Source organism: Protopterus annectens, chromosome 9.part0 (genome assembly GCF_019279795.1).
Source record: "Protopterus annectens isolate FY-2018-M chromosome 9.part0, PAN1.0, whole genome shotgun sequence".
In the NCBI taxonomy this organism is placed as follows: Eukaryota; Metazoa; Chordata; order Ceratodontiformes; family Protopteridae; genus Protopterus; species Protopterus annectens.
This window is the reverse complement of record NC_056743.1, coordinates 236,312,273-236,443,465: the sequence shown is the minus strand read 5'-3', so window position 1 is coordinate 236,443,465 and position 131,193 is coordinate 236,312,273. Positions and strand designations below refer to the sequence as shown.

General features: G+C 42.8%; 1 long non-coding RNA gene across 1 annotated transcript; it reads left to right on the top strand.

Moving 5' to 3' along the window:
- Positions 1 to 12,163: 12,163 nt before the first annotated feature.
- Positions 12,164 to 128,026, top strand: LOC122811155. The gene is made up of 2 exons (XR_006366217.1): positions 12,164 to 12,246; positions 127,072 to 128,026. It is a non-coding gene; the product is annotated as an uncharacterized LOC122811155 (long non-coding RNA).
- The last annotated feature ends 3,167 nt before the right edge of the window (positions 128,027 to 131,193 follow it).

The following is a 131,193-nucleotide window of genomic DNA, read 5'->3' as shown; positions in this document are numbered from 1 at the left end:
GAAGTAAACCAAACAACGAAGGAGATGAATGGATAAAATTTATTGCACACAGCTCCAAGGATTTAGCGCTTTCGTAAAAACTTGATCAGAATCAGTAAAACTCTGTACAGCACCACACATATATATATATATATATATATATATATATATATATATATATATATATATATATATATATATATATATACACCCCACCCTCAAACAAGTCCAATAAATTCTCTCCCTCAATTAAGGCCCAAAAGGTACTTTAAAGCAACAGAATGTTTTGGACTGCATATGAAAGCCTAGCAGATCTAGCCAACATTGGAACTGGAGAAACCATGTGGTTAGTTTCATACCTGACAGATCGGGATGAATGTACCTTGATGAATGGGACAGTAGATCTGGATGAGGTTCCAGCATCTATGGAGGACAAATCAGAACAGACCAAAGGAAGGTGAGCCACTATTGTCAAGCCCAGTATGGGGCAATGAGCATCACTCTGCTCTTCAATCTGGAAGCTTTCTGAAGAAACTTGAAAATTAAGGGGAGAAGAAGAAAGACAAAGTAATCTAGGAGGACAAGAATGGACCAGAACATCCCTGGGTGTCTGTCCCTGAGGGGGAAATCAAAGTGAAGAACATGCTACACTTGTGGGGAGATGCAAAGAGATTGCAGCAAGGTTTGACCCCCTTTGTAAAAGATCATGTTCACCACTGACTGATTCACAGACCACTCATGAGGGATCAATAATACTCTGCTGAGCTTGTCAGCTAAAAATATGTGCTTCCCCACCACTCATGAGGAATCAATAATACTCTGCTGAGCCTGTTGGCTAAAAATATGTGCTCCCCCGGAATGTGCATTGGCATTACAAAGGGGTTGGTAGAGACCACACACTCAATGCTTCTTGAATCAGGGTGGTAGGATCTGATTTCCCCTTGTTTGCTGGTGTACCAAACTACCGACATACTCTCCATTTGTATAGCAATAGTCCCTTGAAGACTGAAGCTGTGAAATGCCTACAATGCTAAAAGGACCACTCTCATCACCAGGACACTGATGCATAGACTGGTCTCCTGAGATGTCCACATGCCTTGGACCATCTGACCCAGGAAATGCCCCCCCCACACACACACACCTGGGAGGTATCCGTGATCAACATGCCATTGGGAGGGGGTGACAAAGGGGCATCCCTGAAGACCATTTTGGGAGTGAAGCCACCAGAGGAGAGAATCCTTGCACACTAGTGATAGTTTGATTGAATAGCTGAGCAGCTGTTGAAGTGACCACTGGACTGCTGAATTCCACTGCAGAATTTTAATCTGTAAGCAAGCTGTTGGTAACAGGGTTATGGTGGCAGCTATGGAGCCCAGGGCCATGAGTACTAATTTGGCTGGAGGAACTGGGATTGGCAAAATCTGTCTTGACATGCAGTTTTAGGTTTGAAATCCTGTCTGGAGTAAGAAGGTCAAGGTCTTGCTAGTATCCACATGTGCCCTTATGAAATCTATGCTCTGAACTGGTTGAAGCTGTAATGTTTATATGTTGATTTTTATGCCTCAAGAAGGAGCTAGCTTTAGCAGGTAGCCCCTGGCCTGGATGTGTAGATGCCTGGTTGGAGCGGTAATGAACCAGTTGTCTAGGTACAGAAAAACATGGAATCCTTGTAATCTGAGATGAGCTCCAACTACCACAATGCATCTGGTGAACACCCTGGGGGCTGTGGTGAGACCAAAGGGAACTGCTCTGAACTGATAATGACCATCTCCCAGTCTGAAGCATATGTACCTTCTGGAGTGCCTGTCCATCTTGATATGGTAGAACGCAACCTTCAGGTCCATAGAGCACATCTAGTCGTCCATTTTCAAAACGGGTACAATGGAGTGGATCGTGACCACCCTGAACTTTGTAGTTTTTACCAAATTGTTCATGGATGTCAGATCCAAGATGGGCCTCGGGTCCCCTTTTTTTCTTGGTACTAAAAAGAATCTTGAGTAAATGCCTGATCTGATCTTGCAGGACCTTCTGGAGGACTCTTTTCTTTAGCAGCTTTGAAATTTCCAACTCTGTTGCTTCTTTCTAACGGGGTGGAATGTCCAGATGAGGTGTCTTTGGTTTAGGTGATTTTGAAAAGGGAATTTAGTATCCTCTGGATACGATCCTTTGCACCCACCAATCATTTGGGATGACTAGCCAGGCATCTGGGTGCAAGAGGAAGTGCCTCCTGATTGCCTGCAGAGGAGGACAGTCGGGCAACCCCTCATGAGTGCTTAAAGGGTCTGTCAGAGAAAGAATCCCAAGACCCTTGATTCTGCGGACCCCCCTCTGCCGTGTGGGTGGTGTCTACCATTGTAACAGTTCCCCCCTCTGCCTCTGGGGGGAGTATTTTCCCTGCAACTCCTGAAAAGGACACTGAGATTTTCTGACTCACAGCACCCCCCTCAAGATAATTATTGGAAAAGGCTCTCGGGGGGGGGGGGTAGAAAAAAGTTTCCAATGGCAGACAGAGTCTTTCCAGCTTTCTCAGTACGGGAGAGTCTCTCTGTAATGGTGGGCCCAAACAAAAAATGCGTCAAAAGGGACATAGATGAAGGATGCCTTGAAGAGTTCCACAAAGTCACGATGCCTAATGGCAGTGCTGGAACTGGCAGCCCTAATGGTACCCTCATCCACATGGGAGATTAAACTTCATGGACGCATTACATCCTGACTGTAGAGTGGCCAAACTGGAGGAGGGAGGATTGCCTGTCCTCATCAGACATGGACTCCTGGACCGAGATAGAGAGTTCTTTGATTAAATCCCTCTGTAGCCTAGTAAAATGGGAAAGGTAGTTTAAGGCTGATAGAGTAAAGGTAGAAGAGGCATGAACTTTGCTGCCAAATCTGTCCATTTTCCCTAGACTCCCTGTTACGGGGATTGACCAAGGAGCTGTCCTTGGTCAGCTCCTCCTTAGTGGCTGCTGCAACAACCATGGCATCTACCGGGATTCCCTTAGTCCAATGGGGTTGGTCAGGGAGCGCACTGAGGATTTTGTCTGCATGCTTAGGTATCTGTTCTACTGTGTCCAGGTCCTTCCAAACCATGTTTGATACCAGATCAACACGAACATCAGCGGGGGGGGGGGGTGGCACCCAAGATGTAGACGGGCTGTACCAGACAGCCTCCAAGAACACCAATTCTTCCAGGGTTGGATTTTGGGAAGACCATACACCTCTTTGACAAAGGATTTCCAAGATGTCTCCAAAACACCAATTCAACTGCCATTCTTTAGAAAACGACCGAGTTTCTTAGCGCCAGGGTACAAACCACATCCAATAAACAGATGACCCAATCTCAGGCACCTGCTTCATTGCCTCAATCTCAAATGTTTAAAATGGCGGAAGATCTTATGCTGATCAGGGGAAGACAAGCTACCCCCTCCAAAAGGAAAAGAGATCTGTCCCTTGTAGTTTTGTCTGAACAAGAGTCAGATGACTTGGTTGCATCTGAATATGAAGACATGCAACCTCTCTCTACTTATGAGGATTCTGATGCAGAGGATTCCATCCCTTCATCCTCTCCCCCAGAGGATTTTTCCTTTGGAGAAACCCTTCATACCTTAAGGAAGCATTTCCAGTGGGAGAGTCAGTACTACCCTCAGTCTAAAAAGAGACTCTGGGAATTCTTAGATCTTTCACAGCACAGACCCTTGACCATCCCCCCAGTCCTGGTACTATAGAGTCCCCTGACTCTCTCAAATTTCTTTTTAAAAATTCTACTGCTGACCCTGAGGTAATTTCTCAAGGGTCTATAGGGATTAAAGCAACCTCTGCTAAGAATCGCACCCCCTCAAATAGGGATTCCTGAGCACTAGACAGATGGGATAAAAAAAAGTATGCACCTCAGCTACTCTTGCTGTCAGGGCACTAAATTGTCAGTTCCATATGCTAAAATTTCATCAAGATACCTTGGAGCTCCTCAAACAAAAGTCTTCCTTTCCTGCTTGTGCAGAATCTAAAGAGTTACAAGAGTTAATGGATTCTGCAAGTCAAGTAACTAACTAAACACACCTTGCACTGTGGTTTTGATGCCCTAGAAACTTATTGCAGGGCAGCAGTCACCGGATCTGTCATTAGAAGGCATGCATGGCTTAAGGAACAGCCCTTGCCAGACCATGTCAAATCTAAATTGTTGGATACCCCCATGCACAAAGACAACTTATTTTGCACTAAGGCAGAAGAGGTCTTCAAAAAGATGGAAGAAAAAGCAAAATCGATGCAGACAGTTAAGGATTTCTTACAGGTCCAGCCACCCAGGTTCAGAAGGCATTGTTTCACCAAGCACTGGTCCTTCCTGCTCCCACTAAACCAGTTCAGCTCAGGCCAAGGGGAACTAGACCCCCCCCCCCAGACAGCAGCCACAGGGAATGCAGAGATCTAAGCAGTGGACTACGTCCACTTCAAAACAAGGGAGTTCTAAGCCCCCACCTTATGGTAAGAACTCACAATGACTCGCCTCTCTCACCCCCTCCCTCTGTCCACCTTCACTTACCTCTAGGGGGCAAACTCTCCTTTCACGCAAGCACCTGGGCCAACATCACCAACGACCGCTGGGTTCTCAACATAGTGTCCGAGGGATACAAATTTTCTTTCCACACCCTTCCAACCCCAAAAGGGTTCCCAGGTCTACCTCCAAGCCAGTGGGCAGAAGCTCAAAAGCAAATCCTTTCCCTGCTTTCTATGAGGGCAGTAGAGCATGTTCCTGCAGAACAGATAGGCCAAGGTTGTCTACTGCAGACTTTTTCTGTTTTCTGGTGCCCAGAAAAGAGGGCACCTGGCCACCCCATCCTGGATCTATCCATTCTAAACACCTTCTTGGTGATCACAAAATTCCAAATGCTCACCCTCCAGCAGCTGCTACCCATGCTCTCCAAGGATGCTTGGCTATCCACCCTAGATCTAAGAGGCCTACCTCCACATTCCTATCAGCGAATCACGCTGGAAATTTCTACATTTCAGGGCAGCATCTCAACACTTTCAGTTCGCTGTGCTTTCCTTTGGCTTATCTACTGCTCCCAGAGTTTTCACAAAATGCCTGGCTCTGGCCATTGCTGCTCAAGCGTCCGGCCTTTGTAAAGTCCCTACTAACCTCCCTGGGGTCCACTATCAACGAAATGAAATCCAAACAGGTGCCCACCCAAAGGATTATATTCTTGCGAGCAAGCCTGGACACAGCATTCCAGATGGCATTCCTTACACAGCCAATTTCTCTCAACTAGCCACCCAGACCCCAGTTTTCTGCAAGGAAGATCCTGCAAGCTCTAGGGTTCGTGGCATCTTGCATAGTAACTCATTCCATATGCCAGACTGCATATGAGGAAACTTCAGTGGTACCTAAGAAGCCTTTGGTGTCAACATTCTCAAGACCTGGAGACTCTTATACTTATAATTCCTTGCCCAGAAAAGATTTTCTTTGGTGGGCAACAGCATGCTCCCACAACAAGGAACTATCTTTCTCACCACCACCCCTGCCGCCCAGACCCTCACCACAGATGCATCAGACTATGCTTTGGGTCCACACCTGAACAACAGGTGCATACAGGGCCAATGGAGCCCGCAGCAAATCCCTCTGCACATCAACCAAAAAGAGATGATGGCTGTCCAGCACAGCTTGATAGCTTTCAAGCCCCTTCTCTCCCCAGAGGTTCTCCTGATCAAAACAGACAACACCACTGTGATGTGGTATATCAACAAGCAAGGAGGGACTCACTTGTACCCTCTATGAAGGCTGGCCATGACCCTTTGGCACACAGCCTCTGCCACGCAACTGCACCTGTTAGCACAATTCCTACTAGGTTCTCTCAACTCTCTGGCAGACAAATTAAGCAGAAATCTTCTGGACCCACAAGAGTGGCAGCTCAGCAGAAAAACCTTCACCCTAATAACTCGGAAATGGGGCACCCTGAAGGTTGACCTCTTTGCCTCCCATACCAACCATCAGCTCAGCAAATTCTGCAGCTGGGAGCATCACTGCATGGCTTGGAAAGTGGATGTCCTATCCTTCCCGTGGGTCAATCTATGCCTTTCCTCCACTACCTCTCATCCCCAGGGTACTGCTCAAAATAAAGGAGGAAAAACCAAGGACAATTTTTATAGCTCCAGACTGGTCTCGCCAGCACTAGTACCCCTTGCTGCACAGCCTGTCCCCTCTGCCACCATGGCATCTTCCTCAGATTCCAAACCTCCTAACTCAGAGGGAAGGGGAATTTATGCATCCCCAATTGCAGACACTCAGTTTGACTGCTTGGCTTATTCCCTAACCCCCCCGATCAATCTGCCAACCTCAGTAAACAGGTTCTAGATGTTATATTTGAGGCCAAGACGCCCTAGCACTAAAAAGTCTTGTGCTGAAAATGGAAAAGGTTCCGCACCTGGATTCAGACTAAGGGAGTCAATATAGCACAGCCCTCCCTCCCTCTCATCCTGGATTACTTAGCTGACCTACTACACAGTGGCCTCTCTTTCTCCTCTATAAAAATTCATGCCTCTTCTATCTCTGCTCATTTCTCCACTGAGCAGCCCCTTTTCTAACTCCCTTTGATCAAACAGTTCCTAAGAGGGGCTAGCAACCTGAGGCCACCCAGAAGAGCACCAACCCTAGCTTGGGACTTTAACTTTGTGTTGGAAAAGCTCATCCTGCCCTCTTTTGAACCAGCTTCTTCTGCAGAGTTAAAATTTCTCTCCTAGAAGACCGCCTTCCTTCTGGCCATCACTTCAGCCAGAAGAGTCTCCGAGCTGCAAGCGCTCATAGCTGTGGAACCCTTCATCATCTTCCATGCTGACAGGGTATCCTTCAGAACTTACCCATCCTTTATGCCCAAGGTGGTGTCCAGTGTGGCTCTCAACCAATTAGCCCACCCTTTTCCCTAATCCTCAGAACAAGGGGAAAGGGTCCTGCACTCTCTAGATGTGCACAGACCACTCAGATTCCATCTAGACAGGACCAAATCCTTCAGAAAGTCTGATCAATTGCTGGTTAGCTTTGCTACAGGGGCAGAAGGCAAAGCCATCTCCAAACAAACCATTTCCAAATGGGATAGTACACTGCATCCATTTCTGCTACAAACAACATGGAAAGCCACCACCAAGGGGGCCAGGACTCACTCCACTAAAGCAGCCTCCACCTCTGCAGCTTTCCTCAGAGGAGTCCCCACCAGGGGCATCCTGGAGGCTGCCACCTGGACATCTGTTCACACTTTTACCAAACATTACCACCTGCCTCTCTTTTCCAAATCCAAGGCAGGGTTTGCTTCTGCAGTCTTGCTGGGCACCCTAGCCAGCCCCTAGTTTCCTTGACTGCCTTCCCCCCGTTTTCCTCAGCTTTGGGAATCAACCCAAATGTTATGACTGCAACAGTAAAATATGAAGACCATAGGTACAGTTGTGTACATTTACCATAAATGTAGATGTTAGTGTATTCACTGTTGCAGTCCTGGTTTCCCTCCTCCCCCCCCCCCCACTTTCTACTCTTTCGTTACAAGGGGCATATTGGTGTTTACTTTCTACTGGTGGGGTTCTTCCACCAGAACCTGGCTCCTACTTGGGGGCACCTGACAGTTTAGGGCAAGAAAAACTGATGTAATGACGTCGGCTGCCTTACTTTATACTACTGATGACCTGATGTCAGACCTGAAGCGAGAGCAACCGACGCAGAAATACTAAGCCTCTGGTATTCAGGCCAGCCGAGGGCTACCCTGGCAGGGATTGCAACAGTGAATGCACTTGAACATCTACATTTATGGTAAGTGTACACAACTGTACTTTCTGAATGTCCATAACGTTTCTTTTACTTTTAAGTCTGTTTATGAACAATTTCAGGCCGGTAAAGCCAAACCCTCTGGCTGTGGACATGCATGTTTCTGCCCTCTTATTGCATCATCAGCACAGCATAAGAAGAATGTTTGACTTTTGGAAACACAGGGTTGTCATACCCAACTGATGACCATAAACGACATTCAGAATTGCCATTTAGCTGGAACACCTGATATCCTTAAAGGGTAATTTGCATATATCCCATGTTGCTTCCGATACAAGAGGTTTAAGGTATCACACAGTGGAAATTCTAGCCTTGCTAGATTTTCCCTTTTGTTTTTTAACCAATTGGTTTTCCTGTGTGACTTTTATACTCATTGTTTTCATTTCCAAAACAAGGGAATAATACACTGTCCATTTGCTGGATGTTCACAGACAGTTGGGTTTTTACCTAGACAAAACTAAAATTTTCAGGAAATCTGATCAGCTTTTCATATCCTTTTTGGATGCAAAAAAGTGTAAACCAGTTGCTAAGACCACCTTAGCTAAATGGTTAAAGGATTGCATTTTGTTTGAATCCAAAAGTGTCCCTGTGCCCTCAATAGGTCAAAGCTTACTCTACTAGATCAGTGGCAACTTCCCAAGCCTTTTGAGCCAAAGTTTCAGTTGATATTTGTTTAGCTGCCTTGTGGTCTAATTCCCACACCTTCATTTCCCACTACAAACTGGGCATTTATTTCAGAAGTAGAGCTGCTTTTTCTGCAGTGCTCCGGAATATTCTTACGTGAAGTCTACCCAAGGCTGTTGTAGCTGGAGACTCTGTCCCACAGGTCAAGGAAGAATGAAAATGACATTGTATAAAGAAGGTTATGTACTTACCATAACGTTCCATCTTTGTTGTCTTTTTCATTCTTCTTCGACCTTCCCTCCTTCCTTCCCCCTACTCCTTTTTGTGGATGACCTGATGGATGTTTTTGTTAGGAACCTCTTTTCCTTGTTGAGCTCCTGTTCTTTCTCTTTTCCTTCATTGGTAACTATTGGTATTGATGTACATTGCATTTATGATATTATTGGAAAGCTTGGTAGCAGCTAACTTGATCTGAGATAACCAGGGGGGAGTGAGGCATTATAGGTAGGGGAGGAACTTGAGCTTCAGAGCCTAAGCTTTTGTAGACGGAGTCGGATCCAAAACCCACAGGTCAAGGAAGAATGAAAAAGACAACACAGATGGAATGTTATGCTAAGTACATAACTTCTTTTTAATGTCTAGAAAATGTAGTGTTGCCATGTCAGATTCATACCTGCAGTATTTCTTATGACATTTTTATTAGGTGCATTTGTTAAGCATTTGGAATTTAATCATGCAGTGGTAGCAATTGCTGTGTTTGAATTGCATTATAGTTCACTGCTTACTGTAGGGAAAATCATCATGTCCTGCTAAAGGCATTACAGTTATTTTGCAGTACCATCTGTATAATGCTTTTGTGATTTCCAGAAGTTTCCATTACTTCCAAAATGGCTGAATAGACCAAGGCACCACACCCGAGCTAGAGTGGAGGGCTGTGAAGCAATTAGTTGCTCTGCATAATCAGTATGATTTCCTTATTTCAAACTGCATTGCTGTAGGCTGTACTGAATAAACGTAGAATGGGGTCATAGTTATATGCTAGACTAACAACCACTAGGGCCTTTATAATCCAAGCAGTGCATTCCAACCCTGTTGTTATCCCTCTGTATCATGAGCATTTATTCAGAAGGGGTATGTTAGGACGTTTCTAAAGGTTATGTTGGGGGGGGGTTTATGTTAGTTTGAGCATTACTGTGTACCTCTGAGACATGGGGGCCACACCCAGTGTGAATTTCTGATTTCCCATCCATTGGTCAAGTTTACACTGAACTCATTCCCTCCAATGGAGCTCTGGAAGTTTGCATTGTAAATTCCAATGGGCAGAGCCTAAGCTTTTTGATAGAATCAAATGTATGTCCTCACATTTAAACAAACATTCATATCTCTGGAACCATAGGGGTTACTAAAGAGGTGTATGTGGCAAACTCTTCAGGAAAAGCGATTTTTATAGTGACCATATTCTTTAGGTTCTATGCTATAAACTGGATTTTATAAGTGCAGTAAAGACCGTAATTATTAAGCTTGTAATAGTGTGCAAACAGCTTACAATATATCTCAGAAACCATTCAAGTTATACACACACTGTTAGCAGCAGTTTGTTCATCCAGCTGAGAGCTTTGATATGAGGCTAAGCAGCTCTGTCTGTGCTACTTTGTCAAGATGTTTAAAAAAATGACATCTCTGACACTATACATAAATATTAGATGCGCAACTATTATTTATTTACCTGCACTAGACGGGTCAAATATCCATGCAGTTGTTTGCCATTGTGTAAACTTTAAGAAGAAATCTTTTGATACTTTGTATGTAGCATGGTACTGGAGCTGTTAATGCAAATATAAGCAAGTATGGTATTGCAGTTATTATTGCAAGTATAAGCAAGCAATACTTGACACATGGCATCAGTAAGATATAGTTTTAGGGACCAACTTTGCTTCACATGGATGGGGAACCTGTCTCAGAACATGGGGATCCTCTGAGACACATCTGTCTCACCAGTATGTCTTATGTCACAAGTAAAATTTAAATCCTTGGATCTAGTGGTTCTGATGCTGTTTTTTTTTTGCAGATGTGCAAAAAATTCCATCAGAGTTGGATCTGAAGATGCCTTGCATACCAGGCATAGATTGCCTCTCTATAACCTATAGGAAACTATAGACAGAATGCTTTAAGGCAGTCCTTCTAGGGCAATGTGGTTATACTCTGGATGCTTCTTGTAAGTAACCTTTGTAGATGTTCTATATGTTTGATCAAGTACATGCTAAGGGATGTACAGTATACTCGATAGGTCTGATAATGGCCGAAATAAAGTGACACTTTGACTTCCTTGGACCTGGATGCCATGTCCTTATAAGTTAGGCAATATAGAATGATTTTCTTACTAACCTGGCAACATACGTTGGTGAAAGGCTAGATTATTGTCGACATATGTTCCCAGATCCATGACTACTTGGTCAACTCTTAGGGGTGTCTTATCAATGGGGTAATTAACCCCGGGTGGCAGTTTACCCAAAAGGCACTATAGTGCACTTCTTGGCATTGAGTTTTAGTCCTTGAATTGGCACTAATCATTTGTCTCTGTTAGACCCTCTTGTACAATGTTTGTGGAATGGGGGAATCTATGATGCCTCCTAATTTGCAGTCATCTGCAAACTTGGTCAGGCAGGGGCTACTAGCCTTTACCTCCAAAGTAGTAGATGCCAAATAGGAGAGGTCTCCACATAGATCCCCAAAATATCCCACTGGTGATCAGTCTCATAGTGGAAGTGGTATCATCAATCCTGACTTCCTGGGACTGGTCTGTTAGCCGTCTGGCAATCCAGTGAGTTATGCCTAGTTTGGTGAGTTTGTCAAGTATACCTGAGTGGTGTATTATATTGAATGCCTTAGCCAAGTCCAGGCAGGCGGTATTCTCAATTTTCTCCTCATCCATTGCTTTAGTGACCTGTATGTTCTTGTCATTTTTTCTCCCCAGTTTCTAGCTTTCTGGTTTCCCCCTTTCCAACAGTAAGTAAAAAATCATTGAAGCAGTTTAGGTAAGCTGTGGACCAGCAGCAGTCAGCTCAATGCAAATTTTTGTGGAAATTCTTGAGAGATCTACTCAGTAGAGCACCTGCAGCTGCCCAGAGAAAATGAACGAAAACGTTCAGGTCTTTAGGTGCATGAGGCATCTTTCATACAAGCTTACATTAGCTTTTAGTCAGTTTACACCAGTATGAGATAATGCAAAGCTGTTATGGGTGTCAAATCCCATGGCTAAGATTTTATGGAAACAGTGCAGTTTGTCCTTTGCTTATTTGATTACAAGCAGTGTGTGTCTAATTCTTGATTACTGTTACTCTTGAGTGAATTCCAGGACTATGAATGCCATCCATAATCTCATCTGAGTTACAAATCCATTGACCTTTGTTCAGCAATGAAGAAAGATTAAGTATAATGAAATGGCCGATTGACTGCTGTCCAGATAGTGTGAAGAATAAATTACTGAAAGGTTGTTGGCCAGTTTGCCACATCTTTGTCAAAAAGTACTAGACATGGGTTTTAGAATTATCTGTTGCAAGAATCCTGAGCTTCACTACTGAGCTTCTTTTCTCATCACAATTCTGCAAAAGAAGTCAAGTATGAACCAAGGTCATTTTTACATAAAGTGTGAAGTCTGGACTCTAGGCTAATAAGTGTATATCCAGACCTGTGCTGTATGATGTATGCACATGCTGCTCCTTTGTACAGTCTCTCATTTTGATTTTCTCATTCTGCAGTCCAGCAAGACAAAGATATCAAATGGTTCCTTAAATGGGAAAGCTAAGAAAAAAGGATCAAGTAAGCATCTTTGCAGCACTCCTACTGTGAGTATTTATGTATTTAAAATGCCTATGTATGTAATAATTACTGAACAGCTAAATATAATGCCAAATATGCCTTTCTAGAGTTATGGTTTTCAGTGTCATCATTTTTAGAAATGGAGACAAATAGGATGTACTTCAGTGCATCAGCATTTAACATATTTTGTATGGTACAACACAGTAGAAAACACCACCATTAGCAGCTGTCTTGGTATTTTTTTCCCTTCCAAATCTCTCTACATGATTAAATTTAGAATCTGCCTTCAGATTTCCTAGCATTTCTTTTGGGATTGCTCCACGTACTTTACTGTCTGGATGTGACTGCTTCTACATTTTGTGTTTGTCAGCAGTAAATGAATGCTAGCCATTCAGGCATTGGAAGCCACATTTGGCAGAAAGAAGCAAAAACTTAACATTAGAAAGCTTATTTTCATTATGTTATTATCCTTGTATACTTTGCAAAGTTTCTTTTTGGTTTTTATTGTCTTTTCTTACTACTCAGGAAAAAAATGTTTCTTCCATTCTGCCATCAAATGCATACTGTCTAGTGTTTAGATCCAGTCTAGTGTCTTGCATTATAAGCTGTGTGGGAGTGTTTTTTCCCTATATATTTTTATAAGATTGTATAAGCAGTTGTTTCTTATGGAGCAATAGACGCCCTTTAATGACTCCCCACTACATTTGTCAGGATCCTTAATTTCTTTCTGCTCTTCCCATAAGAGGGTCTGTTCTGTGACAATGCCCCAAGTGGCCTGAGTTCAGTTAGCAGCTGTGGTTTTGGAAGGGTCTGGCAGGGAGGAATGTTATGAGCAGTCAGCACCAGCTCTGCCATCCTGTCAGAAGTGAGGTTGCTAGCTACACTGGACTGCTGGCTCCTACTACGCAAGTATGAGGGAACATGAGGACACAACTATAGGAAATGTAGAAGCATGTGCAGCAATAGGCCAGAAGGTGCTCTGTGAGGAGTCTCCTTAGGATAGCAACACTATTTAGAGCTTCCTTGAAGCTATATTGGGTAGGTGGTTAGGGCTGACCTACATGATGTCCACACTGGGGCACTTGAGGGAATGAATGAGTTAACAGGGTTCTCTCAGGCCAAGCGTAAGTGGACCATATGGCTGTTAGCTGTGGAATTAGACAGGTGGTTGTTGACGAATGAGCTGAATTGGTACAAGTAGTAAGGAGCTATTGGTTTTGGTTTGTGTAGGCATAAAAAGTATATTCTGCACTATTTCCATTAAAGTCTAATTAGCTTTTCCCCTGTAAAAATTCTTCCTTTACTTAGTGTTTACTGAAGCCAAAGAAAGCTTTCTTGACGGAGGATTCTGAAGATAAGATTTGTACCTTGGATTCCATATAGGTTCATAGGTAGGTACTAGGCTATCTGCCGAGGGCATTTTTAAGCCTAGCCAGTGTGTTTCTGCTTTTGCCGCCCCATTGATTAACTGAGCCTCTGTCAAGCAGAGCCAATGAAGTGATCCTAGGGGTGTATTTTCTGTTACCCATCCACTCGTCAAGGCTTCTCTTGAAGAGTGTTAGTGAGGGGTTGTGCCTTATGTAGTTAGGAATTTTGTTCCAAAGCATGGGGAGTCACTAACAGGAATATATCCCTTCAGCATGTTCTATTTATTGTTGTGGCGAGGTTTAGCTCACTAGTGTAGCAGTTCAGGTTCCCAGTGAATATCACACCACCAAAGTTTACTTCACCTTCTGTTTCATTAGCTTCAGTGTCATTGCTTTTCTTGTCATTATCTTCATATCTGTTGTCATCAGTTCCACTGACTTTCTTCCAGCAGGTCTTAGTGCTGATGAAGTAATATCTGGATTTGTCATATTTTCGTTATCACTGGTCCATTAGTGCCACCACTGTATTCAACTCCTCTTGCTTGCTAAATTGTAGTATCCTTTCAAGACCTTGCCTCTGGTTCATCTAGCTCCAAGGTATCAACTGGCAGCACCATGTGTAGCATCACTAGTAGTTATGTGCTCGCTGGTTTTGTAAACTGCCCTGTTCATAGCCAAACTACTCAACTCAGGACACCTGTTGTAATCCAGTCCTCCTTATCCCATTTAGCTAATGATAATACGTGTCTTTGTAAAGGAATGTCACAACAATAGTAAGTTGAAATATCAAGTGTATGCAAATTCTGTTTCCTGTGTCCCAGCCAAATTGTCCTTGTTATTTATTTTTTGTTTGAGAGCAAGTACTGGTCTCATGTCTGTGAAGGTACTTACACAGTTGGCAAGAGACTGCCAGTCTGCCGTGTACAAGTAACATTGACCAGACCCTCCCTCAGTTCTTCTTGCCATCTGATTGCTGTTGTTCATGGAAACAAAATTCAGTGTATAGTGTCTCTTGCAACTGATGAGTGTTTTTGAAGTGTATCCCACTTCCGTCAGCATTGACACCAAATCTTCGGCCTTTTGAAATAAGGTTGCGTTTTCATCTCCCCCCAAATTGATAAGTGTGTTTTTGTGATAAGTCATTCAAAAAACATCACTAGATGTGGTGTCTATTTTGGTTGGGGCCTTTTCACATTATTAAAATGTGCTGTTTGTGTTACATTTAACAAGCTATCAGGAGAGAGAGTAAGTAAGGCATTAACTTTTCTGGCAAAAATAAAAAAAAAATCTTGAAAGAGCCGCTTAAAAGAAGGAAAGTAGTAAACATAAAATTCTTTCTGGAATGGTAAGAGAGAGAGATAGAGAATGGAAGCAAGAGAAGGGACAAAAATCTAACAGTATAAAAAGAGAAGTTAGCTAAATTGTAAGGAAGGCAAAATGTTGGGTAAAATGTGTAAGCCCTGTACAGGCACTGTGATAGAAGGTACTTTATTCATTAATGCCTCCCAAAAATAAAGATCTTAAGTCCAGTTATAAAAGTATCTTTAGAGTAGTCACTGACCCTGCTGCTTCAGCCTCTGCAAGCAATAAACAGCACCTTCATTGGTATCATTACTGGGGTCTTCTAGAATAATTATTCAGATTAATTAGTCTATGGACCAAGAAAAAAAAAAAAAGCTCATTAAGCAACAGAGTTGCCTTCCATTTCTTGAACATCTCTTCAGATTCCCCTTTGTTTATGAACTGCATTGTGATTACATATTTTGTTAGGGAATAATTTAGTGCTATATAGAAAACAGCTAAGCTATAACAGGAGAATACAGTTGAGTAATTTGAACTTACCATAACAGTATATGTTTGAATGATCACTGCTGCAGTAGCCTTAGCAATAATGGGTTGTAACCTGCAAAGGATATAAAAGCTAGCCAACTTTCAAAGCTTCAGGGCACCTTCCATGGGCCCAAAATATCAAGCAGCTCAAGCTGAGCTGGCTAAAAGGCAAGTTTGGGCACAAAACTCTTCAGAGCTCTGTGCCAGCAGAGAGAGGGAAAATGAGCACTGAATGGACGAAGCTAGGAATAACAAAAGATAAATGATCACACCCTGGAATCAAAAACATGCCAAAAAAGGGTGGGGTGGGGTGGAGGGAGTGGCTTCTGCAGCAGTGATCATTCGAACATCTACTGTTATACTAAACATACTCATTCCTGTTGCGGTAACCTTAGCTATCTGTGTAGATTACCATAGCTAAATACATTTGTGAGGAAGAAGAAGGGTCCAGTAACCCCTGGAGGATCATCCTAGCAAATCCTGATCTAGACCTAGAGGAGGACTCAAGCTTATAGTGATTTGTAAAGTATGTATAGAGGAACGAGTAGAAGCTTCTAGAATACTTCTAGAATCCATCCCTTTCCATAAAACCATACAAGCAGCCAAGGTCCTTGTAGAGTGGACCTTGACCCTGCTGGGAATAGATTTGTCATGCAGAGTATAAAAAAAGGTAATAACCTTAGACAAGCTTTTACAAATAGTCAGTTTTGACTCATGGCGACCTCACTTCTTACCGTCACAAGAAATGAACAATTAGTCCAATGATCTAAAGTTAGTTCTGTCACAATATTACCCAAGTTGTCTGTGGACATCCAAGGTATGGAGCATCCTTTCGTCTTCCTTTTCAGGTTCAGGAAAGAAAACTGGGAGATGGATAGGTTAGCTTAAAGTAAACTTGTATGCCACTTTAGGCATAAAAGAAGGATGAGATATCCTTCCATATCACTGTTGCAGTATTTTTACATAAGGGACCTCCTGCCAAGGATAGTCCAATGTTTGTCCAGTATACCAAAGATTGTATAGGCTCCGCATGTCACACGTATACACGCTGTGTAAGGCATAGGGTGTAAAGGTGATGTATGGAGACACATTCTGAACTTCTTTGTCACCAGTCTGAATGGCATTGTCTAACATCTGTCTGAACACCTTTCTGCCATCCTGTTTATCAAGCCGGCTTCAGATAAATGCCTCACTGGGGTTTCTTTATCTTTTTTTCTTTACTGTATTATGCTTGTGTTCATGTCATCCATGAAGGGAAAATGTCAGTGTGGGAGGCAGATTCTCCATAAAGACCATCATGACCAGTGTCTTTTGCTTAGGTGCTTCCCACAGCCATACTTAGTGCTCCATGTGTCAAGCATTTCTCCCTACGATCATTCATAGTCACTTATCTTCCTTGTCCATATTCCTTGAAAACCAGTAAATTAAGCTGTTGCCCCAGGATGCTATGGCAGAATCCTCCCACCCCAAGGGTCGGCCATCTGCCAAGAAGATGACCAAAATGGCTAGGCCTGATCCAGTTGCTATCCAGCCTCTGCTGGATATCTCTCTAGAAACTAATGTAGGCCCTAAAGGTCTTCACTAGATAAACCCTGCCTCGGATTCCTGTGCTATGACCCAGTTGGAGGCAGGCATGGATCTGAATCCCCACACATTCTTACAGGCTTTTTCAATGTTTGTTTCAGAAGTTGAGTGGGAACCTTGTCTGATTTCCAAGGGGGCTGAAAGGGCTTCCTCAGATTTTAGTAAGGGAAGAGGTTCCAGTTACGATTATTGAATATCGTCAAGGGTCTGAACTACCAGATGTCTTTATGGCAAGTGTCCCATTTAAGAAAAAAACAAAAAAACACACATTACCCCAGTTGCTATAGATCCCGAATGTGAATGGCAGGATTTTACTCTGGGTCTGTTCAATGCTTTAATGGCTTTGAATCCTTCTGAAGAGGTAGCTGACCAGCCTCCTCTCTGGTCTTCCACCCCTGTTAAGAGGCTTAGGAAATTGGATTCCTCAGGTGAGGAATTTTACTCTGGGGAGAAATCCCTGGCATACTCCTCTCAAATTCCTCCCCCTCTAGACTATGGTTCTGAGGAAGAAGACCCCTTGGAAAAATTATCCTTTGGGGATACTATCACTCATATAATGGAGTACTTAAAATGGGATTGCTCCCAGGTGTCTAATATTCAAAAGAGATACTGAGCTTTTACAAATGGAGTCTCCTAAGTAGTCTGCTGTTCCTTCTGTTTTGACAGCCATTTTGGACACCTTTTCTGCTGCGTTTGTGGCTTCTGATCCTTACCCCCTGGCTCCTAAGAAACCTGACAAGTTCTACAAGGTACCTCAGGAATGCAAATTTTGTATAAATGCTCTTCTGTTTATCCTTCAGTGATTTCAGTCTCCTCTGACAAGCCTTCTAAGGTCTTGCCATATACTAAGCTCCTTCCCTTAGATAAGGATAGTCGAGCTATGGAGAGGTTGGGTAAAACAGTATATACTGCTGCCACCTTGTCTTATTCCATCAGGGCAAAACACAGTAGCAGACTCTTTGAGCAGCCCCAGAGTAGACTGTCGAGTGAATGATGCACACAGAGATCTTCCAGGAGATTATCCACTTGTGAGGAACCCTTCAAGTTAGACCTGTTTGCCTTCTATCTCAACAGACAACTTAAATAATTCTGTTCCAGGACACTGCAGTAAGGCCTATAAAATGGGCACATTCTCATTCCACTGCATGGGGAATGTTTGTTTATGCTTCCCCTGTTTTCTTCAGATATCTAAAATACTACTAAAGATCAAGAAGGCATACCAGAGATGCTTTTGTTGTGACTTTCTCTTGGCCCAGACAACAGTGGTTCTCCTTTCAAATGCTTTTGGCTAGGGATAATTACTAAAACCTGCCTTAGAGTGGACTTACTCAAACACTAGACAAGGAATTTCTCATTATACCCAAGCATTCAGAATCTCCAGCTATAACTGTATGGGTGATAGCTTTTTGATCCCAATTAGAAACGTTTTTTTCCTGAGGACATGCAACAGGTTTTGAAGGAGAAAAGAAAACCTGCTTACTAGTAAGTCATATTTGGTTAATTGGAAAAGATTTTCTAATTATTGCCATAATATCAAATAAGACCCATTTATGTACAGCCTGTTTTTCCAAGTACCTGTGAGAATCACACAATTCAGGCCCTATGTACCCTTTATCAAGGTACACCTTTTGGATGTTTTTGCTTGTCTGCCACTTATCTCCCCCTTTCTTAGATATTCCAAGTCAAACAGTTTTTGAAAGGAGTATTACTTATCAGACCATCTAGAAAACAGGTGGAACCATCTTGGGGTCTACATTTTGTGTTGGAGAAATTAACTCTGTCCCCTTTGAACCCTCAACCAGTACTTATACCCAGATGTTCTTCATCTCACATTGCTGCAGTCCTTACACTTGGGTAGTCCGCTGTCCTCGGTCGGCCCGAATATCAAAGTATAAGGCTGACGTCGGTCAAGGCGCATTTGACTGACATCAGGACGTCAGGGTACAAATGCGCATGACCGACGTCATATCCTCAGTCTTTTTTGCCACATGGTCCGATGCAGAAGCAGCTTTGCAAGTGCCGGTTGGCGTTCTGAGATTTTTCGATTTCGAAGTTTCAGACCGAGTTCAAAGTTGGCTAAGTACCCCGTTGGGGAATATTTTAGTTTTTCTTGCCTCAGTGATTTACGGATGTCAGAAAAAGTCAATAATTGCATTTCTTGTGGGAAACAGATACCGCATAGAGATTATCATACTTTGTGTATTCCTTGTTTAGGGCCTGAGCACGACGTTGTTGGGTGTCGCTCTTGTGCTAGATTCAATAAACGCACTATAAAGAGAAGGTTGGATTGTGCCAGGTTAGTCTTTGGGAAGCGGTGCAATTATAAAATGCCGTCTGATGCTCCGACGCCCGCTTCTTCGAAGAAGCACAAGGACAAAGCAGTTAAGCCTAGGTTAGAAGAACCGTCTGTACCGGACGCCGGTTCTTTAGAGGTATCGGTGGAGCCGGTGGCTCCACCGGAGGTTTCTTTGGGTTCCCAGGGAGAGACTTTATTATTGCAAGATGTGGCCTCTCAGCAGGCAGGTCAGGCTGAAGGGGCTTCTCAGGTTACTATACTCCCCTCCCTTCCTAGGGTGGCTAGGCCCTCTCCTTCTGTTCCCAAGGCTTCTCCCAGAGGCAGGCCAGGTTCAGCTTCAGTTGGTGTCACCCCTAGTTCTTCTGGAACTGTGCCCAAGAAGCATATGCTTAAAATGGCAGAAGATTTGATTTCTTTGATTAGGGGTTTTTTGCCCCCTCCTGATAAGAGACCTAGGGTGGAGCCTGAGCCAGGGAGTTTTGAGCAGGCTTCGGATGTTTCAGAGTCTTCGGCTGAAGACTTGCAGGAGTATTCTCCTTATTCTGACTCTGATGTGGATGATTCTACTCCTTCTGCTTCTCCTCCTGAGGATTTTTCTTTATCAGAAACTCTTCATTCTATGAGGGAGCATTTTAAGTGGGAAGGTCAGGACTTCTCTGATTCCAGGAAAAGGCTTAGGGAATTTTTGTTTTTACCCCAGCATAGGCCTTTGGCTATACCTCCTGTTTTAGATGTGGTGGAAGATGTTTTTGCAGAGGCTTCTCTTAATCCTGATTCTTTGCCTCCTGCTCCTGTTAAACCGGATAGATATTACAGGGTGCCTGAAGCTCATAAGTATCTTTTAAGAGTCCTAGGGCAGACCCAGAAACTGTTAGTCAGGGGCCTAAAGGTGTTAAGGCTTCTGTTGTCAAGAATCCGGTTCCTTCAGACAAAGAGGCCAAGGCTTTGGATAGATGGGGAAAGAAAGTTTATACTTCTTCCACTCTAGCTATGAGGGCTTTGAATTGCCAGTTTCACATGTTAAAATACCAAAACTATCTCCTTTCACAATTGAGGTCTAAGGTTGATGCTCTGGCGGAAGGTATTGATTGTAAAGAGTTGCAAGATTTAGTACATGTTTCTGAACAGGTGGGTAAGCATTCTTTGCAATGTGGTTTTGATGCTGTACAGGCCTCGTCTAGGGTGGCTGCCACTGGGTCAGTTCTTCGCAGGCACGCCTGGCTGAGGGATCAGAATTTATCTGACCATGTTAAATCACGGATTTTAGATGCTCCTTTACAATCTGATGTGTTGTTTGGTTCTCCTGTTGAGACAGTCTTAAAGAAAATGGAAGACAAGGCTAAGTCTATGCAGACTGTTAAAGATTTTTTGCAGGTTCAGCCTCCAAAGTTTAGTAGAAATTGGCCTACTAAGGGGTGGATGTATCCTTCTTATGATTCCCAGTCTAGGGGTAGATCTAGGCGTGGTAGGGGCAGAGCTCAGGGCTCTTTCAGGCCTAGAACAGGGAGTTCTCCTGCACAGTCTTCAGGTGAGGGCAGGGGTCAGTCCTTTCGTAAACAGACCCAATGACCTACCTTTTCAGCTGCCAGAGCCTTCTCGTCTGGCAGCACCTTTGGGAGGAAGGTTGACACTTTTCAAAGAAAATTGGAGTTTAATTACCCAAGACAGATGGGTATTGGATATCATACACCACGGTTACAGGTTTTATTTCCATACCTTGCCTCCTTTCAAAGGCATGCCAGACGTTCCTCCTCCACAAAGAATAGAGGCTCACAAGCAAATTTCTCTGTTACTCCAAATAGGGGCCATTCAGCCGGTCCCTATGCCAGAAGTGGGCCTAGGATTTTATTCTCGCCTGTTCCTAGTACCAAAGAAAGGGAACACGTGGAGACCAATTTTGGACTTATCTATCCTCAACACTTATCTGGACATTCCCAAGTTCAAAATGTTGACGTTACAGCAGCTTTTACCTCTGCTAGGCAAAGATCATTGGATGGTAACTTTAGATCTCAAGGAGGCTTATCTTCATGTTCCTATCAGACTCAGTTGCAGGAAGTATCTGCGTTTTCGAGCTGGGACTTCTCATTATCAGTTCTCTGCATTGCCCTTTGGCTTATCTACTGCACCCAGAGTGTTCACGAAGGTTCTGGCTCCAGTGATAGCTTTCCTCAGGTTAAAAGGAATACAGATTTATCCCTATTTGGACGATTGCCTGATTCTGGCTCAAGAAAGGGACGAGCTTCTTCATCATCTGGATTATGTGATAGCAGTGCTAAGATGCCTGGGGTATTCTGTGAACGAAATAAAGTCCAGTCTAGTACCCTCTCAAGACATGTGCTTTCTGGGTGTGAGACTGAATACAGCATCCCAGATGGCCTTTTTAACCCCGGACAAACAAAAGAGTCTATCCCTTTACTTCCATCAGCTATCTCATCAGTCCGGGCTGACTGCAAGGACAGTCCTTCAAGCCTTAGGGTTCATGGCATCTTGTATTCTGGTGCTTCCCAATGCCAAACTGCATATGAGGAAGCTACAATGGTATCTCAAAATGTATGGCCACAGCACTGCCAGGATCTGGTCACTGTCACTCAATTAATACCTTGCATTCAAAAGGAATTTTGTGGTGGGCTCAGGAATGTCACCTAAACAAGGGACTCTCTGTGACCCGGCCAGAGGCGAGTCAGATTTTAACAACAGATGCCTCAGACATAGCTTGGGGAGCTCATCTGAATGGAAAGTGGATACAAGACAAGTGGCCTGCCAGACTACAACATCTACATATCAACTTGAAAGAGATGTTAGCAGTCCAGTTTGCATTAATAGCCTTCAAGGATTTACTTCTTCCAGGGCAGGTGTTGATTCTAACAGACAACACAACTGTCATGTGGTACATCAACAAGCAAGGCGGAACACATTCTTATCCTCTATGCAGGCAAGCAATGATTTTGTGGGAGACTGCTCTCAGTTTACAGCTACATCTTCAGGCAAGGTTTCTGCCGGGAGCACAGAACTCCTTAGCAGATGTGTTGAGCAGACAAATTATGGATCCCCACGAGTGGAAATTGGATCCTCATGTATTTCGGAAATTTACAGTGTCATGGGGAACTCCAGACAGAGATCTGTTCACTTCCCCACTAAACCACCAGCTGCCAAAGTTTTGCACAAAAAGGTTTCATCCCACAGCTTGGAAAGTGGATGCTCTTTCTTTCAATTGGAGCAGTCTTCATGTGTATGCCTTTCCGCCTCTGCCTCTCCTCCCAAAGGTACTACTAAAGGCCAGACAAGACAAGCCAAGGATGATTTTGATAGCTCCAGATTGGCCTCGACAGCATTGGTACCCATTACTGAGGAGCATGGTACGGAAGCCTCCATGGCCTTTGCCTTCGATTCCACACCTGTTGTCTCAGGAGGACAGTCATTTGCTCAATGTCAAGCTTCACTCTCTGCACCTAACAGCCTGGCATATTCTGTTTTGAACCATAGTGGGCCTCCACTGCCACAACAAGTTTTAAATGTTATTTTGGAAGCCAGAAGGCCTAGTACAAGGAAAGTGTACGCAGACAAATGGAAGAGATTTTTGTTTTGGAGTGCAGCAAAGGATTTTGATGTTTCTGGGTCTAATTTAAGTGTGGCTCTTCAATATCTTACTGAGTTACTGGACAAAGGTTTGTCCTTCTCTTCTATTAAGGTTCATGCTGCAGCAATTTCGGCTCACTATGATTGTGACCCACCATTGTTTTCTCATCCTTTATTCAAGCAATTTCTTAGAGGGGCAAAGAATATAAGACCCCCACGAAAAGCTCCTACTCCTGCTTGGGATCTCAATTTTGTGTTGGAGAAACTCACTCTACAACCTTTTGAGCCTGCAGCTACTGCTGAATTGAAGTTTTATCATGGAAGACTGCTTTTTTGTTGGCTATTACCTCTGCAAGAAGGGTTTCTGAGTTGCAGGCCCTTATGGCAGTTGAGCCTTTCTTAATTTTCCATAAGGATAGGGTATCTTTACGTACTAATCCTTCCTTTATGCCTAAAGTGGTTTCTAGTGTGGCTTTAAACCAAACTATTCATTTGCCTACCTTTTATGCAAATCCCCAAAATAAAGGGGAAAAGATTTTGCACACTTTAGATGTACACAGGCAGTTGCGTTATTATTTGGACAGAACTAAAGGGTTCAGGCAGTCTCAGCAGTTATTTGTTTCTTTTGCTTTGAGTTCTCAGGGCAAGCCTGTGTCAAAACAAACTATTTCTAAGTGGATTGGGTTTTGCATTGCTTTCTGTTATTCCCATCATGGCAAGGAAGTTCCAGCTGGGATTAGGCCTCATTCCACTAGGGCTACTGCCACTTCAACAGCTTTTTTGAGAGGTGTGGCAACTAAGGATATTTTGGAGGCAGCTACTTGGAGTTCAGTGCATACTTTTTCCAGACATTATCACCTACCACTTTACTCTAAATCCAGGGCTGGTTTTGCCACTGCTGTTTTGCAGGGCATTTTAGCAGCTCCTGCTTCCTTATAATTTGGCCATCCTCCCTTTCCTCTGCTTTGGGATTCTACCCAAGTGTAAGGACTGCAGCAATGTGAGATGAAGAACATAGTACAGTTTTGTACCTACCATAAATGTAGATGTTCGAAGATCCACATTGCTGCAGTCCAATTTACCCTCCCTCCTTCCCCTCTGTTGTTAGAGGCGGTTGTGTGGGTTGGGTGGTCAATTGGGTGTTTATTGTCTATTGTATATATTGTACATATTTTTAGTGCTAGGATGGTTGGTTGTTGGTTTGCTGTCTTTTGGTTTTTGACCTTTATTTTTAGGGTCTTCTGACATCTGGGGCAAGAAAAGACTGAGGATATGACGTCGGTCATGCGCATTTGTACCCTGACATCCTGATGTCAGTCAAATGCGCCTTGACCGACGTCAGCCTTATACTTTGATATTCGGGCTGACCGAGGACAGCGGACTACCCAAGTGTAAGGACTGCAGCAATGTGGATCTTCGAACATCTACATTTATGGTAGGTACAAAACTGTACTTTTCTTACTTGGAGAACTACTTTACTCTCTACTGTGACTTCTACTAGATGGGTATCTGAATTATAGGCCCTTAAGTCTCCTCAACCTTGCTTGGTCATCTATAAAGGCAGGGTGAGTCTAAGAACCAACCCTTCTTTTATGCGTAAGCTTGTTTATGAATTTATACTAAACCAGACTATTCATCTTGCTGCATTTACCTTGAACCCAGAAACAGGAGAGAATTCTTCATACTTTAGACTTCCACTAACAAACCTGTATAATACTAAGGAATGTGAGAGTGTTCAATCTCGCCATTTGTTCTTACACCTGGGTTCGGAGCCAATCCTCGGCTCCATGTCGGCCGCTTGGCAAAGCTCTGCATCGAGAAGAAGCTCGAGACCAACCTAACTCCCACAATCCCCCTCTGCCTTTACCTCAGATCTAGTTTGCCGCTGCAACGTTCGCATCATATTTGATGAGCTCGGACCACCTCAAAGCTAAGATTTATTATTTCATATATTTTGGATAAAGATATTTCTCTTTAAAGTTGATTGTGTGTGTGTGAGTAGTGTATCGAGGGTTTCTCGGTTCCGTATATAGTTTTTATATACTTTCTTAGAGTTTATTCCCTCGGGGCCTACCCCACCCTTTAACTTTACTGGATTGACTACAGGATTTGACTTACTTACAGGATTTGACAATTTTTTACTGGATTTGACTTTTCTATTATACCTGGATTTGACTTTGTTAACATGTCTGAAAAGGCTAAATCAGGCTTCAAAAGGTGCCAATGTGGACAGAAAATGTCTGTCACAGATAATCATAGTTCCTGCGTCTACTGTCTTGGCTCTCTCCATCTGCAGGAAGACTGTTCCATCTGCCATTCTTTCAGTGGAAGGGTCATGACAGATAGGCGCAGGAAACTTATGGATAGGGGCCTTTTGAAGCCTGCATTCCAAGAGGCTCTAGATGCATCAGACCAGGCATCTAAATCCTCGAAGGAATTGAAGACGTCTGAGCCCATGTCATCGGCTCCAAGCTCTTCATTTAAAGTTCGATCACCGGTTCCACAGACTTCGGGGCCGAGTGTTGAACTTTTGTCAGTTACCGAGCCTTGAGTCTTGGAACCGGTGACTGAGCTTCCTCCTCCTCCTGTACTTTTGAGGTCGGCTCTGTCTTCGATTCCTTCGACGCGTTCTTCAAGGCCCCTCTCCGACACCGATGTAGACCGCGTGGTGCAGAAATTGATGGAGAATACGGTCTTATCCAAGCTCATCTCTGTCTCCTGTCAGTTGGTGTTGAGACTCGAAGGCCTTCCCTTATCTCCACCTGTTCCTCCTCCGAGGCCTATCCAGTCTTCGGAGCCGGGAGAGGTTGATCTGTTGATTGTGGAGCCCTCGGTGCTGGAACCGTCTTTTTCTCGGTCGGCACCGTTCACCTCGACTCCGTCGGATCCAGTACCGGAGTCTCAGAGCCGAAGATCCATCCTTGGATCGGGGACCGAGAGTCGGACCAATATTTCGGTTCCGACTCTCCCTCTCGGAGCCTCGGCTCGGATCGACTCGGCTCCGTCCTTGGGGTCGATGCCATCGTTGCCTGTCTCGGGGATTCCTCTGATCTCTTCGGAAACTGGGGATGCCTCGACTCTGGTCCCGGGTGCTTTCGATCTCATGAGGAAGGTGTTGTCTACTCAGACAACCACTTCAGCAGAGACAGCTTCTCCTTCCCATAAAGGACCGTTATCCTCCTCTGCACCCACGGCTACATCTAAGCGTGTAGCACCAGTGTCTCAGCCACCCCTTGAGGGTGCCCCCTCTTCCTCGGATGCCCCCCCCCCGAAGAAGTTCCGAGGAAAAGATTGTGTAAGAGGAGACACTTGGATTCTCCACAGGAATCCTTGACATCGGACACTGACTTGGATGAGTCAGAAGGGTCCCCTAAATCACCCTCAGAGGATGTCTCCTTTTCTGACATCCTGGAGATCCTAAAACCGAGAGGTGATTGGCAAGCCCTACCCCCTTCTGAGGATGAGTCAGTCTTGCTGAAGGCATTCGGTGCTCGCCCTTCCTCCTCCTGGGTCACTCCGCCCTTCGATGAATTGATGGAATTGATTGCTCGGAGGGCGTGGGAGACACCTGACATGGTGGAGCCAGTCCCTGGAAAGCCTAATGAATATATTACAGCCCCGCAAGACAAGGCTTATCTAACAAAGGGAGTTCCAGTGGACGCTATGGTGGCAGCGCCACGAAAAGGAGATGTCTGAATCTTCCTCATCTGTCCATCCGCCTAACAGAGATTCTAGGACTATGGACAGGTATGGGAAGTGCATTTTTAGTTCAGCGGTTTTTTCTATGCGATCCCTGAACTATTTGACCCATTTTACACGTTTACAGAGGGATCTAATCAAAGAGTTTGGAGATACCCTCCAGGGTACTACAGATGCTGCTGTCTCGGAGAAAGTTACAGCACATCTCAATACCCTTACATCTATTGCAAACTCGTCCATGAGGCTGATCTCATACGCAGCCGAAGGGTCGAGTAGGGCAGCGGCTTCAGCGATTGCTCTTCGTAGACAATCCTGGATGCGCTTATGTTCCTTTGCGGAAGCCTTCAAGTCTTCCTTTACTAACGCCCCATTTGATGGTGCCACTCTTTTTGGCCCTAAAGTAAAGGAGACCCTTACCCGGTGTGAGCAAGAGGGAAAGACTCTGTCTGCTGTCGGAGTCCGTTTTTCCACCCCATCCAGACCGTACCCCAAAGGGCAACGTGGTGGGAAAATGTGGATGTTCTTCATCTCACATTGCTGCAGTCCTAACACTTGGGTAGTCCGCTGTCCCTCGGTCGGCCCGAATATCAGAGTATAAGGCTGACGTCAGTCAAGGCGCATTTGACTGACATCAGAACGTCAGGGTACAAATGCGCATGACCGACGTCACATCCTCAGTCTTTTTTGCCGCATGGTCCGATGCAGAAGCAGTGTTGCAAGTGCCGTTCGGCGTTCTGAAATTTTTCGAATTCGGAGTTTCAGACCGAAGTCAGAGTTGGTTAAGTACCCCGTTGGGGAATATTTTGTTTTTTTCTTGCCTCAGTGGTTTACCGGATGTCAGAAAAAGTGAATAACTGTATTTCTTGTGGGAAACAGATACCGCATAGGGATTACCATAATTTGTGTATACCTTGTTTAGGACCTGAGCACGACGTTGTTGGATGCCGCTTTTGTGCTAGGTTTAATAAACGCACTATAAAGCGTAGGTTGGATTGTGCAAGGTTGGTCTTTGGGAAGCGGTGCAATTACAAAATGCCGCCGGATGCTCCGACGCCGGCTTCCTCAAAGAAGCGCAAGGACAAGGCAGTTAAACCTAGATTAGAGGAGTCGTCCGAACCGGACGCCAGTTCTTTAGAGGTGTCAGTGGAACCGGTGGTTCCGACGGAGGCCTCTCTGGAGACCCAGGGAGAAACTTTGATTTTACAGGATGTGGCCTCCCAGGAGGCAGGGCAGGCCATAGGGGCTTCTCAAGTAACTGTACACCCCTCCCTTCCTAAGGGGTCTAGGCCCTCTCTTTCTGCTTCCAAGGCTTCTCCTAGAGGCAGGTCTAGTTTAGCTTCTGTGGGTGTCACTCCCAGTTCTTCAGGTGCTGTGCCCAAGAAGCACATGCTCAAAATGGCAGAGGATTTAATTACTTTAATTAGAGGCTCTATGCCCCCTCCTGATAAGAGGCCTAGGATGGAACCTGTGTTGGGGGATTATGAGCAGGCTTCGGATGTGTCTGAGTCTTCGGCTGAAGACTTGCAGGAGTATTCTCATTATTCTGATTCTGATGTGGATGATTCTACTCCTTCTGCTTCTCCTCCTGAGGATTTTTCGTTTCAGAGACCCTTCACTCCATGAGAGAGCATTTTAAATGGGAAGGTCAGGATTTCTCTGATTCCAGGAAAAGGCTTAGGGAATTTTTGTTTTACCCCAGCATAGGCCTTTAGCTATACCTCCTGTTCTGAATGTGGTGGAAGATGTGTTTGCAGAGGCTTCTCTTAATCCTGATTCTTTGCCTCCTGCTCCTGTTAAACCGGATAGGTATTACAGGGTGCCTGAAGCTCATAAGTATCTTTTTAAGAGTCCTAGGGCAGACCCAGAAACTGTTAGCCAAGGGCCTAAGGGTGTTAAGGCTTCTGTTGTCAAGAATCCGGTTCCTGCAGATAAAGAGGCCAGGGCCTTGGATAGATGGGGAAACAAAGTTTATACTTCTTCCACTCTAGCCATGAGAGCTTTGAATTGCCAGTTTCACATGTTGAAATATCAAAATTATCTCCTTTCTCAGTTGAAATCTAAGGTTGATGCTCTGGCGGAAGGTATTGACTGTAAAGAGTTACAAGATTTAGTGCATGTTTCTGAACAGGTGGGTAAGCATTCTTTGCAATGTGGTTTTGATGCTGTACAGGCCTCGTCTAGGGTGGCTGCCACTGGGTCAGTTCTTCGCAGGCATGCCTGGCTGAGGGATCAAAATTTATCTGACCATGTTAAAACTAGGATTTTGGATGCCCCTTTGCAATCTGATGTCTTGTTTGGTTCTCCTGTTGAGGCAGTTTTAAAGAAAATGGAAGACAAGTCTAAGTCTATGCAGACTGTTAAAGATTTTTTGCAGGTTCAGCCTCCAAAGTTTAGTAGAAATTGGCCTACTAAAGGGTGGACGTATCCTTCTTATGATTCCCAGTCTAGGGGTAGATCTAGACGTGGCAGGGGCAGAGGTCAGGGCTCTTTCAGGCCCAGGACGGGAGTTCTCCTGCACAGTCTTCGAGTGAGGGCAGGGGTCAGTCCTTTCGTAAACAGACCCAATGACCTACCTTTTCAGCTGCCAGAACCTTCTCGCCTGGCAGCACCTTTAGGAGGAAGGTTGGCACTTTTCAAAGAAAATTGGAGTTTGATTACCCAAGACAGATGGGTACTGGATATCATACATCACGGTTACAGGTTTTATTTCCATACCTTGCCTCCTTTCAAAGGCATGCCAGACATTCCTCCTCAACAAAGAATAGAGGCTCACAAGCAAATTTCACTGCTACTCCAAATACGGGCCATACAGCCGGTTCCTATGCCAGAAAGGGGCCTAGGATTTTATTCTCGCCTGTTCCTAGTCCCAAAGAAGGGGAACACGTGGAGACCAATTTTGGATTTATCTATCCTCAACACTTATCTGGACATTCCCAAGTTCAAAATGTTGACGTTGCACCAGCTTTTACCTCTGCTGGGCAAAGATCATTGGATGGTAACTTTGGATCTCAAGGAGGCTTACCTTCATGTTCCTATCAGACTAAGTTGCAGGAAGTATCTGCGTTTGAGCTGGGACTTCTCACTATCAGTTCTCTGCATTGCCCTTTGGCTTATCTACTGCCCAGAGTGTTCACGAAAGTTCTGGCTCCAGTGATAGCTTTCTTCAGGCTAAAAGGAATACAGATCTATCCTTATTTGGACGACTGCCTGATTCTGGCTCAAGGAAGGAAGAGCTTCTTCATCATTTGGAATATGTGATAGCAGTGCTAAGATGCCTGGGGTATTCTGTGAACGAAATAAAGTCCAGTCTAGTACCCTCTCAAGACATGTGCTTTCTGGGTGTGAGACTGAATACAGCATCCCAGATGGCCTTTTAACCCCGGACAAACAAGAGAGTCTATCCCTTTACTTCCATCAGCTATCTCATCAGTCCGGGCTGACTGCAAGGACAGTCCTTCAAGCCTTAGGGTTCATGGCATCTTGTATTCTGGTGCTTCCCAATGCCAAACTGCATATGAGGAAGCTACAATGGTATCTCAAAATGTATGGACACAGCACTGCCAGGATCTGGACACTGTCATTCAAATAATACCTTGCATTCAAAAGGAATTTTGTGGTGGGCTCAGGAATGTCACCTAAACAAGGGACTCTCTGTGACCCGGCCAGAGGCAAGTCAGATTTTAACAACAGATGCCTCAGACATAGCTTGGGGAGCTCATCTAAATGGAAAGTGGATACAAGACAAGTGGCCTGCCAGACTACAACATCTACATATCAACATGAAGGAGATGTTAGCAGTCCAGTTTGCATTAATAGCTTTCAAGGATTTACTTCTTCCAGGGCAGGTGTTGATTCTAACAGACAACACAACTGTCATGTGGTACATCAACAAGCAAGGCTAAGCACATTCTTATCCTCTGTGCAGGCAAGCAATGATTTTGTGAGAGACTACTCTCAGTTTACAACTAAGTCTTCAGGCAAGGTTTCTGCCGGAGCACAGAACTCCTTAGCAGATGTGTTAAGCAGACAAATCATGGATCCCCACGAGTGGAAACTGGATCTTCATGTATTTCAGAAATTGACAGTGTCCTGGGGAACTCCAGACATAGATCTGTTCGCTTCTCCACTAAACCACCAGCTGCCAAAGTTTTGCACGCAAAGGTTTCATCCCACAGCTTGGAAAGTGGATGCTCTTTCTTTCAGTTGGAAAAATCTTCATGTGTATGCCTTTCCACCTCTGCCTCTCCTCCCAAAGGTACTTCTGAAGGCCAGACAGGACAAGCCAAGGATGATTTTGATAGCTCCAGATTGGCCTCGACAGCACTGGTACCCACTACTGAGAAGTCTAGTACGGAAGCCTCCATGGCCTTTGCCTTTGATTCCACATCTGTTGTCCCAGGAGGACAGTCATTTGCTCAATGTCAAACTTCACTCTCTTCACCTAACAGCATGGCATATTCTATTTTGAACCATAGAGGGTCTTAACTTCCACAACAAGTTTTGAATGTGATTTTGGAAGCTAGAAGGCCTAGTACAAGGAAAGTGTACGCAGATAAATGGAAGAGATTTTTATTTTGGAGTGCAGCTAAGGATTTGGATGTTTCTGAGCCTGATTTAAGTGTGGCTCTTCAATATCTTACTGAGTTATTGGACAAAGGTTTGTCCTTCTCTTCTATTAAGATTCATGCTGCAGCAATTTCAGCTCACTACGATTGTGACCCACCATTGTTTTCTCATCCTTTATTCAAGCAATTTCTTAGAGGGGCAAAGAATATAAGACCCCCACGAAGAGCTCCTACTCCTGCTTGGGATCTCAATTTTGTGTTGGAGAAACTCACTCTACAACCTTTTGAGCCTGCAGCTACTGCTGAGTTAAAATATTTGTCATGGAAGACTGTTTTTTTGTTGGCCATTACCTCTGCAAGAAGGGTTTCTGAATTGCAGGCCCTTATGGCAGTTGAGCCTTTCTTAATTTTCCACAAGGATAGGGTATCTTTACGTACTAATCCTTCCTTTATGCCTAAAGTGGTTTCTAGTGTGGCTTTAAACCAAACTATTCATTTGCCTACTTTGTATGCAAATCCCCAAACTAAAGGGGAAAAGATTTTGCACACTTTAGATGTTCACAGGCAGTTACGATATTATTTGGACAGAACTAAAGGGTTCAGACAATCTCAGCAGTTATTAGTTTCTTTTGCTTTGTGCTCTCAGGGCAAGCCCGTGTCAAAACAAACTATTTCTAAGTGGATTGGATTTTGCATTGCTTTCTGTTATTCCCATCATGGCAAAGAGATTCCAGCTGGGATTAGACCTCATTCCACTAGGGCTACAGCTTTTTTGAGGGGGGTGGCTACTAAGGATATTTTGGAGGCAGCCACTTGGAGTTCAGTGCATACCTTCTCTAAGCATTACCACCTTCCATTGTACTCTAAATCCAGGGCTGGTTTTGCCACTGCTGTGTTGCAGGGCATTTTGGCAGCTCCTGCTTCATTATAGTTTAGCCATCCTCCATTACCTCTGCTTTGGGATTCTACCCAAGTGTTAGGACTGCAGCAATGTGAGATGAAGAACATAGTACAGTTTTGTACCTACCATAAATGTAGATGTTCAAGATCCACATTGCTGCAGTCCAATTCCTCCCTCCTTCCCTCTGTTGTTTGAGGTGGTTGTGTGGGTTGGGTTATCCATCTGAGGTATATTGCATTTTGTATATTGCATTTTGTATATATTGTATATATTATACATATTTTTGGTGTTAGGCTAGTTGGTTGTTTAGTTGTGGTCTATGGGTTTTGACCTTTCTTTTTAGGGTCTTCTGACATCTGGGGCAAGAAAAGACTGAGGATGTGACGTCGGTCATGCGCATTTGTACCCTGACGTTCTGATGTCAGTCAAATGCGCCTTGACCGACGTCAGCCTTATACTCTGATATTCGGGCCGACCGAGGACAGCGGACTACCCAAGTGTTAGGACTGCAGCAATGTGGATCTTCGAACATCTACATTTATGGTAGGTACAAAACTGTACTTTTCGAAAACCCCAAGGCTCTTTCCCAGGCACACAGGGTGATGCCCTCTAGAGGCAGAGGAGGGGCAGAGGTGGAAGACGCCGCCTGGCGGCAGAGGGGTCCAAAACCAAGGTGACAGGGATACACTCCCCGGGAAACCTTTCCAGCACTCCTGAGAGGAGGCCCGGCTGTCCTGCTCTGGAGGCAGTCGGGGGTCACTTAGCTTTATACCCTCAGGCCTGGCAAAGTCTTACATCAGACAATTGGGTAAAAAGCATTGTTACCAGAGGTTACAGAATTCCCTTCCTATTGCCTCCAATTCCGCAGAAAAGACTCCCAGATGTTCCGCCCCATCTGCGAGGCCCTGCAGCTATAGAAATTTCAAAGCTGCTAGAAAAGAGTCATCCAACCAGTCCCAGCGGACCAGAGAGGATTCGGAACTTACTCAAGGTTCTTTTAGTTCCAAAAGACAGGGGACTGGAGGCCAATTCTGGACCTAAGCAAACTCAATACCTTCATCAAGAAAGAAAAGTTCCGGATGGTCACGCTTCAATCGATCCTTCCATTTTTACAGAAGAACGACTGGATGTGCTCAGTAGATCTAAAGGACGCATACTACCACATCAAAATGGCCAGGGCGTCCAGGGATCACTTGCACTTCCGGCTGGGAGCCAGTCACTTTCAGTTTCGAGCCCTGCCCTTTGGTCTGACCTCAGCCCCCAGGGTTTTCACCAAATGTATGGCAGTGGTAGCGTCTCACTTGAGGCGCCTGGGATTCCGGGTGTTTCTGTATCTGGACGACTGGCTCGTTTCTGCCACCACCGAGCGTCGACTGATTCAGGGCAGGGATTACACACTTCAACTCTGTGTTCATCTCGGAATTTCCGTAAATTTCGAAAAATCTTTACTACAGCCATCACAGCATATCTCATTCATAGGAGCAGAATTGGATACGCGTTGCTTAATCCTAAGACTTCCTCCAGAAAGGATAACCTCCCTACAAAACCATATATCTCTTCTATTATCCAGAAAATCCCCAGTAAAACTGGTTCTGAAGGTTTTGGGTCTCATGGCAGCTTCTCTCATTGCGATACCCTTAGGAAGACTGCACATGAGAGTTCTTCAATGGCTACTGTTTGCGCAATGGTCGTTCCAACACTTACCCCGACACACGAAATCCACATCACAAACATATGCAAATCACACCTGGCTTGGTGGCTTCAGACTTGCAATCTTTCCAGCGGAAGACCATTTGTGCTACCCACGACAGCTACGGTGACCACGGACGCTTCCCTGATAGGGTGGGGGGGCATCTTTCAGGGACAGACAGTCCAAGGCGAATGGTCCAATTTGGAGTACAATCTGCACATCAATGTTCTAGAGTTGAGGGCAGTGTTTCTAGCGTTGCAACACTTTGCTCCCCTCCTTCCTCTAGGGACAATTGCAGTTCAGTCGGACAACATGTCCGTAGTATGGTACATAAACAAACAAGGGGGAACCAAGTCTTATCAAGTATGCAGAGAGGCCATGAGAATTTGGCAATGGGCGGAGTCCACGGGTCGCTTTCTGATAGCAACGCACATCCCGGGGTTATCCAACGTCATAGCGGACAGGTTGAGCAGAGCCATCCTGTTACCTCACGAGTGGTCCCTCAAACAATCAGTTGCGAAGGAAATTTTTCGCAAGTCGGGCCAGCCTTCCTGCGATCTGTTTGCGTCTCCAATGAACGCCAAATGCAGAAGCTATTTTGCCCTATTACCCCCACCAGGGGAAGTCCCCAGGACGCTCTGGTTCACGATTGGCCCCGGGTCTCCTGTACGCTTTTCCTCCTGTTCCCCTGATTGCAAAATTTCTACAGAAAGCCAACAACCTGCAAAGGACAATTATCCTCATTGCCCCATTCTGGCCTCGTCAAATCTGGTTTCCCTTTCTTCTGGCACACAATTGGGAACCCTGGATCCTGGACCCGGAGCCGGATCTACTGACCCACTCGTCAGGGGCATCCCACCCGCCGCTACTCTCCCTCAGACTAGCAGCTTGGCTGCTCCGCTTCCCTTCTTAGCCAGGTCTGATCTTCTTTCCCCTGCAGTTCGAAATATCCTGGTGGCTTCTCATAAAGCTTCCACTACAAAAATTTATACTAGTAAATGGAAGCGTTTTGTGCACTGGGCAATTACACATCAATTGGACCCCGTGATAGCTCCTCTAAATAGGGTCTTGGAATTTTTGACCGAACTGTTCCACCAAGGAGCTTCTCCTGCCACTTTGAGAGTGCAATTGGCTGCCATTTCAAACTTTCATGTGGAGGAAAGTGGGGCTCCTATTATGGCTCACAGACTTTGTAAGGCCTTTCTAAAAGGATCTTTCCATATTAGACCTCCAGTTAGAAGTCCTACATCACCTTTGAACTTGAACCTTCTTTATCTCAACTGATGCTACCACCTTTTGAACCAGCCTCTTCCTGTCCTTTGAAGTTTTTGTCATGGAAGACCCTCTTTTTGGTGGCTATTACATCGGTCAGACGGGTGTCGGAGCTTCAAGCTCTTTCCGTTAAACACCCTTATTTGATCTTTCACCCTGATAGAGTATCTCTTCGCTAATCCATCTTTTCTTCCCAAAGTTTGCTCCGTTAATAATATTAATCAGTCCATTGAGCTCCCCACCTTTTTCAAAAAACACTCCAATAAGTTGGAATACATGTTACACAAGCTAGATGTTCATAGACAACTCAGATTTTACTTGGAGAGAACAAAAAATCATAGAAAAACAGACCAGCTTTTTATAGCCTTTGCAGACAGCAAGAAGGGTATGGCAGTTACGAAACAAACCCTTTCCAAATGGCTTTCCGATTGTATTATTTTTATTTATACTGCCTCGGAGCAAACTTTACCTGTCAAGCCCAAAGGACACTCTACAAGATCAGTATCTACATCCCTGGCTCATGCAGCCCGCCTACCATTAGACACTATTTGTGCGGCTGCTACTTGGTCTAAACCACATACATTCATTACTCATTACAAAGTAGACAGGATTTCTAGGGACAGGGCAACCTTTGGTTCCACTGTGCTCAGGAACGTTCTCCCGTGAGTTCCTCAGGAACATGGAGCTAGGGACGCTACCCAGGTGTAAGAACAAACGGCGAGATTGAACACTCTCACATATAGAAGTTATGTCCTTACCATAACGTTCCATGTGGAGTGTTCATCTCGCCTTTGTTCTTACATTCCCACCCTCCCACCCTCAGGAAGAACGTCCAGTTTAGGTGTCTGGTTTGGTTTTTCCTGCTTCTGCCTTTAGCAGTTGTTGTAAATATATATATATTTTTCAGCTATGTTGTTCTTGGCATGAATGTGTTATTCTCTCTGTTGACTTCTGGTTTGCTTGCAAACTAGATCTGAGGTAAAGGCAGAGGGGGATTGTGGGAGTTAGGTTGGTCTCGAGCTTCTTCTCGATGCAGAGCTTTGCCAAGCGGCCGACACGGAGCCGAGGATCGGCTCCGAACCCAGGTGTAAGAACAAAGGCGAGATGAACACTCCACATGGAACGTTATGGTAAGGACATAACTTCTATTTTTAGGAAACCTAACCAATTTTTTTCTTCTTTGATGGTAAAAAGAGTTGACAAGTATATAATCAAACTATTTCTTGGTGGCTGTCTCAGGGTATTAAGTTTTGTTATTCTAACCATAGCATATGTGCTGCTGAGAATGTAAAGGTTCCTTGCACAAATGGTCTGGCCACTTCTGAGGCTTTTTGTAAAGGGTTGGACTCCAGATCTATTCTAGAGGCAGACACATGGTTATTACTGCACACTTTCACTAAAAAATACAAGCTTGACTCAGTGTCCAAATATATGGCATGGTGTAATAGAGCTGGTCTCCAAGGATTCCTAGACTCTATCCCTTCTGAGTTTTGGCAGTATCCCTCATAGTTACATCTACTGCAAGAGTAATCTGATGAATAATAGTACAATTGTATAGATAAGTTACCATCATAGTAGATATTCGAAAAGATCCCTGTTGTACTAGCAGCTTCCCTCCATCCCCCCTTTTTTTCTTCACTGCCTTGGTTGGGGTGTGGATCTTTCTCTCTCTACTTTTTCTCTTATAGGTTCATACTAGGCTATCTGCCCTAGGGCATTTATAAGCCTAGCCAGAATGTGTTTGGCTTTCACCACCCATTTTAAATTTATTTTGCTATGCCCTTTTTCGAGGTTAGTATACTGTGCCTCTGTCTAACAGTGACACAGAAGTGATACCCGGGGTAAACCTACGATCTCCCATCCACTCATCAAGATTCCTCTTGAAGAGAGTCAATGAGGGACTCTGCCTAACCTGGACTGGGATTTTATTCGAGTGAAGGGAGCCTCTGGGTTATGAATCTGTCCCTCCAGCATGTCCTATTTATTTCAGTGCTGAGGTTCAAGTCTCTTGAGCGCGTAGCTCGATGGGATTTGGATTTTCTGAGGTGCAGCATGTCCATTAATTCCGGGTTGGACATGGCTTTATAATTCAGGCACAGATCGCCTCTGAACAGGCGGTATGCCACTGAGTAGAGCTGGAGTTTCATTAACCGGGCAGCATATGGCATCTGTTTGAGCCCTTTGATCCTCTTGGTGAGGTACTTTTGGGGTCTTACCAGTTGCTGCAGGTGTCTGGTAAGGTAAATCCCAAAAGGGGCATTGTACTCAATTATGGGCCTGATGAGGGATGAGTAAAGAGGCACGATGACCTCCCCTGATCTAGATGTGAATCCCTTCATGATTAGGTGGGCTATATAAAATGTTTTTCTAACCACTTTGGCCACGTGGTTGTCAAATGAGAGATTGCTATCAACTTGGATCCCCAGGTCCCTAATTACTACTTCTGTACTTAATGGATTACCACCTATGTGGTAATTTGTGGGCACTTTGTTTTTGCCAAAGGGGATGACTATACACTTTTTGGCATTTAGCTTGAGACCATGGCTCTGGCACCAGTTGTCTGTTTCTATGAGGCCCTTTTGGAGGATGCTTGTGACGGCTGGAGAGTCGATTTATGGCGCCCAGTTTGCAGTCATCTGCGAACTTGGTCAGCCACAGTCCTTCCGTGTTGGCCTGTACCTCCGAGAAATATATACCGAACAAGAGAGGTCCCAGGACTGAGCCTTGTGGGACACCACTTGTAACTGGTTTGGAGTCTGACATGGCTCCAGCAATTCTAACCATGTGGGTTCTGTCCTTGAGCCAGTTTGCAATCCATCTAGTGACATAGGGGTTTATATTTAAGCTGGTGAGCTTATCTATAATGCCCGAGTGGGGTATTGTATCGAAGGCTTTTGCGAGGTCCAGGTAGGCTGTGTGGACCACCACCCCCTCATCAATGGCCTTGGTGACTGTTTCAAAGAAATCAACCAGGTTTAAGAGGCAGGATCTGCCCTTAACAGCCGAACTGGGTAGCATATAACATGATATGACTTTTTTTTTACTATGAATAATGAACATCTGCTTCAGTGTTTCTGATTCAGAGAGCAACAGTGTAGCTGCTGGTGGTTATGAAGGAGAAAGCTATGCCATTGATAAGCTGATATCTTTTGCAAAACCTAGTACTAGTTCCTTTGATAGCATTGGTAATGGACAGGTTTAAAGCCATGAGACACTGAAAAACATGGAGCATTTATTGAAGGAACGTGAGAAGAAATTGATTCACTTTAAAGCATTACCAAGAGGCAATTTGTATTTCAAGGAGTGAATTTTGTGCTGGAATCATCCAGAATGATGGTGTTGACTGAATGTACCTGGTGCAGCAATTGGCAGGAGATTCCTCAATGCAAGTCCGGCCCTCACCTGGAGCACTGTCACAAGGGTTAGTATCTTGAAGGGTATGCCAAAGGCCTAGATCTCCAGACCATATGTCTATTATTAAAATGGCCTTGCTCGCAATGGTGCTGAGCTGTCTATTGGTGGACATTGATGCATCCAAAAGTAGCAGATCCTAGACTTCCACCGTAGGAGTACATTTTCCTCCAGGCAGCAGTTTTCAGAATCACTTTACCAGGGATTGTTGTAGTAGAGACTGAGAACACCTTTCCCAAGTTCTCCTTTTGGGTCCAGCAGTGCCTGCTGTGAAAGAGGATCTGATGGATTATGCTATACCAAAACTCATTTCATGTTCTAAGCATCGAGCAGATGTTTGAGATCTGCTGAAAACTGTGTCAGGTGCTGAGGTGCACCTTTAATGGTTATGAGCTGATAAACCAGCACACATTCCAGTACAGATCTGTTACCTCCAAGTTCCTCTTTTAGCAAGTGCACTCCTGGGTTCTGGATCCCTGTCAGATGACATTCCACAAGTGCTCATTACCTACTATACCAGCATGATGCCATACTCAAACTTGCTTCTGGAGGTGATTGGTAGGTAGAGGTTTTTTCCTCATCAGGTTCTTACAGATAGTCTGAGGATCTGGAGGTTATCTTTTTCGAGACAGACAAGGGCAATGAGTTGTTCTTACCTTGGGATTCATGGGATGGACTCAGGCCATCTTTCCTTTCATCCATAGATGACTGCATTTAAAGAAGGTGTAGGAACTTTGGGGTCACCCCCACTTTGGCAGAACCTTGGGGTCACCCCTACTTTGGCATAGTTAATGTCATTTTAAGTGGTTAGAAGTATTGATGTGAAGTGATACCTAGTATGAGACAAAAGCTGTTTCCAGGACCCCATTTGAGTGACTTCCCGTAGTTGAATATCATGTGAGCCATTAAGTCCAGCACAGAACTTGGATACCACAACAATCTGGTGCTTTGCCAGTAGTCTTGTGTGTAAAAACTTTACCGGTGTGGTAAGAAAAAGTTCTCTATCCACTCTGACATTCTCTTTGTTTCATAGTACACTATTATCATATGAGCGCCATCAACATTCTAATCTACTATTTTCTACTATCAGAGCACTTCCACCAATAAGACTGCTTACTTTCCTGCCTGTCAAACTACTAACAAGCCTAATTTAAACTCTCAACAATTTTCACTTTTTACAAAAATACTTTTCTTGTTTTTACACATTTTGTAAAGTGCATTAACAATGAAATTCTATGTAAGAATGGTACTGCAGCTTTTCTCCCTGGGCCTCCTCTGAAAAGGGGTACTTGCACAATCCATCTTTCTCGGTAAACATAGACAAATAAGGAATTTTATTTATTTATTATTTATTTATTTGCTGTTTGTTTGCCAGATTAGTCCATTGGGCCATAAAGAGCTTTTTTTCAATGGAGTCCTGGGGAGAAAAGCTCCAGAAAAATACAAGTACATAATACACATTACACATATACATTGCAGATTATCTCATAGGATTACAAAGTAAATATAAGAAAAGATTAACAATGATAGAATGCATCAGTATAGTTCATAAAACAGCAATAGAAAACAGGGTAACTGTTAAGTAGTTGGTGAAATAGTTCAGTAAAGCTGTGGAACTATAGGAGGCATTGATGGCGTATTTAGTTAAAGGAGAGTAAGAAGTGGTATTAGAAGGGTTAGGTAGGATGGGAACAGGAGCACTTCCGTTGTGAAGTTAGGTGCGAGTGCAGCAAGGTTTTAAATGAGGAGAGACTGCTGGTGATGCGGATAGTAGATGGTAGAGAATTCCAGAGGCATGCAAGAGAGAAGGACATAAGGTGATTCCCAGCTGGACATGTGGGTTTGTGCAATTGGAATTAGATCTTAGAAGTCATTCTGGTTCATGCATTTCAAAGGTAGTGGCTAGGGAAGGACAAAGAGAGGGGCTGTAAATGTGTTTGTGTGCTTGGATGAGTTTGGTATAAGTGAGAAGGTTAGGTAGCTCAAGCCAGCTTAATTGAAGAGAATTGCAATGGTGAGAAATGGCTCTGTGACCTGCCTCAAATGTTGATATCTTGTTATAGCAAGAGGAGAGTTTTGTTTTGAGGGAGGATTGCAGGTTGGTGAGGATAGATGCACCATATAGGAGGGATGGTATGAGAGAAGTACTGGCTAGTATGAGCCTGATGGAAAGAAAGATACCATTATAGCGGTATAGCATATCAATTTTTTTGCGGGTTTTTGTTTTATATTTACTTGTAAATGTTTGTCTAATTTTAGTTAATCTATGAGTACTCCTAGTAGTTTAGTGTCAGAGACTATTTCTAGGTAAGTATTGTTTTTGCTGGTGATTATGAATGAGTGTTTATCTAGGGAGGAAGTTTTGGAGACGGTGAATAGCATAAGTTTAGTTTTGGTTGCATTAAGAGACAGACTGTTGTCTAGCATCCACTGTTCAGTAGAGGAGAAGGTGCTTTGGGTAAGCTTATTTAGAGTGGGGATAGAAGGGGAGGAGCAGATAATGGTCAAATCATCTGCATATTGGATGAGGCTGGAGTTTGGAATGGCTTGGTAGAAGTTGTTAATGAATATATTGAATAGTAGGGAGGCCTGGAATGGAACCTTGGGGGGACACCTGTGGGAGTATTAAGAAAGGGTGAAGTGATTATTCCATTTTGACTGCTTGTTGTCTGGTTGTGATGTAGCTGGAGAACCACTTGGTGTACAGGAAGGGGATAGGTTTAGTTTGGAGAGTTTATTAAGAAGCAGGTTGTGGGAAATAGTGTCAAACACCTTGGAGAGGTTGAGAAGGTGGACACGAAATGGCCGGAATCGTGGGTTTTTAATTGTTTCAAGGAAGGAGAGGAGGGCAGTGGATGTGCTATGACTGGGTCTAAATCCATGTTGTGTGGGGAGTAAGAAGCTAGTTGTTGAGAAATGGCAAGAGTTGGTGGATACATTTTTCAAGAAGCTTAGAAACAGGGGATAAGATAGCATTAAGGTGGAAGTTTGGAATGTCATTATTATTGCCTCCTTTATGTAGAGGAGTAGTAAAGGCTTTCTTCCAGAGCTTGAGGGACATGGCTTTCTGAGATGGACAGATTAATTAGTATGCTGATGGGGATGGCTTTTGTGGCTACTTTCAGGAAGTAGGAGGGAATTTCATCAGGGGAATTGGAACCAGGTTTTAATTTTAGGAGAAGGTTTTTTATGGTGGATATAGAGATGGGAATGGTAGAGAAGGGTGGAGGTTGGGGGCAAGCGGTGCTGGGGGGGATGGGTGCAGGCTGAGGAGGGGTCAGAGCGGTGTTGAAGGACGATGTTAGCTTGCTTATGGACTCTGAAGAAAAAGTTAATTGGGTATCTAAGTCCATGTCCGAGATATCTAAGGTTAGGGCAAGGGTTTTCTTTTTTCCCCGGGTTGAGGAGAGATGAGATTCCTTTCCAAAATAGTTTGGGATTGGTGTGGTTGGTTTGTAGAGTGGAGAAATAAGCTTTGTGGTCTGAGGTAATATGTTTTTTGACTTTATTTCGTAATGTTTTATATTAGTTAAGGGTAATAGTGGTTTTATTTTTATGATAACGTGTCCAGGCTTTGTCACACTGCTGTTGCATAGTAGCTAAGGTGTTTTTGGTTAACCCAGGGTATAAGGTTACTTTTTGTATGTTTTGTTTTTAGAGGGCCTTAAGGAGCTGAGCAGGTTTGTGAAAGTAGAGTTTAAGTAGGCGAGAGCATTATCTAGGGGAAGAGACTTTAATGGGTTCCAGTTTGTGCTTTTTAGCGCATTTGAGAAGGTTTCAGAATTGAAGATTTTTAGGCAGAGAGTAGAAATATAGGAGTGAGTTAGGTGTATGGAAGAGGGGAGACGGTGGGCAGTAGTGGGGAAGTGGTCAGCTAGGTGGGTCTGGGAGAGTGCCACTGTCAGAGATATAGTGAGGATGGGATACTAGAATCTAGTCTATTGTACTTCCAGTAATGGAGTTCTTGGAAGGCCTGGTAGTAGAACTGGTTAGTTGCGTAAAGTTATATAAGTTAATACTGAGTGAGTTAGTGGGAGATTGGATTGAAGCCCAGTTTATGTTCACGTCCCCAAGGATTATGGTTTCGTGAGTAATGTTGGTGGAGTCCCAGGAGAGAATATCTTCAAGGGGTGAGATATTGTCCCCAGGGGGGAATATATAGAGGGAGAGAACAAATATGAGTTTATGCTTGTTTAGGTGGAGTAGGGCTGGTATCATTTCTGCCTTGCCAAATTTGGGAAGACGTTTGGTATAGGGGGTAACTAAGAGAGATGCTGAGTAAGGGAGTGCTACACCACCCCCCTTTTTTGTGTTCTGTCATTCTTTAACGTGGTAGTTGGGAGGAGTTAGTTCAGAATCTTTTACATGGGGCTTAAGCCAGGTTTCTGAGATGGAGAGAATATTGGGCTAGTTATGTAGAAGCCAGGCATGAAGGTTTGGAATGTTGTTACATAGGCTCTGAGTATTTAGAGATGAGAAGTGGAGGGGTTTGCCTGTTGCTTGGGGGGGGAGGTTGGGAGGCTGGATTTAGTATGGTAGAGGGGCCTGGGTTTGGGTGGATTTCCCCAGAGAAAATTATAGAGATATGATGATGGATGAGGTATTAGGTTTGTTTGGGGTGTAGTTTACAGATAGAGAGTTTTGTGGACATTAGACTAGACTAGTGTAGCTGGGAACAGTGTTTTTAGAGTTAAGTAGAAGTCTATAGGAGAAGAGCATGCTAGTGTTGAAGGGGTAGAGAGACTGGGAGATATAAGGGTAACAGTAAATATGTACTTTGTAGAGGATGGGGTAGTGGTGTGAAATGGGGGAGTGGTTTAGGTTGGGTGATACAGTTTAGGTAAGTTAAGGTAATTAGAAGTATTAGAGTAAATTGGGATAGAGGCTTGATAGTCATTATGTTGGTTTTAGGATGGTGGTAAGGGGTGAGTTAAGTTGGGAAGTTAGTTTATTTGATTGAGATTATGGTTTAGGTTAAATGTTTGGTAGTTTATTAGGATAAGTAGTGTTTGACAGTAAACTCTAATGCATGAACTGTGAGAGGGGTTTTGGGGATATGGGTGGTTTGGATTGGATAGTGGAAGTGGTGGGAGTGGCTAGCTAAGAATACATGTAGCGGTAATGGGGGTGGGTGCAATGGGTCTATATCAGATAATTGAAGTTTCAGAACTTTGAACACCATATGGTCGACCCCATATGATCAAAGTACTGAAACTTCGAATACCTGATTTAAAAAAAAAAAAAAAAAAACAAAAGTAACTGCTTTAAGCAGGGGGGGCAAGCCCCCATGCAACTCCCACACCCCCCGCTACTTAAATATGCCAACTCCGAGATCGCACTTTAATGGAGTATGGTGCGGAAAGGGAAGATTTCCCTTTCCTATGCTGTAGCGCAATCTTGAAGTTAGTATATTTAAGTAGCGGGGGGTGTTGGGGGTGCAGGGGGGCTTGACCCCCTACTTAAACCCTTTTACTTCACTTTCCTTTTTTTCTTTTTTTTTTTAATTGTTCAGTGTTTTGCAACTTCAATCACTAGTCTTCGATGTCTAGTGATTCGAAGTTGTGAAACTTCGACAATTTAATATAGACCTGGTGAGATTTGGGTGCAAGGTAGAGGAGTGTAGTGAGCCCGCAGGGTGAACTGAGTGGGTAGAGCCAAAGGAAGGAAGAATTGAGGTCAGTGAGCAAAAAAAAAAAAAAATCAGTGGAGTGGAAGGTAAGTTCAGAGGAAAGTGTGCAAGTATGTAAGGGATGTTGTAGGAGTGGTACAGGGAAAGGATTAGAGTGGTTCAGATAGGTAAAGATGGTGCCACAGGAAGGAAGAGAAAGTTAAAATCTGGTTGAGGGGTTGGAAAGAAAAGAAAGTGAAAGAAACTGGGGGAGGGGTTGGAGAGAGAGTGGAGATGGATGTCACAGTGGCCTAGCTGGTTGGAACCAGTACTGACAGGGCCAGGTCAGCAGTGTAAAACAGCACTGAAAACAATCAGAAAGGAAGCAACTGTAAAAATTAGAGCTGAAGAAGTACAAAGAGAGCAAGCCAGAGATGGAAATGTTGCAGATATAAATATAAAAACAGGAGACAAAGAAGACGTACTAGGGTTTAAATAATACACTAGAATGTGTCTGGCAACATTAAACCTACATATACTGGAACTATTAAGAGTTAAAATGACATCAAACTAAAAGCTATTGCTTTTGGTACTATTGTAAAACAACAAGGAGTATGACAGACTGCTGGTATTGTGCTGGTTTCTGGGGGCCAAAGTAAGTTACTACAGCCAGAAAAACTAACCTGCGTGTATGCTCACCTGCCTTGTAGTAATACTTTACATAAGGAGCAGTTCACTTTTTAAAAAGCAGTCTTAAAAACACATTCAAAGTGTGGATAAATTACAGTAGAAGGAACACCTACAGTTGAGCTAGAAAGCTGTGGTTTTTAGTTTGTTTTTGGAGCTACTTCAGGCAGGTAACTTAAACAGATTTATAACACTTTCACAAGGTATTTTGCTGGGCGAGTCTGTTGGGCAGGGGATGACCACAGAGTGTTTAACCTCTGCAAGAGATAAGGGGGAACACACAAAAAAGGTTATACCAAGAAAGTAAGTAAAGGCATACGAGAGACCAGACCTAGAGAATCAGAAGAATAAGTAAGGTATAATACAGGCAAGAAATAACCAGTGTAGCAATAACAACATTCCCAGGTAACTAAGCCCTGAAAGCAGAGCAGCTACTACTTTTTAAACAACTAATGTAGCACTAAAAGTAAATGCAGTAGTTTGTACAGAAATAGCAAATATTAGCAAACACAGTTCAGTAAGCCCTTTAAGCAGAGCAGAAAACCTTCTTAAAAAACTGTAGTGAAGCACTAGGAATAAATGCAGTTTATACAGATAAAGCAACTTTTAACAAGCGGTTAACTAATTGTATTCCTGTGCTGTTCTAGGACATAGGGAATTTGGCTACTTGTATTTGTCTAAATCTCAGATCTTCCTTGAGGACCTGGTTTTTAAAAAACATGTGTGCTCCTCTGAGTCTAGCCTCAAGGAGGAGGTAGTTAAGACAGTGTGCATACTTCAGTGTGTGCTTTCTTGAAGGCCACTTCAGCTTTTATTCTACTGATGTGGTTAGAGAAAGTCATGTGGATCTGTCAGCATATGATGGCCTGGTTGAAGGTCTCCTTTAAAGAAGAGCTCCGAAACAACATCTTGGTTGTGCAGTACTTGTGGAAAATTCTCTGTAGCAAAGCCATTTATGACCTTGTGGATGCTCACTTAAAAAGGATGCATGCCTTCAGCACAGTAGATGATGTTCCACACTTTTTTTTATCTTTTCTAGATTAAACCACCATCACCACTCCCTCCACAAAAAAGATAGTTCACAGACTGAGGATGAATTTGAAGCATTAAACCATTTTGCACCAGTGGTGTTACCAAATCACCCAGGAGGCAAGTCCTGTAGTCCAGCAACAGCAATTGTGACTATGATTTGGGAATGCTTCTGGGGAGACCGTTTTCTAAGATTGCTATTAAGTTTAAGAACTTCACAAAGAACAAGTGAATTCTGGATGTTTTATCTGCCCTTTTCTTAGAGCTTTTATGTTCCCAAAAAAGATCTCCACGAAGAAGTCAAAATATCTCAGCTAAGCTGTTTGGTCAGATATGTAGTGTCTATTGAAAGGAACTGAAGAGGCTGTTTTAACATTTGGAATGTGTTCAGGGGTTACTTTCACCACTCCTTAATCTGAGAGGAAATAGAACCTGTCCCATCTTGGACCTCAGCAGCTTGTGCCAGCATATCCAGTAGATCCAGTTATGGTAAACGCATTATGTGCTCATGTCCTTGCTGCCATATGTACCTGGAAGATGCCCTTGCATGATGGATACCTTTTGGCACAATGCTGTTTGTGGCCCTGACAGTAACTTTCTTCATTTCACTTGAAATTTCAGCACTTCCAGTATAAGGTGTTATTTCAGGGAGTTCATTAGAATGAACATACTGGGATGACAACAACAGTCTTGCAGCAGAAGAATGTCAGTGTGATCCCGTTATTGGATGATCTGGTTTCTGGTAACTCCATCAAGGTGCTCCTTGGTATTAACTGCAGTGGGTTCTCTCGAGGCTGTAGTGTCTGCTGATTTTCATTCTTGCTTTTCTTTTTAGATTTTACACTGTCCTTGGGATAGTATTGATAATACTATTGTTGGTTTATATTTTGATTTTTATTTTCTTGAGTGGTGTTATTGATACCATTGTTGGTAGTCCCTTTGCTGTCTTCTGGTGTTCTTTAACCTTTTGACCTTGCCATGGCAGATAAGCCATCGGGTTTTAAGAAATATTTTACATATAACCATAAAGTACATAATTCAGATGCTAGTGAAAAGTGCGCCTACTGCTTAGGAGCCGCACACTTGGATGAAGACTATTCAATTTGTATGGCCTTTGGACACTGGGCCGTTAATGAGTGCCAGAACAAATTGGTTATAAAGGGTCTTCTCCCTACCTCTGCAGGAGATTCTTTAAAATCTGGTTCTGGAGCCATCCTTTCTGGAAAGAAATCATCAGATAAGCAGGAAAAAGTGATAAGCCAAAGGAAAAGGGCAAGGAAATAAGGCAGCAATCCTTTGACCACTCTCCTCCTTCAGCTTCGGCCACTAAGAGACCAAAATCATCACATCCTACCACCCCTTCTGATCCATCCTTGAGATGGTCCAAAACTCCACCCTTTCCAGAGCCAAGAATCTCATTAGAACCAGTCTCCCGAGAGACTATTCTCCTTTTTTTTACAAGAGAGGCCTACTCAGTGGTCTTCTCAGAAATTGTCTTCTGCCTCCTCCATGAGGTCAGTCAAGTCTGCCAGGAGCTTAACAGAGGTCGACATGGATAAAATGAGGAAGTTCCCCAGGACCCAACTTCACCTGGGGGTGCTTCTTGCTCCATCTCCTATTGGACCTTTGACCCTTCCCTCTCATCTGTGGCTGCTCCTACCCTGAGATGGCCATTGGCTTCGAAGATTCAGGATTCAAGATGTCACCCAGTGTCTAATCCAAGAATGTGGTTATTTTCAGTTTCTTTTCTGATCTCTCTGACCTAGGCCATTTAGGATTTGGACGGACCTCTAAGCCAAAGCCTTGGAGCCATATCCAGGGGAGAGATGTTTGACTCCTAAGTTGTTGGTACCATCTCTTCCTCTTGGATCCTCGGCATTATATATTGCAGCTCTGGCCTTCATCTTGTAGCAAGGTTGGAGGCCCCATCAATCATTTTGGTGAGGTTGCCTTTGTACCTGCCAGCGTGGTCCTGGGGTCTCCCTCAGTTTCTATCTTCAAGATGGTCGAGAGCTGTCTCCAGTCTTTCCACCTCTTGGGTTTTCCTGCCCCACAGCGAATAGCCTTGGGTCTTGCGCCTTCAGTTTATTACATCGGACAGCCAGTTCCTGTTGGCCTTCAGGCTGTACCTTCCCAGGATACCCTACAATCGTTTGAGTCTTCTTGACAACATCCTCCCTCAAAGGTCCTTTAGAAAGTACATGTGAAAGAAGATACATGACTTTCCCCAAGGAGTCGCTCACAGAAGACACTGATTTCAGTGAAGGGGAGGGGTCCCCCAGATCACCACTTGAGGATGTCTCATTCAAGGAGATCCTCAAGCTTTTGAGGCAGAAAGGAGGTTGGTTTTCCAAAGCCCCTTCCCAGGAGGAATTTGTATTCTCGGAGTCTTTTGAAACAGGCTCTGCTACTTTCTGGGTTATCCCCCAGCCATTCAGATGGTGGAACACATTTCTCAACAGGCATGGAAGGAGACAGATGTTACCGCAATACCTAAGAAACTGGGCAAGTACTTTGTAGCTCCTAAGGATCGTGCCCACTGGAGTGTAGGCCATGCAGTGAATGCCATAGTAGTAGCAGCAGCTACAAAGAAAAAACTCACCAAGGAGAACTGATTTGTCAATCTCCCTAACAGCGAATCTAGAGTTTTGCATAGGATTGGGAAGCAAATTTATGCTTCATCTGCCTTCTCCCTGAGGTTGCGGAGATACTTTGCACACGTGACTGGGTTTCAGAGAGATTTGACTAAGGAGCTTTCCAAATCCTCTCTTAGGCAGCATATCTTCAGAGGACAAGAAGTCAGTGGACCCCCAACTGGCTACCCTAGAATCGCTATCAAATGCCTTCATGCATCTGATCTCCAAATGGTCCCTCAACTTAGCAGTAACAGCTCAGATATTCTGTCATTGGGGTTGATCGTGCTGCAACTGCTTTGCTTTTCCCATCAACAACAAATGCAGCACATTCTTTGCTCTGATCCCTCCCCCCCAGTGGGGAGTCACTGAGGGATACTCCGACACAAAATTGTCCCTCCAGACATCTCAATGCCGTCCCTCCTATGCCACTAATTTCAAAATTCCTGCAGGAGACATTGCAGAGGAATATCAGGGTGATCCTCATTGCCCCTCCAGCCTTTTCATGTGTGGTTTCCCTTTCTTTGGCCTCATTTGGTACACCCACATTAGGGGCTGTATCCCAGTCAAGACTTTCTCTACACCCACATTAGGGGCTGTATCACAGTCAAGGCTTTCTATCTCACCTCTCCAGAATGCTTCATCTGGACATTCAAGCCTTCAAGTCGACTGCATGATTTCTCCATTTCTAATGGTGGCTAGTCAGTCCAGGCTTTCATCCCAAGTGATTCATATTCTCACTTGCTCCCAGAGACCATCCACTAGGAAAATGTATAAGAGTAAGTGGAAAAGATTTTCTAATTAGGCCTCTCAGAGGAATATGGATTCCTTTTCAGCCCCCATTCCAGCAGTATTTTATTTTCAAGCTTCCGTATTTCATGAAAGGGCTAGTTGTTCTATTAAAGTTTATTTAGCTGCCATTTCAGATTTTCATGTGGGACAGAAACATGCCACCTTGGCTTCCATTAAGTTATGCAGAGCTTTTTTGAGATGGTACCTTCCTTCTCAGACCCTCTCTCAAGGATCCTTCTCCACAGTGGGACGTGACTATTTTACTCCAAGCGTTGACTCAGCCACCCTTTGAACCCACTGCTCAGGTGGACATAAAATTTCTAACATGGAAGACACTGTTTCTGGTGGCTATTACTTCAGTTCTAAGACCATCAGATCTCCAAGCACTCTCCTGCTAACCTCCTTCCACTAACCTTCACAAGGATAGGGTTTCATTATGTACTAATTCTCTCCTTTCTCCTTAAAGTTGCTATGGAGACCTGTCTTAATCAAAGTATTAATTTACCACTTTTCTTCCCAAACTTTTCAAGCTAAGGAGGGTATATGTGCCATTTGTTGTATGTACATAGACAATAGCACTTCTACCTTCCACAAACCAAATCTTTCAGGAAGACAGATCAGCTGTTTGCCTCCTTTTCTAAAATTAAAATGCTGCCATGTGGTCGAATGTTTGCACCTTCATCTGTTGTACGTTATACTTGCTTTCCAGGCTTTGCTTCTGCCATTCTCTGAAATATTCTTCCATGAGACCATCCTAAGGGTTAAGTAGCTGGGGACTCTGTCTTTTTTTGCTTGTTCATCGATGGATAGGACATCAGATATGAAAGTTATGTACTTACCTTAATGATAGATCTGTGTTGTCTGTTTATGTCCTTCAACTCTTCTACCCTCTCCTCCCGTCCTTTTTATAGAAGTACATATGTTATGGACTTCTGGTAAAGTGCTCTGCTTCCTATACCTTGTCTTATCTTCTTTTTTTAGCCTCAGAGCAGATGTGATTCTGCAGCTATTTCTATTTCTAATCCAGCTGCTAACAAAGTTGAGGAATGCTAATCCTTCTTCATTGGACAAGACTGGAAAGTATTTTTGACAGGTTTGGGAAGATAATTTAATGATGTTATGTAGTCCTATCTCGCCTACATTCTTACCGGTGGGTTCAGAGCCGAATATCGGGTCCAACTCTGCTGATTTTTACTAGCTCAAAGTCTCTCATTGGCTGGGCTAAGAGGGTATCCCATGGTGCACTGCTCCATATCCCCAGATCTCATTTGCCGCTTGTGTAGCTCGGACGTGGTCTGCCTTGGCTGTGGCTAAGTACCTTCTTTTTTGCTATTTCTCTTTGAGAAAGTTGTTGGTTCAGACCCAAAAGTTATTTTAATAGCTGCTATTGTTGCTGATCGCTAAAATTGTTTGTGTGATTTCAGTGCTTGAGTGTGTTAGTTGTTTTGTGGTATCCCTGACTGTTCCAGCGGGCTAGGCCCATTTTAGTTAGAGGACCTAGTCCTCCCCTCTGTCGTTGGATAAACCTTTGGTCATTGTGTTTTTTTCCTGTGTAATCCCTAAAAGAACTGTTTCAGTTAGAGGTTCTTAGTGTGTGTCTATTACTGTTTTTCTGGTGCGTCTAAATTGTGTGTGAACCGTTTCATAGAGGTTCTCAGAGTGTGCTTAGTACGGTTTTTCTGGTGTTCTAAATTGTGTGTTTTTTTCCCGCCCTTTTTGTAAGTTGCATCTAGGTGTTTCACTAGCATTAATTATAAAATGTCCAAGGATCAGAAGGAGCATAAGCCTTCTGGCTTTAAGAAATGTTCCAAATGTGGATATAAAACATCCATCACAGATGGACACTCTGTGTGTGCCTACTGCCTCAGAGCCATCCATTTACAGGAGTCGTGTAGCTTTTGCCACGCGTTCAGTCCTAGGGTGCTCCAGGAGAGAAAAAATAAATTGATATTAAAGGGACTTCTGAAACCATCATTTGAGGAAGCTATAGATTTGGCTTTTAGTACCCAGTCAAAGTCTAACGCTTCCAAGTCTAAGAAAAGGTCTCTGGCTCCATCTGCCACTTCGGAGCCTCCGGAGAAGATTACTGTTTTGGACCCTACCTCCTCGGGGCCGCAGGAGGTATAGGTGTTAACTGAATCGGCATCGGCTCCTATTATCCTTGAACCCATTCGGAGCCGGTCGCCCAGTGTGAGGCATGGTTCACCAGACAAGAGATCCCAATCTCCATCGCTCTCCTCCAAATCCTCCGGGCTTTCTGATTTGGATGTTGATAGGGTAGTGCAGAGGCTCCTGCAGTCACCGGTGTTGGCCAAATTGTTCTCTGCTCTGACCCACTCGGCTCTGGAGCCAGTTCCTATGACCGTTTCGATGATTCCTCCTCCGAGCACATCCTTGTTGTCGGAGCCGATTTGCTCTGCTCTAAGTGATGTTCCTGTGCCGGCTCCAATACCCCCGTTGGGTGTAGCGGTGCCGACATTGGCTCCGACCATGTCGGTTCCGTCCACAGGGTTCGAGACTCTGGTCTCTTCGGTCGGGCCCAAGGAGGATACTTTGGGACAGCTGTCTGTTCCGAGTCTCCCACTCGGTGTATCGGCTCGGGGGACCCCAGTCGTGGCCTCGGAGGCCGGTCGGTCCTCGGACTCGGGGGGACTTGCCTTCGAGGCCATGCAGAGCGCGCTGGCAAGATAGTCAGCTACATCACCCGGGTCGGTCATTCCATCCCCCACCACCCCGGCGAGAGCCTCTGACACTCGCCTGTCCATGGACAGTAGAGCGCCAGGCCCTAAGGACACCCCCATGAGTGGTCCCCAACTTTCTGAGGGTCTCCCAGTCTGTGCCTGAGGAGCCTCCTAGAAAGAAATTGTGCAAGAGGAAGCACATAGACTCCCAGGATGAGTCTCTCACCTCCAATACTGACCGCGAGGAATTGGAAGGGTCCCCCAAGTCTTCCTCTGATGATGATTCTTTCTCCGATATCCTGGAGATACTGAAACAGAGGAGGCTGGCCTTCCAAAACTCCTTCCGAGGAGGAGTCAGTATTCCTTAAGGCTTTTGGCGCTCAACCTTCCACCTCCTGGGTGTCTCCACCCTTCGATGAACTTCTTGCCCTCATTTGTCGAAGTGTGTGGGAAAACCCTGATTCTGTGGCCCAGGCGTCCCAACAAATTCCTGTCCGCACCCCAAGGAAAAGAGTTTCTGTCAAAAGGAGTCCCTGTAGATGCCATGGTGGTGGCGGCAGCCACCCAGAAGGAAGTTGCAGAGTCTTCCTCAGCGGTCCATCCTCCTAACAAGGAGTCTAGGACCATGGACCGGTATGGGAAGCATACCCTATCTTCAGCAACCTTCAGCTTACGGTCGCTGAATTTTGTCTCACTTCACTCGGCTCCTGAAAGAATTGGGAGATACTCTTGCGGGTAACATAGCTGAGGCGGTGGCTCAGACGGTTAACGCACAGGTTTCTACCCTCAACTCCATCGCTAACTCGTCCATGTGGCTCATCTCGTATGCGGCCGAGGGAGCGAGTAGGGCAGCGAGCTCAGGGGTCACCCTTAGAAGGCAAGCCTGGCTGTGCTTGTGTCACTTCGCGGAGGCCTTCAAGTCTTCCTTCACTGACGCCCCATTTGACGGTTCCTCCTTGTTTGGGACCAATGTGAAAGACACCCTCACCAGGTGCAAGCAAGAGGGAAAGACCCTGTCTGCTGTAGGGGTCCGTTTTTCCCTTCCTTCTAGGCCTTATCCCAAGGCCCAGCAGGGGGGGGTGTGGTTCAAGAAATCACAGAGGTTTTTTTCCTGTTGCACAAGGTGAACCCCCCTCCAGAGGCAGGGGGGGGGTTACTCAGGGAGTCGTCGCCCCAGAGGCAGAGGGGGCCCCCGCAATTCCGGAGACCGCGACTCCTTCCGTGGCTCTCCATACTCTCATTCCTGAGGGTGTGCCCGGCTGCGCTTATCCGGAGCCAGTCGGGGGTCGAATTTCCTTATATCCGGAAGCCTGGGAGAGCATCACCCAGGACCGATGGGTATTAAAGATAATTTCCGGAGGTTACCTCATCCCATTCTCTTCAGTACCCCCACCAATAAGAAAAATCCCAGACGTTCCACCCAGTCAAAGGGATCAAGCAGCCTCAGAGGTCTCACAGCTGCTAGCAAAAGGGGCCATCCAACCAGTCTCCTCAGACCAAATAAGATTAGGGACTTAAGATTCTTTTTGGTGCCGAAAAGAACAGGGGACCTGAGACCCATACTAGATCTCAGTCAACTCGCCAATTATGTACACAAGTCCAAGTTCCGTATGGTCACACTACAATCGATTCTCCCATTGTTGGGAGAGGAAGTATGGATGTGCTCCATCGATCTCAAGGATGCTTATTACCATGTCAAAATGGACAAAGCATCCAGGAGTCACCTACGCTTCCGGCTGGGAGCCAGTCACTTCCAGTTTCAAGCCCTGCCCTTTGGTCTCACCAGAGCCCCAGGGTGTTCACCAAATGTATGGCAGTGGTGACGGCTCACTTGAGACGTCACAGATTCCAGGTGTTTCCGTACCTGAACGACTGACTTCAGGGATGCTACCATCAGTCTATGTCACCAATTGGGCATAACAAACTGGGAAAAATCTGCCTTATTGCCCTCACAGCGTGTCACCTTTATAGGAGCAGAGCTAGACACTATTCAAATGCGAGCATTCTTACCACAAGAAAGGATCACGGTATTGCAACGACAAATACATATGCTAATGCCCCTGAGACAAGTGAAGGAAAGACTGGTTCTACAACTCCTAGGGACCATGGCGGCAACTATCATGTTGGTCCCTCTAGCGAGATTGCACATGAGACTTCTTCAATGGCTCCTCTTTGTCCAATGGTGTCTCCAAAGACTCCCACTATCTCATCCCATCTTAATCACAGACAGGTGCAAGCAAGACCTCCGTTGGTGGTTGTGCACCAACAATTTGAACGGAGGAAAGCCCTTTGTTCCTGCCGTCCCAGTTGCCACGGTGACAACGGACACCTCCCAGATGGGGTGGAGGGGGCATTATCTCGGCAGGACAGTCCAAGGCACGTTGGCAAGAACAAGAGATACATTTGCATATAAACGTCCTGGAGATTAGAGCAGTGCTTCTTGCGTTGCAGGTACTTCAGGAAGTTCTTCCTCTAGGAACTATTGCGATACACTCAGACAACATGTCAGTAGTGTGGTATCTCAATAAGCAAGGGGGGACCCGGTCTTACCCCCTATGCAGAGATGCTATGCGAGTGTGGCATTGGGCAATAGCTTCCCAATGGTTTCTGGTGGCAACGCACATTCCGGGGAAGTCCAATGTAATAGCGGACAGGCTAAGCAGAGCAATAAGTATGCCTTACGAGTGGTCCCTGAATCGCCTGGTTGCAGAGCGAATCTTCAGCAGATGGGGTCAGCCTTCCTGTGACCTTTTTGCCAGTCCTCTCAAAGCGAAATGCAGCAACTGCTTCACGCTGATCCCCCCACAGGGGGAATCACCCAGGGATGCTCTGGTTCACGATTGGCCCTCCGGTCTGCTTTATGCTTTCCCTCCGTTTCCCCTTCTCCCAAGGGTGATTCAGAAAGCGCAATCCTTGGGAAGCAGAATGATTCTGATTGCCCCACACTGGCCTTGAAAAGTATGGTTCCCCTTTCTTCAACCATACGTTGTGGACACTCCTTGGATTCTGGACTCTCTACCAGATTTACTGACACATGGGACAGTTCCACCCCTCTCTGAGGACACTCCGGTTGACAGCCTGGCTACTCCACTTTCGCTAGTCAGACGTCATAACTTTTCACCAGAAGTGGTCCATATATCATCGTCGTCCAATAAACCATCCACTAGAACGATTTACTCTAGCAAATGGAAAAGGTTCTCCATCTGGGCTCATACTAGAGCTATTGATCCTTACACAGCTCCAATAGATTCAGTTCTGGAGTTCTTGTCTATGCTGTTCTATCAGGGGTCCGCATCTGCCACCATCAAAGTTCAGCTGGCAGCGATATCTAATTTCCACGTAGCGACTGAACCTAGTCTTATGGCACACAGACTATGCAAAGCATTCCTTAAAGGTTCCCTGTTGCTTCGTCCCCCAGTGTCCGAACCCATCATGCCCTGGGATCTCAATTTTGTTCTTCAAGCCCTTACTCTACCACCATTTGAACCTTCAGCTACCCGTGAATTAAAATTCTTAACATGGAAAACCGCATTCTTAATAGCAATCACTTCAGCACGGCGGGTCTCTGAAGTTCAAGCCCTCCCCATCAACCCCCCATATTTGATCTTCCACAAATATGCAGTCTCTCTTAAACCAAACCCATCATTCCTTCCTAAAGTGGCTTCCGTGTCTAACATGAATCAGTCCATTGAGCTGCAGGTGTTTTTCCCCCATTTCTCTAACAAGGCAGAATTTAGATTTCACCAATTGGATGTACATAGACAGTTACGTTTCTATCTACACCGGACAAGAGATATCCGGAAGTCTGACCAACTCTGTATCCTTTTCGGAAAACCGATTGGGTTCTTCGTTACCCAATGTTACGCTGTCTAGATGGATAGCCAGTTGTATCTCTTTCATCTATCAGGCAGGAGGTAAAAATTTGCCATTCCCAGTCGAGGCACATTCTATGCGGGCTGTTTCCACATCCACATCCACAGCCTATCACTCTAGATTGTCAATGGATGATATATGTGCTGCAGCTACTTGGGGTTCTCCTCACACCTTTGTTTCTCATTACAAATTGGACGTGGTCTCCAGGGGCAGATCTTCCTTTGGCTCCACAGTTCTCGGAGTATTTTTCTATGAGCCACCCAGGATGTAGGTGCTAGGGACGCTGTCCCACGAGTAAGAATGTAAGCGAGATAGGACTACATAACATCAAGAAGTTATGTACTCACCATAATGTTCAATGTATGTAGTCCATCTCGCCTCACATTCTTGCTTTCCCTCCCACCTTCCCCCTTCCTGGAGGATTTGGAGGATAGGTTGTCACCTGCAAGAGTCCCTTTGTTAGTGATTGGTTATATGGATGTGAGGTGAGTATGAAGTACATATGTTGTTTTGCAGCAAACTAGATCTGGGGATATGGAGCAGTGCACCATGGGATACCCTCTTAGCCCAGCCAATGAGAGACTTTGAGCTAATAAAAATCGGCCGAGTCGGAGCCGATATTCGGCTCTGAACCCACGGGTAAGAATGTGAGGCGAGATGGACTACATACATCGAACGTTATGGTGAGTACATAACTTCTTGTTCCACAACTTTGCTCTTCAGAATCCTGAAGTATCAGGCTTAATTGTTGAATGTGTGTTGGCTGTTTTGAGGTATTTTGAGGAACATATCTGCTTCTATTTTATCTTGAGAAAGTAGGTCCTCTCTGAATTCTGTTCTCTTTCATAAGTAACTAAGCATTCATTTAAGAGCATATATGATTGTACTTGCTGTGTCTAGGGCAAAAGCTACTGTTACTGTGATGAGGTGTTTTGCTTAATTATCTAATCAGAAGTTTATTGAATATGTTAAATCTGTAATAGTAAATTCTCCTTTGGATAAGGGGAGTTTGGTCATTACCCAGTACTACCCAGGTATTCTAACAATTTGAGGAAAGAGGGGAATTAATCGGGGGGGGGGTCACCCTTCCTTTTCAATATCTGTAAAAAATCTCCGTTTTTTTGTTCTGAAAACAAAAACAAAACAAGCCACCTCTGCAGTCTGCAGATAAGCAGGAGACTATCCTTCCAGAAAAAGGGACAGCCCACTACTTCAGAATGATTATTGCAGCATTCCTTCGCACCCCTGCTTGACACTCCTTCAGTCTGTCCAAGAGCCTAGTTCTACACTTTCGACTTTAGCATTGTCTTGTATCAGGCAAGTGGTTCTGAAACTACTTCAGGAGGATTACTGATGGCAGTGGAAAAGCCTGCTTCCTATTTTGGGAATCCCCTGTCAGCCTGCAAATCAGGCTTCCCAGTTTCCTTCAGTCATCAGGGGTCATAGAACCAGTATCCCCAAATCAGTGGAGAAAAGTTTTAATTCAGTAATTTTTCTGGTGCCAAGGAAGGAGCTTTCTTGGAGACTAGTACTTGTCCTATCCTTTGTCAACCTGTTTGTGAAATTTCGAAGTTCCAAATGCTGACTCTGCAAGGATTCATACCTTTCATTCCTCAATGGTGTTTTCTAGTGACACTAGACTTGTGAGATGCTTAACATCACATCACATTACTATTGTCACAAAGATCAGAAGTCTTCTAAGATTTTTTGTCAGAGTTACTTTATCAGTTCTCTGTATTACCCTTTGTGTTATTCACTAGTCCAAAGGTGTTTGCAAATTGTCTAACTCTAGTGATTGTCCATTGCAGGCTGCACAGCAGACACATCTTTCCTTATTTAGACGGCTTGCTTATCTTTCCAGAATCTTTTTTTCCAAGGTCAGGAGTCCTTTACATGGGTAAGAAATCTCCTTTTAGACCATGGGTTCCAGATAAATGTTCAGAAATTTTCTCTTATTCCCTCTCTGAATTTTGCATGGAGAGCTATATTATTAAGGTTAAAAGTGTAGGATCTTACAAATGAGGCAGGCCAAAAGTACATAAATATGAAGGAGATGTTAGCCGTAATCCAACTGTAGAATCTCTTCACCACCTGTGGTCCCCTGGCCCTTTGCAGCTGGTTACAGACAACACCCCAGTGATGTGGTGCATAAACAGCTGGCCTCCAGGTCTTGCCGATGTGCAGGCTGGCTGTGGTGATGTGGGAGGTCACTTTGAAGTATTATTTAACCCTTCAAGTTTCCCGCATTCTACCAGAACAAAATGTAGTGGCAGACAAGCTGAGCAGGACCAGGATAGATCCTCATGAATGAAAATTTAACTCCTGGGGAGGGGTCTTCCAGGAAATGATTCATTTGGGGGGGATAACTCAAGTAGATCTGTTAGCCACCTCTAAAAACAGGCACCTTAGCTTATTCTGACCTAGGATTCCTTGCAAGCAGGTCTGCAGAACAGATGCTTTTTCCATTCTTATGGACAGGAATGTTCCTTGATGCATTTCCTCTTTCCACTCATCTGGTCATTCTGAAGATTCAGAAGGACTCTCCAAAGATCATTGTAGGGACTCATTTCTGGCCCAGGCAACAGGGGTCTTCACTTCTTATGGAGCTGGCCAAGGGCAGTTACCACAAAATCTTTCACAGATTGTATCTACTCACACAAGACTGGGGGAGTTTGATATACCCAAATCTGAAACAATGAAGAAAAGAAAAAGATTTAAAACCTTACTTCTATCTCCAGGCCGCTCAAAATCTTTGATAATGTTAATGCTGCTGAAGACGTCACTTCATTCAAATACCTAAAGCTTTTGGTTTGACCCTTTCCCAAATTTCCAACTCCACCTGGACTACACACAAAAAAATCATGGTTTTCCTGTCCTGAGGAAATAGTATCCAGACCCTGTAGAAATGGCATAAGTAAAGATATCTTACTGTCTCAGCTACAATACTGTCTCCCACTAATTGCTGCAGCTTCTGCCATTCAGTCCATTTCAAATGCTATTTTACAGATTTATTACTCCCTTCCCAAGAAACCTTTAAAACTACTGAAAAACCTAACTGGCTACTTGCAAAACAACATGTAAAACAATGTGTTCACTTTCTACTTGCCTCTCAATTTAAAGTTGTCAAAAATGGCACCATCCCTCCACTAGCTTCCAAATTATTCAGAGATGCACCAACGTCCAGCCTTAGACATGTTAACCAGTCTTGTCCTCTCCTCCAAACCCCACAAACTAGGCTTCACTGCACATACCATGCTTTCTCAGTCCTTTGTCCCAAACTGTGGGAATCTCATGTCTTTTCTTAAAGATGATTCCACTTTCTACATTTTCTGTTCATAAAAGCACATTTTGTAGACTCTTGGAAAATACAAATACAATCCATCTGGTCATGTAACTTAACCTCCTCTTTCCCTACTTCCATCTTGCTGTGACTCTATTTTTGATTGTGATTCTTTCCGCATGCCAGCTCTGATTTCCACTCTATATATAATGCACGCATATATATTTTTTTTCATTCATTCTGTATGCAATGTCATTTACGTATTGACTTTATTCCCTCAAGCTGACTATGATATTCACTTTGTGTATGTCATATGTATATATTATGTTTTGCAATTCACTCTGTGTAATGTCATGTAACTGTTTTGTTTTCCCCAGTCTGAGACTGAAATGGGTCCAGTGGAATCAGTGTTCTACCCGGTTAACAAACTCAAAATAAAATAAGTAAAATAAAACAGACAATATCTAACTGCTTGGATGATTCAGTTTTGATGCTTTTTAGATGCCTTCCTTCTGAGAGTGTACAGCAGATATTAAGGAAGTAATAAATCTGGCTATTAGGAAATCTTTGTTAGTATCTGGAACAAGTTTTGTAGTTGTCTAATAACCAGGTCCCAATCAGAGAATGTACCAGTGATGTTACTATATTTGTGTGAGTTAATATCCCCCGGTCTGTCTTACTCTATCAACAAGGTGTATTTGTCATCCATTAGAGCATGTCACCTGTGGATCCTCCTCAGACTTTGTTCAAGCTGTTCTTGAAAGGGGTTTTACATTTAAGACCACCTAGAATTCAAGTGGCACCTTGGTGAGATCTTATATTTGTGCTAGAAAAGTTAAGTTTCACTTTCATTTTGAACCAACTGTTCTGGCTGTTTTTGGTGCATCATTTTTAAGAGTCTCTTATTGCCCTTTATATTTGCAAGAGAGTATCAGAGTTGCAAGCTGTCATTGTGGGTCATCCCTATTTGGTTTTCTGTAGAGACAGGGTTACTTTAAGAACACATCTCTCACTTATGACAGTAGTAGTGTAGGCATTATTTTAATTAAGCCATCATTCTACCTGTATTCCTTCCTAAACCCTAAAACCAGAGGGAGAGAGAGAGATTCTGCGTAATCAAGGCCAGGGACAGGCAATTGGATATTACCTTGACCTGACTAAATCCATTTGGAAAGCTGTGCAGCTGCATATTTCCTACAATGGTACAAGATAGCCCTCGCCAAAACAGACAGTTTTCAGATGGTTGCCCCTTGCTATTTCTTTCTGCTATTCCCACCATGGTAAATCGCTTCCAGGCAGGGTCAGGACACAGCAGGCTTGGCTTTGATGGCGTATTGGAAATGGGTAGGCTCTAGAAGAATTTGAGACAGCTGCTTGATCCTCTGTACATATTTTGCAAACATTACTAACTGGATTCCTCTGCGATGTCCAGAATAAGCTTTGCTAAAACATTCTCCAGAGGCTCCTAGATCCTAATCCTTTGTCATCCAAGCTAAGGCTACTCCAGCAGTAATTTATGATGAACATAGTTCAGTTGAGTAAGTTGCACTTATAACAGTAAATCACTGCTGCAGTAGCTGCACTACAGTCCCCCCTCCCCCAGATATATATATATATATATATATATATATATATATATATATATATATATATATATATATATATACACATATATATTTTTTTTTCTAGTGTACTAGTTATGTATTTTACCTTTTTCAGGACAGTAGCCTCCCTCTTTTTTGTCCAAATATTTCTGAGATATTTTAGTGCCTGACACGAGACAGCAACCTCGGTATATGTATGGGGGGGTGGGGGTGAAAGTATAGCTTTCAGCAGCAGTGATTTACCTGAACATCAACTGTTATGGTAAGTGTAACTTGCACAACTGAACTTTCTCCCTTCTCAGATTGGCCAAGGGCAGTTACCACAAACTTCTGACTTGTTCAAACAAGGCAGGGTTTGTTTAATGCACCCCAACCTTCGTTTTCTTCAACATACTGCCTGGATGATAGGATTTTAATACCTTTTAGTATCCGTTTTCTGAAGATGCACAGCATGTATTAAAGGAGAGAAAAAAATTGCTACTCCAAATTTATATATGACAAAGTGGAAGAGATTTTCCAGTTTGTGCCATGCAAGAACTAGGCTCCTTTTAAACCCCAGAGTTCTCTGATTCTGTAGTATTTGTATGCATTATTGTCCTCTGGCCTTTCTTACTCTCTTTGGATTGACCTTCCAGCCATCAAACAGGTTTTGAAAGAGGTTTTACATGTCCATCTACTTTGACGACAGGTGGCACCTTCTGGAAATGTTAACTTTTGTGCTGCAGAAACTTGCACTTTTTCCTTTAGAACCTGCTCATGATGCTGGTTTGAAGTTCTCCTTGCTCTGACTTCTGCAAGAAGAGTATCTTGAGTTATAAGCTCCTTAAGGTGATTCAATGCAGTCTCATCTTTCACAAAGATAGGTAACTTTGAGAAAAAAAAGTCCTTCCTTTATGCCTGAAGTGGTTTCAGGGTTTACTTTGAGTGACGCTGTTAATCTCCCTGTTTTTTCTTCAGAACCAAAAAAATGGAGGGGGGAATCTATAATTTAGATGTCCACAGGCACTACCTTGATGTGACAAAAGCCTTCACTTTGTCTAGTCAACTATTTTTTTCTGTGAAGGTAAGAAAGAGATATTTGGTGTCAAAACAGGCAGTTTCTAAATGATTGTCTCATGCTAATGCTTTTTGTTCTCACCATAACAAGACACTTCCAGGCAAGGTTAGGGCACACTGTGGTAGGGTCCTGGCTACTTTTATGGTGTTTTGGAATGGGGTGGACTCTAAAATTGGCAATATTGGAATAAACTGGTCACCCCTAAAATTACTACCACTAAATGATGCTATGCAATACTTCAGTACTACTTTCTTAAAAATAATTGATAGTCCGGCCACTGTATAAACAAAGATAGTTAAAAAAAAAAAAAAAACAAAAGTCCCATGGTTAACAGCCAACTGCATTGACCTCATGAAGCAAAGCAACATAGCACGAGACAATTGGAAACAAAACAGAACCCAAGAAAATATCCAAGCTTATAAAACATTGTATTTATTGACTAGTTTGGTTATTGTCTTGTGTAAACAATCATACTACTCCAGTCTCCAGCTTCATCACAAATACAACCCCCCAAATATTTTGGCACTCTGTAACTGCCATATTCAACCCAGGCTCAGAGATCACTCCCTCACCTAGTGCCCCCAGCACAAATTGCTGAAGAATTTAACAAACATTTTATAAAATCCATAGCAGACCTAATCACCTCTACAAACTCTGATAACTGACAGCTAAACCTAGACACCAGCAGTTCCTTAACACCCCCCCCCCAACAAAAGCTCAATCCTATGACCATACCACTAACCAATAAAATAGTTCCAACAGTGCTTTCACTTTCCATCTCATACCCACCTCTCAAATAAAAAAGCTACTGTTCAGGCTCAATCCCTGCTCCACATCAGACAATCTCCCACCCCAATACCTAAAACTCACTGCTAGCTCAATTGCATCTCCAGTGAGCATCCTAATAAACAGGTCACTCTCTGAAGCCACAGTCTCTACAATATGGAAACTCTCCCACATAACACCTATTCATAAAGGAGGGCAATCCAAGGAAATTTCTAATTTCCACTCAGTATCAATACTGTGTCTCCTCTATCCATAATTATGGAAAGATGTATTCACCAACGAATCGTGAAATATCTACTCCAAAATAACCTGCTTCAGGCCAAATCACAGCACATCCACAGCAGTACCATATTTTACAAACACCATTAAAGCCAAAGATAAAGGTAATTTACTAGCAGCAATGTTCCTAGACCTCTCAAAAGCATTTGATACTGTTTCATACACTTTACTACTTAACATAGTATCCAACATAGGTTGTCCCTCCTCCACACTCCATTGATTCCAAAGTTATCTCCATGATAAGAAACGAGCAGTTAAATGGCCAAACCAATTCTTCCCCTTCCTACCAAATCTCACAGGAGTTACCCCAAGGCTCTTTCTTCGGACCCTTACTGTTTAACATATTCACCAATAACCTATACACCTCGTCTTCCACAGGAACATTATTATAGTATGCTGATGACTCTGCCTTAGTCTGTGCCTCCTGTACCCTCCCTGAACTGCTAATCAAAACCCAACAATCTTTCTTAGCAATTGAATCGTGGCTTATAGCGTCCCAACTCTTTCTAAATCCCCCAGAAAAGCAAACTAATGATATCCCACCCCAGAAATACCACCCTCAACCCAGCTCAACTAAATATGTATACAGTCAACAATGCCATCTTAGACATTATTCAAGAATCTAAACTACTTGGTGTTATAATTGATTGTCAACCTTGACCCTCATATTCAACAAAATATAAAAAAAAAAACATTCAATCTGGGAATACTCTACAGAAACAGTTCCTTAACCACTAAAACCAAAACTAGCCTGGCTAAAATCTTCCTGCTCCCATTACTTTTCTACGGTTTCTAACCAATCGGCAGAACTCCATCAAAGCTAAATTAGAGCATTGCTACAACAAAGTATCAAAGTTCACAAACTACCATACACATCACTCAAAGAATTAAACTGATTAGAATTAACACAACAGCTTTCATATACACACCTAATTACAACACACAGCCTATTTTATAGGTCCACTGCCTGTCCAGCTCTAGAAGACCTAATACAACATTGCAAACCAAACAGGCCCCTCATATCTGAAGATATAACGTCCATGAAATCTACAAAACTTCTAGAAACCCAGGAAAATCTCTACACTCACTCTGTTGCTAAATCTTAGAACACCATCCTTCCTAACATTTAGCTAACACCTAGCCTACCTCTCTTTAAAGCCTTCTTAAATGAACACCTAAATAAATCAGGGCTATGCACAACCCCAGGCTAATGCACAATCTGCCCTCCTATACCTTCTTCAATTACGTTAACATTTCCACTGCCATTAAGCACGATCAAGACTGGAAAAAGTGTACCATACTATTCCTATCTTTCTACCTCCTTATGAAATTATTTAAATAGCACAAGTATTCTTCCAAACCACACACAAAAAATAGTATTGTGCAAATATATTAAACAGTAAAGATGTGGTGAAAGTGTGTGTTGGAGCTTCTGGTCTCCGGTGCCTAATTTTGGATTATTGTGCAAATATCCTATCACTGAGGCATTGACACTGTATCATGTTAAAAGTCTTGTCAGATTTATAATTTTGTTTAAAGTGTTAGGTAAACATGTAATGTATTCAGTGTATACTTATGTCTACTAATTTTGCTTATAAGTATTTATGTAAAGTGTTAACACAGTTAAACTAGCAATGTACTCACTGTATACTTATATATTGTAGTTTGCTTGTAAGTCTTGTCATTTTCTAAAATTGTGGATCTTTTCTTCCTGGGCCTCCACTGAAAATGGATCTTTGGACCCAGTCAGACTGTCCCAGTTAACAAATGTCAAATAAATAAAGTAAAAATTTTCTGGAGGCAATGACTTTGTTATCTGCACACCTTTATTTAGCACTACAAATTAAACTCTTTCTCTAGGTCAGGAGCATGCGTTGCTAGGACTATTCTCTAGAGTCTGATGGACAGTGATCCTTCTTCCTCATTTTTTTCTTTCTAAGCTCTGGTATTCAAACCACAGAGCTCGGGGCTTAGGCTACTGCAGCAATGATCTACATATTACATTTGTGTAAATAAATGTTCTAGAACAGTAGATGTTGGAATATATCACTGCTGCTGTTGGAACACCCTCTCTCTGCCCCTTTCTTTTACTATATTTTTGCCAGGGTGTGGGTATTTTTCCCTTTCCTTTCTTCATATCACATACTTGGCTGACAGGGCGGTAGCCTCCCTTACATAGGTCTCAACCTCTTAAGAGGTCAGTGTGAAACACAGACCCTGACAATGTGTGAAAAACAGGCAAAATGTGGAACACCCTATTTTCACACAGAGCAAAAACGCACCATTTCCACAGTGTCAAACTGAAGTGGTTTTCAAACACAATCAGTAAATTGAAGTGTATCTGAAGCAAGAGTAAATGCTGTACAAAAAAGCATGTAACTGAAGTAAAAAATGGTACTGTATAATCAGAAAAACACTACAATAACTAAGTAGGCAGTCAATGACAACTCACAATCAGAAAGCAAAAGCAGGAATTCAGCATAAGACTAAGCACTCATAACTTAGGCACTTTTGTCACTGAGCAATTCACGTGTTCATTATCAGGAAAATTCCTCACTTTGAGTCTTAAAATGTCCATGTTCCTTGAAGTTCCACATTGAAAGGGTCAGTTACACAGTCAGTTTTAAAACAATTTTAACAGATATTCACAGACAATACATACTTGTATGAGCTCCTTGCTGAAGTTATTAGCAAGCTTTTCTCCCCTATTACAGACAGTGAGGAAGGAGAACCCAAGGTGCAACCCTGAAAACATAAAACGCTTAGGTTGCAAGAATCCCCCCCACCATTAAATGCATGGCAGAGAATTCCCCTATCCTCTACAGCGCTAATACACAAAAGACTTAACTGATATTCATGGTAAATAATATTGATTCATATTACTCAGCAAAATAACTGAATATTTCTTTTTTCATGTGAACTGTTAGTTGAAGTTATTAGTAAACTGTTCTGAATTCATACATAGAGTGCAAACACTGGAGACGGAACATCCCTACCCCTCTAGAAAATACAAAGCTGACAGACTTTACCTACCCCCCCCCCCCCCACCACCAAATGTACTACAGAGAACTCGGCTATCCTGTAGAACAGGACATTTAAAACTATACAAAAGCTTGCCTATTCTTTCTCCTCTGTTCTAGCAAAACCTGGACTAAAAATTAGGCACTTATCTGCAGCCAAAGATATACCACCAAAAGATGCATCCCCCCCGAGAAAAAAATCACAAATCTTTTTGTGAGTACTGGCTTGCACGCTGTACTGCAGATTCCACACTCCACTGTTCTCTGTTCCACAATCCTAACATTCTTCCTTCCTTAAAGATAAACTGCTGTAGTCACCAGAAGTTTGCTGGCTGAAGAAATAATAGTCAGTGCCAGAAAACTCCTGAATCTTAACGCTGCTGCCATCCATAAGAAAAAAAACGATTGTTGCCACAAAGAAAAGTAAAGTACTCCCAGCAGTACATCGCAGAGGCACGAAAACTGTCACCCGGAAGTGTCTCATTATTTTTCTGCTTCTCCTGGTTGGCTCGCTTTGCATCAGTAATCAACCTCGGATTGGCTCATAATACCTGTATACTGATTAGCTATTTTCATGGTATATGAGCCAATCAGAATGTGCAAAGTGTAACCAACATGTTTAATGCAGAACAGCGGAACTTTGAGAGTTCTTTGCTTTAAAAGTGGCGCATTCCGCATAATCCGGAGCACTTGGCTGCTCAGCTCCCTTACTCAGTGGCAAGAATGCTCTGAAGGTTTGATATTCTAACCACTGACTTTATACTACTGTGTTACAGCTATTCAGCAGTTAGGACATATGGAAGGTGCCCTAAAGCTTTGCAAGCTGGCCAGTTGTCTTGTCCTTTGCAAGAAATGGCCAGTTCTGTTTAGGCTATTTCAGCAGTGATCTATTTAATTACAGTATCTACTCTTTTGGTAAGTTTATTTACACAACTGAACTTTCCATGTCGCATTGCCGCTGTTTGGACTGTCCATGGCCCAAAGACTGTGTGAACTTTGTAAACCAATGGCCACCAATATTAACCTTTGTATCTTTTGGTTTAAATTTACCTCAGCTTAACCATTCTTGCATCAGATCCTGATTAATGTGAGGTTGTTCCAGAAATTTTCTGTAATTGCGACTATATTTGTCTTTTTCTTATTTCTTGCTTTCTCAGTTGATCCTTCTCCTTATATTCTTTATTTTGTTTTTGGCACATTCAGTTGCTACCTGATTTTTTGTTTACTTCTGGTTGTTTCCATTCCTGCTTGACCCTGATATGCTTCTGTTAAACTAAGCAGGGAAGTCATCTTGGACAATGCTCTCTTGTTTCATAGCTTTTACTTTGTTTGGATCTGATGATAATCAAATCTCCTAACATTGTGGATATCCTACAAAAGGGCCTCACCGAGACAGATGCCTGGTGTCAAAGCCATGGCCTCAAACTCAATGCCAAAAAGTGCATTGTCATCCCTTTTGGTAAAAACTTTGTACCCATGAACTACCACATAGGCGGTAGTCTACTTAACACAGAAAGTGCGATAAGAGACCTTGGGACACAGGTGGACAGTAGTCTCCTCTTTGATAATCACATCGCCACAGTAGTCAGGAAATCCTTCTACGTGGCACACCTCATCACAAAAGGTTTCTCATCCAGGAAAAAATTGTTCCCCTCTACTAGTCACTCGTTAGACCCATTATAGAGTACAGTGCCCCTTTTAGTGTGTACCTCACAAGACATCTACAACAACTGGAAAGGCCCCAGAAGTACCTCACAAAGAGGATTACCAGCCTCAAACAGATGCCCTACGCAGACCGTCTCAAAAAACTCCAGCTTTACTCTGTCGCATATCGCCTACTCAAGGCAATCTCTGCCTAACATACAAAGCTATGTCAAACCCAGAGCTGTTGGACATGCTCCACGTAAAGAAATCCCAGTCCCTCCAAACTACACGCTCTAGGGACCTAAACCTTGTCACCACAATAAACAGGACATACTGGAGGGGGATAGATTCCTGTCTCAGAGACTTCCCATACTTTGGAACAAACTACCTGTCTATATCAAACAAATATCCTCATTAGCACTCTTCAAGAAAAATCTTGATGATTGGATGGGAGATAGGAAATTTACCCCGGGGATCACTTCTGTGGCTTTGCTTGACCAGGGGCACAGGAAAATAATTTTCTTGGGTGGCAAAAGCCAGGGTACAGTTTGGCTAGACTTATATAGGCCCTAGGGCCAATAGCCTAGTACCTAACAATGAGGTCAGCAGATACATATTCAATTCTACAATTACAAGATCTGTACATGTAATCAATTTCTAGGAGGCCCATAACTCCTTCAGAACAAGGAATATATAATCTTTGGTATACTCTGATTGTTATATATGATTTGATAAGCAAGAAGCACTTCTCTTGTTTTCCTGTCCAACTGATCCAATACCTTTTGGGCTAGTCAGTCACCCCAGAGCTGTAAGCTAGATCAGGAAGAGCAAATTGATTTATAGTTTGGACTTTGCTCCTAGATGTCAGGGCTGTTTCCAGTATTAATTTTAGTCTTCTAAAATATTTCTTACTGAATTTTGTTTGCATTTGTTCATGTTTTATTGTTGATCCATCAGTTTCCAAATATTTATAAACTTCCTCCTGCTCAAATTCCTTTATATCACATTCCTGTCCCAAATAGATCTTTTCTTGGTGCTGCAGCTTTCCTGCTTTAAATCTTACTGTTCACATTTATGAAGACCAAATCACATTCTTATGTCATCTGAGAAAGTTTTGATCACTTCCATTGTGCCTCATCTGACAAACTGTACAGTTTTAAATCATCCACAAAAAGAAAAGTCTTTAGACTTAGTTTTCTGAGAGCCAAATTATAACCATGGTAAGTTGACAGATTAAAGGGTTATGGACCAGATAAGAGAGTAATGGTGAGAGTCACCCTGGAATATCCCCCTTTAAATTTTTATCCCTGGAATAATAATTTCTCCTTTATCATGGCTTAGCTGGAAAGTGGTTCGCCACACTTTCATGGTCACTGTAATGTAATTGAACAACGTAGGTTGTCTGTTATACATTTGTAAGCACTCCTTTATCCATGAAGGCGGGGTGCTGTCAGATATTTTTTTGTAATCTATCCATGCCATACTTGAATTCTTTCCCCTTTTTACAATTCCCCATTATAACTCTTAATAGCTAATCATCCTTTGTTTTATACGACTTTCTTTTGTTGCCCTTTGTTCAATTGCCATTATTGAGTTTTTTTCTAAATGACTATAAACTCTGGTTGCATCAGTTCCAGTATATAGTTTATACATTATCGGGAGACAAGTTATTGATAAATAGTTTTTGGATAACTTGCAGGTTCACTCAAGTATCGTGTTTCCTGTTAACCCAGTTGGTGTCTGTTCGGGGTGCACAAAGAAGTAGTTCTTACTCCGGCCTAAATCTTCAGTTATACTTTTAGCCAGAAGTTAGGTACTGTGTCGGGGCCTGGGGGTTTCCATTATGAGCTTTTCTCAGTTTTGTTTCAATTTCTTTGGCCGTTACTTCATCCCATTTCATACTATGTACATTTGAACTTCTTGCTGTTTCCATTACTACTACTATCCATTCAGCATCTTTATGTTCCACAGGGTCCTCACAGATTTTTCTGTAAAATATCCGTTTCATCTTTTTGGTTGTGTTTCTATTCCTTTTGCTTTGTTTCCCAATTCTCTGTAAAGCTTCTTTGGGGTCATCAATGAATTGCTTATTTTGTACTTTTCCTTTATATTTATTTGCACATCATCTAAGTTTTTCTTCCTGTGCTGATATCTTTAGTTTATTTGCAATTGGGTATGATAGATTCTGTCTGTCCTAATACTGCACAGTACTTTTATCACAACTATCTTTCTAAGTATTTTTGTTGATCTTTTCCCTCTTCTGTACTCTAACAGTGACACTTCTTGTCTTAATTGCATTATAGTTTTCTCTATTCAATACTTCCATGATGGCATTTGATTTTTCTCTTCTTTTCCCTTAATGGCCTGTATTTTTGTGATAAGACTTTTTCTGTTTTTAATTTAGCTGCGCACTAGTATATCATATTTCCTTCTATTATAATGCATGAATTTCTGTCAGTAGTCTTAATTACTGTGTTCACTTGTTTTAGCAGACTAACATTTTGGGTCTTACTGACTTTCTGTAATCTGTTTCTTTCACCATTGTTGATCTCTGTCCATCTCTATTAAGTCAACCAACTCTTTGAGATCATTTTCTCCTTAACTAAGGGCACATTCTTTATTCTCAGTTTCCTGCAAGCATTCAACAGAAAGTTTCAAAACATCTTCCTGTAACATGTATTCTCTTTAGCCGTATCCTGTGGCATCCATTGCTGTTTCATATGGGAACTGACTTAGCTTATCACTCCACAGCACTGACTGCATCAGCGTTCCCACTGTTTCCTGCTCCTTCTCTTCCTGTGCTACTCCAGTTGAATGTTTGTACTGGTTTCATACTGAAGGCTGCAGAGTATTTTCATGTGCAAAATGATCAGATGCTTCTGGTTCCACCTGTTTATCCTTAATTTGGGAACTCATCGTTCCATCATGCTGTGATGTTAACAGACTTGGATTTTCTACAATAAGTCCTTCATTTCGCAGTTAATCCACAACTTCAGATCTGATATTGTCATCCTCACATATGGCTCCAGATCCAATCCATCAGATCCGACTCAGCCGTTGGCAAGCTCGTGGCAACCAAAAAGCTTTTGGATACCTTCCATTAACCACAATGCATGTCTCCCTTACTACAGATCTCATTTGGGCTGTTGCAAAGACATAGTCTGGTCAGCTAGCTCTTGGTTATCAGGTTGCATTATTTAGAATTTTTTTCTTCTATAATCTACTTTTCTCTATATTTTTAGTGTAGTTAATCCTTTCTATATTTCCCTTATTTATAACCCATCCTTTACAGTAACCATTTTTAATTAGGTTACTTTTGTTTCTTTTCTCTTGTCTCCTTTCACTTTCCCACCAGTAACCATGTTTTATAGGTTATTTCCCTCCTCTTTTACCTTTTAAGATCTGTAACTACTATTGTTAGTAGTTCTCCCCTTCCTTTTTACTTCTATCTGTTCCTATTAAATAAAAAAAAAAACTTTTCTCTCTCTTGCTGTTTTTTCTCTAAGTGTGCGTGTCTGTGTGAGTAGATTCTTTGCCTGTTTCTTTTCTTGCATTATGACTGGGAAACCAGAGTAACCTGGTGGTTTTAAATAATGCACAAAGTGCGGGCACAAGATCCCTTTCAGCAACTCACACTCAGTTTGTCTGTTGTCTTGGTCCCCTTCACTTGCAAGAGGATTGTGTGATTTGCCACTCATTTTATCATTGAGCTTTAGTGGAGAAAAAAAATAAGGTCATCTTGAGGGGCATGTTGCCTTCGGCCTTTGGGGAGGCTATTTCTGGCAGTAAAGAGAATTCTGGCTCTTCCACAAAGATGAAATCAGGCTCATTTGAGCCCTGCTTTGTCTGTTTCCTCTAAACCTCTGAAAAAGGAAATAGAGAGACCCTCTTTTGCACCAACAGACCCTTCCGAGCCAAAACCAAAAATTACAAAATCTTCAAAGCCTGTGGAGTCTGTGACCCAGTCGGAGCCTTCGTCACCAATCTCTACCCCGTTGGATCCGTTTTTTTCGGCTTCAGTCCTGTCTAGTAAGGATAGATTGGATCCATTGATGTCTGGTCCGACAACTAGTCCCTTCAAACCTAAGTTGACACTACCAAGGACACTGTACTCCCCGACCTTTGATCCGTTTCCATGGAGGGTGCTGTCTCCCTTCTTATTCAAACCAAGGTCCCCATCTGCCTCTTCTTCCCATTTGACCAGGAGCTTTACTGAAGATGTGGAATGGATGGTGCAGAAGATTTTGTGGCTGCAGGCCATCACTAAGCCCACCTTAACTCTTTTGCTGCTAGCTCTGTCTAAGCAGTCCAATCCCTGTCTTCCTCCTCCTCTGACTTCAGGGCAAACTTAGGAGCCATTGGTTCTGATATGCCCGGTGCCTTTCAGCTCTGATCCGAAGATGTCCTCTTCCTCAGATCTGTCCTTTGCTTGGAGATCTTTGGCCTTCTCAGAGCCGGTGAGTTCCCAGAGCTGAAGTGAACCTCGCAAACCGCAATTGCGCTCAACTCCCAGGTCATTGGAGCAGTCAATGCACCTCAGGCCATTGGAAAATGTGAGCTTGGCTCAGACTTCTATCCCTGGTGAACTGTCTTCTGGAGTGGGGGGACCCCATCTTGAAAGCATGGCTTGTTGGAGCTGGGGTCCTCTTCCATTCAGGAGCAGTCAGCCCTTTGGGGCTTTGGAAAGAGCACACTGGTACCAGAACTAGAAAAAATGTCATTGTAGAATCTTCAAAGCACAGAAATATTCCTACAGTGGTGCTAGGCCAGGCCCAGGGAGATGAAGGCCCCCCCTGTTGTACTAGTAGCAGTCCACAAAAATCAGAAAAACTGATGGGCCAAAAAAAGAGCAATACAAGCGATAGTGGACTATTGAGGATAAGAAAGAAATGATGTATTGTTACTATTATGCAATAAACCCGGAATTTCCAGACAAAATATATACAAAAAGATTGAGAGAAATTAGAGGATAGAAAAATACTTCCAGAAGAAACTGTCAGAATCTTCAAATGAAAATTTGTGCTCATTAATACAACAGATCCATGAAAAACAATATATACACCAAGAAGCCTTGTGCCATTTGGAAAAAGAAGCAACTGAGGAAGTGCAAAAATTTAAAGAACAAAATGCAGAGATGTTTGAAGGATATAAAAAAGAAATCTAGACATGGGAAAGAGAGAGGTGATATGATGCAATAATTTTGCAAAGGAGAAAGCCAAATTAATCAACACAAAAAAGGCATCCCCAAAGATATTTGAAGAGAAATACAGGCAAAGGCATCCAGATATGCAAAATTTCACAATAAAGAAGATCACAAAGAGGGACTGTAGAACAGAAGATTAGTCAAGTAGAAGTTAAAAAAACAAAAAAAAAATAGAAGCTGAAGTTCTGGAATATTTGCGAAGTGCAGGATTCAGTGTAGAAAGTCTAACATGTTATATCACAGCATGATGGAGCAATGAGTCCCCAAAGTAAGGAGAAGCAAGAGGAGCAGGAGACATTAGAAGAAATATGTTCATGGGAAAAAGAGAGATTTAATATGGTGCAATATTTATGCAAAGAAGAAAGCAAAACTAATCAATGCAAAAAGAGCAGCACCAAAGATATTTGAAGAGAAATACAGGCAAAGACATCCAGATATGGAACAGTTTACTATACAAAAAATAAGAAAACACGGGAAAAGTAGAAACGAGGATTAGTAATGGAGAAGTTAAAGTAACAAACTGAGGTTATGAATTACCTGTAAAGTGAATGATTCAGTGTAGAAAATTTAACTTGATAACACAACAGGATAGAGTAACAGACACCCAAATTAGGGAGAAACCAGTGGAGCGGGAAGTATCTAATCAGTTGACATATGAAGATACTTTGAAGCCTCCCACAGGAAAATTTTACAAACATTCAGTTGGAGGTATACAGCAAGGGAAAGAACCGGAAACTGTGGCAACTTTGACACAGTCAGTATCGTGGAGTGATAGGCCAGTGAGTTCCCATATGAAAGAGCAACAGATGACCCAGGGCGAAACTGAAGAGAATGTGGCATAGGAAAATGCTCTGGAATTTTCTATAGAATTCCCTCAGGAAATTGGGAAGAAAGAATATACCCTGTCAAGAATATCACTTCTTCATCAAAGTCCAGACTCCCTATTTTATGTAAAAAGTCCCAGGAATCTATGAGCATGTGTGGATACCATTGTTGACAAGATTTTAATTTTGTGTCCACAAAGATGGCCAAAGGTTGTGTTTTGAAACCTTCAGAGGTGACAATAGGTCATCGGGGGGGGGGTTCTATATCTTTGTGGACCTTGGGGATCCCAAAGATACTTGGTATAAAGGGCTTGACTACTTTTAAAAAATGGTGTAGTTGTTCATTAATCAAACCCTGAAACAGTTGTCATCCAGGATCAAGTCTATCTTATTCAGTTAATTCCTGGATACCACGTTGTACCTATTGTCTGTATTCAAAATCTCCAAAATTTTTGTCAGTCTGTATTTTCCATAAGTACAACCCCTCCCCCTTGTCAGGTTTCATCACTCTTATGTTGTCCCTGTATGTCAATTCTGTTAACACCTTCCTTTCTTCTCTAGTTTTAGGTTGTTCCTAAATTCTGTGCATATAGTACTCCCTTCTCAACTCACTCGTGATGAGTGTCTCAAAATTAAGCAATTCTTCGTTAAGTGGGGGTATTATACTTACTCCTAACCAATGTTGAAGTCTGCTGAATTCAGGGCTGGTCTTGGTACAAAATTTCCAAAGTTTGTTTCCTAGTGAACAATTTAATGTCGAATCATATTGGCTAAATGTCCTTCCCTTGTGGGAATGAAGGTAAAGCCCTTCTTAAACAGGGTCAAAAAATTCTCGTCAATGTTCAAGTCTGTATAGTTATAAATGTGGAAATTATCTCTAGTTACCATGGTATTGTGCCTGTCACTCATGTCAGTATTGTCCCCAATAGGGAATAATAATCCTTCGTTCCTCGGGTCAAAAAGAGAACAATTAGTACCATAGTTAACATAATTAACAAACAAATGTCCAGAATCTATCAATGGTATTATCTCACTTGGTAACAAGGATAGTTCCTCATGACCTCTGCATAAGAGGGGTGCGACGGTAGGTTGTGAATCCTTTCGGACCTCCTGAGGCCGTCCATCTCTAAAGGGGCGGTATCACTATCCCTCGTTTCTCCATTTTGCGGTTCAACACCATACCGCCTCCCCCTGTTATCAACAAACTGTTTATTCGTATTGGTCATGACAGGATTCCGGTACTCCCCAACTCATTTGCGATTACCCCTCATGGGATAGGCTAAGCCGTGTGTGTAATCCCTATTTATCCCTCCATAGTTTTGATACTTTCCACTTATGGTTTTTGGAAATAACTTTTATCTGTATCTTATAAGGCAATCAAATATTCATCTTTGTTTCTGTACTGTAAATAGTAAGTCATTGGTAATTTCTTTATGCAGTCTGTCATTATCTAGTTTTAAGTTGGCTATAATGCCATTATTATTATTTATACTGGCCTTCATAAGTGCTAGCCCACAGCAATTCAAAATGTCAACTTATTTCTTTATAAAAACAGAACCAAAGTCAGTATTATTAGGAAACTTGAGAATTCGCAACCCTTTGGGTGCCCAGTTGCATTTAATACATTCGTTTAAAAAAACAGTTATCAAGTAAAAGATTTCTGTATTTAAGTAATTTGTTCTTAAAATCCTTACATTTGTCTGTGTATGTTATATAAATGGCGTTTTCAGTTACAATGGGTTCCAGCATCGCAAAGCTCTTATTGAGCATTGATCAAAGTCAACATCCATTTATTGTAAGTCTGTTAACTGGTGCCGTTCCAAAGAATGGTGGTGTCTGGATAAGGAATTAAGGTGTCCAGGTGAAGAATTAAGACTCTGGGAATGTGTTCCCATTGTCACCCGATTTCCTTGTGTGCCATTGAGCCTCACAGCGTGTTGACGTCAATTCCTGGTTGCCGTGGCAACTGCGTGAACCCTGGCCACACGGAATGGAGCTATTGAGGTCCAAATATCTAAATCTTCCTCTGAGAAAGTTTCAATAAGCTTAGTGAGCTCTCCAGTCAATGTTCCATTATGAAGGTTAGAACGGGGACTCCTCGATTGCCCTGCATGTCCGCAAACACACAAAAACTAAGAACTAAGTGGAAACTCACTGTGAATCCAAAACTGAAAAGAACACAATTCAGACGGTTGTGGGGCTTCAATAAAGGCTGCCCCTCCTTGGTAAATGTGCAGAAATAACCTCACAGGTTCACCACAGTGACATCGAGGTAAAGTTTAATCCAAAAAAACAAGCGAAAAACAAAAAGCGAGGCAGTTCATAAATTCACAAAGGCTTAAAAAACTTTAAAACCAGAAAGGATTAAGCGCTTTCATCTCCTTAAGAGACTTCATCAGAATCAATTAACAACAGGTTAATAAATAGTATCCCCTGCTTCCTATTAGTTGACTTGATGGAGTCAGAGAAACATCAGTGAATCACATGAGCGATTAAACTATAGCAGTTAACAGGCTCCTGATATCAAGTTAAAATGTATATATAAAACTATATAGGAAGTATATTTATGTATAAAAGACACACTTGATGTGAAAAAACACAAACTTGACATATGAAAAACAAACGCCATTAGAAGAATATATATATATATATATATATATATATATATATATATATGTGCATTTAAAAAATGTATGCAAAATCCATTGTATTTAAAAAACATATGTATTAAATCCATTGTACTTAAAAGGAATGGGCAGAACGTGTATATGTTATAGAAGGCCATCCTTGCATAGAATCCCAGGCCAAAAACAGCAAATAAGGTCAATATTATTGTTAGTGTTAACTTTAGCTCTAGCTTTACTTATTTATCCTTTTTGGCTTTGAAGCCTTCAGTTTTAGTGCAGGGAGGAGTGAGACATGATCACTCATTCCGGGGAGGTACAGGCATCCAATCTTAGCTGCCATATCATTTCCCCTGTACTCAAGCCTATTCTCCCAATCCCCTCCTCTATCGCTGGTAGCCACCTGTTCAAGAACCCAAAATTTAAAATCTGCTTGGGCACAAACCATAACATGTTAGAAAAGGGCATTGGTTTCCTTTTTCCTACTTATGTCATACATATGTTCATAAGCACATTGCCTCAAATTACGTTCAGTTTTACTGACGTAGTATGCCCAGCAGAATGTGCAGCATGCCAAATATATACAACCCCTTTTGAACAACAACTACAATGTCTTAGAACCCTTAGTCTAAAGGGGTATGCTGGGAATCTGCAGCTGTTTACAATTTGCCATAAAGGTGCACTGTGAGCACCTTCCGCACTTGTATGTGCCAGTTCTACCAGTAGTCCCATTAGCTGTTGTGCCCTTCTTTGCTAACAACTCCTTGAGGTTAGAATTCCTCTTAAAGCTGTACCTGAGGTGGTTGTTAAAAATGTCTAACCTACTGGGCATTCTTTTAAACATATCCCAAACCCTTTTGATTGATTTCTTTATCCACTATGTATCCTGGCCATAGGTAATAACTAAATAAGTTGTTTGGGAAGGTTTATTGGTCGTAGGGGCTCCTTTTTTCACCAAAACCTCCCCTTGAAGTAGGGGTATGTATGTAGTCCCCCAACCTTGTTCCTTAATGGGGGTAGTAAGGCTGTCTGAGTAGCCTCCCTGTAAAAAGAGGGAATGAACATAATCTAACTCCTGAGGCAGTTAATTTCTTATGGAGGTCATCCTGGCTACTCTCACCATTTGTCCCTTGACAATATTGCATTTCTGAAAAGGGGGTGATTACTCTGGTAGTGCAAGTAGGAATTCGAAAAACATTTTTCCTATAAACTTTAGATGTAAATTTGTTGTTCACTTGATCTTTTTTAATAAGAATGTCTAAGTAATGAATTTCATTCAATCCTATCTCATGGGTAAAAAACAAAAAAACAAAAATTCTGTTGTAGAATTGAGAAATTCGATAAAGGGGGGGAATAGCCTCCCATGAGCCCCTCCACACAAAAATGTCATGCAAAAACTTGAAATACTTAGAGATGGACTCACTATATACTGAACCGAAAATGTAGTGGGTTTCCCAATACAACATGACACTGTTGGCAAAAATGGGGCACAGGAAGACCCCATGGCAACCCCATCTAATTGGTGGTTATATTTCCCCTTGGAAAATCAAAAAATTGTTTAACACAAGTTCCATGATGTTAAGTTGTCTATCTCGCCTTCATTCTTGCTGGATGGGTTCGGAGCCGACCTCGGCTCCGACTCGGCCACTGTAAAAGCTCGAGAGTTGGTTCCACTGGCTCGAGGCTCCCCTTATATCCCACAATGCTAGGCGAGAGTTACCTCAGATCTCGTTTGCCGCTACAGCTATCGAGGTTGGTTTTCTACCGGTTCTTGGTAAGTGACTTTTTCTTGTGTAATTTAGTCTATTAAAACCCCTTTAATTTTAATATTTTTACTTATTTCCCTTAGTTTAGAGAAATTTTTATCCCCTTCCAAAAATTCCCGTTTTTTTTTCCCTCAAGAACTTTAGGTTCTTCCCTTGGGCCTACAGGCCTTTTCTCTTTCCCTAGTGGAGTGTGTGTATTATTTCTTATTTCTTATTTTTAAAACCTAGTTAGTGGTTTTATTATAATTTAAACTTGACAGGGTGTAATTAGTGTGTTTGTGTGTGTGTTTGATTACACCTTTAAAAATGTCTAAGGAAGCAAAGGTCTCTGGATTCAAGAAGTGTGATGCGTGCTGTCAGAAAATGTCTCTGACAGACGCTCACACTTCTTGTGTCTACTGTCTGGGACCTTTGCACCTGCAGGACTCCTGTGCTGTGTGCCATGGCTTCAGCCCCAGGGTCCTGCAGGAAAGAAAAAATAAATTGATCTTAAGGGGCTTACTCAAGCCAGAGGATTCCCTTTCTGTTTCTACAGGGAAACCCTCTAAGGCATCTAGGTCTTCGGCTCCGACAACTGAGCCGAGACCTAAGGTTTCTAAACCTCTGCCTACATCGGCTCCGGCTGGAGCCGATGAGTCTCAGTCCACAGTTTCTGTGGTTCCTCTGCTCCGGCGGAGCCGAGGTATTAGAGTTCCGTGTCGGCTCCGACCAGACCTTCGGAGCCGACAACTAGGAAGAGGTCCAGGTCACCATCTCTTGGCTCCGTTCATTCGGCTCCAGGATCTCCCCTGCTGTCTGAACGGAGCCAAAGATCTCACTCCTCTAGGTCATCGAGGCTGTCGGATCATGACCTTCAGAGGGTAGTGAGTCGACTTCTTAAGTCCGAGGCACTGGCCCAGATGCTTCAGAGCCCGACTCATCAGTCGATGCCTGCCCCGGTCCTTCAATATATTCCTCCTTCGACTGTCTTGAGCTCGGAGCCGGGTCGTGTCGGAACCGAGACTGTGGTAGCGTTGGAGCCGATACAATTGTCTTCGGCTCCGTCGGCTCCGATTGCTTCCTTGGAAGAATCTTGGCACCGGACTTCCCTCGTCGGCTCCGAGGGGGTGAGTGGCATCGGACCCTTGTCCGACCCCCCCCTCCCCCTCGGTGCTGCTGGGCTGGTGAGTTCGGCTCCGACATCGGCCTCGGAGCCATCACTGTCTGTGCCGAGGGGGGTTCTTAGCTTTTCGGAGCGGGGACCTCTGGCTCTGCCTGACAGGGGTGCATTCGAGGTCATGCGGAGTGTGTTAGAGCCTGGCTCTACTCCACAGTCGGCTCCGTCCGCCCCTCCCTCTACAGTGCCTCAGGTTAAGTCGACTCACTCCCTCATCCCGGACCGCAGAGAGCCAGCTCCTCAGGAACCCCCTGTGGGATTTCATCCTCTTCCGAGGCCTCTCCTGATTTGGCAGAAGAGGCCCCTCGGAAGAGGAAGTGTAAGAGGAAACACATTGACTCACCTGAGTCCATCACGTCAGACACGGATTTGGATGATTCTGAGGGTTCCCCCCGTTCCCCTTCTGAAGATGTCTCATTTGCAGACATTCTAGAGATCCTAAAACAGAGGGCAAATTGGCCAGCCCTCAACCCTTCGGAGGACGAATCTGTGTATCTTGAGGCGTTTGGCTCTCGTCCTTCCACCTCCTGGGTGTCCCCCTTGACCCCCTCATGCAGGTGGTTGCTAAGAAGGCATGGACGGCTCCTGATTCAGTGGACCCCACTCCCAGGAGACCCTCCAAGTTCATAACAGCACCAGCAGACAAACAGTTCTTAACAAAAGGAGTTTCTGTGGATGCTATGGTGGTAGCTGCTGCCACTAAGAAGGAGCTAGCTGATCCTTCAGTACCTGTCCATCCACCTAACAAGGAATCTAGGTCCATGGACAGGTACGGGAAGCGGATGTTCTCGTCAGCGACATTTACCATGCGTTAAGCTGAACTACCTGTGCCATTTTACTCGTCTTCAAAGGGACTTGATCAAGGAAGCGAGTGAAATGTTAAAGGATCCTACAGCTGCGGGTTTCCAAGATAAGATGAACACGCAGCTGACTACCCTTAACTCCATAACCAACTCCTCCATGCCTGCTTTCTTACGTGGCTGATGGAGCGAGCAGAGCCGCAGGGACAGGTGTGGCCTTACGTAGGCATGCCTGGATGCGGCTATGCAATTTTGGACCCCTTCAAGGCGTCTTTCACTAACTCCCGTTTGATGGATCATCCTCTTTGGTCCTCAAGTGAAAGAAACCTTGACTAGGTGCGAAACTGATGGCAAGACCCTTTCTGCCGTCGGAGTCCGTTTTCTACTCCTTCTAGGCCTTACCCCAAAGGCCAGAAAGGTGGAAAGATGTGGTTCCGTAAACAATCTCAAGGGACTTCGCCTGACGACAGAGTCGTTTCCGCCAGAGGCAGAGGCGAATAACAATGGTAGACGCCCTAGGGGCAGGGGGTCCGCAGAACCAGGGCAATCGGGAAGCCTTCCTGACAAGCCTTTTCAGCATCCCTGAGGTGTTGCCCGACTGCCCATCTTCGGGCGCAGTCGGGGGAAGATTGTCACTGTACCCAGAAGCCTGGCTATCCCTGACTCAAGACAAATGGGTACAGTCCATCATTTCCGAAGGCTATTCTATCCCCTTTCTTCACATTCCAAATCAGTCAAAAAAATCCCTTCCAGATGTTCCACCCGCTCAAAGGGATCTAGCGGTTTTGGAGATTTCAAAACTGCTTGCAAATAGAGCAATTCAGCCAGTTCCAGCAGACCAGCAAGGATCCGGAATCTACTCTAGGTTCTTTTTAGTTCCAAAGAAAACAGGGGACTGGAGACCAATTTTGGATCTCAGTATCTTGAACAGATCAGTCAAGAAAACAAGATTTCGGATGGTCACGCTGCAATCCATCCTTCCCCTTTTGGGCAAAGGAAACTGGATGTGCTCTATAGACCTTCAGGATGCGTACTATCACATAAAATGAACAGACGCAGCAGAAGATACCACCGCATCAGGCTGGGAACCAGTCATTTTCAGTTCAGGGCCCTGCCCTTTGGTCTCACCACTGCCCCGGTGTTTACCAAATGCATGGCAGTGGTAGCTTCTCACCTGAGACGACAAGGATTCCAGGTGTTTCCATATTTGGACGACTGGCTCCTCACAGCTCCCACCAAGCATCTCCTTCTGATGGCCAGGGATTACACTTTTCGCATTTGTCAAAAGCTGGGTATTTCAATAAATTGCGAAAAGTCTGTTTTGTCGCCTTGTCGTACTATTACCTACATAGGCGCAAATCTAGATACAGTAATCATGTCTGCGAGACTAACACATCAGAGAATAACAGACATTCACAAACTGGTATCACTCCTTTTCAACAACAACAGAATCAAAGCCAGGTAAGTTCTGAAAGTGTTGGGAATTATGGCAGCGGCCATACCTCTACTTCCATTAGCCAGATTCCACATGCGGATCCTTCAATGGATGCTCTTTACTCAATGGTCATACCAGCAACTTCCAATGTCTCACACCATTATGATCACGCAAGCGTGCAAAAATCATCTCATGTGGTGGATGTCTTCCCCTCAGCTCTTGTTGGGAAGACCCTTTGTTCCACCCCCTCCGGTTGCTACTCTGACAACGGATGCCTCCCTGATCGGGTGGGGGGGCATTATCAGGGCAGGACGGTCCAGGGCACATGGCAACCAAACGAATGCCACTTGCACATAAATGTTCTGGAGATGAGAGCAGTGCTTTTAGCGTTGCAAGCCCTTCAAGACTCTCTTCCCTTGGGAACGATTGCAATCCAGACAGACAATATGTCTGTAGTGTGGTACATCAACAAACAAGGCGGAACCAGGTCATACCTTCTGTGTCGAGAAGCACTCAGACTGTGGCAATGGGCGATTTCTTCTCAGCGTTTTCTGATAGCAACGCACATCCCGGAAGTCCAATCAAATTGCGGACAAGTTGAGCAGAGCTATCCTCATGCCTCACGAGTGGTCTCTGAAAGACTCTGTTGTGAGAGAAATTTTTCTCAAGTGGGGTCAGCCTTGCTGCGATCTTTTTGCTACTCCCCAAAACAGCAAGTGCAGAGAATATTTCACTCTATTCCCTTTACCAGGCCAACCCAGCAGAGACGCTCTAGTCCAAGTTTGGCCCCAGGGACTTCTGTATGCATTTCCTCCTTCCCACTAATCTCTCAAGTGATACAGAAAGCTATCGCTCAGAAGGCCTCATTGATCCTCATTGCTCCTTACTGGCCTCGACAGGTGTGGTTCCCCTTTCTACATCGATTTCTTTTGAGCGACCGTGGAATCTGGACCTAGTTCCAGATCTTTTGATCCATCAGTCGGGTCAGTTTCATCGCTCCCTCCCTCTCTGAACCTCACTGCTTGGTTCCTCCAGTTCCAACCTTAGCCAGGCTTCCTCAATTATCTCACTCTGTTCGAGATATTTTGATAGCTTCCCATAAATCTTCCACTCGGAAGATTTATTTGAGTAAGTGGAAACGCTTCACATATTGGACTCAAGGAAAGGACATAGATCCTTTCACTGCTTCCATCAATTAGTCCTTGATTTTCTAGCTGAACTCTTCCATGCAGGTTCATCTCCCTCTACTCTTAAAGTTCAATTGGCAGCTATTTCTAACTTTCATGTGGGTATTTCTGAATCTGCCTTAATGTCCCACAAGCTTTGCAAAGCCTTTTTGAAAGGAGTTTTTCTTCTCAGACCTCTTATAAGAAATCCTCGTTCTCCTTGGGACCTAAATTTGGTTCTTGCTTCTTTGATTCTTCCCCCTTTCGAACCTGCAGTCTCCTGTTCTTTAAAATTGCTATCATGGAAGATTCTTTTTCTGGTAGCTATTACTTCAGCTAGAAGAGTTTCAGAGCTTCAAGCACTCAGCTGTCGTCCTCCTTATCTATTGTTTCATAAGGACAGAGTATCCTTACGAACTAACCCGTCCTTTTTGCCTAAGGTGGTCTCGACGTCAAATCTAAATCAAAGCATTGACCTACCTGTCTTTTTTCCAGAATATTCCAATAGGTCTGAACAAAAATTACACTGCCTGGATGTTCATCGTCAATTGAGGTACTACTTGGATAGAACAAAACAATTCAGAAAATCTGATCAGCTGTTTGTCTCCTATGCGGAAAGCAGAAAGGGACTTTCAGTTTCAAAGGTATCATTATCCAGATGGCTAACATCTTTGATTTCCCTTGTACATGAAATTAGACACCAAAAACTGCCTAATAAACCTAAGGCCCATTCCACCAGAGCTTTGGCTACTTCTTTAGCCTTCCAAGACAGACTGCCTATTGACACCATTTGTGCAGCGGCTGCTTGGGCTACTCCTCACACTTTCATTTCTCATTATAAGTTGGACTTAGCTTCTAGGCATAGAGCTAACTTTGGTTCCACTGTTCTCAGGAGTCTGTTCCGTTAGGCCACCCGGGACAAGGTGCTAGGGACGCGGTCCCATCCAGCAAGAATGAAGGCGAGATAGACAACTTAACATATAGAAGTTATGTTCTTACCATAACGTTCCATGTTAGTTGTTGTCTTCTCGCCTTCTTCTTGCGTCCCACCCTCCTTCCCCCTGGCCTGGACAGACCTAGAGGAGTTGTGATTGTGACCTCTCTTTCTACCACCTCTTTCTTAGGCATATGCTGTTGTGCATATTTCCTGGTTCAGGATGTAGGTCACCCTTTTTTCTTCCTGTTGTTAGAGGTGGACTCTGTTTAGAGTTATACTGTTACTATTATAAGCTGGGGTTAGCTTACAAACGAGATCTGAGGTAACTCTCGCCTAGCATTGTGGGATATAAGGGGAGCCTCGAGCCGGTGGAACCAACTCTCGAGCTTTTAGAGTGGCAGTCGGGCCGAGGTCGGCTCCGAACCCATCCAGCAAGAAGAAGGCGAGAAGAAGACAACTAACATGGAACGTTATGGTAAGAACATAACTTCTATTTTTCGACTACCAGCCTAAAATCAGCAGCAGAAAGGAATCCACATTCTTTTAACGTGTTCAAACCATTCTAGACCTGTGCTGTGTGGAGTAACTGAAAAATCTTTGATGTCGATCATCAAGAATATCACTTCCGCATCCACGTCCAGACTCCCCATCTTGTATAAAAAGTCCCAGGAATCTGAGTATATGTGGATACCTGTGTTGAAAAGATTTTAATTTTGTGTCCACAAAGATGGCCAAAGGTTGTGTTTTGGAATCTTCAGAGGTGAAAATAGGTCTTTGCGGGCATGGGTAGAGTATAAGATACACCATCCACTGATAAACTACATCACAGCAACCATGAAACAGTGGCAAACCACTCTGCAGTTTATCCATGATAAAGGGCAAATTATTATTACAGGGATAAACATTCAAAGGGGGATATTCCAGGGTGACTGTCACCTCTGCTCTTGTGTCTTGACTTTAACCCATTAAGATGCTTGCTTAACAGATTAGGTCATGGCTATAGTTTGGCTCTCAGAAAGCAACAAAGTCTAAAGACTTGTCTTCTTTGTTTAGATTTAAAACTGTATAGCTCATCAAATGAGGAATTGAAAGCACAATTTTTTCAGATGATATAAGAATGTCTTTTGGTCTTGGTAAATGTGCAAAGCAACCTTTAAAGCAGGAAAGCTGCAGCACCAAGAAAACATCAGTTTGAGACAAGAATGTGATATAAAAGAACTTGAGCAAGAGGGAGTGTATAACTATTTGGGAAGTGATGAAGGATCAACAATAAAACATAAACAAATGTGAATAAAATTTAGTAAGGGATATTTTAGAAGACTTAAATTAATCCTGAAAACAGCGTTGACCTCTAGGAACAAAGTTCAAGCTATAAACCAATTTGCTCTTCCTGTCCTAACTTACAGTTTTGGAATTATTGACTGGCCCGAAAAGGTGTGTGATAGATTAGACAGGAAAACAAGAAGGAATGTTCATGTTCATCAAATGATTTATAAATATCAGTGCATACGAAGTTTAAATATTCCCCATTCCGAAGGAGGTACGGGCGTACTTGAAACTGATTAAATGTATAGATCCACTATCGTGGTACTGTACTGCTTACATATCTCATACCTCACAAGACCCAAACTTAGTGACTGTTCTGAGACATGAGAATAAATGCAAGATGACTTCCCTGTGTAGTGTAGCAGAAGTATTTCTGCGTCAAGTAGAAATGGAAATCACTCCAGCAGTGGATAAAAATTAGTTAGCAACTGAATGTGCCATAAAGCAAAAGAAAGAATGTAAGGTGAGTGATCAGATGAGAAGGCAAGAAATGTGGAACATGCATAAATGTAGCTGCATTTAGAAAATTCCTGGAACAACCTCATGTTGATCAGGATTGAATGCAGGAATGGTTAGAGAGGTGAATTCAAACCAAAAATGAAGGGTTAATATTGTCGGCCCAAGATAGTGGACTTGTGTACCCAGTGGTTTACGTAGTCCGTTGAACATGTGGGACAAACAGAAACAGACGAATGTAGGTTTTATAAAACAGAATTGGAAACAGTTGCACACCTTGTTGCTGGTTGCGATATACTAATGGCAGGAGGAGTATACTGAAAGGCATAATAATGTGGCAAGACTGTTGCCCTGGGGATTGTGCAAACATTATAATATTGAAGAAGCTGAAAAACACTGGAAAAATGAGCCACAAAGCATCTTACAAAAATGATCGTCTATATCACATGGGATCACCCATTACCAACAGTTCAAAAGATGGATGCGAGAAAACCAGATATAGTGGTCCATGAAAAGAAGAAAAAAGTAGCATTGATCATTGAAATCGCTACATCCAGTGAATAGCGTCTTGCATACAGAGAGAGAGAGAGAGAGACAAAGTCATAAAATATCAGGATTTGCAGGCACAAATGAGAGCATTGTGGAAGAAAGATACCCAGACAGTTCCAATAGTAGGAGCAACAGGTCTTATAAAAAAGAATCTACAGTTGTGTTTAGATATCTTAGCAATACATGTAACTCCATATGAATTGCAGGAGGAGTCATTACATGGCATATTGTGGGTGCTGCGAAGAGCTCTTCTGGGTAACATCAAAGATTGAAACAATACTAATTTTGTGAACTTTAATCATACTTTGACTTAGGAATGTGGTCTGTTCCCGTCATGGTATTAATATCCCAAAAGACTTGCAGAAATTAAAAGGATGGATCCAGCATCTGGAGGTCTCCTATGTCCATGTTGATAATTTCCATGATAATTCTTCCCATTGTTTTGCAAATAAGACTAGTCAGACTAATCAGAATCTATTGAAGATCTTCCCTTATGAAGGGGGGTGACCATTGTAATCTTCCATTCATGTGGCATGAAGCCTGTTTTAAGACTAGCTAAATAATGGCTTCAGGGGTCCGGATAACTCATATTTTAGACTATTCAGGAAACATCCTGGGATGTTATCTGGGCCCATTGAGGCTGTATCCTTAGCTTTAGCGAGTGCAGCCAGTTCGTGCTTCATAGTTAAAGCTGGAGGGGTTTAGTTTGAGGGTAATTTTGAGGGAATGATTGAAGAGTGAGAGGAGAGGTAAAATTGGAACTGAATTTGTCTGCTAACAGGTTTGCTATATTGCCAGACTCTGAATGTGGCACCATTGATCACCAGTTCAGCACATTGATGTGTGCTGGCCTTGGGGTTTCTGACATAGTTGTAGAAAGCCTTAGGGTAATCTTTCACCTGTGAGGCTTTAAGCCTCAAAGTTGGCTTTGCTTGACCTAGTTCACCCTCTTATAATTGCCTATTTACTTTGAGAGAGTTTCCATCTTTATGAGCATTAGTCTTCCTGATTTTTGCATAGTTTTTTTCCCCTTTTGTTGTGTATCCTGTTTAATTTGGGATGCTACCAGGGTGGTTTGTTTCTAGGGCTAGTCCTGGCTTTCTTTGGTAGGTGCAGCAGTCTCTGTTGTACAGAGTTTCTGAGAGCAATTCTGCACTGGCTGCAGTGTTCCCCAGGTTTGGAGGGGCATTGAATTTTGGCAAGCCAACACTTAATAAAAGGTAATTTGCCTTGGAATCGTTTGTTACTGGTTTTGATGGGATTATGTAGTTGATTTTGATTTCAAAGGAGATAGCTTTATGGTTGGACCCTAACCGAGAGGATGACACAGGGTGGGGGTCAGCATCCTCCAATATATGTAAGCACAAGGTTCAGTATGGTGGAGCCTGTACTGGGTGTATTCACAATTTTGTCAAGGGTGTTTATATTTACAAAGTACAGGAATCTCTGTGTCTATAGATTTGAGGCTGTGTAGGATTCCGAGTCTATAGAAGGATAATTAAAGTCTCCCATGAGTAGGGTATTAGGTTGGATGGTGAGTGTCTCCAGTAGGTCCAAATGTGCATTGTGAGCTTCTTGAGACATGGAGGGTGACTTATAGCTGGCTAGGATATGGTACGGGATTTGTCTATAGTGATCTGCATGTGGAGGAACTTCAGCATCACCCTGTTTGACCACCCTAGAGGTATGCTTGTTATTAATGCATATTGAGACACCTCTTCCGTTAGCCATTTTCTGTGAAGCTACTGGTATAAGTGTGGCAGGCACTGAAACCTTGCACTACCCGGGGTACTTTGTGCCACTTTAAACTGTCTCTGTAACTGCATAGATGTCTATATTCTCGAGTTTGAGGAGGGCTTGGAGGAAATGTAGTTTTTAGTTTAGGTACCTGGCATTGAGCAGTAGCACCTTGAGGTTCAGTTGAGTTGATTTTGCAATATCATTAGGTTTGTAATTTGGCAATGCCTAAAAAAAGACACTGTGAAGGTGGATACAGTTTTAGTCAGTATTCAAAATCCTAGAAGAGAGAGGTCCAGACCGTCCTTGGCAAAGTAACGTGGTCTGTTAACCATGTCCTCCAAAACTGACAAATATTGATTCCCCTTGGAGTGATACCAGAAAGAGAGCCAGTTGAAATCTTTTTTTTTTTTGCTCACACTGGGGCATCATCCTTGGTGATGGTGATATGCTGCTCACTGCTAGGCTCATATCAGCTTGAGAGACAGTCTGAAAGCTCCATAATGTCTCTCTTAATGTAGACCAGGGAGGTACATCTCAGGTCATTTACACCTACACCTACATGGACTATGTTGGATTTATACAGGTACCTGTGGCATAATGACTTGAGTTCATGAGTGATTTGGTGGATTCTGGCTGTAGATAAGCAGTTAACAGCTTCTTGTTCAGTCAGGGGCATCAGTATATCTTACAAGAGATTGTTTGGGGCTCCAGTGAGAGTAATGATGTGTAAGGTGTTTGGTGTTTATCCCTTTATGCCTGCTGAGTCATAGTTTTGATAAAGGGCAGTCTAGGTGATCTTTGCTGTTTAGGAAGATTGCTTTTAAGTGCCTCAGCATATGTTAGTCTGTGTGTTGTGTACTGTATGATGAGGGTGTTTTGTATGTGGTTTCATCAAACTGATGTGTACTTGTATGCAACAATTTAGCCTCCAGTGTAACTGTGTAAGTACATCTCTCGTACACTGTTGCTTCTTTAAGGATCAGTAAACATGAGGCAATTTATACATTGCCTCAAGATGCTCATATCCACCAAGGTGCCTACAAAGAAGCTAGGAAATTGCATATCCACACAGTCCAGTCCTTTGATTTGTGAGCTACAAGGATGTGGTGTATTGGTGTTAGAAGGCTATTTAAGGGTGCTTTATCTGAGCAGATTATGCTAAACAGTACTAAATTCTACTAACTTTAATGTTTACACAATATTGAATTCATCCATATCTGTAGGTATTGCCACTTGACTCCCAACTAGCTGCTCAAAGCTTGTAGGCATCGATTGTATTTGTGCTGTATTGCTGCTTTACCAGGTGCAGTTTTATGGATCATTCTGTACAGGACGCAGCCACTGCTAACCCATGCAAATGCACAAAATTTATAGCGGCACAGAAAACTAACTGAGGCTTCTGGCCAATAAAATGACTACACTGAGTCATTTTGTACATTTTTCATCTCAGATAGTCCTTGCAAACACCGCTTGCCACAAGAATAGAAGAGATCTGCAAGTGCAGTGCTACCAGAAACCACTTAAACAAGTAGCTGGAATTCCCTTGCTGAAGGCAATTTCAAGGCTGCCTCACAGTAGTAACAGTGAGAGGAAGAACAATAAGAACAGTAGTTATGGCTATTCAGTGAAACCTTTTACAAAGTACCTGTCATATTAATACATCTAGCTATTTACTTGTTAACCAGGTAACAGGCTGTCATGGTCAGCTGTGAGTTAGGCCACAGGGGTAAATACGGTTTATATGAACAGTTTAGTCTGTCCACTCAAGCAGTACATTTTTGGAAAGTGGTAAGAAATAGCAAAACTCAAATGTATCAATAATCACAGTAATGTTGGCACTTCCAAGAAAAGATGCATGCCTTACTTTTCAGTGAATTTAAGTGAATTAACACAGTGCTTTAAGATAAGTCTGCATTCTGGTTTCCTACGAGGCATGTGGGACATTTTGGGAGGCAGTGGCTCACAAATAGCTGCAGGAAATCATAAGGATCATTGCTACAGGATTTATATGTATGGAATTGAATTTTTGCTTGAAGCAAACCTCAGTCACCAGCCATATCTTTCCTGCAGCTGGATGCTCCATTCAATCTTGGTTGTTACATTCTCGAATTGCGGTACTTGTGAAAAGAGAACTATTCACCTACTTTATTTTTTAATTTCATATATGTGTGAATATGTATCTGAACTAAATTGTCACTGAGGTTAGCTTCATAGCATCCCAAAAAGATCCAGTTGTTTCAACAGTCAAGTAGTTTTATTTTTGTTTTTTTTTACTGTCATCTGTAAAGGCAATTTTGCAGTTATGTATATAATTTGTTTTATTTTGGTGGATAAATATGTCCTGATAAGGTGACTACCAAATTTTGTTTGTTGATTTTCCAAAAGATACCCATTTTCATTATCTGTTTTTTCATTGGGAGTGGGGTGACATACATCTCAACTTTTATCTCCAGAGTATATAACAGACCTTTGTTAGATAGTAGGTCCCAAATTAGTGACTCTCTCAAAATGCTGGTACAGTGAACTTGTAACTTCTAAAAATAATTTCTGATTTTAAGATGGATATAGTAAAAGGTTCAGGGATTAGGACTGCCCCTCCAAAATCTGGATTATTGAGAGAGATGAGGTGAAGGCTATTAAGAACTGTATGGCCTGGAGTGCTTTTTAGCAAAAATATGTTGGCCAGAAGAGCAAAAAGCATACAAGGATTTACAAGATAATTCATATCCTGCTACTTCACTATTTGTTAGTCAAGTTCTATGAAAAAAAAAAAATGCAAGAAAATTGTAAACTTGCAAATGAGTTACAAATAAGCGGTCTCTTGAAAGAGACAAAATTAAATCCATGGAGCCACTCAAGTCTTCAAAGGAACAGACCAGCAGTACTGTTGGGCTTACTTGTCCAGCAGGTGCCATGTCTTCATGCAGTGCAGGAGTCAAAGGTTGTTACGTTTTTAGGTAGGCAAAGACTAAATGTTCTTCTGTTTTTGATTTGTATTCATGCAGTGGATTCTAAGGGATAGTTTTGGATTGACTCTTCTTTGCATAGATATCTATGGTAGGAAGATTCAAAAAAGGAGCACTTTTAAGTGAATTGAAAGAAAAATTTCCTAAGATAGTCTGTGAACTTTGAACTGCCAGGACTTGAAACCTCTGCTTCTGTGGCTGTGGAGCTGAAAAAGTTTCTCCTGTTTTCACTTTTACTTTCCTTTGTAATGTTATGATGTGTACATAAAGGACCAGGCACTGGCTGAGTAGGCATATGAACAAGGGTGGACTTTATCTTATAGGCTGTGTATCTTTATCTCCTAGATGCCTAATGTTTGGCCATTGGTCCCCTACATGTCAGCAGCTAGTATGCAAGTATCATTGATTGTATGAGCAACTTGATTTGATTTCCTGGACATATACACTTCATTAAAACTTAAAGGGTTACAAAGCAACATTTATAGGAAGGAGACTTATTCCAATTCTTTGTTACACTTCGAAAGTTGCCACCCCCCTTCATCAAAGGAAAAGTATTATTGAAGGGCAAATGGTGAGATTATGCTGCCTAGTTAGTGACAATGAGACATTTAAAAATGAGTTGTACACCCTCATTTGGATGTTCCTAGAAAGAGGTTATCCCCTAAAAATGCTGCTTAGAACTTGACAAGAGGTCATAAGAAAGAGAGAAACTGTATTTCCTCCATTTCTGTGGGCAGGTGAAGGGAGTATGCAAATTATAAGGCAGACCAACACCTGTCAAGTGTTTATACTGACATACAACCACTTAGCCCCACTTTTTGTCACTGCTATTAAATCTTGGAACTTATGTTTTGAGTATCAAACAAAAGAAAAATTGGGGAACAACCCCAAGTTTGTGTACAGTTGAGGCAAAAATTAAGAACATTCTAGAGAGTCCGAAGACCAAAAGACATAACTCTCTAATGAATAAATGTGGGGCATATAAATATTGCAAACTTATAAATGATGGGACCATATGTTTCAATATTGAATTATGAATATGCCCTTTCTTGCCTGGGAAGATGCAGTTGTAACTCCACAATGTTGGTCTACGTAGCTACGTGCACAAGTTGTCCAGGGCTCTACGTGGGTAAAACCACACGCAGGCTCTGGGATAGAATAACTGAACATTTGAGGGCAATCAAAAACCAGAGCAAGCCCAATGCGCTGTTTTTACACAGCATTAAATATACAAACTTTAAAAGGTTTATCTTCTTTGTCATTGACTAGGTTTTTCATAATGACAGAGGGGGTGTGATGACAAGCTGAAAGTGGAGATCAGAGTATATGTGGCAGTTAAGGCTAAATGCCATGTGTCTGCTAGGTCTAAAAGACATATCATTGGTTCCTGTGTTGAAGCAAAGGGCAAGCATTATTTAATGATGTTTTTTTAACTTGAATGTTTATGGTTCATCACTTGAAGGAAAATGTGATTTTTTTACAAGCAGTTTTTAAATGATTCTTACAAAATTATATTTTTATAAGGAAAAAGTTTTCAGGCAGTTGCTGTTATGGTTATTTGTGCCTTTTATTTTTACTTTTAATATTAAGAAGGCTCAATTATGATGTAACGCTCTTTGACTATCTTGGTTGGTTGTGGAGCTGCATGATTGCTGTATTTAAATCTTGTTTTTTTATGTTGCAAAATGACTCTGATGAAGCCATAATACTTTCTGGCGAAAGTGCTCAGTCGTTTGGGACTTTACCTCGTTATTAAAGTGGAGGTTTTTTTTTCCATGTTTTTTTTTTGTGTGTTATCAGTTTTTTTTTCCCTATGTGTGTGTGTGTGTGTGGGGGGGGGGGGGGGGGGTGGGTATTGGTTTTCAATGTTTTGAATGCCGTTGTTGTGGTGTTTCTTTTTTTTGCAGTTTCGTCATTGTGGTCTCCTGATACTGAAATTCGACATTTCAGTATCTAGAGCTTCCAGTGTGTGTGTGTATATAAATATATATATATATATATATATATATATATATATATATAGTTTCAATTCAGAATCTCAAACTACTGAAATAATGAATTTCAGTAGCTCGAGACCGAAGTGTCGAAACTGCACTTGCGTGAAATTGCAGAGTCCTGAATGTGGAAATGTCGAATCCGCGGTTGTGGAGGCGTGTACATGACATGGGATTCCCTGTGTTCGTGATGTGCAGTGTGGTATGTGGATGTAGCTGGAGATTGTGATGTTTTAAAAGGAGTTTTGGGTAGGGATTTTAGTGTGTGTTCAGGAAAGCTATTTTAAAACTGTGTGCATGTGTGTTAATTGACGTCTTGAGACTGTGCTGTACATTTAAACAAGAGCTGTCTTTTTTTCTTGTCGGTTTGAAAGTTGTTTAAAGTAATTGAAAATCATTTTCTGTTGAGACATTGTTTTATTTTTGGGGCCTGGCAAATTGAAGTGCTTTTTACTGTGTCTTTGTGAAAAAATTGACTTTCAACTCTCTTTGTTTTCTCCAGGAAAAAGCCACCATTTTCAGTTTGCCCATGGAACATATTGTTGGTCCGATGGTCTGTCCTTTTCCAGCTGGAAAAAGAAATAAAATAAGGAAACTGCCTTTGTCACTACAGCAGGCTATCAGTTTGCCTCGGCAGTAAGTGGGTGACTCGCTGTGGTCATTAGTTGTACCTTAGACCACTCCTACCCTGTATCTCTCAGGTGTAAGACCTACACCCACTAATGACTGGGACATACCCAGAATCCTCTGCGACAATTAGGGTGCCTTAAGTGGGCAAGGGAGAGCCACTCTTGTTAATCCTGGGAGAGGGAACAGGGAAGACTTTCCTGTTTTGTCAGAAGATTGTTCAGCCCATCCCAGGAGAAGCTGCTGTTGCCATTACTAACTCTGTTGGCCTAATTTTTCCTGTCAAAACGAAACAGAAAATGAAATGTATCTATTCTTAAATCTGCTTAGACAAGAGAAATTTAGTGGGTCTGCTCAAGGTTTAATTCAGGCTATTGATCCTTATAAATTAGTTTCTGGTAAAAGAAAGAGGGATATCTCTTTTCCTGAAGCTGTTTCTTGATGGGAAGATGAATGACAAGATACTGGGGTTTCTCATCAGATTTGTGATTCAGACTCAGAGAGCTCAGTTTCTGAATCTCCCCTGGGGGGGGGGGGTTCTGTTTCTCTGAGACTAGTTCCAGAATGAGCCAATGCTTTCTGTGGGAGGATGTTGTGGATTTCAGTCACTTAGAAAATACTATGAGCTGTTACAGAAGGAATTTCCAGAACTTTCATCATTTCCTCTAGTTCTGTCAGCTTTGGAGGATTTGTGTTACTGTGTAATTTTCCTGACATACAGTCAGCCAACTTGCCACTAAAAAAGGCAGATAAGGTGTATAAAGTTCCCAAGCCTGTTTTTATGCATGCTTCCAAAACTTGAAACAGCAGATGTAGCTTGAGTTAATCCTACTGTTGCTAAACATTGTTAATTCCAGTCCTACTTTTTCTGATAAGAATGGAAACATTATTGATAAGTATGAGGAAAATGTATGCTTCTGTCAGGCTCATATGTTATTTTGTTCTGACTAATTACAAAAGCATGAGGAATGTTTTGTCTGCTGTTTCTTCTTGTGAGAAAAATCTGCTTTAAATAATTTAGCTACTTCTATTGCACAAGTCACTAATCATTTTTTACATTGTATGTATGACTCTGATACTTCTTTTTCTTTTTGAGGAAGTTTTCCCGAATGCATTCTCAGCATCTCCCAAATGAAGTTAAAATTAGATTTTAAAGTCTCCTTTGGATAGACGTTTAGTTTTTGGACCCTCTGCTGTAGAGGTGATCAAAAAGTGTGTTAAAGGAGTAAGTTGATGCAGGGAATCTCCCAAGATTTTTCAGCCTTCCTTTTCCATATTCTCTAAGGGATTCTCTAACCCCTCATCCAGTTTTGGCAAAGACATATTTAAACAGTCTCAAAGTACGGGTAGCAGATGTTTAAGAAATGGCAAGGGGGTTCCAAGATGAATTCTGGAACCTCCCAAACTAAGGACAGTCTATCAAGTCAAGTGTCTAGTTAACGGACCTCGTCACCTCACCCACCCCATCTTGGCAGCCCCATTTACTTTCCAGAAAGTCTAAATCTCCACTTTTCTCTTTGGTAGCAGATAGTTTCAGACAAATGGGTTCTGAAGATAATTCATCAAGGCTACAGATGACATTGGGAGGAAATTCCTTCTTTCTAGGGGGATTCACTCATCCACCAGATCAGACTCTTCTTCTCACCTGTCCCTCATCCCATGCTGTCCCAAGGTGTGATAGAATGAGTTCTTCCTTCCCATTTGGGGAAATGTTTTTATTTAAGGATGTGTTTAGTAGCAAAGAAGGAAAGAAAATGCCTGAAGACTACTTCCAGATCCTTTTTTCCTAAACTTGTTTGTGATAATGCCCAAATTCAAAATGTCATGACTTCACAACCTATTTACCTCTTCTTCCTCGTTCAAGTTTCTTGCTTACACTAGATATAAAATATGCTTATTTTATCACAGTCAGCTGTCTAGCACCTGCCAGCTGACCGTGATATAAAATACGCTTATGGCGCAGTCAGATGTCAGGTGCCAGGATGCACCATATCACACATGCACTCGTCTCTCAGCAACAAGTACCGTTAATGACTCCGTCATAGTCCATGTTGGTGTGAATGGTTTGAGGTGTACCTCTCTGTACTGTATGAAGAGAGACATGACTGAGCTCTCAGATTGTCTCTCAGGCAGGTATGTCCCTAGCCTTAAGCAGCATTTTACCTTAATCTAGGATGATTCCTCAGTACAAACAGATTGACTTCATTAATTGGCTTAGCTTCTGGTGTCATTCTAAGGGATCTACTGTCTGTCTGCCTGGGACGACATGATCGACTGAGCTCGATGCTTTGCCAGAGATGGTCTTCATCTGACACCCCTGGGGTTTTGGCTACTGGCTAAGGCTCTTGCCACTCCCATAGTGCCTTTTATAGGCAGTGTCTCAAGAACAAAATTCCTAATGTAAAAACTCCATCTAAAAACAACCTCAATGTTATGCTGCTAAATGCTAAGAGTCAATATGAAACTGAACTCACTGAAAGCTGTCCTCACTTTGGAAGACGCAGACATTTGTGCAGATACAGAGACCTGGTTCAGGGCTGTAGAGACCACCCCGGTCATACCAGGTTACACCTCCTTCCACACGTTCAGAACTCAAACTGAAGGTGTAAAAACTAAAGGAGGTGGTGTATCAATATTCATTAAAGATAAATACACCTCCAGACTGGTTAAACAGTCAGACTCCATGGAGACGCTTCAGGTGCATTTAACTGTTAGTAGGACACCTTTTCAAGTCATTGCCAGCTACAAGACACCCTCCATGAATCAGGATACCCATTCTGCCTATTTAGATCTACTTGAGTCTATCAAAATCCATCCAAACACCATGGTTTCGGACAACTTTAACTACTCATCCATTGACTGGGTAAATTACTCGTGCTTAAACTCACTTGCTCAAAGGTTCCTCAACTTCGTTAACTCCAGTGCCCTGGACCAGGTAGTTGACATTCCCACAAGGGGTGCCATCATCCTGGAACTGGTGCTCACTGATATGGGGACTACTGTCGCATCACTACTGTGAGGTCCTCCCTGGTGAGATCTGACCACAGTTTGGTCTTATTTGAAGTAACTATCACACCTACCCTCCCAGCAGCAACTAAACTAAAAACTTCTCCAAAGCAGGTTATAACCTTTTATGGGATGGTAGAAATAGCTTCACTGCACCTGCTCCCTCAGATGGAACTGGCAGCTGTGCCAAGCTCTACACCAGTGCTTTACACAGACTCCTATATAACTGCATTGACTTGGCCATGCCTGATAGGACCAAAACAAGCTCCTCAAGGTAGAGCAAACCTGCCTTGTGGGCAGCTGCCATTAACAGGCTTTACAATAAGACAAAGAAATTGTTGTCAGAGTAGGAGGAAGTAAGCCCTCCTAAACTGGAAATACTCCCTCCACAGTTTAAACAAGCAAATAAGATTTCATGTGAAGTCCTGCAAAGTCAACTGTGAGCCCAACTTACCTTCCTCAACAAAGGATAACCACAAGGTATTCTATATTTACATTAGTAGCCTAAAAGGAAAGGTCCAGATTTGTGCAGAACTGGTGGTTAATGATACCACATATACTGAACCTGTGGACATAGCTAACCTGTTGGCTGACAGGTGCTGTGAAAACTTCACTCTCCTGTCCCCCACCACACATACCCCATGACATCCCTACCACCTGTCCCTCTACCTTGTACCTCTAAATAGCAAGTCATAAATGCACTCTCTAAGGCCAAAAACACAGCATCTATGGGACCTGATAACATTCCAGGCTAAGTCCTACATGGGCTCCAACATGAATTAGCAACATCACTGGGTACTCTTTTCAATCATAGTCTAAACACCGGCTTCTTACCAGCTGAATGGAAAACAGCCAGCATTGTTCCCTTGCACAATGCTGGTGCTTCCACTGACCCCCAGAACTGTAGACCTATTAGCCTGACTAGCCTTATCTGCAAGGCCATGGACCGAATCCTCGTGGACTTTATCAACAAAGGTATAGGTAATCTCCACAAACACTTGACCCTACTCAGTTTGGATTTGTCAAAGGGAGCTCATGTCTGTTAAACTTGGTGGACTTCTTCGAGACAAGTCACCAAGGCCCTGGACGAGGGGAAATCTATGCATACAGCGTACCTGGACTTGGCCAAGGCTTTTGACACTAACCCCAACTTGGGCATCATTGACAAACTCACCCAGTTATGCATCAACCCCTGTATCCTTAGATGGGTCATTAACTGGCTCACTGACAGAACTCAGAGTCGGAATATGGGAATCCACCTCCGACAGCAGACCTGTAACCAGTGGTGTTCCACAGGGATCAGTCCTGGGACCTCTACTGTTTGGAATCTGTTTCTCCAAAGTTCAAACAAAAACTAAAGGTCTTTGGCTGACAAAGTTTGCTGATTACTGCAAACTGGGAGTGGTCATAGAATCTCCAAATTATGTCAACATCTTACAATAGGATCTTAAGCAAACAAATGATTGGTGCTAAAGTCATGCCCTTAAATGCAGTGCAAAAAAATGTATTATCATTTCTTTTGGTAAAAGCGATGTTCCTGCTAACTACCACATCAATAGCAACACCTTACGTATGCAATCAATGGTGAGAGACCTGGGCACATAGGTTGACAGCAAACTTTGACCACCATTTCTCCAAAGTAGTTAAGCAGGGCATTCTATATTGCTCATTTCATAAGTAAGACCATAGCCTCCAGAAAAAAGAAGATATAACCTCCCTGTACTCTTCCCTCATCAGGCCAATAATTTAGTACAATGTCCCTTTTGATATGCATCTTTCTTAAGCACCTGCAGCAATTGAAGAAACCACAAAGGTTCCTCACAAGGAAAATTCAAGGTCTTCACCATCTGTCCTAATGGGATCATCTGAAATCACTGTCACTTTTTTCTGTTTCATACAGACTACTCAAAGGTGATCTCTGCCTTGCATATAAGGCAATCTCTGACCCTGTGGTATTGGAAATGCTTCATATCCAAAAGTCAAATGATACACTGTTTACCCGATCTGAAGACCTTAACCTGGTATGTGACATTATTAAAACCTACTGGAGGGACAGACTTGTCTCCCAGATGTTACCACACCTTTGAAACAAACTCCCACTACATGTCAAACAGAGCACCTCATTGGCCCTCTTTAAACGCAGTCTTGATGATTGGATGGGTGACTGTAAATTCAGCCCAGGGGGGATCCATCTATGTACCTCTTGGACAGGTGCAATAGGTACTGATTGTGGAAATAAGGGTAAGAACTTGGCTAGGCTTGTAAAGGCCCTAGGGCCATTAGACTGATAACTTCCTATGATCCTTCCAGACTTCGGGCTTTTCTTAAGGTTCTGTTTGTCTGGATCACATTATCAAATGTTCATGTTTCACTGTTGCAGTCATCACCTGTGGGTTATCCCTGCTGTGGTAGCCTTTGGCTGGCCCATATACCAGAGTCAGTATTTTTCTACATCAGCTGCTGTCGCTTGCTGACTGACGTCAGGTAGTCAGTGCTATAAAGCAAGGCAGCTGATGCCATTACGTCAGTCTTTTTTGCCGTGGAGTCTGTAGCAGAAGCAGTTAGCAAGTGTGCCGGTTGGTCGCTACCAAAGTTCGAATTATAGCTGAAAACATCTAAAGCTAAGTACCTCATTGCGGACCTTTTTTTCTTGCACTAACCAATGTCCAAAAAAGTTAATTGTCTCGCCTGTGGAAAGCAGATCCCCCACTGAGACTTCCATTCATACTGCACCACTTGTTTAGGCCCAGACCACGAAGTCCCCCATTGCCGATTCTGTGCCCTCTTTAACACGAGAACCATTCATCATAGAGCTCTTATTGTAGACAGGTGTTTTTGCCTTCCATCTAAATGGCATCCATCAGCAAAACAATCCTTAGACATACCGAAAAAACGTAGAGATAAAGATAGAGATAGACCACACAATGCTAAGCCTTCCGACAACACTACAACTAAGGAAGTCGTCAGTTCTCCTGAATTCAGTGAGGTGCTTTCATAGCCCTGGATGCTTGATACGATATCTACGTAGGCCTCAACAGAAACCCTTTCAGAGTCCGATATGCCGCAGAAATTTTTGTCTTCCAAGCCTTTGGTTGTTTCTGCCTCAGTTGGGTCCGGAGTAGCATCACAGGCACTGGCTTCTGAGAAGGCCTTTCGCACTACCAATTCTAGACAAAAACTGACTTCTTCTCTTCCGACTACTATTTCTCTCAGACCGATGGATACTCTTAGGCCTAGAAGCCAGGCCACTCCTAGAAAATCTACCTCTAGCCACCATCTTGCTCCTGCTCCACCACCCCAAGCCCAAATGCTTAAAATGGCAGAGGATCTTATCTCCCTTATCAGGGGTAGTCAGGCCACAACTTGTAAAAGGAAAAGATACTCTTCTCTTGAAATAATGACAGAACAGGATTCTGAGGAATCTGATTATTCAGATTTTGAAGAGGAACAACAACTTCTGACTCCTTATGAGGAGTCAGATGCAGAGGAATCTATCCCTTTTGCCTGCCCACAAGAAGACCTTTCCTTGAGGGGAAACCACTCACACCCTCAGGGAACATTTCCTCTGGGAATCTCAGGACTTGCACAGTCTAAGAAAAGACTTTGTTTCAAGATCTGCCCCAGCACAGACCTCTGGCCATCCCCCCTATCGTAGAAGTGGTGGATGATGTTTTCCATGAATCCAACTTAGTCCCTGACGCCCTACCACCTGCTCCCAGTAAACCTGACAGGTGTTACAGAATACTGGATTCTCACAAATACCTGTACAGAAATCCTGCTGCAGACCCGAAGGTCATTACACAGGGACCTAAAGGCGCTAAGGCTAGTTCTGCAAAGAATCCTATTCCTTCTGACAAGGATTCCAGAGCTCTGGACAGATGGGGTAAAAAAAAAAAAAAAAAAAAAAAGTATACACCTCTGCAACCTTAGCTGTCATAGCACTCAAACTGTCAGTTTCATATGTTAAAATATCAACAACATACTTCGGAACTATTAAAGCAAAATATTTCAACCTTTCCTGACTGTGCCAATTCAAAAGAGTTAGCAGATTTAATGCACTCTGCTTGTCAAGTGACTAAACACTCTTTACACTGTGGATATGCCACCCTAGAAGCCTCAAGCAAGGCAGCAGTGTCAGGATCTGTCATTAGGCGACATGCTTGGTTAAAGGAATAACCTCTCCCTGATCATGTCAAGTCTAAATTAATTGATGCACTCTTGGATAAGGACTGCTTGTTTGGAGTAAAAGCAGAAGAGGTGATAAAAAAGGTGGAAGACAAAGCAAAATCTATGCAAACAGTAAAATATTTCTTTCAGGTTCAACCTCCAAGGTTCAGCGGGAATTTTCCCTCTAAGCACTGGTCCTTTCCTGCACCTAGCAGACAGGGGCAAGGTAAACCCCGCAGGGACAGACCATCCAGGCCCCTATCCCAGGGACAACAGAGAACCAAATAGTGGACCCACCTCTGCCCCAAAGGCAGGGAGTTCTAAGCCATCCTTCTATGGCAAAAACTCTCAATGACTCCCTCTCTTCCCTCTGCCCTCCTTTCACTTATCAAAAGCTAGGAGGAAGGCTTTCCCTCTGCAAAGAAATTTTGCTTTCAGTAACAGAGGACCAGTGGGTCTTAAAGATAATTTTTCAGGGATACAAATTCTCTTTCAATGAACTCCCAATTCCAAGAGGGTACCCAGACTTAACTCCAAATCAGTGGGCAGAGGCATTGAAACAAGTCCAAACTCTCATATCCCAGGGGGCAGTAGCATATGGCCCCCAGATCAAACAGGCAAAGGCTTTTATTCCAGAATATTCCTTGTTTCCAGAAATGAGGGCACTTGGCAGCCCATCCTAGATCTATCCATTCTGAACACCTCCCTGGTGGTCCCCAAATTCAAAATGCTAACTTTGTAGTAGCTGCTGCCTATGCTGGCAAAAAATGCCTGGTTAGTGACCCTAGATGTAAAGGATGCCTACCTCCACATCCCCATAAAGGGAATCCTGCAAGAAATTCCTGCTCTTCAGAGCAGGCTCAAAACACTTTCAGTTCTCTGCGCAATCCTTTGGCTTATTTACTGCTCCCAGGGTATTCACCAAATGCTTAGCTCCGGCCATAGCATTTTGCAGAAAGAGAAAAATACAGATTTACTCTTATCTGGACAACTGCCTCATTCAGGCAGAGTGCAAAGAAAAGCTGCTCCAGGACCTCCTCTTTGTAAAACCTTCCTAACTTCCTTAGGGTTCACCATCAATGAGAAGAAATCAAAGCAAACACCCTCCAGGAAGATCATTTTCTTGGGGGCACTGCTGAACACAGCATCTCAAATGGCCTTTATATCCCCAGAAAAGCAGAGCTTCCTGCCCCTCTACTTTTCCCAACTGGCTTCCAGAAGTCACCTCACTGCGAGGAAGTTTCTGCAAGCCTTGGGGTATATGGCATCTTGCATCCTTCTAATTCCTCTGGCCAGGCTTCACATGAGAAAACTTCAGTGGTATCTAAAGAAACTTTGGTGTCAACACTCTCAACTTCTAGAGACCGCTATCCCTCTGATCCCCTGTATAAGGGCAGAGTTTCTCTGGTGGGCAGGGCCCTGTGCCAAGAACAAGGGTCTTCCTTTCACCTTTTGCCCTGCCGGACAGACCATTACGACTGACGCCTCAGACATTGCTTGGAGCACTCACCTAGAAGGCAGGTGCACCCAAGGTCTTTGGGATGCCCAGCACCTTCCCTTACATAGGAGATGGAAATGGCAATACAAAAGGCTCTGACATCTTTCAAACCCCATCTCAAGCCAGGGGTTCTCCTTATCAAAACAGACAACACCACAGTAATGTGGTACATCAACAAATGGGGAGGAACCCAATCTTATCCACTGTGCAGGCTAGCCGTGAACCTCTGGCTGACAGCCTCTTTCATGGGACTACACCTAATAGCCCAATACCTACCAGGGTTCAACAACACCCTGGCAGACCACTTAAGCAGGAACATACTGGACCCCCACGAATGGCAGCTCCACAAAAAATCTTTTTTCAGATCACTCAGGAGTGGGGGACTCCAGAGGTGGATCTCTCTGCTTCGCATCTCAACCATTAGCTGAAAAAATTCTGTACCAAGGAGTATCACCATCTAGCATGGTAGGTGGATTCTTTGACCTTCCCCTGGAACACCCTCCTTGTGTACGCATTCCCTCCTCTGCCTCCTTTTCCCAAGGGTACTGATCAAAATATGGGAGGAGAGACCAAAGGCCATTCTCATTGCTCCAGATTGGCCCAGACAACCCCTTACTACACACCCTGACATTATAGCCTTCCCTGATCTCAGACTTCCTGACTCAGGTTGGGGGGGGTTGGGGGGGGGTGCTGCACCCAGACTTACTCTCAAACTATCAGCATGGTAATACTCTAAAGGAAAACAAGGGCCCTCAGTTGAGCAAGCAGGTCATAGACATCATCACAGAGGCCAGAAAGCCCAGCACCAGAAAATCTTACATAGGAAAATGGAAAAGATTCTGCTCTTGGAGCCAGTCCAGAGGGGCAGTACCTCACAACCTTCCATCCCTCTTATCCTGGACTATCTAGCGGAGCTACTTAATAGTGGCCTCTCCTCTTCTATTAAAATCCATGCCTCAGCTATTTAAGTTCATTTTGATACAGATCAGCCCCTGTTCTCCCGTCCTTTGATCAAACAATTCTTCAGAGGGTCTTCTAATATCAGACCTCCCAGAAGGCCCACCCACACCAGCCTGGGACCTGAATTATGTTTTGGAAAAACTAACCTCACCCCCCTTCGGATCTGCTGCTTCAGCCGAACTAAAATACCTGGAAGACTGCTTTTCTCCTAGCTATCACCTCCGCTAGAAGGGTTTAAGAACTTTAGGCACTGATGGCCATTGAGCCCTTCATCACTTTCTCTGCAGACAGGGTTTCCCTGAGGACTGTAATCCCTCCTTTTATGCCCAAGGTGGTATCTAATGTGGCTCCTAACCAGGACATTCATCTACCTACCTTCTTTCCTAACCCTCAAAACAAGGTGGAAAGAATTTTGCACTCACTAGACGTGCACAGACTGGTCTATATTATATTCGCGAATGCTTAGGTTGTCGAATACAACATGATCGACACCTATTCAGTGAATGCACAAGTCAACTAAAGCTCACAGCAGAAAAACACATCACTGAATACTTTTACTTGGCCAACACCATTCCACCCACTAACGAAAACAAAACACACTTCCCACTACACCACCTCCTACATACTACCCACCCAAACAAAATAAATAAACCACATACATACACTAACCTAAACCCTATTTCTAAACCTAAACTAACCCTTACATACATTACTTTCTATGCACTTACCTTAACCCGCACCTTAACCCTAAGGTCCATAACTACCGCACACTTACCTTGTGGAACTACACTGCAGAAGGGCTGACTATGCCGAATCAGGATTTCAAATTTTGCAGTTTCCAGCGTTTCATGTACTCGCTTTTCGCTCATTAGGTGTCGATCATGGCGTATTCGACAACCTAAGCGCGAATATAATAGACCCGCACAGACAACTCGGATATTATCTGGACCGTACCAACCCCTTCAGGAAAACAGACCAGCTACTTGTCAGCTTTGCCCCAGGGGAAGAGAGGAAGCCCATTTCGAAGCAAACCATTTCCAAATGGATATCACACTGTATCCATTTCTGCTTCAGATTACATGGGACCCCCCCCCCCCCAAAAATATATTCAAACCCATTCCACTAGGGCAGCCTCCACTTCCACAGCATTTCTCAAAGGAGTTCCCACCAGGGACATCCTGGAAGCTGCTACCTGGACTTCTGTTCATACCTTTACCAAGCATTACCACCTACCTCTATTTTCTAAGGCTAGGGCGTGGCTTGCCTCTGCAGTTCTGCAGGGCTTGCAGACCCAGGCCTAGGTCTCTTACTAATCCTACCCCATCCCTCTTCTCAGCTTTGGGAGCCCTCCCCAGGTGATGACTGCAACAGTGAAACACGAAGAACATAGTACATTTGTGTACATAAATGTAGATGTTAGTGTATGCACTGTTGCAGTCCTGGTTTCCCTCCCTCCTTCCCCCTTGTATCTTTTGTCTTTAGGGAGACATAAGCTTCTCTAGGTGGCTTTTAGCCACCAGGACCTCTTTACCATTTTATTTGGGCTTCTGACTGGTTAGGGCAAGAAAAACTAATGTAATTGCATCAGCTGCCTTGCTTTATAACACTGACAACCTGACATCAGTCAGCAAGCGACAGCAGCCGATGCAGGAAAACATAGACTCTGGTATTCTGGCCTGCTGAGGGCTACCACAGCAGGGATAACCCACAGGTGATGACTGCAGTAGTGAATACACTCGAGCATCTATATTTATGGTAAGTGTACACGACTGTACTTTCTCTGCCTTACCCCTTGGACTATCCACTGCTCCAAGAGCGTTCACAAAGTATCTAGCTCCAGTTATAGCTCATTGCATCCTACATGGTGTCTACTTTTTTCCAAGTTTAGATGACTTGCTTATCCTTGCTGAGGCTAAGTGTCAGGAATCTCTGTTTGGGTGAGATATCTCTTACACAAGCTTTCAAGAGAACATTCATAATTTTTTTGACTCCATATCATGCTAGACACCTTGGTGTGAAAAGTTTTTCTTCCACAGGAAAAAATAGATTTTAATCCGTTTCTGAGATTTTCCACTCAGACTTTGGTCACTGTGAGAGAATGCCTCAGGATTTTGCGTCTCATGGCATCTATAATTCTTATGATACCTCAAGCAAGATTCCAAATGAGAAAGATTCACTGGTATATGAAGTCTGTTTAGTCTCCGCACCAACATCCTTTGTCTTTTCAAATCTCAGTGCTGGGGTTTGTCAGAAAAGAAATCACATGGTGGAGACAGAAAATATTCAGTCTGCATCTCTCCTTTGCGCTCGTTTCAAAGCAATCAGTCACCACAGATACCTCAAACTTTGCTTGGAGAGTAGGTTCAGGAGGGATAAAAGTGCAAGGTGTGTGAGACACCAAGGTTAGATGCAAGCACGTAAATAAACAGGAGAATTCTTGCCTTGATCAAGGCACTCAACCTTCTGAATCACCTCTAGTCTCCAGAACCTCTTGAAATGGTTACAGACATTACCACAGTAATGTGGTGCATCAGCAAGCAAGGGGGAGCCAGGTCTTATCCCGTATTCAGACTAGCCACGTTTGCTCAGGATATAGCATTACAGGACAGTTTCACTCTACAGCTATCTTGCATTCCTTCAGTGCAAAATTGTGTGGCAAACAAGTTGAGTAGGGCAAAGGTAGACCTTCCAAATGTAAGCTACAGTGGATATTAAAAGTTTACACACCCCTGTTAAAATGCCATGTTTTTGTGATATAAAAAATTGTACCATAATAAATCATTTCAAAACTTTTCCCACCTGTAATGTGACCTATAACCTGTATAAATCAATTGAAAAACAAATCTGTTAGGGGAAAAAATAAAAAAGTACAATAAGTTAGTTGCATAAGTGTGCACACCCTTAAATTAATCCCTTTGTTAAAGCACCTTTTGATTTAATTACAGCATACAGTCTTCTTAGGAGTCTGTCAGCATGGCACATCTTGACTTGGCAATATTTGCCCACTCTTCCTTGCAAAAGTGCTCCAAAGCTCTCATATTGTGAGGGCATCTCTTGTGCACAGCCCTCTTCAGGTCACCACACAGATTTTCTATTGGATTTAGGTCTGGTCTCTGACTGATCCATTCCAAAACTTTAATTTTCTTCTGGTGAGGACATTCTTTTGTTGATTTGGATGTATGCTTGGGGTCATTGTCATGTTGAATAGTGAAATTCCTCCTCATCTTCAGCTTTTTAGCAGACACCTGAAGGTTTTGGGCCAAAAGTGACTGGTATTTGGAACTGTTCATAATTCATTCCACCATGACTAAAGTCCCAGTTCCAGCTGAAGCAAAGCAACCCAAAAGCAGGATACTGCCACCACCATGCTTCACTGTGGAGATGGTTTTCTTTTGGTGATGTGAAGTGTTGTTTTTGCACCAAACTTACCTTTTGGAATTGTGGCCAAAAAGTTCAACCTTGGTCTTATCAGACCATAACAAATTTTCTCACATGCTTTTGGGAGACTTGATGTATTGTTTTGTAAATTTTAAATGGGCCTGGCTGTTTTTCTGTGTAAGTAAAGGCTTCCGTCTTGCAACCCTACCCCATAGCCCACACATATGGAGAATACGGGAGATTGTTTTCACATGTAGTACACAACCAGTACTTGCCAGAAATTCCTGCAGCTCCTTCAGTGTTGCTGTAGATCTCTTGGCAGCCTCCCTGACCAGTTTTCATCTTGTGTTTTCATCAATTTTGGAGGAACGTCCAGGTTTTTGCAATGTCACTGTTCCATATTTTCTCCACTTTTTGGTGACTGTCATCACTGTGTTCCATGGTTTATCCAATGCTGTGGAAATGTTTTTGATACCTTTCAACAATGAGATCCCTTTGATGCTCTGTAAGCTGTCTGCAAACCATGGCTTTTGCTGTAGCAGGAAACTGAGTAAATATCAGGAAAATCCTACTAGGACATCTGAACTTTATTTGGGGTTAATCAGAGTCTCTTTAATTGATGGTAGGTGTGTACCTAAGAAGGCTGAATGTTGTAATTAAATCAAAAGATGCTTAAAGTATTAGTTTAAGGGTGTGCACACTTATGCAACCAGCTTGTTGTACGTTTATTATTTTTTATATTTTTCCCCTAACATATTTATTTGCTTTTCAATTGAATTGTACAGGTTATATGTCGCATTAAAGGTGGGAAAAGTTTTGAAATGTTTTATTGCGGTTTCATTTTTTATATCACAAAAACCTGGCATTTTAACAGGGGTGTGTAAACTTATCTCCACTGTAGATCAGGCGGTCTAATAAGATTTGATCTGTGGAGAGTTCAAGTAGATCTCTTTGCCCCCTCTTTGAACAATCAGCTGGCAAAATTCTTCTCCAGGACACCATGCAAGAAAGCCAGGAAGATAGATGCCCTTTTTTCCTTGGACAGAAACAATACTGTGTATTTTTCTACCTATGTCTACTAATCCAAGGAACTTCTGAAGATTTAGAAAGAACCCTGAGATAATTATGATAACTGATCTGGCCAGGCAGCAGTGGTTTTCCCTTATTTTGGAAATGGCCAGGGCCAGCTATCACAAGCTCCCTCCTAGGATAGCTCTATTCACACAGGAATATGGGTGTTTAATATATCCCAACTCCAAACAATATCAGTTGACTGCCGTTTTTCTACTGTTAACTTAGGACATGCAACAGATACTTATGGAGGCAAGAAAGCTTTCTACTAGAAAACCTTATATAAGCAAATGGAAAAGGTTTTCTAGTTTGTGTCAACATAACCAGCACCCACTGAGGGCTAGTGTTTTTCTTGTTTTTCAATATTTGTGAGAGTTACTATCTTAGTGCCAGTCTTATTCTCTGTCAAGGTTAGTTATCGTCCAGTTTGGCATATTTGTCCATGGATCCTCCTCTTCCATTTCATTCTCATGTTAGAATGTTTTTTAAAGGGGTTTTGCACAAGAGACCTCCAAGAAAAACATCGGCTGCTCCTTGGAATCTTAATTTTGTTATAGAAGCTAAGACTCTCTCCATTTGAACCAGCTGATCTGGCTGGCTTGAGGTTCTTAATATGGAAATCTATTTTACTGATTGCTCTGACATCTACAAGAAGGGTATAACTTGCGAGCTTGTATGATGGGTCTACCCTTTTGATTTTCACAGGACAAAATTTCTTGGAGAACTAATCCTACTTTCCTGCCTAAAGTGGTGTCCAAGTTTATTTTAAAACAAACTGTCCATCTCCCTGTTTTTTCCCCTGACCCCAAAAATGAGGGTGAAAGGATACTTCATACCTTGAATGTCCAGTGACGGCTCAGGTGCTATCTTGACAATACAACATCTTTTAGATCTTCTGATCAGTTAATTTCCTGTGAAGGTAAGAAGAAGAGATGACCTATATCAAAGTAGACCATTTCAATTTGGTTGTCTCCGGCTATTACCGTTTGTTGTTCCCACCACAACAAAGCTATTAAGGGCAGGGTCAACACTCACTGTTTCGGGGCCTTGACTTCATCTGTGGCTTTTTGGAAAGGTTGGGACTCTAGAATCTTGTTTCCTTCTCTTGGTCTAGATCAGGCTTTGCAAGGACCTTTCTCTGGGGAATTTTGCACCATTCCACATTCCAGCTCCTACCCCCCACATGTAGTAAGATAGGTAATCTACCTATGTAGCTTAGGCTACTGCAACTGTGATCCATATGATAAACATAGTACACTTGTGTAAGTAAACTTACCATAACAGCAGATGTCTGAAAAATCACTGCTGCAATAGCCGTTCCCTCCCTCCCTCCATACTCCTTATTTATTAATCCCCCCCAGGATGTGGACATTCATGTAATTTTTACCTCATTAGTGGTTTTTCAGGGTTCTGCCTTCCTCTCTGTTGGCATGAAAGCTCTGGAGGTCTTGACAACCAAACCAGTCTCTTTTTTTTTTTTTTTTTGTTTTTTTTTTTGTTTTTCCAAATATGTTTTTATTTTCAGTGAATAAACAACATAATCACATATGATATAGTAGAATTCATACAATTCTTATAAAAAAAGCATGAACAACTATATACAGTATTTACATCGGCCAGAAAGTAAAATAATGAAAATAAAGCTCCAAACTTTATTTTTCATAGTCAAGATCAGTCGTCATTAACAGAAGTCGTCAAGTATAAATCAGTGAGAGAAATTACTTTAATCCAAGGATTATTGGTGAATAAATTAGGATGCATTCTTAATTCTTTCTTTAACTTTGAATTCTCTGAATGCCATTTCCTTTAGAAAGAAGAATGTCTTCACACAGTGGAGGAGAAGAACGTTTCTATTTCTTTGTGATGCTTTTCCTAACTAGGATGGTCCAAAGAAGATAATAAGGATGGTCCAAAGAAGATAATAGTTAACATTCATTAAATCCATTTTATCATTTACTTTGGCACAAACCAGTCTTTTTGACAGCTCATCTTATGCTGTCTAATGGTTTGAGCTTGTGGAAGGTGTCCTGATGTTTTGGAAGCTGGCTAGCTGTTATATCCATGGCAGGATATAACCCATATAGCTTAAAGGGCTGCTACAGTAGTGGTCATTCAAACATCTACCATTATGTTAAGTTTACTTACATAACTTCATGATCCTAATTGTTCCCTTCTGGCTTAGGCAAAACTGGTTCTCCATTCTTCTTACTGTCTGTGAGGGAAGACACCTCTCAACTGTCCATATTTTCGTAAAATGGCCAGATTCTTGGCTCAGATTTTTGGTTTGTTTCTCATAAAATTTGTGGTTGTGTGGCAAATCACTGAGGTGGTCTGAGGATTGAAGTCACTAAATAATGACATACATTTGAGTTTCGGACTTCAAAGAAAAGGCTCACCGATACTCTGCTGCAGTTTGCTATGAAGGAAAGGTTGGTTTGCTTTTTATTTGTTGTATTCTGTATTGCCTTTTTCTATTTTGTAGACTGTGATAGGTTTTCTTTACACCATGTTGTACTTGTATTCTGCTTTTAACTGCATATTAAAACTTGAAAAGACACCACAGCTCTGTCTCTTGTGAGTCGGAGAGAAAAACATCTGTCTTTCTAGTTGCCTGCCCTTTGTGTTAATTTGACCATATATCTCATTTCCTCTCTGCTTTTACTGGTTGGTGTGAGTAAGCACAAAATTATCATTTTGTGAAATCACTCCCCTTCAAATATTTAGATTTATTGGCCATCCTGCTGTATTCCATACTACCAAAATAAGTGACCACTCCCTTTCAATCTATCTTGCCGTTTTAAAAATAGTGAGACTCCACTAAAACTCAACTTTTTAGACAGGTAAAACTTAAGTTACCTGCTTTCACATCTAACTCCTCTAGTGCACACTGCAGTCTTTAGGATAAACATTTATTTTTCATTTTACCTCTAAGCATCTGTTGCAAGACCACCAGTTGTTGGAGAGCCCACATTCTGCCTCTCAGTAGTCATCTTGGGATCAGTGCTTCTGTTTTCTCCTGGTGAGAGAAGGAGTGCAGTTACATTATTTTTTGGAGACTGATGATCACCAGAAAGCTTAATAACTGCTTTTTATAGGTGACTGCTTGGAATTTGTGCTTATATTCTGTTTCTGGTTAGAATGGGAGCAGAGTGCATTGATTCCTAACTCTTTCTGGTTGGAGAGTGAGTGTCTGTACTTAACGTACCCGATTGGTCTGGTTGCTATTCGAGGCATTTACCAGAAAAAGGTTACAAGCCTGCAGACCCTTGCAACATCTGGGACAAAACTGTGGATCACCAAACAGGCCGTGGCCTGCTTCTCTTTTTGGGATTGGTGTTAACATTTTGCTTCTGGTGAGAGAAGCAGCAAAGGAGTATTGTATCCCAACAGAGTGAAGCTGTGCTGAAACCAGCATTAGTAGTAGCCAGGCAGTAGCCATTCATGCGACTCCCTTCTTTTCATCATTCTTGACAAGCTAATTCTTTATTTTCAGTAAGTACTGTTTGATTTCTTCCCAACTTAAGAATATCCACCTAAATACTTCATCCTTAAATTTTCAGGGTCTATGTATTAATTTCCCCTCAAGTGTGGTAGTGCTCTCTACAGACTCGGACACTTTGAGTGACATTTTTCCTGTAAAAGGCTTCAGTACTTAATATATTGACCTCATATCCAGGCATGGCTAAAGGTCAGTTCCTTGTGCTTTCTCCTGTCAACCTGGTGAACTTCGGCATCCTGAGGCGATGTAGCAACTGCCTCATGTACACAGACAGCCCTCTCCTCTTACCTCCCGACACTATGACTTGTGAGAGATACGCATATATAGGCAAACTGGAAGCCAAGCACTCTCCAGCCAAGACTGGATTAGCCAGTCAAGAGGAGAAGGTTAACACCTGCACCACACCGCATTCAACACATAGCCCTCCAGAACTTACACCACCACAACCCTCACATAGTAACACAAAACACACACCTACTTTCACGGAGGCTCTCAATAAAAATCTGCCCAAACAATAGAGACCTCCGAGGCAGAAGCGCAACCAACCACCACATCCCAGCACAAACCATGAGAGACATAGCTCCAATAAACAGTGTGCCACTCAACCAAAGTCCATAAGGCAAAACAACTGTTGGGTGCAAGGATCTTCCACATAACGCACGCACTTGGGTCACTCCACAACAGGCACAATTATGACTCTGTCATTGTCCATGTTGATGGTAATGACCTGAGACGTACCTCCCTGGACTACATGAAAAGAGACATAGAGGAGCTCTCGGATCTTGTAGCCCAGGCAGGTATGACCCTAGCTCTGAGTAGCATCCTACCGTCACCCAGAATGATAGCACAGTACAAGCAGAAAATGATTTACTTCAACAATTGGCTAAGTTTCTGGTGTCATTCTAAGGGGATCCAGTATCTGTCTGCCTGGGATGACATGATAGACAGACCACGATGCTTCTCCAGAGATGGCCTCCACATTATCACCCCAGTGATTCCGGATATTGGCCAAGGCTCTTGCCACCCCTATAGTGCCTTTTTTAGGCAATGTCCTGAAGACAAAATTACCACCTAACAGCTACAAGCAAACAAAATCTGAGGGTTATACTACTCAACGCTAGAAGTCTAAATCTCAAAATGCACTTGCTCAAAGCACTCAAAATAGATAATATTGACATCTGTGCAGTGACCGAGACCTGGTTCAAGGCTCTGGAGAACACCCCAGCACTACCAGGCCATAAATCATACCACACCTTTTGGCCCCTAAACCTGGACCGAAGCACTAAAGCTGGTTTTGTCTCCATATTCATAAAAGGATATGCACACCTCCAGATTAGTAGCCCAACATAACGCATCAGAGATACTTCAGATACAACTAACACTAGGTAAAACTGCAGTCCAGGTTGTAACTTGCTATAGATTCCCCCACCATGTCCCAAGACTCCCACTCCACATTCCTAAACACACTGGAAAGTATTTGGGTACAACCCCAATACCCTTATACTGGGAGACTTTAACTTCCCCTCCATTAACTGGGAAAATTACTCATGTCCCAACACACTTGCTCAACGTTTTCTGGAATTCATTAATTCCAGTGCCCTGGACCAACTCATTCTTACCCCACCAGGGGTAGAAACATCCTTGAACTGGTCATTACTAACATGGGCGACCATTGCTCTACACCAGTAATCAACTCCTCCGTGGTCAGATCTGACCACAAGCTAATCGCCATGGATATCCACATCCCACCTTCACCTCCCTAAAGGAAACCACCATAAAAAAGTTCTCCAAAGCCAATTTTGGGCTTCTAAAAACAGAGGTGGTTAACTTCACAACACCCATGCAAATGGAAAATAGGTGCATGACTGCTGAATCATTCACCCAATGCACAGTGTGAGTACATACACAAGTGCACAGAATGGGGCATACCATACAGAACCAAGATGCTCTCCTTCAAAAAAAGGAAGCCAATCTGGTGGTCCCCCACCATAAACAAACTCTACAACAGAAGGAAAAAACAGTTGCATGAAAGGGTTAATTCCCAAGACTAGAAAAACTCCCTTGTTAGCCTCAGCAAAAAACTGAGATCCATTATCAAATCCTCTAAAGCTTGCTATGAAAACAAAATTGCTGCAGATTCTAAAGACAACCACAAGGCATTATATAGTTATGTCAAGAATCTACATGGCAATACTCAAATCTGCTCTGAGTTACAGCACAATAGCAATACATATACAGAACCAACTGATATTGCAAACATATATTGGCCGACAGGTTCAGTCTGAACTTTACCTCCCTTTCACCCCCTAAAGGGCCTGTCACAATACCTGAGGGAATGCCAAGTCCCTATTATCACAGCTACACAGGTAAAATAAAATGCACTGTCCAAAGCCAAGAATACAGCTTCCATGAGACCTGATAATATCCCTGGCTGTGTTCTTCATGAATTACAAAGTGAATTGGCACCACATCAGAGTACTCTGTTCAATCACAGCCTCCTTTCAGGCTTTGTTCCTACCGAATGGTGCACTGCTACAGTCATCCCACTCCACAAATGGGGAGTGACTACAGCCCCTGACAAGTCTGATATGTAAGGCTAGGGAGCGCATCATCATTATGGACCATATAAATAAGGACATAGGGAATCTCCAAACTCTGGACCCCATGCAGTTTGGGTTTGTGAAAGGTAGATCATGCCTGCTCACCCTGATAGACTTCTTCGAGTCTGTCACAAGAGCTGTGGATGAGGGCAAGTTAGTTCACACAGCCTACCTAGAGCTTGCCAAGGCCTTCAACGCCATCCCTCACTCAGGAATCTTAGGTAGACTCACTAAACTAGGCATAAACCCCTATGTAATAAGATGGGTTGCCAACTGGCTCACAGATAGAACCCACACTGTGCGAAAGTAGCGGACTCCAAATCTGACTACCAACCAGTTATAAGTGGTATCCCACAGGGATCGGTCCTAGGTCCTCTCCTGTTTGGCATCTACTTCTCTGAAGTTCAAGCCAACACAAAGGGACTGGGTCTGACCAAGTTTGCAGATGATTGCAAACTGGGAGCCATTATTGATTCTCCAACTGATGTAGCCATTCTACAAAAAGGCCTCACTGACACCAATGACTGGTGCCGGAACCATGGCCGTAAACTCGATGCCAAAAAGTGCATTGTTATTCCCTTTGGGAAAAATTCAGTGCCCAAGAACTAACACATAGGCGGTAGTCCACTAAACACCAAAGGTGTGATGAGACTAAGGACACAGGTTGACAGCAACCTCTCCTTTGATAACCACATAGCCACTGTAGTCAGAAAGTCTTATGTGGCACATCTCATTGCAAAAGGTTTCTCATCCAGGAAGAAAGAGGTCATAATCCCTCTCTACTCGTCCCTTATTAGACCTGTTATAGAATACAGTGCCCCATTTGGTATGTACCTCACTAGACACCTACAACAACTGGAAAGGCCACAAAAATACCTCACTAAGAGGCTCTTAGGCCTTAGACACATGCCCTATACGGACAGACTCAAAAAGCTCCAGCTGTACTCTTATCGCCTACTTAGAGACAATCTGTGCTTGATCTACAAAGCCATGTCTGACCCAGAGCTGCTAAATATGCTGCACCTAATGAAATCCTAATCCCTCCGTGCCACACACTCCAGGGACCTAAACCTCATTACCACAGTAAACAGAACATGCTGGAGGGACAGGTTCCTAACCCAGAGACTTCCCATACTCTGGAACAAACTTCCCATTCACGTCAAGCAGAGCACTTCACTGACCCTCTTTAAGAGAAATCTTGACAAGCGGATGGGCAATAGGAAGTTTACCCCGGCTATCACTTCAGTGGCCTTGCTTGGCAGAGGCACTGGGAACCAACTTTGTGCGGCATGATGCCAGGGAATCTTCTTGGGCTAGGCTTATATAGGGTCCAGGGCCGTTAGCCTAGTACACACCTGTGAAATCCTTCAGAAAATGTATGTTAAAGAAACCCTGTTACTCTAGCAACTTTCTAAGTATAGAAGAGCAATATTTAAAATGTCCATATTTGTGAGCCTTTGCCCCCCATTTTGTTGGTCTTTGTCCAGATTTCTTCTAGAAAGGTTGAGAGGTATGAGGAAAGACCAAAACTCTACTGCTGATGTTGGACCTTCTCAGCCAGAACAACGGATCTGTAGTTTTATCCCAACCTGACAACACTTAAACTCGGAGCTTGAAGGGTTGGATTCTGACTGCAACCTCTTTACCTTACTCACAGGATGCTGTCCATTCTGAAAGAGGCCAGAAAACCAAACACTAGAAAGTCTTGCTTAGCTAAATGGAAAAGGTTTTCTATCTTTTGCCAGTCCAAATATATTATATCATCACAGTCTAACATATCTCAGATTCTTGAATACCTCACCTTCATATCTTCAGAAAGGCTTATCCTACTCCAGTATCAAGTTTCATACCTCAGCCATACCAGCCTACCTCCCAAGGTCCCTCCATTTAATCTCATCAAAATCAGCCTTCCTCCCAAGCCCCCCATTTAATCTCATCCACACACGAAGCAATTTCTCAGTGAGATTATTCACCTCAGGCTACCTAGAAGGGAACCTGGTACTTCCTGGGACTTGAAATTTGTACTTGGAAATCTAGCTCTGCCACCATTGAACCAACAGTGTCAGCTCCTGTCAAAGTTTTGATGTGGAAAACCACTCTGCTTCTGACTGTCACTTGTGATAGGAATTCCTCTGAAACCCATGCCCTTATGTGCAAAGAGCAATTTCTGATCTTTAACAGGGGTATTATCATCCTTAAAACTAAACCCCCCTCTTATTCCCAAGGGTGCTTTCAGAACTGTATTTGAATTACTTGGACAGTTGAGATATTACTTGCACAGGACCACTTTCTCTGACAGATTAGTCCAACTGTTGCTAGCCTTTGCAGATGGTAAGCAAGGTAAACCAGTGACAAAACAAACAACTTTCAAGTGGATTACTGAACGCATCCCCTTTTTTCTCTCACTATGGCAGAAAATTTTCTTATAAAGTCCAAGTGCATTCCACCAGTTATAAATCCACCAGTACTGCATTTTTAAAAAGTGTCCACGTAAGCCATTCTAGAGGCTGCAACTGTCATCCATTGACACCTTCACTAAACATTACAACCTTGAGTCCATTTTAATGTCAAGAGCAGGGCTTTCCTCTACCATTCTATAGAGCCTGTTGTCCCCAACTAACATATCTGCCCAGCCAGCCTCTTAAAAGCTCTGGGAGTCTTCTCAAGAATCAGCATTAATCAGCATTAACTACAAAGAACATAGTAAAGTCGTATCTCCACATACTATAACTGTAGCTGCTCAGGTAGATCAGTGCTGCAGTACCCTTTGTCAATCTCCTTTCCCTCTGTTATTTCTTGCTTCCTCTGTTTGGGTTGGTCTCACTTCCCATTCATCATTCACTTCCCCCCCTCTTTTCTTCCCTTTAAGTCAAGGTCCTTGATCTGTTCTCAGGACAGTTGGGAAGATTGTACTATTCCTCAGGGCCATCAGACTTCTTAGTCTTGACAAAAAAGACCCGTATGGCACTATTTAGCACCCATTTCTCATAACCACACCACAGGTTTCTGCATGGCAAGAATACCCAAACATTAGTACTGTAACACTGATCTACTCAAACATAAGTCGGGACACAACTGTACCTAATGTTTCATAGTTGTGATATAATATGCAATTGTTTAAGGACATATTTTACATCCAAACTCATATTCATATTTAAAGTCTGCACACTCAAACACATTGAGTTCCATAAATGCACACGTTAACAGATGCAGATTTGGAGATAAATGGTCTGTCATATATATGCAGAATGTCATGCACAGCTACACCTACACATCTGCAAATCACAGAGAGAGAGAGAGAGAGAGAGACATGTGCGCACACGCACACACGTGACTAACAATTGCAACTGCTTTCTTGACTTTCTACACCTCTGAATTCTCACTGACATCAAATGAATAAAAAAAACAGTGCAAAAGATGCATTTCCTCTTCCCAACTTGTCCCTGATTTTTACCTCGTATTTCTGCTCTGTCCTTTGGAAAAAAAAAAAAAGTCTGATCTTCCTGTTCAGAAAAAAATTGTGTAAAAACCTCTTGCTGTATAACTTTGAGAACTACAGCAGTAGTTAAATTTTCACAACTGTTGGTCTGACAGGTATTGGCACGCTGTCCCTCTCTTACACACACAGGTGCACGTACTTCAGTTAAATGCATTAGTTTTATTTTTACTATGCTCACCAAACTGCTTTTTTAGCATCATGGATAGCTTCAAAATGCTTACTTCTCTTTTCTACACCTGCTGTGGTTGAGAACCTTAGCTGAATTTGTAGGGAAAACATCTCCTTAGTTTTAAACCTCCTCATGCATATATGAAGCTAGCCAGAAGATACAGGCTGCAATCAAGCTAGCTAGTGTCCCTTCAGTTATCACTCCAGAGCCAGTAACCCATGTATTCAGTGTTAACTATTTTATGATGTTAGAATCCTGCAGCTCAGTATACACAGCTTATGCAGTTGTGATATTATTGCATTGCAGTTTGCTATAGCCTAACCTAGAAAAGATTGTGGCTGTCACAGTTTCCATTAAAGCCAAATGTCAGCACCCTTTTCCAACACAGATATTCCTTAGCTTGGAAAACTAAACTGCCTGGAGGGGATATGCAGGGAATACCATATAGAATGTTTCTGCCTAACATTTGAATTGTTTTACAAGTTTTGTTTAATTAGCCCAACCCAATGGAAAGCTCCATTTCATCCTGGAATCATTCCTTCCTTGCACAAGTCTTGAAGCCTAGGAAGGACCAAAGACATCTGATTTCTTACCGAACAATTTCCTCATTAAACATTGATTATAAAATTCATACAGACAAGTAGAAGTTCCTCTCTTTTCCTCACTGGTGTACAGACAGACAATTGTGGATTTATTCCAAGGTAGCATACGTGTGATAATAGTTTGAAGATGGCACACCTCCTAGCATCTCATTTGCAAGCTGGATAACATGTGCAGTATCACTGGATGCAGAGAAAGCCTTTAATGCATCTTTTTTGTGTTGGACTGCTTAAACATGCCTTTGGAATCTTAGTAAACTTGAGAAAATTCTGCTTGGGGGGGGGGGGTGATTCAGAAGTTTCATGCCTTCAAGTCAAGACTAGTATAGTTAGGTAGGGTAAGGCAGTCGGCCTGAATTCCAAAGCCTTGGTCCGGCGTCGGTTGCTGTCACCTATTCCCTGACGTCAGTGCGCCAGAGGTATAAAAGATGCAGCCGACACCATTTTCTTCAGTCTTTCTTGCCGCACAGTGCCCGAAGCAAAAGCAGTTCACAAGTGCCGGTCGGCCGACTCCTGAGATTTTCTTGTTCGAATTTCAGATCCGAAGTCTTCATTTAAAGCTAAGTACCCCGTTGGGGAAACTTTTTTCTTGCTCCAAACCGATGTCAGAAAAAGTTAATAATTGTATTTCTTGTGGGAAGCAAATACCTCATAAGGACTTCCATTCCTATTGTATTCCTTGCCTAGGCCCTGATCACGACGTTGCTAATTGTAGGTTTTGTGCTAGATTTAACCAACGCACTATTAAGCGTCGCCATGACTTTGCATTTCACTACTTTGGCCAAAGATTTAATTACACAATGTCATCGGATAGCCATCCAACTACCGCAATTCACAAGAAACGCAAGGAAAAGGACAGGCATCCGAGGTCCAAAACTGACGAGGCTTCTTCTAAGCCAGTCGCCGGTTCGCCAGTTCTCAGTGAGGTGCTTTCGCAGCCCCTGACGCCCGCTACCTCAGAGCCGCAGGCCGCTTCCGACTCCCACGTGGAGCCGACTAGGCTGCAGGAAACTCAAGGTATTGGACACTTGGAAAATATCCCTTCAGATGGGTCCGGAGCTGCTGAGCAGGCATCGGAGGGTGTTTTCAGGCCTACACAGTTATATGTAAAACCGACTTCAGCTTCAAAGGCAAAGACTAAAGTTCCACTAAAGACAAAGAAACAAGTACAGCAATCCCATGGACAGGCCTCCATGCCTAAAAAACAGATGCTGAAAATGGCCGAAGACCTAATTAATTTGATCAGGGGTTCCCATCCCCCTCCTGATAAGAGGCCTAGGCAAGAGACAGAATATGAATCTTCAGATCAGGTTTCCATTGCCTCTGATTCCTTTTCTGAACAGTAATACTCTCTTCCTCCCTATGAGGATTCTGATGCTGAAGAATGTATCCCTTCAGCGCCTCCTCCTGAGGATTATTCTTTTGGGGAAACCCTGCATACCATGAGGGAGCACTTCTACTGGGAGAGCCAAGATTACTCAGAATCTAAGAAAAGGCATAGAGACTTCATTTTACTACCTCAGCACAGGCCTCATGCTATACCTCCTGTTTTAGACATTGTAGATGTATTTTCAGAGTCCGGCCTGTCTCCAGACTCTCTACCTCCAGCACCTGTCAAGCCAGACAAGATACTACAGGGTTCCAGATTCCCATAAATTTCTTTATAAAAACCCTGCTGCTGACCTAGAAACTATATCTCAGGGTCCCAAAGGGGTCAAGGCTTCCACTGCAAAAAACCCTATCCCCTCTGATAGGGATTCAAGGGCACTGGACAGATGGGGGAAAAAGATTTACACTTCTGCTACCTTCGCTGTAAGAGCTTTAAATTGTCAGTTTCATATGTTTAAATATCAGCAATACTTAATGTCACTGCTTAAACAGAAAATGTTGACAAATTCTGAATGTGCAGAAAACAAATGCAAGATTTATTGTATGCAGCTGAACAAGTGGGAAAGCATACTTTGCAATGTGGTTTTGACACTGGAGGCTTCTGGCAGGGCCATTGTTACGGGTACTGTCATTAGGAGGCATGCTAGGTTAAAGGAGCAGAATCTGCCTGATCATGTTAAAGCAAAATTATTAGATGCTCCACTACAGCATGATACTTTGTTTGATGTTAAGGCAGAAGAGGTGTTGAAGAAAATGGAGGACAAACCGAAGTCTATGCAGACAGTTAAGGATTTCTTACAGGTACAGCCACCCAGATTTAGCAGGAACTGGCCTTCAAAGAATTGGTCCTTTCCAGTGTCAGACAGGCCACAAAGAGGCAGATACAGATGCCCCAGAGGCAAATCCCAGACACAAGGCTCATACAGGTCTAAACAATGGGGTGCTTCTATCTCCAAAAGCGAAGAAGACAAATCTCAGCCATGCAGAAACAGTCCCAATGACTTTCCTCTGCCAGCACCAAGCACTTATCTTTTGGCAGCCCCCTTAGGGGGAAGACTAGCACTTTTTTAACAAAATTGGCACATGATCACCCAGGACAAATGGGTCTTGAATATAGTGTCACAGGGCTACAGATTCACTTTCACACCCTGCCAAGGGCAAAATGTATGCCAGACCTGCCACACAAATCAATGGGCAGAGGCACAAAAACAAGTTTCATCTCTCATGGACATGAGCCATTCAGCGAGTGCCGCAGCAAGAGCAGGGACAAGGATTTTACTCGACTTTTCTTGGTACCCAGAAAGGACAAAGCCTGGAGACCAATACTGGACCTGTCTATTCTAAACACATTTCTGGACATTCCAAAATTCAAAATGTTGACTCTGTAGCAGCTTTTGCCCATGCTGCGCAAGAAGGCTTGGATTGTAACATTGGACGTAAAAGAGGCATATCTGCATGTCCCAATCAGACAATCTTGCAGAAGACACCTCAGATTCATAGCTGTCTCAATGCACTACCAATTCTCTGCATTGCCCTTTGGCTTATCTTCTGTGCCCAGGGTATTCACAAAATGCCTGGCACCAGTAATTGCATTTTGCAGACAAAGAGGAATTCAAATATATCCCTACTTGGATGACTGCCTTATTCAAGCAGAGAACAAGGACATTCTACTAAAGCATCTGGCGTTTGTAAAAAGGTTACTAATCTGCCTAGGAGGGTACACAGTAAACGAAAAGAAATCAAAACTAGCACCCTCTCAAGAGATAATATTCCTGGGTGTAAGCTTAAATACAACTGCCCAGATGGCTTATCTCATGCCAGACAAACAAAGGCAACTGACTTCTTACTTCAAAATGTTGGCAACAAAGACCCACTTATCTGCAAGAAAAATTCTGCAGGCTTTTGGGCTTCATGGCATCCTGCATTCTGCTAATTCCATATGCAAGACTGCATATGAGGAAACTACAATGGTATATAAAAAGTGTTTGGACTCAACATTGCCACAGCCTGGAATCATTAATTACGCTCATTCCCTGCCTGCAGCAGGCGTTTCGATGGTGGGCACAGGCCTGTCACCACAACAAGGGACAGCCATTCACATTACCCACAGCCAGGCAGACATTAACAGATGCATCAAACTATGCCTGGGGGCCACACATAGCAGAAAAATGTATTCAGGGCACATGGTCTTCAAGCCAAATGCATCTTCATATCAATCAAAAAGAGATGCTAGCTGTTCCAAATACCCTGACAGCCTTCAAGGATCTGCTTCATCCAGGACAACTGCTGATAGACAGACAATACTACAGTCATGTGGTATATAAACAAGCAGGGAGGCACACATTCCTTTCCCCTCTGCAGACTAGCCATGACTTTGTGGGACACAGCATTGACTTATCAGGTACACCTGCAAGCACAATTCCTGGCAGGAAAGATAAATACACTGGCAGACGAAATAAGCAGAAACCTCACGGATCCCCACGAGTGGAAACTGGATCCACAAGTCTTCAGCATGATAAAGAAATGGGGATGCCCAGACATAGATTTATTTGCCTCCCCTCACAACTGCCAACTACAGAGATTCTGCACAAGGACTTATCACAAGCAAGCATGGAAAGTGGATGCTCTCTCATTCAGCTGGAAAACTCTAACAGTGTATGTCTTTCCTCCTCTGCCTCTCCTCCCCGAGGTACTCCTAAAGGTCAGACAAGAGAAGCCAAAAATGATTCTGATTGCCCCAGACTGGCCCCGCCAGCACTGGTACCCAATCCTAAAGAGCTTGTCTCAAGGCCCAGCCTGGACATTACCTCTAATTCCTCACTTACTGACACAACGAAACAATCGGATCCTGCACAGCCAACTCAGGACCCTAAATCTGGCAGCATGGTGGATAATGTAGCCATTCAGAATGCACCTCTCTCTAAAGAACTGATGGATGTTATTTTGGAGGCCAGGAGGCCCAGTACCAGAAAATCTTATGCAGAAAAATGGAAGAGATTCTGTGCTTGGAACCAGGCACAAGGAATTGACACGTTTGTACCAAATATTCCTCAGATTTTACAATACCTAACTGAGATGCTGGACAAAGGCCTATCCTTTTCATCAATTAAAATCCATGCCTCTGCCATTTCAGCTCATTACAATACGGAACCACCTATTTTTTGTCATCCATTGCTAAGGCAGTACCTTAGAGGAGCCAAAAACATAAGACCTCCAAGGAGAGCACCAATACCTGCATGGGACCTCAATTATGTCTTGGAAAAAGTCACACTGCCTCCTTTTGAGACAGACAATACAGCTGAGATAAAGTTCTTATCATGGAAAACAGCTCTACTCCTAGCAATAACCTCTGCAAGATGAGTCTCAGAGTTACAGGCACTCATGGCTGTGGAACCTTTTATCATTTTCCATCCAGACAGGGATTCTCTGAGGACAAACCCGACATTTATGCCTAAGGTAGTGCCCAGTCTGGCCCTTAACCAAACCATTTATTTGCCTACTTTTTATCCAAACCCACAGAATAAGGGTGAGAGACTCCTCCATTCTTTGGACATACACAGACAGCTACGCTTCTACTTGGACAAAACTAAAGCTTTCAGAAAGACTGAGCAACTCTTAGTGGCATATGCTGCAGGTTCACAAGGAAAGGCCATCTCAAAACTGAACATTTCAAAATGGATAGGCCACTGCATTCGTTTCTTCTATTCACAACATGGCAAATCAGTGCCTAAGGGCATTAGGCCACATTCAACCAGAGCAGCAGCCTTCCTCAGAGGAGTACCAACCAAAGACATTTTAGAGGCTGCAACTTGGAGTTCAGTGCACACTTTTACAAAGCACTACCACTTACCTCTCTACTCTAAATCCCGAGCAGACTTTTCCACTGCAGTTCTGCAGGGCCTTATAGCCTCTCCTAATCCTATTTAGATCCAGCCGCCCAACCTCAGCTTTGGGATTCAACCCAAGTGTAATGACTGCAACAGTGAAACACAATGAACATAGTACAGTTGTGTACCTACCATAAATGTAGATGTTAGAGTGTATTCACTGTTGCAGTCCAGGTTACCCACCCACCATCCCCCTTTTCTTTGCTGGGACCTATCTGTACTTCTCTATTTTATACAACCTATGTGGTGTATTTGCTTGTAGATGAAGGAAATGTGTACTTTAGTGCATGCATACTTATTGGCATAATTTTACCATACACTTTTGGGGGCACCTGACATTTGGGGCAAGAAAAACTGAAGAAAATGGCGTCGGCTGCATCTTTCATACCCCTGGCGCACTGACGTCAGGGAAGAGGCGACAGCAACCGATGCCGGACCAAGACTTTGGAATTCAGGCCGACTGCGGGTAGCCTGCCAGCAGGATAACCCTAGTGTAATGACTGCAACAGTGAATACACTCTAACATCTACATTTATGGTAGGTACACAACTGTACTATCTGCACCCACCTATCAGCATATGTACTGCAGCTCAGGGGATACTCATGCTGGCGGATGTACAGGTCCTGAGCATGGCATTATTGGCTATCTTAAATGTTCACTACTACTGCTTGGGATAAACAGAGAACCAGGCCTGGATGGCCGTGTCAAGGATGCATCAGATGGTTAACAGGCAATTTGTATATATGAAGACCTAAACAAAATAGTAAGAGAAAGCATTGGATGTTTTCCATATGTAATTCAGTGTGTAGGCAACACCAGAAACAATTCAGAGTGGGATTGCTTTGTTTATCCCAATTAGGGTTACCAGTAGAATAAGTAGTGTTCCATACTAATGCCACTTCTTTTTGGACTGTTTTTCCCCAGGTTTAAAAGTGGGTGTTTGCTCTGAAACCAAATGTGCACATGACTGTAAATTGGGGAACATTCTTACGGGTCCCATTCATGTTGTTTAACTTTTACAAGTTCGAACTTCATATGGTCAAAACCATATGTTCGAACTTGTAAAACTTCGAACGTTTCAACAGAGATCTCCGTAAGGGAAGCTTTCCCTTTCCTGCAATGTAGTGCGATCTCGGAGTTGGTATATTTAAGTAGTGGGGGGGGCGCTGGGGGACTTGCCCCCCTGCTTACAACCTTCAGGTAAGTTTTTTGTGTTTTATTTATTACGTTTTCGAACTTTTAAAGTTCGAACATATGGTGTCGACCATATGGTGTTCAAACTTTGAAAGGTTTGACAACGTGATATAGACCCCATTCTTACTCCAGTGAAAGATGTTGATGCATGGCAATCTACAAGACTGTAAAAACTGTACTCCTGATGAAGCGGTAATAACTTCAATTTCAGTGCCATTAAGTATGGCATTGTGAGACTTGGCAAAGGGAGGACATTATAATTTAAAAGTAAGTAGGAAAATCTTAAAAAGCAACACAATGACCCTTTTTCACCTCAGTCAGACTATGCCATTTAACAAATGGAAGTAAGTAAAATAAAATAATTAAAAAACATTTTAAATGTTTTGACTAGGAGTTGCTAATTTTTAAATTTTCATTCTTGCAAGATATTCATTATTAAAATGAAAGTTATTTCTTTTCAATGGAAAATGGTTAGGATTGCATTTTGAGAGATTTTTAAGTAAGTAAATGTATAGAGATTGACAATTTAAACTTTGACTAGTGAGTATCTGACAAATCAGTAAAGCATGTTCTGTAGTTTACCTAATTCTACAGAGTATATCTCACTACTTTAGGTTAATCATTGCAGTAGTTTGCCTTGCTGATCTGAATACATAGCTGCAACATTTAAACAAGTAACCTGAAACTCTTGGAAGAAGTATGATTCCTAGGTAGAAGACACTTCCAGGGTTGAAAGAATGGAACTGGCTATATAAGATTTGAGAGTTGTCATTATATTGTTTGTCACGTTACTAAGAGCTGAACTCTGCCTGATTTATAAGGCAGTTTCTGATAATTCATTCCAAATCACCACTGGAGGAGCTAGTACCAGCATTGAAGAGCCTAGTACTAAATATATACCAGTAAGAGAAACTTGTTACAGATATGTTATACCACAACTCCTTAAATTAACTACATTTCCCTTAAAGGCAGCACATTGTCAAATTTAAGAGAAATAAATGTGTACATGCTGATAAAGCAGTCAAGTTTTTTGAAGCATATCACTCAACTTCTTAGTGCAATAAATCTGGACAAAGACAAAAATAATGCTGGGGGGAGGCTAAAAATCCTGGAAGGATCTCAAATGTATGTCATTATTTATTGAAGCATGTCTTCAAGGTTTTGCCAGAAAACAGTGCATTATATTAAGAACAGAACAAACATACAAGGTAAAAATGTGGACACTTTGAGAAAATGTAGATAACTGAGTAGTACGTTTTGAAGAGTAACTTATTCGTGCCACTCGTCACTCATACTGGTTTATTTGTTTTTTTTACCTCTCAGAGCACCACTGTGCCTAGCCACAAGGTATTTCATACTGCATCCGGTGCTCCTTTCTGGTTTATATAGTAAATCCACTTTAGCCATAGTAAAATCTTCCACATCTCTTTAATTTGTACCTACAATATTTTGTGTGAATGTTTTCCATCTAAAATTAACTTTTATTATAAATATCTTTTGACTTTCGTGACCTTTATTTACTGCCATATATCTATATCTTTACATTTTTTGTTTATAGAGCCAGACTTTGGTTTTAAATGGAACTAAGTAATAAAGTCCATCAGTCTTATAATTAAATGAATGAAAGAAAATATAAATATATTTCATATGGAATTAGATGAGACATGTTAAGCAGAGAGCTAACTTAACACCAAGTTCTGCTTGCTTTAGGTCCTTAAAGAAGACAATATTCCCTTTCTAATAGGCAAGGTCATTGTAAGAACAGTCCAGTACAATCTCTGTTCTTTACTATTTGTTCCAACTCTTTATCAGGCTCAAACCAAATGATACTGAAGCAACCACCACTTCTGTTCGGTTACCTGTACTGTTGGAATCACTTCCTCCTACAGTTAAAATCCTAGCTACTTGCAATGAATTTTGTGACGAACTAAAAATTATTTTGTTTGTGTCTGCTCTGTGCAAATGCTAGAGGGATAGCTGATCCAAATGGACCACTTTCAGGCTGCACCAAAGTAGCCAATTTTTTACATTCCTAATGCAGAGGGTTACACCACTCCCCTTTGTAATTCTGATTTGTTACACAGCATTAACTTCATTGGATGTGGTCCTTAAACAATTTCATTAAGCACCAACTCGAGTTTAATCAGTCAATTGAGTAAACCTGTCCTCTTGCCAATAGATCAAGATATCACATCTCAACTTATTAACAAATAGCCGTTGAGTCATTTTGGGGACGTGCTAAATTCAAGATCACATTATTACAAAGAAAGAAGAGCAATTTAATCTGATCGCTTTATAAGGGACTCTTCCCTGCATTGATAGTGCTCCATGAAATGTGACTCGGGAAGCATCCCTATATTGATAGTGCGCCATGAAATGTGACACAGGAAGCGTCTCTGTATTGATAGTGCTCCATGAAATGTGACTCAGGAAGCGTCCCTGAATTGATGGTGCTCCATGAAATGTGGCTAAGGAAGCGTCCCTGCATTGATAGTGTGCCATGAAATGTGACATGAAAGCTTGTTGAGACAATGAGTGGGACAGTCAACAGAAACTCAAGTTAGAGCTGTTGAGATGCTCCACATTTAAGCTACATCCCACTGATTGACTTTAATGCTGACAACTGATTCTACTTCAGTTGACCTAAGGTGTTGCCATTTCTATTACATATTGTACAGTGCACTGTCTGTTCTGTCTTTAACTGTTTTACACTAGTGCAACTTTTATTTTCTTTGTTTACTGTTTTGTAGTACAGTATATTATTTGAATGTACCTCTGTAAATTTTCTCTAGGCCATGAGTGAAATCAGTCCTTTTGGATCAGTGCATTGCTCCAGTAAACATATTTGTATAAATAAATAATAAAATATATGATTAGGATCAATCAAGTCAGAAGATTGTTTTTGAAAACTGCTCTTTTGTGGATTTAAACTGAAAATTATTTTTTTCTGTCTCTTCCACAGTTAAATTAACATTTATTCAATTTCTGTTGAGCACCTTATCAAATGCTGGGCTGTGGACGAGCTAAGCCTATATGGACACTCGGGTGTACTCAGTATTTGCTCTTTATTTGTTGATAGAACATTTGTTGTAGCTATTTCCATGAAAGCTGTACAAGGAGACATTGTTTTGTTCAAGCTAAGACAAAATCTTTATGTTGTATTTCAATTCTATTTTTTTCCATGTTTTTGGTTTATTGCAGCCTTCATTAGGTAGAAGATTCTCACCCCTACCAAACCAAAGGCATACAGAAATGCAAGATAAAAGAGAAGTATTTTCCCCAAACCTGTCTACTTCTCCAAAACCTATTCTGAAGAGAGAGATACATACAGCCAAGCCTTGTGTAAATCAAAGTACAGGACAGAAAAATGCAAATAAAAATACTGCCACATCAAAGCTGAAAAATCAGAGCAAAACAGGCAACAGCTTATGATTGATGCTGTTCCCGGAGGTGCCAAATAAGCCAGAAATGTATTTACAGAGAAAAGAACACTGGTTGCGAAAATTTCGTCTTGAAACAATTTATCTAAATGCACTTTAATCCATGTCACTGGCCTACATTTTGCAGTGAATGGTTCTAGACTAGTGTGTGTAAACACCACACTTCAGGTTCTTCAGAAATTGTAAATGTGTTTTGTATGTTGATGTACAGTATATATTTCTTGTACAGCCAGCCTTCACTGTATATGTAAGCAATGTTTGAGATGCTTGAACTTGATTTGCTGTGTTTGCACATATGTTCATAAATATTTCTGTACAGTGTTAGTAAACTATAAATGAAAACTGAACGGCGCATCTACTCAAGTGAAAATGTTATACTCCACAGTTTTTTTGCAGTGTTTCAGTATTCACTTGATCAAACTTTGTTTTCAAGAAGACAGATTTATATACAGTGTGAATATTACCAGACACTTCTCACTGTCTTACTGATCATTATCAGCATTCCAGTTTACATGAAGGAAGTTAGATGCAAACAGTTTCTTTACCATTTAAGACTTGGCCTTGCGTTCATATTTAAATAGAATGTGTTCGGATGAACTGTATGCTCATAAGCTAAGTAGACAACAAATCTAACATATATAACATGTTGTGGTCTGCTTGTATACAGATTTGTCATTGTTTTAAACCATAAAAGGATGATTGATTATTTTACCTTATTGTTTTGAGAATGGTGTGGCATAATTTTAGGCTGAAGTACCAATATATGTAGCTCTCATTTCCAAAACCCAGTATGTTACAAGAATACAGCAATCTCCATTGCTCAGTGTCATTTTAAATATAAAATCTGATGTCTGTTTCATTCTTCTTCACGACTGGGTCCATAGGATCCAGCATCGGATCCAATCTGTATATTCCAAAAGACTGATGCTTCAAATCTCGAGCTCCTCCAACTTCCATAATGCCCTGCATCTGCCCTAATTCCTCTGATCTCGTTTACAGCCTTCCTGGATAGATGCGATTGCAGCCGGTCTTGAGCGTTCCTCAGATAAGTTCAAATCTTTCAATACTTCCTTCTAAACTTTTTCTACTTTCACTTTGAGGTTTTTTCTAAATATCTCTCTACCTCCCCTCCCAAGTTTTAGACCTTTCATTATCCATTAGGGTTGTTCCTTTACCTCTCTGCTTTACACCCATTGGACTACATCCTTCTATGTCCTATACAAAAAAAAATCTTTCCCTGTATTTTTGTTTATAGTGGTAGTTCGTGGCTGCTGTTAGGCTTTGATAGCAGTGAGTTTGTGGGTCTCTACTTCTTTTGTGCGTGTGTGTGGTACGATTGGGCCAGTGGATTCAAACCCACTGCCTTTAAGAGATGTACCTCTTATGGGCACAAAATTCCAAATTTGGATGCCCACGAGAGGTGTATCTATTGCTTAGGTGCTTCTCATTTAGAGCAGGACTGAGAATTGTGCAGGATTCAACTCCCATTCATTGGTGGATTTCCGCAACAAATTAATCTTGAAAAGGCTTCTGCCCTTGTCTGGAGCTCTAATCCCTACCAAGCAGGGAGCTTCAAGAGAGTCCAAGAAGCATGCCCTTCCAGCTTCTCCGGGGGTATCTGCTTCTGGACCACAAAAGAGACAAAAATTATCGGATCCATCTTTTTCAGATGAGAAGTAAATCAGACCTCCCTCAGATCAGAGGAGTTCCTGGAATCCAATGTTGTTCTCACCTGATGTGACTTCCCAATGGATCCAACCTCCTTCAGATCCAAAGGGGCTATTTGATCCATCCGAGATGCTTTTGATTCGGCGTTCTCAATCTCCAACTAAGTCTTCGGATTTATAGGCCTTGGATTGAAGATCTCGGAGCAGTACACCAAGACGCAGCAAGTTGTGTTCTCCAGCTTGGTCTGCCTATTCTGTATCTTGCATATCCTCTAAACTTTCTCGTTCTGAGATGGACAGGATGATGATGAGTTTAAGGCTCAAATCGAGATGAGGCTTTTACAGTCTCTGTCCCATCTTGAATCCGTGAAAGCTCCATCACCTGTGTTAGTCACTCATCTTCAAATTCAACCACCCACTTTGGAACCCATGATTTTGATTCCTTGATAGAAAGGTCGTCTGAGCAGAGAATAGTACTTTCCTCAACTCCATCAGTGTCCCAGACCAGTTTGGCTCAGATGGACGCTGTCAGAGCAGAGGCTCTGTGGGGGTGGTTTAGACACCAACCTGGTGGGATCCACCCTTCCCCTAGGGGCTTCGGCACGACATTTCAGACCTGGTGTTGTCTGGAGGCCACAGGAATCCAGGATGGTGTCTTCCTTTTCTCCTCTGGCTATTTTGGCTTGGAGGGAAGGGTTCCCAGGTTTATCGGCTTTACAGGTGGCAGAGATGGCATTCTCTAGGCCTACAGATGCATCCACCCCCCTTCCCCTGGAACCTATACAGCCTTCATCCAGTGTGAGCCTTGGTCTCATTTGTCCTGTCCATTGTCAACCCACTCAGGAGGTCCTCCATTCCCCCCAATTGGGGCCCTCTGCTCTTACGAGTCCTCTCCTGACTATCCCGCAGAGAAGTTGCATTGGAAGAGGACATACAAGAGGAAGCACGTCAACTCACTTTTGAAGTCTGGGACAGAGGATAATAATTTCGATGCGGGAGAAGGATCCCCTTGATCAGCATCCAATGACATCTCCTTTGAAGATATCCTAGAGTTCCTCAAGAGAGTGTGTGGATGGTCTTCTCAACCTCATCCTCCTGAGGAGTCTGTGTTTATGGAGGCTTTCAGGGCGGGCCAATTTACTACCTGGTTGACTCCACCAGTGGACAAACCTATTGACCTCCTTCCAAGCCAGGTACCATTGAGCCTATCCCCAAGCGCGCCAACAAGTTCCTAATTGCCCCCTTTGGAGCAAAGGCATTCCAGTTGATGCCGTCATAGTGTCAGCAGCTGCAAAGGAGGAACTAGCGGAGCAGAGCTCCTCTGTTCAATCCCCGAACAAAGAGTCTCTGGCATTGGACAGGCACGAGAAGTGCGTCTATGCCTTGGCTACTTATCTCTGAGCTTTCTTGAACTATTTGGCACATTTCACGTGCCTTCAGAGGGATTTGGTCAAGGAGCTTGCCACTTGTCTCTTGGAGTCCATGTCGGAACGGGGACTTTAACAAAGTCCACCCCCCTCAATTGTTGATTCGTGCTTCCTTGTCTAGTTTGTCAGTGAGGTTGATCTCCAATGCGGCAAAAGGAACCTCTCAAGCAGTCGAATCAAGCATGGTTGGGGCTGTGCAGGTCTGCGGAACCCTTCAAGGAAGGCATCCTTTACTAACACCCCAGTGGTTCTTCCTTGTTTGGATCATTGGTTAAAGAAACACTTGCTCGCAGTGAGCCAGAGGAAAAGATTCCGTCTCCTGTAGGGTTCAAGTTTTTTCCCTTCAATGGCCTTTTTCCAGGAACCAGCACGGTAGGAAAAAAATATGGTTCAGAAGGTTTCAGGGTTCTTTCCAGGGTTCTCACAAAAATTCTTCGTCCAGAGGCAGATGATGTTTAATGGGAGACGCCACCCTAGAGGCAGTGGGGGGGGGGGGCTCTGCAAAATCAGGGCTTCAGGCAGCCTTTTTCTAACAAGTCCTATCAGCAGCTCCTGAAGTGTTGCCCAACTGTTCTACTCTGCAGAAAAAATCAAACCACTACTCCACGGCTAAACATTCAAAAATATATGAATGAAAAGTTCCAAAGTACTAAACTCTTGGTAGAAATTTTTATTAAAATGAAATTAGTTCAACAATATTACTAAAGTTCACGTAGTGAACAGTCAGCACAAGCCTTCTGCCGTCAATAATCCGTATTCCATAAATTCAGCTTCTCCTGGATCCCCTAG